The sequence below is a fragment of the Ranitomeya variabilis genome, chromosome 4, assembly GCF_051348905.1.
Source record: "Ranitomeya variabilis isolate aRanVar5 chromosome 4, aRanVar5.hap1, whole genome shotgun sequence".
NCBI classification, from domain to species: domain Eukaryota; kingdom Metazoa; phylum Chordata; class Amphibia; order Anura; family Dendrobatidae; genus Ranitomeya; species Ranitomeya variabilis.
Window position 1 is genome coordinate 424,926,768 of NC_135235.1, and position 144,179 is coordinate 425,070,946.

Here is a 144,179-nt window from a genome sequence, read left to right on the forward strand (position 1 = left end):
GCAGTCGCTGTTCAGGCTGCAAGTGTAGCTACAGCCAGTTTGTCCTCAGTCACCCCTGCTCTGACTTCATCCCGTCTCCCGCTTCCAGACAAGTTTGCTGGTGACAGTAAACTATGTCGGGGATTCGTGAGTCAGTGCTCCATACATCTTGAGCTTCTGGCTGCACGTTTTCCTACGGAACGGGCGAAAGTGGGATTTATTTTATCCCTTTTGTTGGGCAGGGCATTGGAGTGGGCAACGCCGCTATGGGAGCGTAATGATCGTGTGGTGCAGAGTGCTCCTCTCTTCCTGGATGCTCTGAAACAGGTCTTTTTAGGACCTCGTGTCACCTACGATACCGCACTCCAATTGTTGGCAATAACACAGGGTGCGTCCATGGTCAGTCAGTTCGCCGTCCAATTCCGGACTCTGGTCTCAGTGCTGGAGTGGCCGGATAAAGTCCTTATTCCGGTATTTTGGAATGGACTGGCAGACCATGTGAAGGACGCCTTGGCCACCAGGGAGATTCCCGCCACACTGGAGGAGCTCATTACTATATCTACCCGCATCGACCTCCATTTTAACGAGCGGAGGTTAGAGCGGACCCAGTGTAGGCAGAGGTTTCGGCTGGCTCCCACCTTCGCCAGATCTCTAGAGACTTCAGTTCAGGTGTCCGACTCCCATGAGGCCATGGAGGTTTCTCGAGCGGGACCTAAGTCCCGGGCCGCTCAGGTACCCGTGGTTTGTAAAAATTGCCAACAAATAGGACATTATGCCAATAAATGTCCACGGCGGTCAGGAGAACGATCGCGTCTAGTAACCATTGGAGGAGGTTCACTAGATACAGCGGCATTTTCCTCCAAGTTGTCCTTTAAAGGGACAATCACGTTAGGCTCATCTTCTCTAACAGTCGAGCTTTGTGTGGACTCTGGAGCAGAGGGGAATTTCATGTCCTCTGCTTTTGCTCTGCGCCATGCAATACCTCAGGTGATGCTCGCCAAACCGGTGACTGTTAGAGTAGTGAATGGGTCAACACTTCCCACACAAATCACACACCAGACTGTCCCTTTCATGTTATCCATGTCCCCTTCCCACCAGGAGGTTATTTCCCTTCTTGTCCTTCCCGAGGGAATGGACAAAATTCTGCTAGGAATACCCTGGCTCCATTTCCACTCCCCACATATTGAGTGGACCTCTGGGAGGATATTGGGTTGGAGTGAATCATGTAAGGGCAGATGTGTGAAAGAGTGCGTTCAGGTTTCCACCACTGAGATACCCACAGATCTTTCTTCTCTTCCCAAGTGCTATTGGTGCTATGCTGACGTTTTTTCCAAAAGGGCTGCAGAAATTCTTCCACCTCATCGCCCCTATGACTGTCCTATTAATCTCTTGCCTGGAGCTGAACCTCCTCACGGAAGGGTATATCCCCTCTCTCTCCCTGAGATGGAGGCTATGTCTCAATACATCCAGGAGAATTTGGCAAGAGGGTTCATTAGGAGGTGTCTCCTGCAGGGGCGGGATTCTTCTTCGTACAGAAGAAGAATGGGGAATTACGTCCTTGCATCGATTACAGGGGTCTTAATGCCATCACCATTAAAAATAAGTACCCATTGCCCCTGATTTCTGAGCTCTTTGACAGGTTAAGGGGAGCAAGGGTATTCACCAAACTAGATCTGCGGGGTGCCTACAACCTGATTCGCATCCGTGAGGAGGACGAATGGAAAACGGCTTTTAATACCAGGGATGGGCACTATGAATATCTGGTGATGCCCTTTGGGCTCTGTAATGCCCCGGCCGTTTTTCAGGACTTTGTCAACGATATCTTCCGGGATATGCTTTCCACTCCAGTCATAGTCTATCTGGATGATATTCTCATCTTCTCTCCAGATATTGACTCCCACCGGAGAGATGTTGGCAGAGTCTTCGAACTCTTATGGGCGAATTCCCTCTATGCAAAGTTGGAGAAGTGTGTGTTTGAGCAGGAGTCTTTACCTTTCCTGGGCTATATCATCTCTGCCCAGGGATTGGCTATGGATCCTGCCAAACTACAGGCTGTGATGCACTGGCAAGAACCCCATTCTCTTAAAGCGGTGCAGTGCTCTATGGGGTTCATAAATTACTATTGCCAGTTCATTCCCCACTTCTCAACTTTGGTAGCTCCCTTGGTATCCCTCACCAAGAAGGGAGCGAATCCCAAATTGTGGTCGGAAGAAGTCTCCAAGGCCTTCACTTCTATAAAGTCTAATTTTGCTAGCGCTCCCATCTTACATCGTCCTGATGTGGATAAGCCATTCTTAATGAAGGTGGACGCCTCATCCGTTGGTGCCGGAGCAGTCCTCTATCAAAAGGATGCTCAAGGTCAGAAGCATCCATGCTTCTTCTTCTCAAAGACCTTCACACCAGCGGAGAGAAATTACTCCATCGGGGATAGTGGAGACATCTCTTGGAGGGAGCTCGGTTTCCCTTCCAAGTCTTCAAGGACCACAAAAATTTGGTTTATTTGCGTACAGCTCAGCGGCTGAATTCTCATCAGGCCAGATGGTCCTTGTTCTTCTCCCGGTTACACTTCACTCTCCATTATCTCGCCGGGGAGAAGAACATTCGTGCTGATGCTCTCTCTCGCTCCGTTGTGTCAACTGAGGAGGAGGAAGAGGAGCCTTGACTTATTGTCCCTTCAGAGAGTCTGAGAACCGTAGCTCCGGTTTCGCTAGAGTCTGTGCCTCCAGGCAAGACTTTTGTTCCCATCAATTTGTGACCGTAGGTTCTCTCTTGGGCTCATTCGTCAAGAGTGGGTGGACACTTTGGGACAAAGAGGACATCTGAACTGCTGGCTAGGATGTACTGGTGGCCACATATGGTCCGTGACGTCGGAGATTATGTTCAGGCGTGAGTCTCCTGTGCCAAAAATAAGTCTCCTCGACAATGGTCAGCTGGGTTACTCTATCCCTTGCCAGTGGCAGACAGGCCCTGGGAGATGGTCGGGATGGACTTTGTGGTGGGTTTGCCCAAGTCTCGTGGCTGTACCATCATTTGGGTTATCACCGATAATTTTTCTAAGATGTGCATTTGGTGCCGCTTCCACGGCTACCTTCTGCGCGGGCCTTGGCAGCATTGTTTATTAAACACATTTTCCGCCTACACGGTAAGCCGGAAAAAATTGTCAGTGACCGGGGACCCCAGTTTGCGTCTCGGTTCTGGAGAGAGCTCTGTCGTCTTCTCAGCATTGAGTTGAATCTCTCTTCAGCATATCATCCCGAGACGAATGGGTTGGTAGAGAGGGCCAACCAGACTTTGGTCACATAAATGCGACATTTTGTCTCAGCCAGGCAGGATGACTGGGCATCCTTGCTACCGTGGGCGGAGTTTGCGCTGAACAATGCCGTAGCTGATTCCACGGGACAAACCCCATTCCTCCTTAACTATGGTCAGCATCCGCGGGTACCTGTGCCTATGCCTGTGTCTTCCGCTGACTCCAGGGTGGCAGACTGGGCTGTGGAGGCACGGGATATTTGGGACTGCACTCAGGATGCCATTTGGGCCTCCAAGGAGAGAATGAGGTCCTCCGCCGATGCACATCGGCGCCCCGCTCCGACCTTTGCTCCTGGCGAATTGGTGTAGCTCTCCGCCCATATCATCAGGCTGCGAGTTGAGTCCACTAAGTTTGCACCTCGCTACTTGGGCCCCTTCAAGGTCATTGAACAGGTTAACCCTCTGGTCTACCGTTTAGCCCTTCCACCACGCTTGGGTATCACCGACACCTTTCATGTGTCCCTCTTGAAACCCGTATACATGTCTCGGTTTTACGAGTCATCTGCCAGGACATCGGGTTCGTCCACGGACAATTACGAGGTGAACTCTATTTTGAGCTACAAGGTGGTACGTGGCAAAAAAATTTATTTGGTGGACTGGAAGGGTTATGGTCCTGAGGACAGGTCCTGGGAGTCTGCTGAGCACATTCGGGCTCCACAGCTCATTGCTGCCTTCGAGCGTAGCGAGGTCCAGGGGATGGGAGCCCTGGGGGGGGTAATGTTAGGGGTCGAGTTCCCGCCTCTGCACAGGGGGAATCTTGGTCCATCTCCACTGCGGTCTCCCATTCTTCTCCTGCCGCAGTGGAGTCTGCTCAGCGGAGACGTCGGTCCCAGCATCTCGCTCAATCTGACTCTGTGCAAAGGGTTGCTGCTGCTTTTCCAGCTTCTGCCATTGAAGCCAGTGCTGGGCAGCGGCGAGCAGACGCTTTTGGGACTAAGTCCCGCTTTTCTCCTTCTGAGCATGCCCAGGGTAAGATCTCTCATTGGAGATCGAGGGTCACATGCTTAGGTTCTGCAGCAAAGGCCATTGGTTCTCCTGGAAGGTCCTGAAGGTGCTCAGGCTTTGTGGCAGCTTTTCATTGGTCCTTCTAGGAAGGTCTTGTTTGTGCTTCAGCTATAAAAGGCTTGCATGGCCGCACGGCCATGCGCTAGTATCAATTCAAATATGTGCTTTGCGCCAGTATGGTTATGCATGAATGTGTTCAGGGACCCGGCTGAAATAAGCCCCTAGAATACCGGCTTCTCCGGTGAGGAGATTGTGTGTTTGTATTCAGGGACCCGGCTGAAATAAGCCCCTAGAATACCGGCTTCTCCGGTGAGGAGATTGTGTGTGTGCATAACCACTGACTGCTATCAGTTCGGCAGCAAGCTTGTGCTCCTGTGAGGCTAACAGGGTGTAGTGCTTTCCTCTCACAGCTGCTCTGTGAGGTAACAGAGTTAGTCTATACTGCCAAACAGTGCCACCATTCACTAGCAGCAGGTTCTCCTGCACGGTGGACCCCGGGCTGCGAACGCACCATTTATAATATACATCTATTTTAACTCGGTGCGTTCTGCTAGCCCTAACAATGTTTAACAGCAGTAAAAGTGGAAAGCAATTCATACATTTCACAGACATCTCATATGTTTTACAAAAGTGTCATTTAAAAAAAAAAAAAAGTCAGTGATATTTCAAATCATGTTGTATTTTGTTGTGTAACTTAGTAACGATCAAAGCAAAAATCTACCAACATTTCACAAATATATTGTAAATAAAAATATTAAACATTAATTAACACACAGCAGTAATTATCTGTACAAATACTTTGCTTTTCAGTTTTGTGAATGTCGAATGTTCTTCATGTCTCAACACCCAACAAAACATCACACAACAAGTACAAGTAGCAAATAAACAGAGGGCATTCGTTATTTTTGGAGTCAAGGCAATTAAGACATTTAAATATGAAAGTGATTTTTTTCTACTTAGAATAGTGAGACTGTGGAATGTCCTACCACAAAATACAGTAAAGGCAGATTCCATATCAGCATTTAAAAAAGGGCTGGATGCTTTTCTCACAATTTGTAGTATAGAGAGTTATAAATAATCAAGAGAGAAATAAAGTATACATGATTGAGAAAAATTGACCTTGATGATATCTCCTGATGAAGCCCAGTGTTGGTGAAACATATGTCAAGGTGCTTCTGCGCACCTGTCCCTTTTTCCTGTCTCTCACTGGATTTTTTGTCTCAAATTATATGAATTATCTTTTGTTTGTATACATCACATGCTGTTTGTTTTTGTGACTTTAATACGACCTTGACCCTTGTGTGCTCTTATTATTCAGATTTACTTTGTTATAGGTTAACACCTACATAATAAGACATTAACATACAGCATATTGAAGACTAATAAGTCAGTCAGCTGAATAGAAATAGAAACATAATAACACCTACAAAAATCCAGTACAGGAACCGATATGTATTTTTAAAATAATTTTTATTTTATGCAAAGTAGACAAGACACATTGATTAAAATCATATACTACAGGACAAACAAGACAAATAAAATAAAATAAATGAAGTGGTGGAGCACAGTCCACACGTTGTTATGAAGATAGAAAATAATAAGCGAGGCAGAAAAAAACAGAATAAATAATCAGATAAAAACTCTGTAATTCTGTACATATTTCTGCTTCATATGCCTATCTATTATTATAGTAGTTACAAAACCTGCAAAGTGCAATATAATACATGAAATTAAACCATATACATTGTGTAAAAATATGTCTGTATATATATAAAACAAATAAAGTGCCAGTGTAAAATAAATGATTCAGCTCTTCTTTCTTTCAATGTTCTTTTTATTGAAAATTTTATGGTTAACAGTGAATTAAGAGAATGAGATACAGTGTAGTAATGATCATTAAACAATCAAGAGAACAACAAAATGGTACAAAGACTCAAACAAAAGTAGCTTCATTATCATTCAAAGGTATTGTAACGATAGTAGAAAATAAAGTATTGAACAGGTATCCTCTTGCAAAGAGAAGTAATATAGAACAATTTTTAATTCCAAAAGGAGAGGTGATGAGAAAGTGTAAATAAGGAAGAGTGAGAAAGAGAGAAAGATGAGGCGGAAGGTAGGGAAGAGAGTGAGGGAGGGGTGAGGGAAAGAGTGGAGACACACTGGAATGAGTACTTTTATTTAGTGACTATATCCCAGAATAAAAATTAGACTGAGTTCTGAATTGGGTCCAAGGGTTCCAAACATTTCGAAATTTGGAAAGGGAATAGTTAGTTTTTGCTGCTAGCTCTTCTATGTGGTACAATTGATCTACTTTGAGGTAAATTTGCTTAGTAGTGGGTATATCTTTAGTGTTCCAATTTGAGGGGATCAATGATTTACCTGCTGCTATAATAAATTGTGACAATTTGGAAGCATTCTCATCTCCCGGCCATAATGGTAGGTTTAAGAAGACATTTTCCGGCAATAAAGCAGTGTTTTTCCCAAGCAAATCTTGGATGATAGAGGCAATCTCCTTCCATAGGGGGGTGATGGATGGGCAGGACCACCATATGTGTAAGAAGTCACCGTCATCAGCTTCCCATCTCCAAAAATTGGAATTTGTTGAGCGATACCATTTCTTGATTTGACTGGGAGTTAAATACCATCTGGAAATAATGTTATATGAGTTTTCCTGAATGCACATGCAGGCAGAGGGGCCATGTGAATTTTGTATATATATATTTGATCTAAGGATCTGAGAAGGAAATGTCTAGGTCTTTTTCCCATCGAGCTAAATATGCTCTTTTCATTGAAGTGTCTGTTTGGAGCAGAGATTGGTATATTATCGAGAGAGTCTTAGCGGGAATTTTTGATCTGGCACATAGGGTTTCATAAGGGGTTAGTGGTCTACTGAAATCAATTAGATGGCGGTGTTGGCGAATGAAAAAAAGAGAGTTTCCAATATTGCAAAAATGTCAGGCCTGAGAGTCCCGAGATTTGAAGCAAGTCTTGTAAGGGAAGAAGTGTCCCATCCACGATTAATTGCTCAAGTGGGACATGGGCTGCACAGCTGGGGAGTGAGTCTAAGAGGTCCGAGACCCTGGTCAGTGGTGAGAGAGAGGGTATCAGTGCAGGGCCAACTTTCCTCCAAATTTTAAAAGTATCTAAGGTATGGATATTTTTTAGTTTAGGTGGAGTCATATCCTTGGTGTGACCCAGTAACATAGAGTGCAGAGATATAGGGGACATTGCTTCTTCGATGCTTATCCATTGTTTATCTACTGATTTCCTGATCCAGTAGATCGTTCTTGAAATATGTGCTGCCTGGTAGTATTTCAAAATGTCCAGAGCCCCAATCCCTCCCAAGTCTTTTGGAAGAGAAAGCGTTTTGGTGTTTATGCGTGATTAACCCCTTTGCCAGATATAGTTAAAAAATAAGGAATGCACTTTAGCCAGCAAGGAGCTCGGTAAATGAATTGGGAGCATGTTAAGAATGTAGATAAACTTTGGGAGAATAATGCTTTTTAAAATATTTTTCCTGCCTATCCAGGATAGGTAAGTGTCTTTCCAAGAGCGGAGGAGTATAGTGGTGTTTTCCAATAGTCGGATGTAGTTAAGAGTGAAGAGATCTTTATCCGAGGCACACAACTGTATGCCTAAATATGTTACATTTTTCGGCTTCCAAGGGAAGGGGAATGCCGATTTAAGGTTGTTGACTATATTATTAGGTAATCCTAGGTTTAATAGCTCGGATTTGGATTCGTTTATTTTAACATTGGATAGTTTGCTGTATCTATCCAAAGTGTTCATAATGGCTGGAATGCTTCTTAATGGTTTTGAAATTATTAATAATAGGTCATCCGCAAACGCCGCCACCTTAAAATGGATATCATGAATACGAAGGCCTTCAATATCAACGCATTGTTGTATGGCCTGTAGAAGAGGTTCAATTGAAAGTACAAAGTGTAGCGGTGATGGCGGGCAGCCTTGTCTTGTGCCATTGAATATCTGAAATGAGTCTGTAAGTGATCCGTTGATTCTGATCCTGGCTGAGGGTGCGGAATACATTCCCATAATAGCTGATATCGAGGATGGGGCAAAACCAAATTTTTTTTATGTTTCCTGTAGGAAAATCCAGTCAACCCTATCGAAGGCTTTCTCAGCATCTAAGCCCATTAGTGCAATCGGTATTTTCTTAAGTTTTGCATATTGCATAAGATGCAAGACTTTGTACGTATTATCCTTTCCCTCTCTACCTTTCACAAATCCAGATTGAGTCAAGGAAATCAGATGAGGCAGCACGACAGCCATTCTGTTTGCCATTAGTCTCGCATATATTTTTAGATCCGTGTTCAACAATGATATCGGCCTATAACTGCCACATTGTTCCCTTCCATTGTTTACCTTCCTTATATATCAGTGAGATTCTGGCTTCCAGAAATTGGCGTGGGGCTGTTTCCCCTCTCTGAAGAGAGTTGCACATATTGAGCAGATGAGGAAGCAAAATTCCAGAATTGGATTTATAGTAGTGTGCTGTAAAGCCATCCGGTCCCGGGGCTCTTCCTTTGGGGCACTTTGACAGGGCTGACCGGAGCTCCACAAGAGAAAATGGCTTGATTAATCTTTCTTGCTAAGATGTGGAGAGGGCTGGGAGATTTAGGCTATTTAAGAAGTTTTGGATGTCATTCTTTCTCAGATTTTTTTCCCTTTCTCCTTCCTCAGGGCGTAATTGGTATAGGGACTTATAGTACCGTATTTTCTGGTGTATAAGATGACTGGGCGTATAAGACAACCCCCAAATTTTCCATATAAAATATGGAATTTGGGATATGCCCGCCGTATAAGACGGGGGTCATCTTATACGCCCAGTCATCTTATACGGCGTGTGGTTCCCAGGGTCTGGAGGAGAGGAAACAAAAAAAAAATGTAAAAAATAAAGAATAAAAATAAAAAATATGGATATACTCACCCCTCCGACGAACCCTGGCTGTCACCGCTGCAAGCATCTGCCTCCGTTCCTAAGAATGCAGTGTGTAGGACCTGCGATGATGTCGCGGCTTGTGATTGGTCGCGTGAGCGGTCACATGAGCGGTCACGCGACCAATCACAAGCCGCGACATCATGGAAGGTCCTTCACTCTGCATTCTTAGGAACGGAGGCAGACGCTTGCAGCGGTGACAGCCAGGGGCCATCCGAGGGTGAGTATATCCATATTTTTTATTTTTATTCTTTATTTTTTACATGAATATGGATCCCAGGGCCTGGAGGAGTCTCCTCTCCTTCAGACCCTGGGAACATCCAGGATCGCTCCCTGCACACGCCGTACCCGGCGTATAAGACGACCCCCGACTTTTGGGACAATTTTTAGGGGTTAAAAAGTCATCTTATATGCCGGAAAATACAGTAGTTTAAAAATTCTTCCTCGATATGAGAGTAGTTTTGGGTTTTATGGCCTGCTTTAGTTTTGATAGAATGGATAAATGTGCGGGCCTGCTTCTTTTTAATAAGTGACATAGTTAATTTAGAGCCTTTATCCCCATGCACAAATATGCGGTTTTTCCAGGAAGTGAAAAATTTCGCTGACTGTTCCCTGAGGATATCCCTTAGTCTTTGTCTTTTGGCTGAGAGCTCTAGAAGAGTTTGTGGTAACAAAGTCCTGTTTTGTTGGGATTCTAAACACTTTATCTCTTCAAGTAGAACATTCAGTTCTTTATTTTTGGTTTTGTTCAGGTAGGATGCTATGGATATAAGCTCTCCACGCAGCACAGATTTGTGCGCTTCCCACAATATTAAGGGTGATGTTTCATCATTGTTATTTAATTCAAAATACGTTTTAATGGCTTTAGTAATGCGAGATTTAAGGTACCGTCACACTCAGCGACGCTGCAGCAATATAGACAACGAGCTCATCGCTGCAGCGTCGCTGCTTAGGTTGCTGGGGAGCTGTCACACAGACAGCTCTCTCCAGCAACCAACGATCAGGGGAACGACTTCGGCATCGTTGAAACTGTCTTCAACGATGCCGAAGTCCCCCTGCAGCACCCGGGTAACCAGGGTAAACATCGGGTTACTAAGTGCAGGGCCGCGCTTAGTAACCCGATATTTACCCTGGTTACCAATGTAAAAGTTAAAAAAAAACACTACATACTCACCTTCTGATGTCTGTCACGTCCCCCGGCGTCTGCGCTGCTGCTCAGAGCTTCCTTCACTGAATGTGTCAGGGCTGGCAGAGCACAGCGGTGATGTCACCACTGTGCTCGGCTTTACGGTCGGCACTGACACATTCAGTGAAGGAAGCTCTGAGCAGCAGCGCGGACGCCAGGGGACGTGGCAGACATCAGAAGGTGAGTATGTACGTTTTTTTTTTTTTACTTTTACAATGGTAACCAGGGTAAATATCGGGTTACTAAGCACGGCCCTGCGCTTAGTAACCCGATATTTACCCTGGTTACCATTGTAAAACATTGCTGGCATCATTGCTTTTGCTGTCAAACACGATGATACACACCGACCTAACGACGAAATAAGGTGCTGGCCTTCTAGCTCCGACCAACGATATCACAGCAGGATCCAGATCGCTGCTGCGTGTCAAACACAATGATATCGCTATCCAGGATGCTGCAACGTCACGGATCGTTGTCGTTCTCGTTGGAAAGTTGTTCAGTGTGAAGGTACCTTTAGTGGAAGGGTTATCCAGGAGTGAATCATTCAATTGCCAGGATCTGTTTGGGGAGAATTGTTTAGATAAAATTAGCTCTACCATTACATACGAGTGATCTGAAAACAAGGAAGGATTTAAAATGATTCAGCTCTTAATTCATAATTAAATAATCTATATTTCTATTCATAATAAATTCTGGAATTTCAAAAACAAATAACCTAAACATTTACAAAAACAATGCATCAAGGGACACATCAATAAAAGAATAATAAAGGGCTACAGGCTCATATTGCCATAGTTCGCTGTTCATCCTCCACCTCACCCTCCAACGTACATTTCACAAAACTTTCTGAGGGAGTGTAATGTTATATTACACTATTATATAGTTAAACTAGATGGTGGCCCGATTCTAACGCATTGGGTATTCTAGAATATGTATAGTAGTATATAGCACAGCCCACGCAGTATATAACACAGGTCACGCAGTATATAACACAGGCCACGTAGTATATTGCCCAGCCACGTACTATATTGCCCAGCCACGTAGTATATAGCACAGCCACAAAGTATATTGCCCAGCCACGTAGTATATTACATAGCCACGTAGTAAATAGCACAGTCATTTAGCATATAACACAGGCAATGTAGTATATAGCACAGCAATGTAGTATATAACACAGCCATGTAGTATATAGCACAGCCACGTAGTATATAACACAGCCCACATAGTATATAGCACAGACACGTAGTATATAACACAGGCCACGCAGTATATAACACAGCCACGTAGTATATTGCACAGCCACATAGTATATAGCATAGCCACGTAGTATATAGCACAGCCCACATAGTATATAGCACAGCCACATAATATATAGCACAGCCCACATAGTATATAGCACAGTCACGTAGTATATAGCACAGCCACGTAATATATAGCACAGCCCACATAGTATATAGCACAGAGACGTAGTATATTGCACAGCCACGTAGTATATAACAGCCCATGCAGTATATAACACAGCCCAAGTAGTATATAACACAGGCCATGCAGTATATAACACAGCCCACGTAGTATATAGCACAGCCACGTAGTATATAACACAGCCCACGCAGTATATAGCACAGCCCACGTAGTATATAGCACAGCCACGTAATATATAGCACAGCCCACATAGTATATAGCACAGAGACGTAGTATATTGCACAGCCACGTAGTATATAACACAGCCCATGCAGTATATAACACAGCCCACGTAGTATATAACACAGCCCACGTATTATATAGGATGTGGGCACCATATCCCTGTTAAAAAAATAATTAAAATAAAAAATAGTTATATACTCACCTTCCGGCGGCCCCGGAATCCAGCCCAGGCATTTTGCGATGCTCATCGTGACGCTCCGGTCCCAAGAATGCATTGCAATGTATTCAGACCCCTTTTGGTAAATTCAAAAACATTTTTTTTCATTAATGTACACTCTGCACCCCATCTTGACTGAAAAAAAAACAGAAATTGTTGCAGCATTTCATCCTCTACCTGTTCAGCTATATTAGCAAACTCCAATTAGCAGCTTTCCATTATTTCCATCCCCATGCACATTTACCCACAGGGACTCTACATTGCTGTAACTCTCCCCAATGTCTTAATTGAGCACAGGTTTTAATTTGGATTTTATGAAGATGAACACCCCTCCACTTTCTTTTTCTTTCCTGTCCTTTCTAAATGTAGTGTACCTCTCTGTTTGTTACCGATTCATGGCTTTTGTCAAGCCAGGTTCCAGTATTCCCACCACTTTGTATTCTGTTTTGGAGATTCCAGTTCATCCATTTTGTTTGCTAGACTTCGTGCATATGCCAGAAGACATTTAATATTATTGGCACATTTGTTACTCCTACTCAGCTCCCTACTTTCCTTGCATATCCCAGCACACCTAAATCCTCATTTACCCCTACTGCCTCACTCTGTCCACGCTATCTATCCCATTATTAGAGCAACTACCTTCACTCCCCTAAATCCCTGTTTAAAAGCTCCTCCATCATATGATTTTTCCCCAAGCACAGCTGCACCCTCCCCATTGAGGTGCAGCCCCTCCCTAGCGTTGAACGTAACCAACTGAGAAGTCAGCCCAGTTCTCCAGGAACCCAAACCCCTTCTTCCTACACTAATTCCTGAGCCACATATTTATCTCCCTAATCTCCCTTTGCCTCTTTGGCGTGGCACGTGGTAAAGGCAGTATTTCAGAGAATACCACCTTGAAGGTCTTTGCTGTAAGCTTGCAGCCTAATTCCCTGAAATCATCTTTAAGGACCTTCCACCCACCCCTAACTTTGTCATTTGTGCCAATGTGCACCATGACCGCTGAGTTCTCCCCAGCCCCTCCCAATAATCAGTCAACCTGATCAGCGATGTATCGGACTCGAGTGCCAGGTAGGCAGCACATTGTTCGACAGTTGTTGTGACAGATTGCCCTATCTGTTTCCCTAATAATTGCATCCCCCACAGCAGCAGAGAGCAGATGCAGCCTAAGCACATTATTTAAGGGGGCAAAGTGCTGGAGCGCTGCCCATAACTTTCACATCACAGGACCATTCAGGCATTTCTCAGCATAAGGCGACATATTGAGTAAGACCGGAGATCGGTCGAAAGATCGAAAAGAGTCGCTCATATACGTTTTTCTCTTATCTGCTCTACGAATATTGTGTGTGACCACATAAATAAATTTCCTTTTTTGCATCACCTTATGGATAGAGTGTGCGATGAATTGTCTTCATTTGGACTCAGGTTCTCATGGGCCCATTCCACAGGCACCTCTCATTTGGACAGAATGCAGGCCAATTTATTGTATCTATACCTTCCCCTTTGAGGTGCAGCCCATCCCTACCATACAGCCTGTAGCTAACAGAGAAGTTTTGCTTGGCATACTGCCTTGGTGTGATTTCAGTGGAAAAGCTTTGGTTATCATTATACCGGTAATGGAGGCTCTCGGTGTCACTACTGTGAGTGGGGAAGGAGCTGGTTGTGGCTCGCGACCCTCTCTCAAAGCTGAATGTGGCTCATGACCCTCTTTCATAGCAGGATGCGGCTCTCAAGATCAGAAAGGTTGGGGACCTCTGATATAGAGCATATTATCAGCAATCTAGCCTTTAATTTTTTATATCCACTTTTTAGCAGTGTTGTTGTACCATATCTATTTATATGTTTCCTACATGGTTCGTATGTATGTTATTATCCCAAAAGAGGAAAGGTGTGGGGGGGGGGGGGGGTTGTCTCTCACATCAGAGATTTTGGGTCCCTATTATGAATCATTTTTTCCATCATTTTCTCCTGATGTGTATCTTTTAGTCTGACCTTTCTCTACCACTCTGCATTCATTTGTATTTATTAAGAAACTTAATTTGTTGAATTGCTTTATTTTTCGCTAACCTTATTTGTTCATTTTCCTTTATTGGCTATACTAATATTTTTTTGTTATTTTCCCAACTAGAAAATTCTGTTTGTTTTATAATTCAAAACATGTTTTTTTCTGTTGTGTACCATAGTAATCCTCAAAGCTAAAATTCACCAACAATTCACAATTGAATTGTAAATATAAATTTTAAACAAGAAGTACCATGCAACATTACCTGTATAAATACTGTATTTTGATGTTCTGTTTTGTGAATGTTGGTTGTGCTTCTTGTTTCAACAGCCAATGAAACTCCACATACATACTAGTACCAAAGAAACAGAGGGCAGTCAAGGACATTGAGAAATAATCTTTATTTTTTAAAATAGTGCTAACATATTCCGCAGCGCTTTACAGTTTTTGCACACATTATCATTGCTGTCCCCAATGGGGCTCACAATCTGAATTCCCTATCAGTATGTCTTTGCATTGTGGGAGAAAACCCACGCAAACACAGGGGAGAACATGCAAACTCTTTGCAGATGTTGTCCAAAGTGGGATTAAAACCCAAGACTCCAGCGCTGCAAGGCTAACCACAGAGCCATCGTGCTGCCCCAGATAGAGTAGCAAGACTTTGGATTCCCCTACCACAAAAAACAGACATTGCAAACAGACAGCAGGGGCAGATGTGCAAATAAACTTATAGACATATGTCACAAACCAGCTCATTCAAAGCTAATCCACATAAAGTGCACAGTGCCTATAAATATCAATATATGGCTAATTTCGTTATCTAAAGAATTTCCATGAAGATTTACATTTGATAATTACTATGCACCAATAAATAAATAGAGTAACATTTTATATATGCATAGGAGTAGTAGCATAGCTCACAATGCAGTTAACTGTACATCCACATGTCTGGGAGATAGTATACCATTAATGTGGTACAGTAAATACCAAGTCTAACCTGAGTTCATTTACAAATAACAAAAGTCTGGCACTTCCAAATCAGAAGAGTGGTGTGTTCAGGTGCAAACTAAGAATAGCCACTTATATATATAATAAACAAATAAAGTTTGCAAGAAGCCTTCTACAAGGGGATCTTTATCAAGCAAAGATAGCTGGGTGCTCACAGGTGTGTACTTGTGTGGCGTTTGTCTCTTATAAGTCCCTTCCTGCACCTTTTTTTACACATCTGTGCTTCGCCAGCATCTCACCTCTTCTCACTCCTTTACTTTCCCAGTCTCTTTACTTGGGAGCAGAGCTTGGTTTCTGGGGTCAGGAGCATCACATTGAGGTCATTTTGTTTTGTTCTTACAGCCCAACTGCTGTCCCCAAGTTGCCCTTCTTCTCTCCGATGGCAGAGCTTCTAAATTTAGTCCTTGGCTCATTTTGTGCCTGCTCCAGCTGCCGGATCATGCCCTTGGTCATTAAGGTTCATCCCAATGGGGCTCCTGCTTCTTTCTCTAAGGCATGTTCTTTCTCCAGGGGCTGTTTTTTTGCTCTATTTTGGTAAAGTATCAAGACCTCGACCTCAGCAATGGAGTGTTGGAGTGTTGTTTTTTCCTATGCCCACCGAGTCTTCTATCCATGGGGAGGTAGATGTTAGGTATTATAGGATAGGGATCACAGAACTAGTGTTCTGTCCACTGTCCAGTGTGTCAGATGCAACATATACCACGTACCTCATGGTCAATCGCAGCTGCAGTCCACATTTTCTGACCACTGTCTACTAAATGAGATGCATCAATTTTCAGTTATATTGTTGTTGATTGCAGCAGTGGTACTAATGTTCTGTCCAATATTTAGTGAGTCAGATGCACTACCTAACGAGCATCTCAGGATCAGTTGCAGCAGTGGTCCACTTTTTCTATCCACTATCTAGTGAGTCAGATGTGCCATCTACCACATATTCCATAACTGATTGCAGCAGCTGTCCATGTTTCCTGTCCACTATCAAATGAGTCAGATGTCAGATGCACCATCTTCCACTTACCTCATGGTCAATTGCAGCAGAAAATGTACGTGCTCTGTCCGCTATCCAGTAAGCCACATGCAGCATCTATCATGTACCACATGATCAGTTGCAGCAGTGGTCCTAATGCTTTGTACACTATCCAGTCAGACTCACTTTCTACCACATAGCTCACTGCTGATTAAGGTTTCAACTCAAGTGCTTTGTACTCCATCTGATGAATCAGATTTACCAAGGATTATTAAATAAGTAAGAACCTCCATCTTCTGTGAACCATTTTACTTTTTGCAGTGCGGTTCAGGTACGCTACCCACTATCCATTAGTTGGACCCAACATGGCTAATAGCAGCAGCATTTCTAGTGCTCTGTACGCTATCCAGTGATCCTACATCTAATATGATCCTCATGGCTGACCGTAGTACGATTCAAGGTGCCTACAGTTATCTCATCACCTCAGCCCTTTGTCTGTTTCTGTACTCTTTCTTCCTTACAAAGTTCGGATAACACTTCATCCCTCTCAAGCTACAGGCAAGAACACAAGCGCCTCTCCAGGCCTCGATCTGATGTCCGAACATCACGCAAATGAGTCCTCCAGCAAGAAAAATATCCTTTCTCACGATTTTGAGTTGTAATCATGTGTTTTTTCCCTCCCTGTAATTAGATTATGATCAGGATAATCGGTTCCACATGTAAGGTTCCTTGTCTCCTTCCTTATAAAGATGGTCCGATTCCATCAAGAGCTAACCAAGATGCCTCAGGTGGTAACTAGTACATTTTTTCTATAGAATGGACCTGTTGTCCTCATAGCAATTAGAGTCCTCATCTTTTCACCACTCAGGCATTTCTCCGCCTCTTGGCATCGCACTGTTGTCCCTCAGTGCCTGGGTTCGGGGTTCTGTTCTTGCCATGGACAACTCTCCAATAATTTTGTAGCTATTTTCCAATGTTGGCACTATGCACACCTCATCCGTCAAGGTTGGATTATCAACATGCCAAAGTTGTCTCTGATCCCAGTCCAATGTATTGTTTTTTCTGGGAATGCTGTTCGACACCACTGAAAAGTTTGCTTTTTTTCCTGCCTAAAGAGAAACACTCTGTTCTATCACGTGGGATCTGCTCCCTCAGAGGCAAATCTTGTTTACTCTTTTTCTATATAAGCATCCTAGGCATGATGGTTGAGTCAATGGACGCAGTTCCATTCACTCAGTTTCATGAGCGACCCTTAGCCCATAGCAGTGGATCTTTCCTACACCATGTTAGAAGATCGCTACAACAGATACAGTACCAGTCTTATCAGCACTCATTGCAAACTCCAGGACCTTTCAGATCTACTCTCACAGGGTCTTCTCTTCCACTAGCATTCTCAGAAATTCAATTTAATGGCATGGCGGATGAGGCCACAGTTTTTAAAGCTGCTAATTTCTTCGATTAGGTTGTTCAGCTCATGATTAGGGCTAGAAAGCCTTCTTCCTCCTGCATTTACCACTGAAAGGGGAATGCCTTTCTTTACCGCTGGTGCATAGCTAACTGGACCTCCCCTATGGTCTTTCATCTTTCTTCCATTTTGTCCTTCCTACAGTCGGGCCTGGAATCTGGCCTGTCTTTCAGTTCTCTCATGAGGCAGGTGTCTGCCCTTTCCATCCTTTTTTCAAAATATTATGGTGTCTTGCCTGTAAATCAAGGTCACGATATGCGGTGACATTACCGGTATTTTCAATACAGTTCATGTTCTATAATTGAACCTCCATAGTCTGACTACAATGTATTGATGGCAGCATATAAGATATACATATCTGAACATATTTATGTTTTGGTACATTAAATTATGTCCTGGTCCGTGACCCCTGGTCCCTCATGTACTTACGGACTGTTCACATAAATTCTGAATACATGGTAAATTTTCTATAGTATTATGTAATGTTCAATTTTAAAATTCTTTTCTAATAAAATTCAATTTTACATTATCTATTTTTCTGGCTTTTTTGCTGAACTCATAGTTCTCCTGGATTGTATGATCATGATTAGAGTTGCCTTTGATATACTTTTGTGCTATTTATAACTGACGTTCTATATATAACTATATAGTTGGAGCTGTTTGCTCATAAAGATTGGAACAAAATACCTAAATACCTGTAGACAGGTGCAGGAGTCTCACTGAGGCCATGTTCACATGTTCAGTATTTGGTCAGCATATTATATCAGTATTTGTAAGCCAAAACCAGGAGTGGGTGAAAAATGCAGAAGTGGTGACATGTTTCTATTATATTTTTCCTCTGACTGTTCCACTCCTAGTTTTGGCTTACAAATACTGATGTAAATTACTGACCAAATGCTGAGCATGTAAATGTTGCCTCAGAGTTACAGAAGTCTTTTGTTTGCAGTAATTGCCTCAAAAAATTGTACAACAAAATAAGTTAAATGGAACCTGTCACCACATTTGATCTATCTAAACCACTAATACTACTGGGCATACAGTTTGTAGACTGCTGTAAAAAGTCAGATGTCTTGTTGAGAAATCATCTTTTAGCACTTTATGTAAGTGACCTCTTCCAGGCTCCGGGGATGCTGTCTGGAAGAGGACTCTCCTTCTAGAGTAGAGATGAGCAAACGTGTTCGGAAAATGTTTGCCAATCTCAAATTTGGTACGAATGTAGCACATTTGGTTCCATGTTCATTTTCACGAGTACTTTTACTCAAAGTCTGGTAAAATTGGTCACAGTTCTGGTAATCATGGTGTTTCAACTAATGCTTTTGTTATTACCATTGCTAGGATGGTGGTGCTGTATGATGATTGAGGACGGCGGGGGGATTTGTTTTTGATGAGTGGATAGGGTGTTGAGAGGTAAGAGGAATGTGTAAAGAGATTAGAGGAGCTGCACACACTTTTTTCCCTTCCTTTAACTTTAGGTGTGAGGATTCCGGCAACCAATCAGGGCGCAGAAACCATCCACAATGACATGACCCAAGGTCTTCTGTGCTTGGCTGCTGAAGTCACATGTCCCTGGCCATATGAAAAGTTAACATCTTGTTTTACTGGTGCCATTTGCTCAGTGTCACAATGCAGAGAGGTTGCTAATGCCGTTGCAGAAAGAGAACTTGGCAGTTAGGTAGGATCCTGTCCTGTGTGAAATTGATTTTACAGCATTGAAACTGTACAAAACTGTGCGGCAGCCCTAATTACTACTTCAAATTGTTTGTGCTAAAGCTGTGTTTCAGTGGCAAAACAGAAGGTCAAATTTCCCCTTAAAAATCGTTAGGCCTATTATACTGATGCAGAGACTCAGAGTTGGGTCTCCATCACGTGGGTTGCCTGTAATGGAAGGTATGTCAGAGGCCAATTAAACTGTTCTACTCTCTGCAAATTGATGCCACTCTAGTGGTGTGTGACAATAATTTTTTTGAAATATGGAAACTCCAAGTTGGGTCTCTATCTGATGGGTTGCCTGTGTAAGCAGGTCTCCCACACAGGCAGGCCTGCACTCACTTTCAGTCAACTACCTGTGTTACTCTCCTTTCTCTTTTGTGCCAATAAACAGTAATGTATGAAACTGATGTTTGTGCCATCTGAGTGTGGCTGAAAAAAAGAAAAAAAGGTGTTGCATGAGTTATCAGGGCTCACACCTCTCCTTTAACCACCACATCATAACTGAAACTTCAATTCAAAGCTGGACCAGACTTTTATATCTCATTGATGGCACATGGCTGACTTCTGCTGTGACATTATCACATTTCTACTGTTTCCTGTTGTCTGCCCCTAATTTGAGGAAATATTTATACTCCAAGTTGGATCTCTTTCATGTGTGGTGCCTGTTGCTGTGTGGCTCCTCAGACAGGCATGCCAGCACTTACTTTGAGTCAACTATCTGTGTCACTTTCCTTACAGTTTTCTTCCAATATTACTGTATGAAACTGATGTTTGTGCCATCTGAGTGTGGCTGGAATGAAAAAAAATTGGAGGTGTTGTAAGAGGTATCAGGTGTCCCAGCCAAGATGACTTACATCGCTCCCTTAACCACCAGGTCCTCATTGAAACTTCAATTCCAAGCTGTGAATGCTGGACCAGACCCTGATACCTCATGCATGGCCCATGGCTGACTGCTGCTGCCCCATTTGCAAATTTTTACTGTGGGTCAATTGATGACAGTTTTCATGGATTTTACCCCTATTTTTAGCTGTTTAGGAAGCTTTTTGTCACCCCTTAAGGTGTTGTGTATATATTTAGTTTGGCCTCCCATTGAATCTCAAATTATTAGTGGTCCTGGTTGGATATGTATTTGTTCTGCAGCTCCAATCTTAAAACCTTTAGTGAACATTCATAGCCGCCCAATATAAATAGCAATTCAAAGGAGGGAATGTTAAAGAACAATGATAAAAATAGTTTTAACTAGGGTTGAGCGACTTTCATTTTTTTAAGATCGAGTCTGGTTTTGTGAAACCCGATTTAGTCCAGAGTCGAGTCGAGTGAAGTCGGCCGATTATCGCTAAAAGTCGGGGATCGACCGAAACACGAAACCCAATGCAAGTCAATGGGGAAGCATAGCCGGCAGTGAGTGGAGGCCAGGAAAACACCTACAGTGCACATTTTACTGCCAAAAACATCCATTCTTGTTTTCTGAAGCTTGTCAATCTTAATTAACTTTATAATAATAGTTGGGCACTGGAAATTGGGGGTCATTTGGCAAAAGTTGTGGGGGTAGGGCTGGTTCAAGGTTTTAGTGGGCCCAGGAAACATGGACTACGTCATGGCGGTGGAGCAGGGAGAGGTAAGTATTTCAACGTTGCAAGTGCTGTGATCCTGAGCAAGCAGGGGGGGCCCACTCGTTTGCATTGGCACTGGCACAGGGCCCCTCAAAGTACGGCGGTGTGTTTGCATGGCGGGGGCGCCTCCCACCAGCAGCGACACTTTTGCGTACTCTGAGTGGCCCTGTGCCAGTGACGTCGCCAACGAGTATGCCCCCCCACCTGATGAAGGAACCTGCACTTTCATCTGCACCTTCCTCTTTGTCCCTGTGTAAGGTGGTATAATATGCGGGAAGGGGAACCTTACTTTCAGCAGGGTCAGATTCTGGCTGTGTAGAGTACAAGGGGAATGTAGTGGTCTAGGTCAATGTACCAGCAGACACATCTAGCAGTGGCTGGGCAATGGGCAGGATGATGAGGAAACAGATATAGGGCCAAAGAATAAAGTAGGCTAAATGCAGATCAAAATTGGTAACAGGACTAAACAGGCGGCATTGCTTTGTTCAGTGGAGTAGCAAACCCAAGAGCAGCAGACACTGTTTCAAGGGCCTAACCACACTAGTAGGCCAAATGCAGTTTAATATCTGATAGTATAGGCCGAAAGCCAGAATGTGGAAGCTCAGCTTTGTTCAGTTGAGGACAACACCAGGGAGGGGCAGACACCGTTAGTAGGCCCTAACCACCATTTTGTTTTTTAAAAAACACTTAATGAGAGCCAGAAGGTTGAAGCTCAGCTTTATTCAGTTGAGGGCAACACCAGGGAGGGGCAGACACCGTTAGTAGGCCCTAAACACCATTTTGTTTTTTAAAAAACACTTAATGAGAGCCAGAAGGTTGAAGCTCAGCTTTATTCAGTTGAGGGCAACACCAGGCAGGGGCAGACACCGTTAGTAGGCCGGAACCACCATTTTGTTTTTTAAAAAACACTTAATGAGAGCCAGAAGGTTGAAGCTCAGCTTTATTCAGTTGAGGGCAACACCAGGCAGGGGCAGACACCGTTAGTAGGCCGGAACCAGCAATGTGTTTAAAAACAGCAGTTAATCAGAGCCGGAAGGTAGAAGCTCAGCTTTATTCAGTTGAGGGCAACACCAGGGAGGGGCAGAAGCCGTTAGTAGGCCCTAACCACCATTTTGTTTTTTAAAAAACACTTAATGAGAGCCAGAAGGTTGAAGCTCAGCTTTATTCAGTTGAGGGCAACACCAGGCAGGGGCAGACACCGTTAGTAGGCCGGAACCACCATTTTGTTTTTTAAAAAACACTTAATGAGAGCCAGAAGGTTGAAGCTCAGCTTTATTCAGTTGAGGGCAACACCAGGCAGGGGCAGACACCGTTAGTAGGCCGGAACCAGCAATGTGTTTAAAAACAGCAGTTAATCAGAGCCGGAAGGTAGAAGCTCAGCTTTATTCAGTTGAGGGCAACACCAGGGAGGGGCAGAAGCCGTTAGTAGGCCCTAACCACCATTTTGTTTTTTAAAAAACACTTAATGAGAGCCAGAAGGTTGAAGCTCAGCTTTATTCAGTTCAGGGCAACACCAGGCAGGGGCAGACACCGTTAGTAGGCCGGAACCAGCAATGTGTTTAAAAACAGCAGTTAATCAGAGCCGGAAGGTAGAAGCTCAGCTTTATTCAGTTGAGGGCAACACCAGGGAGGGGCAGAAGCCGTTAGTAGGCCCTAACCACCATTTTGTTTTTTAAAAAACACTTAATGAGAGCCAGAAGGTTGAAGCTCAGCTTTATTCAGTTGAGGGCAACACCAGGCAGGGGCAGACACTGTTAGTAGGCCGGAACCAGCAATGTGTTTAAAAACAGCAGTTAATCAGAGCCGGAAGGTAGAAGCTCAGCTTTATTCAGTTGAGGGCAACACCAGGGAGGGGCAGAAGCCGTTAGTAGGCCGGAACCAGCAATGTGTTTAAAAACAGCAGTTAATCAGAGCCGGAAGGTAGAAGCTCAGCTTTATTCAGTTGAGGGCAACACCAGGGAGGGGCAGAAGCCGTTAGTAGGCCCTAACCACCATTTTGTTTTTTAAAAAACACTTAATGAGAGCCAGAAGGTTGAAGCTCAGCTTTATTCAGTTGAGGGCAACACCAGGCAGGGGCAGACACCGTTAGTAGGCCGGAACCAGCAATGTGTTTAAAAACAGCAGTTAATCAGAGCCGGAAGGTAGAAGCTCAGCTTTATTCAGTTGAGGGCAACACCAGGGAGGGGCAGAAGCCGTTAGTAGGCCCTAACCACCATTTTGTTTTTTAAAAAACACTTAATGAGAGCCAGAAGGTTGAAGCTCAGCTTTATTCAGTTGAGGGCAACACCAGGCAGGGGCAGACACCGTTAGTAGGCCGGAACCAGCAATGTGTTTAAAAACAGCAGTTAATCAGAGCCGGAAGGTAGAAGCTCAGCTTTATTCAGTTGAGGGCAACACCAGGGAGGGGCAGAAGCCGTTAGTAGGCCCTAACCACCATTTTGTTTTTTAAAAAACACTTAATGAGAGCCAGAAGGTTGAAGCTCAGCTTTATTCAGTTGAGGGCAACACCAGGCAGGGGCAGACACCGTTAGTAGGCCGGAACCAGCAATGTGTTTAAAAACAGCAGTTAATCAGAGCCGGAAGGTAGAAGCTCAGCTTTATTCAGTTGAGGGCAACACCAGGGAGGGGCAGAAGCCGTTAGTAGGCCCTAACCACCATTTTGTTTTTTAAAAAACACTTAATGAGAGCCAGAAGGTTGAAGCTCAGCTTTATTCAGTTGATGGCAACACCAGGCAGGGGCAGACACCGTTAGTAGGCCGGAACCAGCAATGTGTTTAAAAACAGCAGTTAATCAGAGCCGGAAGGTAGAAGCTCAGCTTTATTCAGTTGAGGGCAACACCAGGGAGGGGCAGAAGCCGTTAGTAGGCCCTAACCACCATTTTGTTTTTTAAAAAACACTTAATGAGAGCCAGAAGGTTGAAGCTCAGCTTTATTCAGTTGAGGGCAACACCAGGCAGGGGCAGACACCGTTAGTAGGCCGGAACCAGCAATGTGTTTAAAAACAGCAGTTAATCAGAGCCGGAAGGTAGAAGCTCAGCTTTATTCAGTTGAGGGCAACACCAGGGAGGGGCAGAAGCCGTTAGTAGGCCCTAACCACCATTTTGTTTTTTAAAAAACACTTAATGAGAGCCAGAAGGTTGAAGCTCAGCTTTATTCAGTTGAGGGCAACACCAGGCAGGGGCAGACACCGTTAGTAGGACGGAACCAGCAATGTGTTTAAAAACAGCAGTTAATCAGAGCTGGAAGGTAGAAGCTCAGCTTTATTCAGTTGAGGGCAACACCAGGGAGGGGCAGAAGCCGTTAGTAGGCCCTAACCACCATTTTGTTTTTTAAAAAACACTTAATGAGAGCCAGAAGGTTGAAGCTCAGCTTTATTCAGTTGAGGGCAACACCAGGCAGGGGCAGACACCGTTAGTAGGACGGAACCAGCAATGTGTTTAAAAACAGCAGTTAATCAGAGCTGGAAGGTAGAAGCTCAGCTTTATTCAGTTGAGGGCAACACCAGGGAGGGGCAGAAGCCGTTAGTAGGCCAGAACCAGCAATGTGTTTAAAAACAGCAGTTAATCAGAGCCGGAAGGTAGAAGCTCAGCTTTATTCAGTTGAGGGCAACACCAGGGAGGGGCAGAAGCCGTTAGTAGGCCCTAACCACCATTTTGTTTTTTAAAACACACTTAATGAGAGCCAGAAGTTTGAAGCTCAGCTTTATTCAGTTGAGGGCAACACCAGGCAGGGGCAGACACCGTTAGTAGGCCGGAACCAGCAATGTGTTTAAAAACAGCAGTTAATCAGAGCCGGAAGGTAGAAGCTCAGCTTTATTCAGTTGAGGGCAACACCAGGGAGGGGCAGAAGCCGTTAGTAGGCCCTAACCACCATTTTGTTTTTAAAAAAACACTTAATGAGAGCCAGAAGGTTGAAGCTCAGCTTTATTCAGTTGAGGGCAACACCAGGCAGGGGCAGACACCGTTAGTAGGCCGGAACCAGCAATGTGTTTAAAAACAGCAGTTAATCAGAGCCGGAAGGTAGAAGCTCAGCTTTATTCAGTTGAGGGCAACACCAGGGAGGGGCAGAAGCCGTTAGTAGGCCCTAACCACCATTTTGTTTTTTAAAAAACACTTAATGAGAGCCAGAAGGTTGAAGCTCAGCTTTATTCAGTTGATGGCAACACCAGGCAGGGGCAGACACCGTTAATAGGCCGGAACCAGCAATGTGTTTAAAAACAGCAGTTAATCAGAGCCGGAAGGTAGAAGCTCAGCTTTATTTAGTTGAGGGCAACACCAGGGAGGGGCAGAAGCCGTTAGTAGGCCCTAACCACCATTTTGTTTTTTAAAAAACACTTAATGAGAGCCAGAAGGTTGAAGCTCAGCTTTATTCAGTTGAGGGCAACACCAGGCAGGGGCAGACACCGTTAGTAGGCCGGAACCAGCAATGTGTTTAAAAACAGCAGTTAATCAGAGCCGGAAGGTAGAAGCTCAGCTTTATTCAGTTGAGGGCAACACCAGGGAGGGGCAGAAGCCGTTAGTAGGCCCTAACCACCATTTTGTTTTTTAAAAAACACTTAATGAGAGCCAGAAGGTTGAAGCTCAGCTTTATTCAGTTGAGGGCAACACCAGGCAGGGGCAGACACCGTTAGTAGGACGGAACCAGCAATGTGTTTAAAAACAGCAGTTAATCAGAGCTGGAAGGTAGAAGCTCAGCTTTATTCAGTTGAGGGCAACACCAGGGAGGGGCAGAAGCCGTTAGTAGGCCAGAACCAGCAATGTGTTTAAAAACAGCAGTTAATCAGAGCCGGAAGGTAGAAGCTCAGCTTTATTCAGTTGAGGGCAACACCAGGGAGGGGCAGAAGCCGTTAGTAGGCCCTAACCACCATTTTGTTTTTTAAAACACACTTAATGAGAGCCAGAAGTTTGAAGCTCAGCTTTATTCAGTTGAGGGCAACACCAGGCAGGGGCAGACACCGTTAGTAGGCCGGAACCAGCAATGTGTTTAAAAACAGCAGTTAATCAGAGCCGGAAGGTAGAAGCTCAGCTTTATTCAGTTGAGGGCAACACCAGGGAGGGGCAGAAGCCGTTAGTAGGCCCTAACCACCATTTTGTTTTTTAAAAAACACTTAATGAGAGCCAGAAGGTTGAAGCTCAGCTTTATTCAGTTGAGGGCAACACCAGGCAGGGGCAGACACCGTTAGTAGGCCGGAACCAGCAATGTGTTTAAAAACAGCAGTTAATCAGAGCCGGAAGGTAGAAGCTCAGCTTTATTCAGTTGAGGGCAACACCAGGGAGGGGCAGAAGCCGTTAGTAGGCCCTAACCACCATTTTGTTTTTTAAAAAACACTTAATGAGAGCCAGAAGGTTGAAGCTCAGCTTTATTCAGTTGATGGCAACACCAGGCAGGGGCAGACACCGTTAGTAGGCCGGAACCAGCAATGTGTTTAAAAACAGCAGTTAATCAGAGCCGGAAGGTAGAAGCTCAGCTTTATTCAGTTGAGGGCAACACCAGGGAGGGGCAGAAGCCGTTAGTAGGCCCTAACCACCATTTTGTTTTTTAAAAAACACTTAATGAGAGCCAGAAGGTTGAAGCTCAGCTTTATTCAGTTGAGGGCAACACCAGGCAGGGGCAGACACCGTTAGTAGGCCGGAACCAGCAATGTGTTTAAAAACAGCAGTTAATCAGAGCCGGAAGGTAGAAGCTCAGCTTTATTCAGTTGAGGGCAACACCAGGGAGGGGCAGAAGCCGTTAGTAGGCCCTAACCACCATTTTGTTTTTTAAAAAACACTTAATGAGAGCCAGAAGGTAGAAGCTCAGCTTTATTCAGTTGAGGACAACTTGATTTAGGGACTGCATACAGACTTAGCAGGCTGTCCCCTGTGTGGACCATGCATCCAATACATTAACCCATTGAGCCACAAAGGACACGTAACCTTCCGTGGCCATGCCTACAGGTCCATGTGTCTGTTGTCAGGTGTACCTTTGTCAGTGTAGGCCTATTGGAAGGAGGGACCGCAGACAGGCTTCGAAGGCCTAACACAATAAAATGGGCTGGCTGTAGGCACTTTAAAATTGGTTCCAGGGGTACACGGGCAGCAGTGGTCTGGTCAGTGGAGGCCTAGTGGAAGGAGGGACCGCAGACAGGCTTCGAAGGCCTAAAATAACAAACAATAGGCTCATGGCAGTTTTACAGCGGTTACATGGATACACGGGCAGGCAGCTTGGTGATGAGTGGAGGAGTATTTAAAGTAGGGACCGCAGACAGGCTATCAAAGGCCTAAAATAACAAACAATAGGCTCATGGCAGTTTTACAGCGGTTACATGGATACACAGGCAGCTTGGTGGTGAGTGGAGGAGTATTTAAAGTAGGGACCGCAGACAGGCTATCAAAAGGCCTAAAATAACAAACAATAGGCTCATGGCAGTTTTACAGCGGTTACATGGATACACGGGCAGGCAGCTTGGTGGTGAGTGGAGGAGTATTTAAAGTAGGGACCGCAGACAGGCTATCAAAGGCCTAAAATAACAAACAATAGGCTCATGGCAGTTTTACAGCGGTTACATGGATACACGGGCAGGCAGCTGGTGATGAGTGGAGGAGTATTTAAAGTAGGGACCGCAGACAGGCTATCAAAGGCCTAAAATAACAAACAATAGGCTCATGGCAGTTTTACAGCGGTTACATGGATACACGGGCAGGCAGCTGGTGATGAGTGGAGGAGTATTTAAAGTAGGGACCGCAGACAGGCTATCAAAGGCCTAAAATAACAAACAATAGGCTCATGGCAGTTTTACAGCGGTTACATGGATACACAGGCAGCTTGGTGGTGAGTGGAGGAGTATTTAAAGTAGGGACCGCAGACAGGCTATCAAAGGCCTAAAATAACAAACAATAGGCTCATGGCAGTTTTACAGCGGTTACATGGATACACGGGCAGGCAGCTGGTGATGAGTGGAGGAGTATTTAAAGTAGGGACCGCAGACAGGCTATCAAAGGCCTAAAATAACAAACAATAGGCTCATGGCAGTTTTACAGCGGTTACATGGATACACAGGCAGCTTGGTGGTGAGTGGAGGAGTATTTAAAGTAGGGACCGCAGACAGGCTATCAAAGGCCTAAAATAACAAACAATAGGCTCATGGCAGTTTTACAGCGGTTACATGGATACACGGGCAGGCAGCTTGGTGGTGAGTGGAGGAGTATTTAAAGTAGGGACCGCAGACAGGCTATCAAAGGCCTAAAATAACAAACAATAGGCTCATGGCAGTTTTACAGTGGTTACATGGATACACAGGCAGCTTGGTGGTGAGTGGAGGAGTATTTAAAGTAGGGACCGCAGACAGGCTATCAAAGGCCTAAAATAACAAACAATAGGCTCATGGCAGTTTTACAGCGGTTACATGGATACACGGGCAGGCAGCTGGTGATGAGTGGAGGAGTATTTAAAGTAGGGACCGCAGACAGGCTATCAAAGGCCTAAAATAACAAACAATAGGCTCATGGCAGTTTTACAGCGGTTACATGGATACACGGGCAGGCAGCTTGGTGGTGAGTGGAGGAGTATTTAAAGTAGGGACCGCAGACAGGCTATCAAAGGCCTAAAATAACAAACAATAGGCTCATGGCAGTTTTACAGCGGTTACATGGATACACGGGCAGGCAGCTTGGTGGTGAGTGGAGGAGTATTTAAAGTAGGGACCGCAGACAGGCTATCAAAGGCCTAAAATAACAAACAATAGGCTCATGGCAGTTTTACAGCGGTTACATGGATACACAGGCAGCTTGGTGGTGAGTGGAGGAGTATTTAAAGTAGGGACCGCAGACAGGCTATCAAAGGCCTAAAATAACAAACAATAGGCTCATGGCAGTTTTACAGCGGTTACATGGATACACGGGCAGGCAGCTGGTGATGAGTGGAGGAGTATTTAAAGTAGGGACCGCAGACAGGCTATCAAAGGCCTAAAATAACAAACAATAGGCTCATGGCAGTTTTACAGCGGTTACATGGATACACGGGCAGGCAGCTGGTGATGAGTGGAGGAGTATTTAAAGTAGGGACCGCAGACAGGCTATCAAAGGCCTAAAATAACAAACAATAGGCTCATGGCAGCTTTACAGCGGTTACATGGATACACAGGCAGCTTGGTGGTGAGTGGAGGAGTAGTGCAAGGAGTGTCTGTCCCAGTACTCCCAAAATATAAATAGATGTTAATGTCTCGCAAAACAACCAAAACAAAAAAAAAGGTGGCATACTTAGGTACAGGGGTGGGCTCATCTACTGAGTTTCTGACATAGTAATTTGGCAGTAACTATTTAACCCCTTAACGACCTTTGACGCATACGCTGCGTCATGAAAGTCGGTGTCAAAACGACCTATGACGCAGCGTATGCGTCATGGAATGATCGCGTCCCTGCAGATCGGGTGAAGGGGTTAACTCCTATTTTACCCGATCTGCAGGGAGAGGGGGAGTGATGCTTCAGCCCAGGGGGGGTGGCTTCACCCCCCCGTGGCTACGATCGCTCTGATTGGCTGTTGAAAGTGAAACTGCCAATCAGAGCGATTTGTAATATTTCACCTAAAAAACTGGTGAAATATTACAATCCAGCCATGGCCGATGCTGCAATAACATCGGCCATGGCTGGAAATACTAAAGTGCCCCCCCCCACACCCACCGATCGCCCCCCCAGTGCTCCGTTAGTCCTCCGGTCCCCTCCGTCCGCCTGCCGGCTCCCCCGTCCTGCTGTCCGCTCCCTCCTTGCTCAGATCCCCCCCCCCTGTGCTCCGATCACCCCCCCTGTGCTCCGATCCACCCCCCCACCACCCCTTCATACTTACCGATCCTCCCGGTGTCCGGCCGTCTCCTCCCTGGGCGCCGCCATCTTGGAAAATGGCGGGCGCATGCTCAGTGCGCCCGCCGAATCTGCCATTCGGCAGATTCCTTACAGGTACATTTTGATCGCTGTGGTAGGTTCTATCACAGCGATCAAAATAAAAAAAATAATAAATAACCCCCCCCCCTTTATCACCCCCATAGGGACAATAATAAAATAAAGATTTTTTTTTTTTTTTTCCACTAGGGTTAGGGTTAGAACTAGGGTTAGAACTAGGGGTAGGGTTAGGGGTAGGGTTAGGGTTACGGGTAGGGTTAGGGGTAGGGTTATGGCATGTGCACACAGAGCGGATCGGCCGCGGATCCGCAGCGGATCGGCCGCGGATCCGCAGCGGATCCGCAGCGGATCGGCAGCGGATTGGCCGCGGATCCGCAGCGGATTGGCAGCGGATTGGCCGCGGATCCGCAGCGGATTGGCAGCGGACCCGCAGCGGATTGGCCGCGGATCTGCCGCGGATCCGCAGCGGATCGGCAGCGGATCGGCAGCGGATCCGCAGCGGATCGGCCGCGGATCCGCAGCGGATCCGCAGCGGATCGGCCGCGGATCCGCAGCGGATCCGCAGCGGATCCGCAGCGGATCCGCAGCGGATTGGCCGCGGATCCGCAGCGGATTGGCAGCGGATTGGCCGCGGATCCGCAGCGGATTGGCCGCTGCGAATTCGAAGCAGTTTTCCATCAGGTTTACAGTACCATGTACACCTAAGGAAAACCAAATCCGCTGTGCCCATGGTGCGGAAAATTCCGTGCAGAAACGCTGCGTTGTATTTTCCGCAGCATGTCAATTCTTTGTGCGGATTCCGCAGCGTTTTACACCTGTTCCTCAATAGGAATCCTCAGGTGAAATCCGCACAAAAAAACACTGGAAATCTGCTGTAAATCCGCAGGTAAAACGCAGTGCCTTTTACCTGCAGATTTTTCAAAAATCGTGCGGAAAAATCTCACACGAATCCGCAACGTGGGCACATAGCCTTAGTGTTAGGGTTGGAATTAGAGTTAGGGTTGGAATTAGGGCTAGGGTTTGAAATAGGGTTAAGATTAGGCTTGTGGTTAGGGTTACGGATAGGGTTAGGGGTGTGTTGGGGTTACAGTTGTGGTTAGGGTTGGGATTAGGGTTACGGTTGGGATTAGGGTTAGGATTAGGGTTGGAATTAGGGTTACGGGTGTGTTGCGGTTAGGGTTGTGGTTAGGGGTGTGTTGGGGTTAGGGTTGTGATTAGGGTTATGGCTACAGTTGGGATTAGGATTAGGGGTGTGTTGGGGTTAGTGTTGAAGTTAGAATTGAGGGGTTTCCACTGTTTAGGCACATCAGGGGTCTCCAAACGCAACATGGCGCCACCATTGATTCCAGCCAATCTTGCGTTCAAAAAGTCAAATGGTGCTCCCGCCCTTCCAAGCCCCGACGTGCGCCCAAACAGTGGTTTACCCCCACATTTGGGGTACCAGCGTACTCAGGACAAACTGGGCAACAACTGTTGGGGTCCAATTTCTCCTGTTACCCTTGCAAAAATAAAAAATTACTTGCTAAAACATAATTTTTGAGGAAAGAACAATTATTTTTTATTTTCACGGCTCTGCGTTATAAACTTCTGTGAAGCACTTGGGGGTTGAAAGTGCTCACCACACATCTAGATAAGTTCCTTCGGGGGTCTAGTTTCCAAAATGGGGTCACTTGTGGGGTGTTTCTACTGTTTAGGCACATCAGGGGCTCTGCAAATGCAATGTGACGCCCGCAGACCATTCCATCAAAGTCTGCATTTCAAATGTCACTACTTCCCTTCCGAGCCCTGACGTGCGCCCAAACAGTGGTTTACCCCCACATATGGGGTATCAGCGTACTCACAACAAACTGGGCAACAAATATTGGGGTCCAAATTCTCCTGTTACCCTTGTGAAAATAAAAAATTGCTTGCTAAAACATCTTTTTTGAGGAAAGAAAAATTATTTTTTATTTTCACGGCTCTGCGTTGTAAACTTCTGTGAAGCACTTGGGGGTTGAATGTGCTCACCACACATCTAGATAAGTTCCTTGGGGGGTCTAGTTTCCAAAATGGGGTCACTTGTGGGGGGTTTCTACTGTTTAGGCATATCAGGGGCTCTGCAAACGTAACATGATGCCCGCAGACCATTCCATCAAAGTCTGCATTCCAAAACGTCACTACTTCCCTTCCGAGCCCCGGCATGTGCCCAAACAGTGGTTTACCCCCACATATGGGGTATCAGCGTACTCAGGAGAAACTGGACAACAACTTTTGGGGTCCAATTTCTCCTGTTACTCTTGCAAAAATAAAAAATTCTGGGCTAAAAAAATATTTTTGAGGAAAGGAAACACATTTATTATTTTCACGGCTCTGCATTATAAACTTCTGTGAAGCACTTGGGGGTTCAAAGTGCTCACCACACATCTAGATAAGTTCCCTTGGGGGTCTAGTTTCCAAAATGGAGTCACTTGTGGGGAGTTCCTACTGTTTAGGCACATCAGGGGCTCTGCAAACGCAACATGATGCCCGCAGAGCATTCCATCAAAGTCTGCATTTCAAAACGTCACTACTTCCCTTCTGAACCCCGACGTGTGCCAAAACAGTGGTTTACCCCCACATATGGGGTATCAGCGTACTCAGGAGAAACTGGACAACAACTTTTGGGGTCCAATTTCTCCTGTTACTCTTGCAAAAATAAAAAAATTCTGGGCTAAAAAAATATTTTTGAGGAAAGGAAACACATTTTTTATTTTCACGGCTCTGCGTTATAAACTTCTGTGAAGCACTTGGGGGTTCAAAGTGCTCACCACACATCTAGATTAGTTCCTTGGGAGGTCTAGTTTCCTAAATGGGGTCACTTGTGCGGGAGCTCCAATGTTTAGGCACACAGGGGCTCTCCAAACGCGACATGGTGTCCGCTAATGATTGGAGCTAATTTTCCATTCAAAAAGCCAAATGGCGTGCCTTCCCTTCCGAGCCCTGCCGTGCGCCCAAACAGTGGTTTACCCCCACATATGGGGTATCATCGTACTCAGGACAAACTGGACAACAACATTTGGGATCCAATTTCTCCTATTACCCTTGGGAAAATAAAAAATTCTGGGCTAAAAATCATTTTTGAGGAAAGAAAAATTATTTTTTTATTTTCACGGCTCTGCGTTATAAACTTCTGTGAAGCACCTGGAGGTTATAAGTGCTCACTATGCATCTAGATAAGTTCCTTGGGGGGTCTAGTTTCCAAAATGGGGTCACTTGTAGGGGAGCTCCAATGTTTAGGCACACAGGGGCTCTCCAAACGCGACATGGTGTCCGCTAACGATTGGAGTTAATTTTCCATTCAAAAAGTCAAATGGCACGCCTCCCTTTCCGAGCCTTGCCGTGCACCCAAACAGTGGTTTACCCCCACATATGAGGTATCGGCATACTCAGGAGAAATTGCCCAACAAATTTTAGGATCCATTTTATCCTGTTGCCCATGTGAAAATGAAAGAATTGAGGCTAAAAGAAATTTTGTGTGAAAAAAAAGTACTTTTTCATTTTTGCGGATCAATTTGTGAAGCACCTGGGGGTTTAAAGTGCTCACTATGCCTCTAGATGAGTTCCTTGGGGGGTCTAGTTTCCAAAATGGGGTCACTTGTGGAGGAGCTCCAATGTTTAGGCACACAGGGGCTTTCCAAACGTGACATGGTGTCCGCTAACGATGGAGATAATTTTTCATTCAAAAAGTCAAATGGCGCTCCTTCCCTTCCGAGCCTTACCATGTGCCCAAACAGTGGTTTACCCCCACATGTGAGGTATTGGTGTACTCAGGAGAAATTGCCCAACAAAATTTAGGATCCATTTTATCCTGTTGCCCATGTGAAAATGAAAAAATTGAGGCTAAAATAATTTTTTTGTGAAAAAAAAGTACTTTTTCATTTTTTCGGATCAATTTGTGAAGCACCTGGGGGTTTAAAGTGCTCACTATGCTTCTAGATAAGTTCCTTGGGGGGTCTAGTTTCCAAAATGGGGTCACTTGTGGGGGAGCTCCAATGTTTAGGCACACAGGGGCTCTCCAAACGTGACATGGTGTGGGCTAAAGATTGGAGCCAATTTTTCATTCAAAAAGTCAAATGGCGCTCCTTCCCTTCCGAGCCCTGCCGTGCGCCCAAACAGTGGTTTACCCCCACATATGAGGTATCAGCGTACTCAGGACAAATTGGACAACAACGTTCGTGGTCCAGTTTCTCCTTTTACCGCTGGGAAAATAAAAAAATTGTTGCTAAAAATCATTTTTGTGACTAAAAAGTTAAATGTTCATTTTTTACTTCCATGTTGCTTCTGCTGCTGTGAAACACCTGAAGGGTTAATAAACTTCTTGAATGTGGTTTTGAGCACCTTGAGGGGTGCAGTTTTTAGAATGGTGTCACTTTTGGGTATTTTCAGCCATATAGAACCCTCAAAATGACTTCAAATGTGAGGTGGTCCCTAAAAAAAATGGTTTTGTAAATTTTGTTGTAAAAATAAGAAATCACTGGTCAAATTTTAACCCTTATAACTTCCTAGCAAAAAAAAAAAAATGTTTCCAAAATTGTGCTGATGTAAAGTAGACATGTGGGAAACGTTATTTATTAACTATTTTGTGTCACATAACTCTCTGGTTTAACAGAATAAAAATTCAAAATGTGAAAATTGCGAAATTTTCAAATTTTTTGCCAAATTTCCGTTTTTTTCACAAATAAACTCAGAAATTATCGACCTAAATTTACCACTATCATGAAGCCCAATATGTCACGAAAAAACAATCTCAGAATCGCTAGGATCCGTTGAAGCGTTCCTGAGTTATTACCTCATAAAGGGACACTGGTCAGAATTTCAAAAAACGGCAAGGTCATTAAGGCCAAAATAGGCTGGGTCATGAAGGGGTTAATGGTGCCAATATAGGACACAGACACAGACTACTTTAAGTTGCATCATAGATGTCTACAAATTTGTATTGTCAGTGCCAGACATTGAATGATGTCAGCGAATAGACTAAAGATTGGTGGAGCTGTGCGACATAATTTTGCACGTGGTAGAGCACATTTTGAGCTGGGGTAGGGGGGAACTCTCTTGAGGCCGGCGGGACCGCCCCAGGGCCCCTCATGTTACAACGGTGTGTCTGACGTTGGGTGCGCACCACCACCGCCAGAGACACTACATTGTACTATGAGGGACCCAGTAGCAATGCCGTCAACCAAAAGCGAGCACACCCACCTCTTCAGACAAACAGCAGTCTCACGGGTGCTTGCGCCAAGTCGCGATACCACGGCCCCGTGTGGGGAGTTTTGCCATTTAGGGAGGTGTAAACATGTCGTATGCTGTACAATCAGCTGCAGCAAATTAGACATTAGAAAAGTAATTCACAGGCAAGAGCTTTTCATAGGAAAGCTAGGTGTCGGCCGGGCAAGGTGGGGCAAAAGATTTCGAAATCCAGTTGTGGTTCATTTTAATGAATGTTAGATCGTCAACATTTTGGGTAGCCAGACGAGTCCTTTTTTCGGTTAATATTGAACCTGCAGCACTGAATACTCTTTCTGATAGGACACTTGCTGCCGGGCAAGCAAGCTCCTGCAATGCATATTCTGCCAATTCTGGCCAGGTGTCTAATTTGGAGGCCCAGTAATCAAATGGGAATGACGGTTGAGGGAGAACATCGATAAGGGATGAAAAATAGTTAGTAACCATACTGGACAAATGTTGTCTCCTGTCACTTTCAATTGATGCAGCAGTACCTGTCCTGTCTGCGGTCATAGCAAAATCACTCCACAACCTGGTCAGAAAACCCCTCTGTCCAACGCCACTTCTGATGTGTGCACCCCTAACACTCCTAGTCTGCTGCCCCCTGGAGCTCGTGTGAGAACGATCACGTGCGCTGTGTGCTGGGAATGCCTGAAGCAAACGGTCAACAAGAGTTGATTGTTTGGTTGCTAATATTAGTTCCAAGTTCTCATGTGGCATAATATTTTGCAATTTGCCTTTATAGCGTGGATCAAGGAGGCAGGCCAACCAGTAATCGTCATCGTTCATCATTTTCGTAATGCGTGTGTCCCTTTTTAGGATACGTAAGGCATAATCCGCCATGTGGGCCAAAGTTCCAGTTGTCAAATCTCCGGTTGTGATTGGTTGAGGGGCAGTTGCAGGCAAATCTACGTCACTTGTGTCCCTCAAAAAACCAGAACCCGGCCGTGACACGCAACCAATTTCCTGTGCCCCCGGGAAAGGTTCGGCATTAAAAATATACTCATCCCCATCATCCTCCTCGTCCTCCACCTCCTCTTCGCCCGCTACCTCGTCCTGTACACTGCCCTGACCAGACAATGGCTGACTGTCATCAAGGCTTTCCTCTTCCTCTGGTGCAGACGCCTGCTCCTTTATGTGCGTCAAACTTTGCATCAGCAGACGCATTAGGGGGATGCTCATGCTTATTACGGCGTTGTCTGCACTAACCAGCCGTGTGCATTCCTCAAAACACTGAAGGACTTGACACATGTCTTGTATCTTAGACCACTGCACACCTGACAACTCCATGTCTGCCATCCTACTGCCTGCCCGTGTATCCTCCCACAAATAAATAACAGCACGCCTCTGTTCGCACAGTCTCTGAAGCATGTGCAGTGTTGAGTTCCACCTTGTTGCAACGTCTATGATTAGGCGATGCTGGGGAAGGTTCAAAGACCGCTGATAGGTCTGCATACGGCTGGCATGTACAGGCGAACGTCGGATATGTGAGCAAAGTGCACGCACTTTGAGGAGCAGGTCGGAGAACCCAGGATAAGTTTTCAATAAGCACTGCACCACCAGGTTTAAGGTGTGAGCCAGGCAAGGAATGTGTTTCAGTTGGGAAAGGGAGATGGCAGCCATGAAATTCCTTCCGTTATCACTCACTACCTTGCCTGCCTCAAGATCTACTGTGCCCAGCCACGACTGCGTTTCTTGTTGCAAGAACTCGGACAGAACTTCCGCGGTGTGTCTGTTGTCGCCCAAACACTTCATAGCCAATACAGCCTGCTGACGCTTGGCAGTAGCTGGCCCATAATGGGACAACTGGTGTGCAACAGTGTCATCTGCCGATGGAGTGGTTGGCAGACTGCGTTCTGTGGAAGAGCTGTAGCTTCTGCAGGAGGATGAGGAGGAGGAGGAGGAGGGGGTGCGAACGCCTACAGCCAACTGTTTCCTAGACCGTGGGCTAGGCATAACTGTCCCTAAATTGATGTCGCCTGTGGACCCTGCATCCACCACATTCACCCAGTGTGCCGTGATGGACACATAACGTCCCTGGCCATGCCTACTGGTCCATGCATCTGTAGTCAGGTGCACCTTTGTACTCACAGATTGCCTGAGTGCATGGACGATGCGCTGTTTAACATGCTGGTGCAGGGCTGGGATGGCTTTTCTAGAAAAAAAGTGTCGACTGGGTAGCTCGTATCGTGGTTCAGCGTACTCCATCAGGGCTTTGAAAGCTTCGCTTTCAACTAACCGGTAGGGCATCATCTCTAACGAGATTAGTCTAGCTATGTGGGCGTTAAAACCCTGTGTACGCGGATGCGAGGATAAGTACTTCCTTTTTCTAACCAGAGTCTCATGTAGGGTGAGCTGGACTGGAGAGCTGGAGATCGTGGAACTTTCGGGTGTGCCGGTGTACATGGCAGACTGAGAGACGGTTGGAGACGGTATTGTTTCCGCCGGTGCCCTAGATGCAATATTTCCTCCTACAAAACTGGTGGTTCCCTGACCCTGACTGCTTTTGGCTGGCAAAGAAACCTGCACAGATACTGCCGGTGGTGCGGAAAATGGTGGCCTTACAGTGACGGAAGGGATGTTGCGTTGCTGACTAGCTTCATTGGCCGAGGGTGCTACAACCTTAAGGGATGTTTGGTAGTTAGTCCAGGCTTGAAAATGCATGGTGGTTAAGTGTCTATGCATGCAACTAGTATTTAGACTTTTCAGATTCTGACCTCTGCTTAAGCTAGTTGAACATTTTTGACAGATGACTTTGCGCTGATCAGTTGGATGTTGTTTAAAAAAATGCCAGACTGCACTCTTCCTAGACTCGGATCCCTTTTCAGGGATTGCAGACTGAGCTTTAACCGGATGGCCACGCTGTCCTCCAACAGGTTTTGGCTTTGACACGCGTTTTGGGCCAGATACGGGCCCGGCAGATGGAACCTGTTGCGATGTTGATGCCTGCTGCGGCCCCTCCTCCACCTCCGCTTCTGAACTACTGCCGCCTGCACCCTGTTCCCCCAATGGCTGCCAATCGGGGTCAATAACTGGGTCATCTATTACCTCCTCTTCGAGCTCGTGTGCAACTTCGTCTGTGTCACTGTGTCGGTCGGTGGTATAGCGTTCGTGGCGGGGCAACATAGTCTCATCAGGGTCTGATTGTGGATCTGTACCCTGAGAGGGCAATGTGGTGGTCTGAGTCAAAGGAGCAGCATAGTACTCTGGCTGTGGCTGTGCATCAGTGCACTCCATGTCAGAATATACTTGTAATGGGCATGGCCTGTTAAATGTTTCACTTTCTAAGCCAGGGACGGTATGTGTAAAGAGCTCCATGGAGTGACCCGTTGTGTCGCCTGCTGCATCCTTCTCTCTTGTTGTAGTTTTTGCTGAGGAGGACAAGGAAGCGACTTGTCCCTGACCGTGAACATCCACAAGCGACGCGCTGCTTTTACATTTACCAGTTTCGGAAGAGGAGGCAAAAGAGCTAGAGGCTGAGTCTGCAATGTAAGCCAAAACTTGCTGTTGCTGCTCCGCCTTTAAAAGCGGTTTTCCTACTCCCAGAAAAGAGAGCGTTCGAGGCCTTGTGTAGCCTGACGATGAAACTGGCTCCACAGCTCCAGACTTAGGTGGAATATTTTTATCCCCACGACCACCTGATGCTCCACTACCACTACCATCATTACCAGCTGACAATGAACGCCCACGACGACCTCTTGCACCAGACTTCCTCATTGTTTTAAAATCTTAACCAAAGTAACTTTATTTGTTGCTGTCAAACAACTTACACGGTGAGCTATAACTTCAGTATGATTTCAATATCCCTTAACAGGTTGGTGAGACCACAAGGAAAATCAGGCACAATGTTACACACTCTGTTTTCTGTGGCACAAAATCACAGAGATGACACACACGCAGGACTGTCACTCAAGCACTAATGTCAATATTAATCTCCCACCTAATTTATTTTTTATTTTTTCTCAGGGAGACTTTAGAAACCAAATAATATAAAAAAAAAAAAAAAAAAAAAAAAAAGGCTTTCTATGGCCCACAATTAGAGAGAGAGAGGTGGCACACCCAAGAGTCAAGACTGGCGCACAAGCTGAAAGGGCAATATTACTCTCCCACTGTTTTTTTAAGTTTTTTTTTTATTATTTTCAGGGAGACTTTAGAAACCAAATAATATTAAAAAAACCAAAAAAATAAATAGCCTTTCTATGGCCCACTGAATGAGAGAGAGAGGTGGCACACCCAGGAGTCAAGACTGGCACACAAGCTGAAAGGGCAATATTACTCTCCCACTGTTTTTTTATGTTTTTTTTTTTTTTCAGGGAGACTTTAGAAACCAAATAATATTAAAAAAACCAAAAAAATAAATAGCCTTTCTATGGCCCACTGAATGAGAGAGAGAGGTGGCACACCCAGGAGTCAAGACTGGCACACAAGCTGAAAGGGCAATATTACTCTCCCACTGTTTTTTTATGTATTTTTTGTTTTTTAAGGGAGACTTTAGAAACCAAATAATATTAAAAAAACCAAAAAAATAAATAGCCTTTCTATGGCCCACTGAATGAGAGAGAGAGGTGGCACACCCAGGAGTCAAGACTGGCACACAAGCTGAAAGGGCAATATTACTCTCCCACTGTTTTTTTATGTTTTTTTTTTTTTTTCAGGGAGACTTTAGAAACCAAATAATATTAAAAAAAACAAAAAAATAAATAGCCTTTCTATGGCCCACTGAATGAGAGAGAGAGGTGGCACACCCAGGAGTCAAGACTGGCACACAAGCTGAAAGGGCAATATTACTCTCCCACTGTTTTTTTATGTATTTTTTGTTTTTTAAGGGAGACTTTAGAAACCAAATAATATTAAAAAAAAAAACAAAAAAAAAGGCTTTCTATGGCCCACAATTAGAGAGAGAGAGGTGGCACACCCAGGAGTCAAGACTGGCGCACAAGCTGAAAGGGCAATATTACTCTCCCACTGTTTTTTTAAGTTTTTTTTTTGTTATTTTCAGGGAGACTTTAGAAACCAAATAATATTAAAAAAAACAAAAAAATAAATAGCCTTTCTATGGCCCACTGAATGAGAGAGAGAGGTGGCACACCCAGGAGTCAAGACTGGCACACAAGCTGAAAGGGCAATATTACTCTCCCACTGTTTTTTTATGTATTTTTTGTTTTTTAAGGGAGACTTTAGAAACCAAATAATATTAAAAAAAAAAAAAAAAAAAAAAGGCTTTCTATGGCCCACAATTAGAGAGAGAGAGGTGGCACACCCAGGAGTCAAGACTGGCGCACAAGCTGAAAGGGCAATATTACTCTCCCACTGTTTTTTTAAGTTTTTTTTTTATTTTCAGGGAGACTTTAGAAACCAAATAATATTAAAAAAAACAAAAAAATAAATAGCCTTTCTATGGCCCACTGAATGAGAGAGAGAGGTGGCACACCCAGGAGTCAAGACTGGCACACAAGCTGAAAGGGCAATATTACTCTCCCACTGTTTTTTTATGTTTTTTTTTTTTTTCAGGGAGACTTTAGAAACCAAATAATATTAAAAAAAAAACAAAATAAAAAGGCTTTCTATGGCCCACAATTAGAGAGAGAGAGGTGGCACACCCAGGAGTCAAGACTGGCGCACAAGCTGAAAGGGCAATATTACTCTCCCACTGTTTTTTTATGTATTTTTTGTTTTTTAAGGGAGACTTTAGAAACCAAATAATATAAAAAAAAAACCAACCAAAAAAAGGCTTTCTATGGCCCACAATTAGAGAGAGAGAGGTGGCACACCCAGGAGTCAAGACTGGCGCACAAGCTGAAAGGGCAATATTACTCTCCCACTGTTTTTTTAAGTTTTTTTTTTTTATTTTCAGGGAGACTTTAGAAACCAAATAATATTAAAAAAACCAAAAAAATAAATAGCCTTTCTATGGCCCACTGAATGAGAGAGAGAGGTGGCACACCCAGGAGTCAAGACTGGCACACAAGCTGAAAGGGCAATATTACTCTCCCACTGTTTTTTTATGTATTTTTTGTTTTTTAAGGGAGACTTTAGAAACCAAATAATATTAAAAAAAAAACAAAATAAAAAGGCTTTCTATGGCCCACAATTAGAGAGAGAGAGGTGGCACACCCAGGAGTCAAGACTGGCGCACAAGCTGAAAGGGCAATATTACTCTCCCACTGTTTTTTTAAGTTTTTTTTTTTTTATTTTCAGGGAGACTTTAGAAACCAAATAATATTAAAAAAACCAAAAAAATAAATAGCCTTTCTATGGCCCACTGAATGAGAGAGAGAGGTGGCACACCCAGGAGTCAAGACTGGCACACAAGCTGAAAGGGCAATATTACTCTCCCACTGTTTTTTTATGAATTTTTTGTTTTTTAAGGGAGACTTTAGAAACCAAATAATATTTAAAAAAAACAAAAAAAAAAAGGCTTTCTATGGCCCACAATTAGAGAGAGAGAGGTGGCACACCCAGGAGTCAAGACTGGCGCACAAGCTGAAAGGGCAATATTACTCTCCCACTGTTTTTTTAAGTTTTTTTTTTTTTATTTTCAGGGAGACTTTAGAAACCAAATAATATTAAAAAAAACAAAAAAATAAATAGCCTTTCTATGGCCCACTGAATGAGAGAGAGAGGTGGCACACCCAGGAGTCAAGACTGGCACACAAGCTGAAAGGGCAATATTACTCTCCCACTGTTTTTTTATGTTTTTTTTTTTTTCAGGGAGACTTTAGAAACCAAACAATATTAAAAAAACCAAAAAAATAAATAGCCTTTCTATGGCCCACTGAATGAGAGAGAGAGGTGGCACACCCAGGAGTCAAGACTGGCACACAAGCTGAAAGGGCAATATTACTCTCCCACTGTTTTTTTATGTTTTTTTTTTTTTTCAGGGAGACTTTAGAAACCAAACAATATTAAAAAAACCAAAAAAATAAATAGCCTTTCTATGGCCCACTGAATGAGAGAGAGAGGTGGCACACCCAGGAGTCAAGACTGGCACACAAGCTGAAAGGGCAATATTACTCTCCCACTGTTTTTTTTATGTATTTTTTGTTTTTTAAGGGAGACTTTAGAAACCAAATGATATTAAAAAAAAAACAAAAAAAAAAAGGCTTTCTATGGCCCACAATTAGAGAGAGAGAGGTGGCACACCCAGGAGTCAAGACTGGCGCACAAGCTGAAAGGGCAATATTACTCTCCCACTGTTTTTTTAAGTTTTTTTTTTTTTATTTTTAGGGAGACTTTAGAAACCAAATAATATTAAAAAAACCAAAAAAATAAATAGCCTTTCTATGGCCCACTGAATGAGAGAGAGAGGTGGCACACCCAGGAGTCAAGACTGGCACATAAGCTGAAAGGGCAATATTACTCTCCCACTGTTTTTTTATGTTTTTTTTTTTTTCAGGGAGACTTTAGAAACCAAATAATATTAAAAAAACCAAAAAAATAAATAGCCTTTCTATGGCCCACTGAATGAGAGAGAGAGGTGGCACACCCAGGAGTCAAGACTGGCACACAAGCTGAAAGGGCAATATTACTCTCCCACTGTTTTTTTATGTATTTTTTTTTTTTTAAGGGAGACTTTAGAAACCAAATAATATTAAAAAAAAAAAAACAAAAAAAGGCTTTCTATGGCCCACAATTAGAGAGAGAGAGGTGGCACACCCAGGAGTCAAGACTGGCGCACAAGCTGAAAGGGCAATATTACTCTCCCACTGTTTTTGTAAGTTTTTTTTTTTTTATTTTCAGGGAGACTTTAGAAACCAAATAATATTAAAAAAACCAAAAAAATAAATAGCCTTTCTATGGCCCACTGAATGAGAGAGAGAGGTGGCACACCCAGGAGTCAAGACTGGCACACAAGCTGAAAGGGCAATATTACTCTCCCACTGTTTTTTTATGTATTTTTTGTTTTTTAAGGGAGACTTTAGAAACCAAATAATATTAAAAAAAAACAAAAAAAAAGGCTTTCTATGGCCCACAATTAGAGAGAGAGAGGTGGCACACCCAGGAGTCAAGACTGGCGCACAAGCTGAAAGGGCAATATTACTCTCCCACTGTTTTTTTAAGTTTTTTTTTTTTTATTTTCAGGGAGACTTTAGAAACCAAATAATATTAAAAAAACCAAAAAAATAAATAGCCTTTCTATGGCCCACTGAATGAGAGAGAGAGGTGGCACACCCAGGAGTCAAGACTGGCACACAAGCTGAAAGGGCAATATTACTCTCCCACTGTTTTTTTATGTTTTTTTTTTTTTTCAGGGAGACTTTGGAAACCAAATAATATTAAAAAAAACAAAAAAATAAATAGCCTTTCTATAGCCCACTGAATGAGAGAGAGAGGTGGCACACCCAGGAGTCAAGACTGGCACACAAGCTGAAAGGGCAATATTACTCTCCCACTGTTTTTTTAATGTATTTTTTGTTTTTTAAGGGAGACTTTAGAAACCAAATAATATTAAAAAAAAACAAAAAAAAAAGGCTTTCTATGGCCCACAATTAGAGAGAGAGAGGTGGCACACCCAGGAGTCAAGACTGGCGCACAAGCTGAAAGGGCAATATTACTCTCCCACTGTTTTTTTAAGTTTTTTTTTTTTATTTTCAGGGAGACTTTAGAAACCAAATAATATTAAAAAAACCAAAAAAATAAATAGCCTTTCTATGGCCCACTGAATGAGAGAGAGAGGTGGCACACCCAGGAGTCAAGACTGGCACACAAGCTGAAAGGGCAATATTACTCTCCCACTGTTTTTTTATGTTTTTTTTTTTTTCAGGGAGACTTTAGAAACCAAATAATATTAAAAAAACCAAAAAAATAAATAGCCTTTCTATGGCCCACTGAATGAGAGAGAGAGGTGGCACACCCAGGAGTCAAGACTGGCACACAAGCTGAAAGGGCAATATTACTCTCCCACTGTTTTTTTATGTATTTTTTGTTTTTTAAGGGAGACTTTAGAAACCAAATAATATTAAAAAAACAAACAAACAAAAAAAGGCTTTCTATGGCCCACAATTAGAGAGAGAGAGGTGGCACACCCAGGAGTCAAGACTGGCGCACAAGCTGAAAGGGCAATATTACTCTCCCACTGTTTTTTTAAGTTTTTTTTTTTTTTTTTTCAGGGAGACTTTAGAAACCAAATAATATTAAAAAAACCAAAAAAATAAATAGCCTTTCTATGGCCCACTGAATGAGAGAGAGAGGTGGCACACCCAGGAGTCAAGACTGGCACACAAGCTGAAAGGGCAATATTACTCTCCCACTGTTTTTTTATGTTTTTTTTTTTTCAGGGAGACTTTAGAAACCAAATAATATTAAAAAAACCAAAAAAATAAATAGCCTTTCTATGGCCCACTGAATGAGAGAGAGAGGTGGCACACCCAGGAGTCAAGACTGGCACACAAGCTGAAAGGGCAATATTACTCTCCCACTGTTTTTTTATGTATTTTTTGTTTTTTAAGGGAGACTTTAGAAACCAAATAATATTAAAAAACAAACAAACAAAAAAAAGGCTTTCTATGGCCCACAATTAGAGAGAGAGAGGTGGCACACCCAGGAGTCAAGACTGGCGCACAAGCTGAAAGGGCAATATTACTCTCCCACTGTTTTTTTAAGTTTTTTTTTTTTTATTTTCAGGGAGACTTTAGAAACTAAATAATATTAAAAAAACCAAAAAAATAAATAGCCTTTCTATGGCCCACTGAATGAGAGAGAGAGGTGGCACACCCAGGAGTCAAGACTGGCACACAAACTGAAAGGGCAATATTACTCTCCCACTGTTTTTTTATGTTTTTTTTTTTTTTTTCAGGGAGACTTTAGAAACCAAATAATATTAAAAAAACCAAAAAAATAAATAGCCTTTCTATGGCCCACTGAATGAGAGAGAGAGGTGGCACACCCAGGAGTCAAGACTGGCACACAAGCTGAAAGGGCAATATTACTCTCCCACTGTTTTTTTATGTTTTTTTTTTTTTCAGGGAGACTTTAGAAACCAAATAATATTAAAAAAACCAAAAAAATAAATAGCCTTTCTATGGCCCACTGAATGAGAGAGAGAGGTGGCACACCCAGGAGTCAAGACTGGCACACAAGCTGAAAGGGCAATATTACCCTCCCACTGTTTTTTTATGTATTTTTTGTTTTTTAAGGGAGACTTTAGAAACCAAATAATATTAAAAAAAAAACAAAAAAAAAAAGGCTTTCTATGGCCCACAATTAGAGAGAGAGAGGTGGCACACCCAGGAGTCAAGACTGGCGCACAAGCTGAAAGGGCAATATTACTCTCCCACTGTTTTTTTAAGTTTTTTTTTTTTTATTTTCAGGGAGACTTTAGAAACCAAATAATATTAAAAAAACCAAAAAAATAAATAGCCTTTCTATGGCCCACTGAATGAGAGAGAGAGGTGGCACACCCAGGAGTCAAGACTGGCACACAAGCTGAAAGGGCAATATTACTCTCCCACTGTTTTTTTATGTATTTTTTGTTTTTTAAGGGAGACTTTAGAAACCAAATAATATTAAAAAAAAAAAAAACAAAAAAAAGGCTTTCTATGGCCCACAATTAGAGAGAGAGAGGTGGCACACCCAGGAGTCAAGACTGGCGCACAAGCTGAAAGGGCAATATTACTCTCCCACTGTTTTTTTAAGTTTTTTTTTTTTTATTTTCAGGGAGACTTTAGAAACCAAATAATATTAAAAAAACCAAAAAAATAAATAGCCTTTCTATGGCCCACTGAATGAGAGAGAGAGGTGGCACACCCAGGAGTCAAGACTGGCACACAAACTGAAAGGGCAATATTACTCTCCCACTGTTTTTTTATGTTTTTTTTTTTTTTTCAGGGAGACTTTAGAAACCAAATAATATTAAAAAAACCAAAAAAATAAATAGCCTTTCTATGGCCCACTGAATGAGAGAGAGAGGTGGCACACCCAGGAGTCAAGACTGGCACACAAGCTGAAAGGGCAATATTACTCTCCCACTGTTTTTTTATGTTTTTTTTTTTTTCAGGGAGACTTTAGAAACCAAATAATATTAAAAAAACCAAAAAAATAAATAGCCTTTCTATGGCCCACTGAATGAGAGAGAGAGGTGGCACACCCAGGAGTCAAGACTGGCACACAAGCTGAAAGGGCAATATTACCCTCCCACTGTTTTTTTATGTATTTTTTGTTTTTTAAGGGAGACTTTAGAAACCAAATAATATTAAAAAAAAAAACAAAAAAAAAAAGGCTTTCTATGGCCCACAATTAGAGAGAGAGAGGTGGCACACCCAGGAGTCAAGACTGGCGCACAAGCTGAAAGGGCAATATTACTCTCCCACTGTTTTTTTAAGTTTTTTTTATTTTATTTTCAGGGAGACTTTAGAAACCAAATAATATTAAAAAAAACCAAAAAAATAAATAGCCTTTCTATGGCCCACTGAATGAGAGAGAGAGGTGGCACACCCAGGAGTCAAGACTGGCACACAAGCTGAAAGGGCAATATTACTCTCCCACTGTTTTTTTATGTATTTTTTGTTTTTTAAGGGAGACTTTAGAAACCAAATAATATTAAAAAAAAACAACAAAAAAAAGGCTTTCTATGGCCCACAATTAGAGAGAGAGAGGTGGCACACCCAGGAGTCAAGACTGGCGCACAAGCTGAAAGGGCAATATTACTCTCCCACTGTTTTTTTAAGTTTTTTTTTTTTTTATTTTCAGGGAGACTTTAGAAACCAAATAATATTAAAAAAACCAAAAAAATAAATAGCCTTTCTATGGCCCACTGAATGAGAGAGAGAGGTGGCACACCCAGGAGTCAAGACTGGCACACAAGCTGAAAGGGCAATATTACTCTCCCACTGTTTTTTTATGTATTTTTTGTTTTTTAAGGGAGACTTTAGAAACCAAATAATATTAAAAAAAAACAACAAAAAAAAGGCTTTCTATGGCCCACAATTAGAGAGAGAGAGGTGGCACACCCAGGAGTCAAGACTGGCGCACAAGCTGAAAGGGCAATATTACTCTCCCACTGTTTTTTTAAGTTTTTTTATTTTTATTTTCAGGGAGACTTTAGAAACCAAATAATATTAAAAAAACCAAAAAAATAAATAGCCTTTCTATGGCCCACTGAAAGAGAGAGAGGTGGCACACCCAGGAGTCAAGACTGGCACACAAGCTGAAAGGGCAATATTACTCTCCCACTGTTTTTTTATGTTTTTTTTTTTTTTCAGGGAGACTTTGGAAACCAAATAATATTAAAAAAAACAAAAAAATAAATAGCCTTTCTATAGCCCACTGAATGAGAGAGAGAGGTGGCACACCCAGGAGTCAAGACTGGCACACAAGCTGAAAGGGCAATATTACTCTCCCACTGTTTTTTTTATGTATTTTTTGTTTTTTAAGGGAGACTTTAGAAACCAAATAATATAAAAAAAAAACAAAAAAAAAAGGCTTTCTATGGCCCACAATTAGAGAGAGAGAGGTGGCACACCCAGGAGTCAAGACTGGCGCACAAGCTGAAAGGGCAATATTACTCTCCCACTGTTTTTTTAAGTTTTTTTTTTTTATTTTCAGGGAGACTTTAGAAACCAAATAATATTAAAAAAACCAAAAAAATAAATAGCCTTTCTATGGCCCACTGAATGAGAGAGAGAGGTGGCACACCCAGGAGTCAAGACTGGCACACAAGCTGAAAGGGCAATATTACTCTCCCACTGTTTTTTTATGTTTTTTTTTTTTTCAGGGAGACTTTAGAAACCAAATAATATTAAAAAAACCAAAAAAATAAATAGCCTTTCTATGGCCCACTGAATGAGAGAGAGAGGTGGCACACCCAGGAGTCAAGACTGGCACACAAGCTGAAAGGGCAATATTACTCTCCCACTGTTTTTTTATGTATTTTTTGTTTTTTAAGGGAGACTTTAGAAACCAAATAATATTAAAAAAACAAACAAAAAAAAAAAGGCTTTCTATGGCCCACAATTAGAGAGAGAGAGGTGGCACACCCAGGAGTCAAGACTGGCGCACAAGCTGAAAGGGCAATATTACTCTCCCACTGTTTTTTTAAGTTTTTTTTTTTATTATTTTCAGGGAGACTTTAGAAACCAAATAATATTAAAAAACCAAAAAAATAAATAGCCTTTCTATGGCCCACTGAATGAGAGAGAGAGGTGGCACACCCAGGAGTCAAGACTGGCACACAAGCTGAAAGGGCAATATTACTCTCCCATTGTTTTTTTATGTTTTTTTTTTTTCAGGGAGACTTTAGAAACCAAATAATATTAAAAAAACCAAAAAAATAAATAGCCTTTCTATGGCCCACTGAATGAGAGAGAGAGGTGGCACACCCAGGAGTCAAGACTGGCACACAAGCTGAAAGGGCAATATTACTCTCCCACTGTTTTTTTATGTATTTTTTGTTTTTTAAGGGAGACTTTAGAAACCAAATAATATTAAAAAAAAAACAACAAAAAAAAGGCTTTCTATGGCCCACAATTAGAGAGAGAGAGGTGGCACACCCAGGAGTCAAGACTGGCGCACAAGCTGAAAGGGCAATATTACTCTCCCACTGTTTTTTTAAGTTTTGTTTTTTTTATTTTCAGGGAGACTTTAGAAACCAAATAATATTAAAAAAACCAAAAAAATAAATAGCCTTTCTATGGCCCACTGAATGAGAGAGAGAGGTGGCACACCCAGGAGTCAAGACTGGCACACAAGCTGAAAGGGCAATATTACTCTCCCACTGTTTTTTTATGTATTTTTTGTTTTTTAAGGGAGACTTTAGAAACCAAATAATATTAAAAAACAAACAAACAAAAAAAAGGCTTTCTATGGCCCACAATTAGAGAGAGAGAGGTGGCACACCCAGGAGTCAAGACTGGCGCACAAGCTGAAAGGGCAATATTACTCTCCCACTGTTTTTTTAAGTTTTTTTTTTTTTATTTTCAGGGAGACTTTAGAAACCAAATAATATTAAAAAAACCAAAAAAATAAATAGCCTTTCTATGGCCCACTGAATGAGAGAGAGAGGTGGCACACCCAGGAGTCAAGACTGGCACACAAGCTGAAAGGGCAATATTACTCTCCCACTGTTTTTTTATGTTTTTTTTTTTTTTCAGGGAGACTTTAGAAACCAAATAATATTAAAAAAACCAAAAAAATAAATAGCCTTTCTATGGCCCACTGAATGAGAGAGAGAGGTGGCACACCCAGGAGTCAAGACTGGCACACAAGCTGAAAGGGCAATATTACTCTCCCACTGTTTTTTTATGTTTTTTTTTTTTTCAGGGAGACTTTAGAAACCAAATAATATTAAAAAAACCAAAAAAATAAATAGCCTTTCTATGGCCCACTGAATGAGAGAGAGAGGTGGCACACCCAGGAGTCAAGACTGGCACACAAGCTGAAAGGGCAATATTACCCTCCCACTGTTTTTTTATGTATTTTTTGTTTTTTAAGGGAGACTTTAGAAACCAAATAATATTAAAAAAAAAACAAAAAAAAAAGGCTTTCTATGGCCCACAATTAGAGAGAGAGAGGTGGCACACCCAGGAGTCAAGACTGGCGCACAAGCTGAAAGGGCAATATTACTCTCCCACTGTTTTTTTAAGTTTTTTTTTTTTTATTTTCAGGGAGACTTTAGAAACCAAATAATATTAAAAAAAACCAAAAAAATAAATAGCCTTTCTATGGCCCACTGAATGAGAGAGAGAGGTGGCACACCCAGGAGTCAAGACTGGCACACAAGCTGAAAGGGCAATATTACTCTCCCACTGTTTTTTTATGTATTTTTTGTTTTTTAAGGGAGACTTTAGAAACCAAATAATATTAAAAAAAACAACAAAAAAAGGCTTTCTATGGCCCACAATTAGAGAGAGAGAGGTGGCACACCCAGGAGTCAAGACTGGCGCACAAGCTGAAAGGGCAATATTACTCTCCCACTGTTTTTTTAAGTTTTTTTATTTTTATTTTCAGGGAGACTTTAGAAACCAAATAATATTAAAAAAAAAAAAAAAATAAATAGCCTTTCTATGGCCCACTGAATGAGAGAGAGAGGTGGCACACCCAGGAGTCAGGACTGGCACACAAGCTGAAAGGGCAATATTACTCTCCCACTGTTTTTTTATGTTTTTTTTTTTTTTCAGGGAGACTTTAGAAACCAAATAATATTAAAAAAAACAAAAAAATAAATAGCCTTTCTATGGCCCACTGAATGAGAGAGAGAGGTGGCACACCCAGGAGTCAAGACTGGCACACAAGCTGAAAGGGCAATATTACTCTCCCACTGTTTTTTTATGTATTTTTTTTTTTTAAGGGAGACTTTAGAAACCAAATAATATTAAAAAAAAAACAAAAAAAAAAAGGCTTTCTATGGCCCACAATTAGAGAGAGAGAGGTGGCACACCCAGGAGTCAAGACTGGCACACAAGCTGAAAGGGCAATATTACTCTCCCACTGTTTTTTTAAGTTTTTTTTTTTTATTTTCAGGGAGACTTTAGAAACCAAATAATATTAAAAAAACCAAAAAAATAAATAGCCTTTCTATGGCCCACTGAATGAGAGAGAGAGGTGGCACACCCAGGAGTCAAGACTGGCACACAAGCTGAAAGGGCAATATTACTCTCCCACTGTTTTTTTATGTATTTTTTGTTTTTTAAGGGAGACTTTAGAAACCAAATAATATTAAAAAAACCAAAAAAATAAATAGCCTTTCTATGGCCCACTGAATGAGAGAGAGAGGTGGCACCCCCAGGAGTCAAGACTGGCACACAAGCTGAAAGGGCAATATTACTCTCCCACTGTTTTTTTATGTTTTTTTTTTTTTCAGGGAGACTTTAGAAACCAAATAATATTAAAAAAACCAAAAAAATAAATAGCCTTTCTATGGCCCACTGAATTAGAGAGAGAGGTGGCACACCCAGGAGTCAAGACTGGCACACAAGCTGAAAGGGCAATATTACTCTCCCACTGTTTTTTTATGTATTTTTTTTTTTTAAGGGAGACTTTAGAAACCAAATAATATTAAAAAAAAAACAACAAAAAAAAGGCTTTCTATGGCCCACAATTAGAGAGAGAGAGGTGGCACACCCAGGAGTCAAGACTGGCGCACAAGCTGAAAGGGCAATATTACTCTCCCACTGTTTTTTTAAGTTTTTTTTTTTTTATTTTCAGGGAGACTTTAGAAACCAAATAATATTAAAAAAACCAAAAAAAATAAATAGCCTTTCTATGGCCCACTGAATGAGAGAGAGAGGTGGCACACCCAGGAGTCAAGACTGGCACACAAGCTGAAAGGGCAATATTACTCTCCCACTGTTTTTTTATGTATTTTTTGTTTTTTAAGGGAGACTTTAGAAACCAAATAATATTAAAAAACAAACAAACAAAAAAAAGGCTTTCTATGGCCCACAATTAGAGAGAGAGAGGTGGCACACCCAGGAGTCAAGACTGGCGCACAAGTTGAAAGGGCAATATTACTCTCCCACTGTTTTTTTAAGTTTTTTTTTTTTTATTTTCAGGGAGACTTTAGAAACCAAATAATATTAAAAAAACCAAAAAAATAAATAGCCTTTCTATGGCCCACTGAATGAGAGAGAGAGGTGGCACACCCAGGAGTCAAGACTGGCACACAAGCTGAAAGGGCAATATTACTCTCCCACTGTTTTTTTATGTTTTTTTTTTTTTTCAGGGAGACTTTAGAAACCAAATAATATTAAAAAAAACCAAAAAAATAAATAGCCTTTCTATGGCCCACTGAATGAGAGAGAGAGGTGGCACACCCAGGAGTCAAGACTGGCACACAAGCTGAAAGGGCAATATTACTCTCCCACTGTTTTTTTATGTTTTTTTTTTTTTTCAGGGAGACTTTAGAAACCAAATAATATTAAAAAAACCAAAAAAATAAATAGCCTTTCTATGGCCCACTGAATGAGAGAAAGAGGTGGCACACCCAGGAGTCAAGACTGGCACACAAGCTGAAAGGGCAATATTACCCTCCCACTGTTTTTTTATGTATTTTTTGTTTTTTAAGGGAGACTTTAGAAACCAAATAATATTAAAAAAAAAACAAAAAAAAAAGGCTTTCTATGGCCCACAATTAGAGAGAGAGAGGTGGCACACCCAGGAGTCAAGACTGGCGCACAAGCTGAAAGGGCAATATTACTCTCCCACTGTTTTTTTAAGTTTTTTATTTTTTATTTTCAGGGAGACTTTAGAAACCAAATAATATTAAAAAAACCAAAAAAATAAATAGCCTTTCTATGGCCCACTGAAAGAGAGAGAGGTGGCACACCCAGGAGTCAAGACTGGCACACAAGCTGAAAGGGCAATATTACTCTCCCACTGTTTTTTTATGTTTTTTTTTTTTTCAGGGAGACTTTAGAAACCAAATAATATTAAAAAAACCAAAAAAATAAATAGCCTTTCTATGGCCCACTGAATGAGAGAGAGAGGTGGCACACCCAGGAGTCAAGACTGGCACACAAGCTGAAAGGGCAATATTACTCTCCCACTGTTTTTTTATGTTTTTTTTTTTTTAAGGGAGACTTTAGAAACCAAATAATATTAAAAAAAAAACAAAAAAAAAAAGGCTTTCTATGGCCCACAATTAGAGAGAGAGAGGTGGCACACCCAGGAGTCAAGACTGGCACACAAGCTGAAAGGGCAATATTACTCTCCCACTGTTTTTTTAAGTTTTTTTTTTTTATTTTCAGGGAGACTTTAGAAACCAAATAATATTAAAAAAACCAAAAAAATAAATAGCCTTTCTATGGCCCACTGAATGAGAGAGAGAGGTGGCACACCCAGGAGTCAAGACTGGCACACAAGCTGAAAGGGCAATATTACTCTCCCACTGTTTTTTTATGTATTTTTTGTTTTTTAAGGGAGACTTTAGAAACCAAATAATATTAAAAAAACCAAAAAAATAAATAGCCTTTCTATGGCCCACTGAATGAGAGAGAGAGGTGGCACACCCAGGAGTCAAGACTGGCACACAAGCTGAAAGGGCAATATTACTCTCCCACTGTTTTTTTATGTTTTTTTTTTTTTCAGGGAGACTTTAGAAACCAAATAATATTAAAAAAACCAAAAAAATAAATAGCCTTTCTATGGCCCACTGAATTAGAGAGAGAGGTGGCACACCCAGGAGGCAAGACTGGCACACAAGCTGAAAGGGCAATATTACTCTCCCACTGTTTTTTTATGTATTTTTTTTTTTTAAGGGAGACTTTAGAAACCAAATAATATTAAAAAAAAAACAACAAAAAAAAGGCTTTCTATGGCCCACAATTAGAGAGAGAGAGGTGGCACACCCAGGAGTCAAGACTGGCGCACAAGCTGAAAGGGCAATATTACTCTCCCACTGTTTTTTTAAGTTTTTTTTTTTTTATTTTCAGGGAGACTTTAGAAACCAAATAATATTAAAAAAACCAAAAAAATAAATAGCCTTTCTATGGCCCACTGAATGAGAGAGAGAGGTGGCACACCCAGGAGTCAAGACTGGCACACAAGCTGAAAGGGCAATATTACTCTCCCACTGTTTTTTTATGTATTTTTTGTTTTTTAAGGGAGACTTTAGAAACCAAATAATATTAAAAAACAAACAAACAAAAAAAAGGCTTTCTATGGCCCACAATTAGAGAGAGAGAGGTGGCACACCCAGGAGTCAAGACTGGCGCACAAGCTGAAAGGGCAATATTACTCTCCCACTGTTTTTTTAAGTTTTTTTTTTTTATTTTCAGGGAGACTTTAGAAACCAAATAATATTAAAAAAACCAAAAAAATAAATAGCCTTTCTATGGCCCACTGAATGAGAGAGAGAGGTGGCACACCCAGGAGTCAAGACTGGCACACAAGCTGAAAGGGCAATATTACTCTCCCACTGTTTTTTTATGTTTTTTTTTTTTTTTCAGGGAGACTTTAGAAACCAAATAATATTAAAAAAAACCAAAAAAATAAATAGCCTTTCTATGGCCCACTGAATGAGAGAGAGAGGTGGCACACCCAGGAGTCAAGACTGGCACACAAGCTGAAAGGGCAATATTACTCTCCCACTGTTTTTTTATGTTTTTTTTTTTTTCAGGGAGACTTTAGAAACCAAATAATATTAAAAAAACCAAAAAAATAAATAGCCTTTCTATGGCCCACTGAATGAGAGAAAGAGGTGGCACACCCAGGAGTCAAGACTGGCACACAAGCTGAAAGGGCAATATTACCCTCCCACTGTTTTTTTATGTATTTTTTGTTTTTTAAGGGAGACTTTAGAAACCAAATAATATTAAAAAAAAAACAAAAAAAAAAAGGCTTTCTATGGCCCACAATTAGAGAGAGAGAGGTGGCACACCCAGGAGTCAAGACTGGCGCACAAGCTGAAAGGGCAATATTACTCTCCCACTGTTTTTTTAAGTTTTTTTTTTTTAATTTTCAGGGAGACTTTAGAAACCAAATAATATTAAAAAAAACCAAAAAAATAAATAGCCTTTCTATGGCCCACTGAATGAGAGAGAGAGGTGGCACACCCAGGAGTCAAGACTGGCACACAAGCTGAAAGGGCAATATTACTCTCCCACTGTTTTTTTATGTATTTTTTGTTTTTTAAGGGAGACTTTAGAAACCAAATAATATTAAAAAAAAACAACAAAAAAAAGGCTTTCTATGGCCCACAATTAGAGAGAGAGAGGTGGCACACCCAGGAGTCAAGACTGGCGCACAAGCTGAAAGGGCAATATTACTCTCCCACTGTTTTTTTAAGTTTTTTTTTTTTTATTTTCAGGGAGACTTTAGAAACCAAATAATATTAAAAAAACCAAAAAAATAAATAGCCTTTCTATGGCCCACTGAAAGAGAGAGAGGTGGCACACCCAGGAGTCAAGACTGGCACACAAGCTGAAAGGGCAATATTACTCTCCCACTGTTTTTTTATGTTTTTTTTTTTTTCAGGGAGACTTTAGAAACCAAATAATATTAAAAAAACCAAAAAAATAAATAGCCTTTCTATGGCCCACTGAATGAGAGAGAGAGGTGGCACACCCAGGAGTCAAGACTGGCACACAAGCTGAAAGGGCAATATTACTCTCCCACTGTTTTTTTATGTTTTTTTTTTCAGGGAGACTTTAGAAACCAAATAATATTAAAAAAACCAAAAAAATAAATAGCCTTTCTATGGCCCACTGAATGAGAGCGAGAGGTGGCACACCCAGGAGTCAAGACTGGCACACAAGCTGAAAGGGCAATATTACCCTCCCACTGTTTTTTTATGTATTTTTTGTTTTTTAAGGGAGACTTTAGAAACCAAATAATATTAAAAAAAAACAAAAAAAAAAAGGCTTTCTATGGCCCACAATTAGAGAGAGAGAGGTGGCACACCCAGGAGTCAAGACTGGCGCACAAGCTGAAAGGGCAATATTACTCTCCCACTGTTTTTTTAAGTTTTTTTATTTTTATTTTCAGGGAGACTTTAGAAACCAAATAATATTAAAAAAAAAACAAAAAAATAAATAGCCTTTCTATGGCCCACTGAATGAGAGAGAGAGGTGGCACACCCAGGAGTCAGGACTGGCACACAAGCTGAAAGGGCAATATTACTCTCCCACTGTTTTTTTATGTTTTTTTTTTTTTTTCAGGGAGACTTTAGAAACCAAATAATATTAAAAAAAAAACAAAAAAAAAAAGGCTTTCTATGGCCCACAATTAGAGAGAGAGAGGTGGCACACCCAGGAGTCAAGACTGGCACACAAGCTGAAAGGGCAATATTACTCTCCCACTGTTTTTTTAAGTTTTTTTTTTTTATTTTCAGGGAGACTTTAGAAACCAAATAATATTAAAAAAACCAAAAAAATAAATAGCCTTTCTATGGCCCACTGAATGAGAGAGAGAGGTGGCACACCCAGGAGTCAAGACTGGCACACAAGCTGAAAGGGCAATATTACTCTCCCACTGTTTTTTTATGTATTTTTTGTTTTTTAAGGGAGACTTTAGAAACCAAATAATATTAAAAAAACCAAAAAAATAAATAGCCTTTCTATGGCCCACTGAATGAGAGAGAGAGGTGGCACACCCAGGAGTCAAGACTGGCGCACAAGCTGAAAGGGCAATATTACTCTCCCACTGTTTTTTTAAGTTTTTTTTTTTTTATTTTCAGGGAGACTTTAGAAACCAAATAATATTAAAAAAAACAAAAAAATAAATAGCCTTTCTATGGCCCACTGAATGAGAGAAAGAGGTGGCACACCCAGGAGTCAAGACTGGCACACAAGCTGAAAGGGCAATATTACCCTCCCACTGTTTTTTTATGTATTTTTTGTTTTTTAAGGGAGACTTTAGAAACCAAATAATATTAAAAAAAAAAAAAAAAAAAAAGGCTTTCTATGGCCCACAATTAGAGAGAGAGAGGTGGCACACCCAGGAGTCAAGACTGGCGCACAAGCTGAAAGGGCAATATTACTCTCCCACTGTTTTTTTAAGTTTTTTTTTTTTTTATTTTCAGGGAGACTTTAGAAACCAAATAATATTAAAAAAAACCAAAAAAATAAATAGCCTTTCTATGGCCCACTGAATGAGAGAGAGAGGTGGCACACCCAGGAGTCAAGACTGGCACACAAGCTGAAAGGGCAATATTACTCTCCCACTGTTTTTTTATGTATTTTTTGTTTTTTAAGGGAGACTTTAGAAACCAAATAATATTAAAAAAAAACAACAAAAAAAAGGCTTTCTATGGCCCACAATTAGAGAGAGAGAGGTGGCACACCCAGGAGTCAAGACTGGCGCACAAGCTGAAAGGGCAATATTACTCTCCCACTGTTTTTTTAAGTTTTTTTTTTTTTATTTTCAGGGAGACTTTAGAAACCAAATAATATTAAAAAAACCAAAAAAATAAATAGCCTTTCTATGGCCCACTGAAAGAGAGAGAGGTGGCACACCCAGGAGTCAAGACTGGCACACAAGCTGAAAGGGCAATATTACTCTCCCACTGTTTTTTTATGTTTTTTTTTTTTTCAGGGAGACTTTAGAAACCAAATAATATTAAAAAAACCAAAAAAATAAATAGCCTTTCTATGGCCCACTGAATGAGAGAGAGAGGTGGCACACCCAGGAGTCAAGACTGGCACACAAGCTGAAAGGGCAATATTACTCTCCCACTGTTTTTTTATGTTTTTTTTTTCAGGGAGACTTTAGAAACCAAATAATATTAAAAAAACCAAAAAAATAAATAGCCTTTCTATGGCCCACTGAATGAGAGAGAGAGGTGGCACACCCAGGAGTCAAGACTGGCACACAAGCTGAAAGGGCAATATTACCCTCCCACTGTTTTTTTATGTATTTTTTGTTTTTTAAGGGAGACTTTAGAAACCAAATAATATTAAAAAAAAACAAAAAAAAAAAGGCTTTCTATGGCCCACAATTAGAGAGAGAGAGAGGTGGCACACCCAGGAGTCAAGACTGGCGCACAAGCTGAAAGGGCAATATTACTCTCCCACTGTTTTTTTAAGTTTTTTTATTTTTATTTTCAGGGAGACTTTAGAAACCAAATAATATTAAAAAAAAAAAAAATAAATAAATAGCCTTTCTATGGCCCACTGAATGAGAGAGAGAGGTGGCACACCCAGGAGTCAGGACTGGCACACAAGCTGAAAGGGCAATATTACTCTCCCACTGTTTTTTTATGTTTTTTTTTTTTTTCAGGGAGACTTTAGAAACCAAATAATATTAAAAAAAACAAAAAAATAAATAGCCTTTCTATGGCCCACTGAATGAGAGAGAGAGGTGGCACACCCAGGAGTCAAGACTGGCACACAAGCTGAAAGGGCAATATTACTCTCCCACTGTTTTTTTATGTATTTTTTGTTTTTTAAGGGAGACTTTAGAAACCCAATAATATTTAAAAAAAAAAAAAAAAAAAAGGCTTTCTATGGCCCACAATTAGAGAGAGAGGTGGCACACCCAGGAGTCAAGACTGGCACACAAGCTGAAAGGGCAATTTTACTCTCCCACTGTTTTTTTTATGTATTTTTTGTTTTTTAAGGGAGACTTTAGAAACCCAATAATATTTAAAAAAAAAAAAAAAAAAGGCTTTCTATGGCCCACAATTAGAGAGAGAGGTGGCACACCCAGGAGTCAAGACTGGCACACAAGCTGAAAGGGCAATATTACTCTCCCACTGTTTTTTTATTTATTTTTATTTTTTTCAGGGAGACTTTAGAAACCAAATAATAAGAAAATAAATAAATAAATAAATAGGCTTTCTATAGCCCACTGAATAAGAGATAGCACACACAGCAGTGGCACACAAGCCCTGACTGAGGCCAATATTTTTCTACCACTGATTGATGTAGTGTTTTTGTGTTGAGGTAGAATTTAGAACACAAATCACGGAAAAAATAAATAGGCTTTCTATGGCCCACTCAGTGAGAGATGGCACACACAGGGATGGCACTGTAGCAGAAATGCCAATCTTAATCTCCCACAAAAAAAAAAAAAAAAAAAACAGGGACTGTCCTACAATTACTATCTCCCTGCAGTAATCTAAGCCAGGTATGGCAGGCAGCAATAGGAGTGGACTGATGCACAAATTAAATAAAAAGTGTGGACAAACAAAAAAGATAGCTGTGCAGAAAGGAACAAGAGGATATGTGCTTTGAAAAAAGCAGTTGGTTTCCACAGTGGCGTACACACAGCAATACAGCTATCACGGAGCCTTCTAGGGCAGCCCAATGAGCTACAGCGCTGAGGAAAAAAAAAAAAAATAGCTTCCACTGTTCCTGCACACCGAAGGTGGTGTTGGACAGTGGAAATCGCTACAGCACAAGCGGTTTGGTGGTTAGTGGACCCTGCCTAACGCTCTCCCTGCTTCTGACGAAGCGGCAGCAACCTCTCCCTAAGCTCAGATCAGCAGCAGTAAGATGGCGGTCGGCGGGAACGCCCCTTTATAGCCCCTGTGACGCCGCAGACAGCAAGCCAATCACTGCAATGCCCTTCTCTAAGATGGTGGGGACCAGGATCTATGTCATCACGCTGCCCACACTCTGCGTTCACCTTCATTGGCTGAGAAATGGCGCTTTTCGCGTCATTGAAACGCGACTTTGGCGCGAAAGTCGCGTACCGCATGGCCGACAAGCACAGGGGTCGGATCGGGTTTCATGAGACGCCGACTTAGCCAAAAGTCGGGGACATTTGAAAATGATCGACCCGTTTCGCTCAACCCTAGTTTTAACCATTCAAGATCGAACCTGTTTGGGTCTTACAGACTGAGTAAAACTATTTTTTTTAAATAAATATAGTTATGCATATCATGGTTTATTCTATTTGTGGGATGAATTATATTTTCCAATAAACCCATTTTGGGATACATATAATTTATTGATCATCTTATTTTGTGAGATTGGAATTGTTGAAACACTTCTAACTAGGATTTGAGTACGTTCATTGTACCATTGATGAAAAATGTTATACGAACGTCTAATCATTCAACAAATCGAACTGAACTTTGAAAGGTTCTCTCATCTGTACTCCAGAGCTTATGTTTCATGAAGTGGGTGTTAAGATTGTGATATGTAATGGCCGCTCTCTGACCTCCTGATCTCACTGCAGATCTGTGTGTGATTATACCTAACTAGTGTTGAGCGATACTTTCCGATATCGGAAAGTATCGGTATCGGAAAGTATCGGCCGATACCGTCACAGTATCGGAATCCAATCCGATACCGATACCCGATCCCAATGCAAGTCAATGGGACGAAAATATCGGAATTAAAATAAACCCTTTCTTTCCTTGTAGGTTAATTCTACATGAAGGAAAACAACTAAGAATAATGTAGGATGTATTGGGGGAGGTGGCGGAGACATTAAAGGCACAGGGGTTTATCCCAATCAAATAGAATCGCAGTATTTTTAATTTTTTTATGACGTTCGGCGTTAGAAAGAATTTGACTATGTTAATTTTTTATTTATTTTGTCAGATATTGATGTTTCACTACTTCCACGCCCTTCACCCTATTTTTTACTTCTCCCACACTTTCTTCTTCATTATCCTCATCATCAGCTTCTGTGACATCAACTTCTTCACCTTATTCATCTTCTTCTTTTCTACGTATATATATTTTTTTTTTTTTACATTGTTCATATTCTTTTTATTTAACTATTATCTTTTTTATATTCAACTTCTTCATCATATTCTTATTTGTGACAGGCATTCCCGTAGTTGTTATCTATAAAAGTTTGAAGATTACACCTTCCGTTCTGCCTGTCACAAAACAGTTACATTTGTCCGCGTTCAGTTTGGCCTGCAGCATCAGGCTTTATCCAGGGGCACCACGAGGAGGAACGGACTCACCCCCATACACTGCTTAGTCTTCTTCTGCTTATAATTTAGATAATATCTTTTGCTCTGATATTTAGTCTTATGCTTAATGTTCTTCTGCTCTTTGTTCTGCAGCCTCTTGTTCTTCTGCTTCTCGGTCTTCCAGGTTGTCGTCGTCATCTCCAGGGTCGTCATCTCCAGGGTCGTCGTCATCGGGGTCGTCGTCATCGGGGTCGTCGTCATCGGGGTCGTCTTCAGGGTCATCGTCTCCAGGGTCGTCGTCATCTCGGTGGTTGTCGTCTCTGGTGTCGTCATCATCTTAGGGGTGGTCTTCCGGGTCATCGTCTTTCGGGTCTTGAACTTGGAAATGTAGCAGAAGGTACAAGAAGGCTGAGAAAATGCCGAGAAACAGCTGATGGAACTGGAACTCGGATGGCTACCCGAAGGTCCAAGAGCCAATGGAACTACCGAGGACCAGCTGACGTTACTGGAACCCGGTTACTAAGCAGGAGGTACCCGTGCCTGAAAGCACTACCAAGGACCACCTGACGTTGGTGGAACTCGGATACCCAGAGGGAGGCACCTAAGCCAAAGGCTCTGCCCGGAACCAGCTGACGGTACTGGAACCAGGATGGGGAGCAGAAGGTACAAGAGCAAAAGACACTGCCGAGAACCAGCTGACGGTACTGGAACCCGGATGGGTAGCCGAAGGTCCAAGAGCCAATGGAACTACCGAGGACCAGCTGACGTTACTGGAACCCGGTTACTAAGCAGGAGGTACCCGTGCCTGAAAGCACTACCAAGGACCACCTGACGTTGGTGGAACTCGGATACCCAGAGGGAGGCACCTAAGCCAAAGGCTCTGCCCGGAACCAGCTGACGGTACTGGAACCAGGATGGGGAGCAGAAGGTACAAGAGCAAAAGACACTGCCGAGAACCAGCTGACGGTACTGGAACCCGGATGGGGACCTATTCAAGCTTGTCTTCCTAGGGCCCCAACTGGCGGTGTGTTAGAGCCCAGGGACAGCAGGAGGAGGAGCAGGGGGAGGGGAGTGTAGGCCGAAGCCTGCACTGGCGGCAGCTTTGGGTGTGTTGTGTCTGCGTGGCTTTTGCAGGACACGTTGCCGGCTACACAGCAGGGGAACAGCTGGCGGTGCTGGACCCCACTGACACATTGGCGAGGTGTTTGGCTCTGTGCAGCCAGCACTTCCAGACAGCAACTAGCGTTGTTGGAGCCCGGGCTCTGCAGGTGGAGCAGAGTGTAGGCCGAAGCCTAATTGAACCGATTTCAAAAGTCACCTTTAACCCCCCCTCAGGGGTTACAAAGTAGAAGAGCCACAGCTTATGCAGCAGCAGTGCTGCGCAAGTCAAAGGTTGCTCTTGTAATTTTTCTCCTTGCACACGCTGAATGGAACACGTATAACATTTAGCCCTTTATACAGTCAAACTGTGTAATGGAGGCGAGAGTTCCCTTTGTAATGAGACGCAGCACAGGTGTCAAGAATCCCACCTTGGTGCTGAGTGCAGCCTCCCGAGCGTTGTTATTTGCTGTACAGGAGTCTGCGCTGTCGTGTTATCCCCTGGCCTAGCGCCGTTAGCGCTGCCCATCTTCTGGCATCATGTAATGTCGGCCGGTGCGGTTCGCGATGCCCATGAATCCCAGCCCCGCAGTGTCTTAACATTGTTAAAACACTGCGGGGCTGGGATTCAGGGCCTGGCGCAGCACATATGTTCGCCTCTCACACTCGGGTCCTTACACCCGCTTCAGACTGTGCGGCGTCATCTGATCCCTTATCGCATGCCACGGCCATGAAGCCGCACAGTCCGAAGAAGGCGGAAGGAGAGGAGGGACAGGCGAACTGATGCACTGATCCTGCCCATGAATCACACCCTCGCAGTCCAAATAAATAAGACACCGAGGGGCGTTGTGTGGGTCAGGGCGGCCGCAGAGGCGCAGCCAGCCAAACAATGATGCCAGAAGACGGGCAGCGCTACCAAGGGGGTTGCAGCGTGTCATTACAAAGGAAAGTCACACCACCGGGACGGTTAAATGGTCACACAGAGGACACATTTCAGACGTGTTTTCAGTTCCACATGTGCGAGGAGAATACGTTTCTGAGCCACCTTGCACACATGCAGCATTACCGCTGTACAAGGTGGCTGGATAACGTAAAAACGCCTGGGGGAGGGGGGACAGGTTCCCTTCAATTTCAGTTCTTGTGTCTGCGTGGCTTTTGCAGGACACGTTGCCGGCTGCACAGCAGGGGAACAGCTGGCGGTGCTGGACCCCACTGACACATTGGCTGGTGTTTTTCTCTGTGCAGCTAGCACATCTGGGCCCCAACTGGCGGTGTGTTAGAGCCCAGGGACAGCAGGAGGAGGAGCAGGAGGAGGAGGAGCAGGGGGAGGGGAGTGTAGGCCGAAGCCTGCACAGGCGGCAGCTTTGGGTGTGTTGTGTCTGCGTGGCTTTTGCAGGACACGTTGCCGGCTACACAGCAGGGGAACAGCTGGCGGTGCTGGACCCCACTGACACATTGGCGAGGTGTTTGGCTCTGTGCAGCCAGCACTTCCGGACAGCAACTAGCGTTGTTGGAGCCCGGGCTCTGCAGGTGGAGCAGAGTGTAGGCCGAAGCCTAATTGAACCGATTTCAAAAGTCACCTTTAACCCCCCCTCAGGGGTTACAAAGTAGAAGAGCCACAGCTTATGCAGCAGCAGTGCTGCGCAAGTCAAAGGTTGCTCTTGTAATTTTTCTCCTTGCACACGCTGAATGGAACACGTATAACATTTAGCCCTTTATACAGTCAAACTGTGTAATGGAGGCGAGAGTTCCCTTTGTAATGAGACGCAGCACAGGTGTCAAGAATCCCACCTTGGTGCTGGGTGCAGCCTCCCGAGCGTTGTTATTTGCTGTACAGGAGTCTGCGCTGTCGTGTTATCCCCTGGCCTAGCGCCGTTAGCGCTGCCCATCTTCTGGCATCATGTAATGTCGGCCGGTGCGGTTCGCGATTCCCATGAATCCCAGCCCCGCAGTGTCTTAACATTGTTAAAACACTGCGGGGCTGGGATTCAGGGCCTGGCGCAGCACATATGTTCGCCTCTCACACTCGGGTCCTTACACCCGCTTCAGACTGTGCGGCGTCATCTGATCCCTTATCGCATGCCACGGCCATGAAGCCGCACAGTCCGAAGAAGGCGGAAGGAGAGGAGGGACAGGCGAACTGATGCACTGATCCTGCCCATGAATCACACCCTCGCAGTCCAAATAAATAAGACACCGAGGGGCGTTGTGTGGGTCAGGGCGGCCGCAGAGGCGCAGCCAGCCAAACAATGATGCCAGAAGACGGGCAGCGCTACCAAGGGGGTTGCAGCGTGTCATTACAAAGGAAAGTCACACCACCGGGACGGTTAAATGGTCACACAGAGGACACATTTCAGATGTGTTTTCAGTTCCACATGTGCGAGGAGAATACGTTTCTGAGCCACCTTGCACACATGCAGCATTACCGCTGTACAAGGTGGCTGGATAACGTAAAAACGCCTGGGGGAGGGGGGACAGGTTCCCTTCAATTTCAGTTCTTGTGTCTGCGTGGCTTTTGCAGGACACGTTGCCGGCTGCACAGCAGGGGAACAGCTGGCGGTGCTGGACCCCACTGACACATTGGCTGGTGTTTTTCTCTGTGCAGCTAGCACATCTGGGCCCCAACTGGCGGTGTGTTAGAGCCCAGGGACAGCAGGAGGAGGAGCAGGAGGAGGAGGAGCAGGGGGAGGGGAGTGTAGGCCGAAGCCTGCACAGGCGGCAGCTTTGGGTGTGTTGTGTCTGCGTGGCTTTTGCAGGACACGTTGCCGGCTACACAGCAGGGGAACAGCTGGCGGTGCTGGACCCCACTGACACATTGGCGAGGTGTTTGGCTCTGTGCAGCCAGCACTTCCGGACAGCAACTAGCGTTGTTGGAGCCCGGGCTCTGCAGGTGGAGCAGAGTGTAGGCCGAAGCCTAATTGAACCGATTTCAAAAGTCACCTTTAACCCCCCCTCAGGGGTTACAAAGTAGAAGAGCCACAGCTTATGCAGCAGCAGTGCTGCGCAAGTCAAAGGTTGCTCTTGTAATTTTTCTCCTTGCACACGCTGAATGGAACACGTATAACATTTAGCCCTTTATACAGTCAAACTGTGTAATGGAGGCGAGAGTTCCCTTTGTAATGAGACGCAGCACAGGTGTCAAGAATCCCACCTTGGTGCTGGGTGCAGCCTCCCGAGCGTTGTTATTTGCTGTACAGGAGTCTGCGCTGTCGTGTTATCCCCTGGCCTAGCGCCGTTAGCGCTGCCCATCTTCTGGCATCATGTAATGTCGGCCGGTGCGGTTCGCGATGCCCATGAATCCCAGCCCCGCAGTGTCTTAACATTGTTAAAACACTGCGGGGCTGGGATTCAGGGCCTGGCGCAGCACATATGTTCGCCTCTCACACTCGGGTCCTTACACCCGCTTCAGACTGTGCGGCGTCATCTGATCCCTTATCGCATGCCACGGCCATGAAGCCGCATCCGAAGAAGGCGGAAGGAGAGGAGGGACAGGCGAACTGATGCACTGATCCTGCCCATCAATCACACCCTCGCAGTCCAAATAAATAAGACACCGAGGGGCGTTGTGTGGGTCAGGGCGGCCGCAGAGGCGCAGCCAGCCAAACAATGATGCCAGAAGACGGGCAGCGCTACCAAGGGGGTTGCAGCGTGTCATTACAAAGGAAAGTCACACCACCGGGACGGTTAAATGGTCACACAGAGGACACATTTCAGACGTGTTTTCAGTTCCACATGTGCGAGGAGAATACGTTTCTGAGCCACCTTGCACACATGCAGCATTACCGCTGTACAAGGTGGCTGGATAACGTAAAAACGCCTGGGGGAGGGGGGACAGGTTCCCTTCAATTTCAGTTCTTGTGTCTGCGTGGCTTTTGCAGGACACGTTGCCGGCTGCACAGCAGGGGAACAGCTGGCGGTGCTGGACCCCACTGACACATTGGCTGGTGTTTTTCTCTGTGCAGCTAGCACATCTGGGCCCCAACTGGCGGTGTGTTAGAGCCCAGGGACAGCAGGAGGAGGAGCAGGAGGAGGAGGAGCAGGGGGAGGGGAGTGTAGGCCGAAGCCTGCACAGGCGGCAGCTTTGGGTGTGTTGTGTCTGCGTGGCTTTTGCAGGACACGTTGCCGGCTACACAGCAGGGGAACAGCTGGCGGTGCTGGACCCCACTGACACATTGGCGAGGTGTTTGGCTCTGTGCAGCCAGCACTTCCGGACAGCAACTAGCGTTGTTGGAGCCCGGGCTCTGCAGGTGGAGCAGAGTGTAGGCCGAAGCCTAATTGAACCGATTTCAAAAGTCACCTTTAACCCCCCCTCAGGGGTTACAAAGTAGAAGAGCCACAGCTTATGCAGCAGCAGTGCTGCGCAAGTCAAAGGTTGCTCTTGTAATTTTTCTCCTTGCACACGCTGAATGGAACACGTATAACATTTAGCCCTTTATACAGTCAAACTGTGTAATGGAGGCGAGAGTTCCCTTTGTAATGAGACGCAGCACAGGTGTCAAGAATCCCACCTTGGTGCTGGGTGCAGCCTCCCGAGCGTTGTTATTTGCTGTACAGGAGTCTGCGCTGTCGTGTTATCCCCTGGCCTAGCGCCGTTAGCGCTGCCCATCTTCTGGCATCATGTAATGTCGGCCGGTGCGGTTCGCGATGCCCATGAATCCCAGCCCCGCAGTGTCTTAACATTGTTAAAACACTGCGGGGCTGGGATTCAGGGCCTGGCGCAGCACATATGTTCGCCTCTCACACTCGGGTCCTTACACCCGCTTCAGACTGTGCGGCGTCATCTGATCCCTTATCGCATGCCACGGCCATGAAGCCGCACAGTCCGAAGAAGGCGGAAGGAGAGGAGGGACAGGCGAACTGATGCACTGATCCTGCCCATCAATCACACCCTCGCAGTCCAAATAAATAAGACACCGAGGGGCGTTGTGTGGGTCAGGGCGGCTGCAGAGGCGCAGCCAGCCAAACAATGATGCCAGAAGACGGGCAGCGCTACCAAGGGGGTTGCAGCGTGTCATTACAAAGGAAAGTCACACCACCGGGACGGTTAAATGGTCACACAGAGGACACATTTCAGACGTGTTTTCAGTTCCACATGTGCGAGGAGAATACGTTTCTGAGCCACCTTGCACACATGCAGCATTACCGCTGTACAAGGTGGCTGGATAACGTAAAAACGCCTGGGGGAGGGGGGACAGGTTCCCTTCAATTTCAGTTCTTGTGTCTGCGTGGCTTTTGCAGGACACGTTGCCGGCTGCACAGCAGGGGAACAGCTGGCGGTGCTGGACCCCACTGACACATTGGCTGGTGTTTTTCTCTGTGCAGCTAGCACATCTGGGCCCCAACTGGCGGTGTGTTAGAGCCCAGGGACAGCAGGAGGAGGAGCAGGAGGAGGAGGAGCAGGGGGAGGGGAGTGTAGGCCGAAGCCTGCACAGGCGGCAGCTTTGGGTGTGTTGTGTCTGCGTGGCTTTTGCAGGACACGTTGCCGGCTACACAGCAGGGGAACAGCTGGCGGTGCTGGACCCCACTGACACATTGGCGAGGTGTTTGGCTCTGTGCAGCCAGCACTTCCGGACAGCAACTAGCGTTGTTGGAGCCCGGGCTCTGCAGGTGGAGCAGAGTGTAGGCCGAAGCCTAATTGAACCGATTTCAAAAGTCACCTTTAACCCCCCCTCAGGGGTTACAAAGTAGAAGAGCCACAGCTTATGCAGCAGCAGTGCTGCGCAAGTCAAAGGTTGCTCTTGTAATTTTTCTCCTTGCACACGCTGAATGGAACACGTATAACATTTAGCCCTTTATACAGTCAAACTGTGTAATGGAGGCGAGAGTTCCCTTTGTAATGAGACGCAGCACAGGTGTCAAGAATCCCACCTTGGTGCTGGGTGCAGCCTCCCGAGCGTTGTTATTTGCTGTACAGGAGTCTGCGCTGTCGTGTTATCCCCTGGCCTAGCGCCGTTAGCGCTGCCCATCTTCTGGCATCATGTAATGTCGGCCGGTGCGGTTCGCGATGCCCATGAATCCCAGCCCCGCAGTGTCTTAACATTGTTAAAACACTGCGGGGCAGGGATTCAGGGCCTGGCGCAGCACATATGTTCGCCTCTCACACTCGGGTCCTTACACCCGCTTCAGACTGTGCGGCGTCATCTGATCCCTTATCGCATGCCACGGCCATGAAGCCGCACAGTCCGAAGAAGGCGGAAGGAGAGGAGGGACAGGCGAACTGATGCACTGATCCTGCCCATGAATCACACCCTCGCAGTCCAAATAAATAAGACACCGAGGGGCGTTGTGTGGGTCAGGGCGGCCGCAGAGGCGCAGCCAGCCAAACAATGATGCCAGAAGACGGGCAGCGCTACCAAGGGGGTTGCAGCGTGTCATTACAAAGGAAAGTCACACCACCGGGACGGTTAAATGGTCACACAGAGGACACATTTCAGACGTGTTTTCAGTTCCACATGTGCGAGGAGAATACGTTTCTGAGCCACCTTGCACACATGCAGCATTACCGCTGTACAAGGTGGCTGGATAACGTAAAAACGCCTGGGGGAGGGGGGACAGGTTCCCTTCAATTTCAGTTCTTGTGTCTGCGTGGCTTTTGCAGGACACGTTGCCGGCTGCACAGCAGGGGAACAGCTGGCGGTGCTGGACCCCACTGACACATTGGCTGGTGTTTTTCTCTGTGCAGCTAGCACATCTGGGCCCCAACTGGCGGTGTGTTAGAGCCCAGGGACAGCAGGAGGAGGAGCAGGAGGAGGAGGAGCAGGGGGAGGGGAGTGTAGGCCGAAGCCTGCACATGCGGCAGCTTTGGGTGTGTTGTGTCTGCGTGGCTTTTGCAGGACACGTTGCCGGCTACACAGCAGGGGAACAGCTGGCGGTGCTGGACCCCACTGACACATTGGCGAGGTGTTTGGCTCTGTGCAGCCAGCACTTCCGGACAGCAACTAGCGTTGTTGGAGCCCGGGCTCTGCAGGTGGAGCAGAGTGTAGGCCGAAGCCTAATTGAACCGATTTCAAAAGTCACCTTTAACCCCCCCTCAGGGGTTACAAAGTAGAAGAGCCACAGCTTATGCAGCAGCAGTGCTGCGCAAGTCAAAGGTTGCTCTTGTAATTTTTCTCCTTGCACACGCTGAATGGAACACGTATAACATTTAGCCCTTTATACAGTCAAACTGTGTAATGGAGGCGAGAGTTCCCTTTGTAATGAGACGCAGCACAGGTGTCAAGAATCCCACCTTGGTGCTGGGTGCAGCCTCCCGAGCGTTGTTATTTGCTGTACAGGAGTCTGCGCTGTCGTGTTATCCCCTGGCCTAGCGCCGTTAGCGCTGCCCATCTTCTGGCATCATGTAATGTCGGCCGGTGCGGTTCGCGATGCCCATGAATCCCAGCCCCGCAGTGTCTTAACATTGTTAAAACACTGCGGGGCTGGGATTCAGGGCCTGGCGCAGCACATATGTTCGCCTCTCACACTCGGGTCCTTACACCCGCTTCAGACTGTGCGGCGTCATCTGATCCCTTATCGCATGCCACGGCCATGAAGCCGCACAGTCCGAAGAAGGCGGAAGGAGAGGAGGGACAGGCGAACTGATGCACTGATCCTGCCCATGAATCACACCCTCGCAGTCCAAATAAATAAGACACCGAGGGGCGTTGTGTGGGTCAGGGCGGCCGCAGAGGCGCAGCCAGCCAAACAATGATGCCAGAAGACGGGCAGCGCTACCAAGGGGGTTGCAGCGTGTCATTACAAAGGAAAGTCACACCACCGGGACGGTTAAATGGTCACACAGAGGACACATTTCAGACGTGTTTTCAGTTCCACATGTGCGAGGAGAATACGTTTCTGAGCCACCTTGCACACATGCAGCATTACCGCTGTACAAGGTGGCTGGATAACGTAAAAACGCCTGGGGGAGGGGGGACAGGTTCCCTTCAATTTCAGTTCTTGTGTCTGCGTGGCTTTTGCAGGACACGTTGCCGGCTGCACAGCAGGGGAACAGCTGGCGGTGCTGGACCCCACTGACACATTGGCTGGTGTTTTTCTCTGTGCAGCTAGCACATCTGGGCCCCAACTGGCGGTGTGTTAGAGCCCAGGGACAGCAGGAGGAGGAGCAGGAGGAGGAGGAGCAGGGGGAGGGGAGTGTAGGCCGAAGCCTGCACAGGCGGCAGCTTTGGGTGTGTTGTGTCTGCGTGGCTTTTGCAGGACACGTTGCCGGCTACACAGCAGGGGAACAGCTGGCGGTGCTGGACCCCACTGACACATTGGCGAGGTGTTTGGCTCTGTGCAGCCAGCACTTCCGGACAGCAACTAGCGTTGTTGGAGCCCGGGCTCTGCAGGTGGAGCAGAGTGTAGGCCGAAGCCTAATTGAACCGATTTCAAAAGTCACCTTTAACCCCCCCTCAGGGGTTACAAAGTAGAAGAGCCACAGCTTATGCAGCAGCAGTGCTGCGCAAGTCAAAGGTTGCTCTTGTAATTTTTCTCCTTGCACACGCTGAATGGAACACGTATAACATTTAGCCCTTTATACAGTCAAACTGTGTAATGGAGGCGAGAGTTCCCTTTGTAATGAGACGCAGCACAGGTGTCAAGAATCCCACCTTGGTGCTGGGTGCAGCCTCCCGAGCGTTGTTATTTGCTGTACAGGAGTCTGCGCTGTCGTGTTATCCCCTGGCCTAGCGCCGTTAGCGCTGCCCATCTTCTGGCATCATGTAATGTCGGCCGGTGCGGTTCGCGATGCCCATGAATCCCAGCCCCGCAGTGTCTTAACATTGTTAAAACACTGCGGGGCTGGGATTCAGGGCCTGGCGCAGCACATATGTTCGCCTCTCACACTCGGGTCCTTACACCCGCTTCAGACTGTGCGGCGTCATCTGATCCCTTATCGCATGCCACGGCCATGAAGCCGCACAGTCCGAAGAAGGCGGAAGGAGAGGAGGGACAGGCGAACTGATGCACTGATCCTGCCCATCAATCACACCCTCGCAGTCCAAATAAATAAGACACCGAGGGGCGTTGTGTGGGTCAGGGCGGCCGCAGAGGCGCAGCCAGCCAAACAATGATGCCAGAAGACGGGCAGCGCTACCAAGGGGGTTGCAGCGTGTCATTACAAAGGAAAGTCACACCACCGGGACGGTTAAATGGTCACACAGAGGACACATTTCAGACGTGTTTTCAGTTCCACATGTGCGAGGAGAATACGTTTCTGAGCCACCTTGCACACATGCAGCATTACCGCTGTACAAGGTGGCTGGATAACGTAAAAACGCCTGGGGGAGGGGGGACAGGTTCCCTTCAATTTCAGTTCTTGTGTCTGCGTGGCTTTTGCAGGACACGTTGCCGGCTGCACAGCAGGGGAACAGCTGGCGGTGCTGGACCCCACTGACACATTGGCTGGTGTTTTTCTCTGTGCAGCTAGCACATCTGGGCCCCAACTGGCGGTGTGTTAGAGCCCAGGGACAGCAGGAGGAGGAGCAGGAGGAGGAGGAGCAGGGGGAGGGGAGTGTAGGCCGAAGCCTGCACAGGCGGCAGCTTTGGGTGTGTTGTGTCTGCGTGGCTTTTGCAGGACACGTTGCCGGCTACACAGCAGGGGAACAGCTGGCGGTGCTGGACCCCACTGACACATTGGCGAGGTGTTTGGCTCTGTGCAGCCAGCACTTCCGGACAGCAACTAGCGTTGTTGGAGCCCGGGCTCTGCAGGTGGAGCAGAGTGTAGGCCGAAGCCTAATTGAACCGATTTCAAAAGTCACCTTTAACCCCCCCTCAGGGGTTACAAAGTAGAAGAGCCACAGCTTATGCAGCAGCAGTGCTGCGCAAGTCAAAGGTTGCTCTTGTAATTTTTCTCCTTGCACACGCTGAATGGAACACGTATAACATTTAGCCCTTTATACAGTCAAACTGTGTAATGGAGGCGAGAGTTCCCTTTGTAATGAGACGCAGCACAGGTGTCAAGAATCCCACCTTGGTGCTGGGTGCAGCCTCCCGAGCGTTGTTATTTGCTGTACAGGAGTCTGCGCTGTCGTGTTATCCCCTGGCCTAGCGCCGTTAGCGCTGCCCATCTTCTGGCATCATGTAATGTCGGCCGGTGCGGTTCGCGATGCCCATGAATCCCAGCCCCGCAGTGTCTTAACATTGTTAAAACACTGCGGGGCTGGGATTCAGGGCCTGGCGCAGCACATATGTTCGCCTCTCACACTCGGGTCCTTACACCCGCTTCAGACTGTGCGGCGTCATCTGATCCCTTATCGCATGCCACGGCCATGAAGCCGCACAGTCCGAAGAAGGCGGAAGGAGAGGAGGGACAGGCGAACTGATGCACTGATCCTGCCCATCAATCACACCCTCGCAGTCCAAATAAATAAGACACCGAGGGGCGTTGTGTGGGTCAGGGCGGCCGCAGAGGCGCAGCCAGCCAAACAATGATGCCAGAAGACGGGCAGCGCTACCAAGGGGGTTGCAGCGTGTCATTACAAAGGAAAGTCACACCACCGGGACGGTTAAATGGTCACACAGAGGACACATTTCAGACGTGTTTTCAGTTCCACATGTGCGAGGAGAATACGTTTCTGAGCCACCTTGCACACATGCAGCATTACCGCTGTACAAGGTGGCTGGATAACGTAAAAACGCCTGGGGGAGGGGGGACAGGTTCCCTTCAATTTCAGTTCTTGTGTCTGCGTGGCTTTTGCAGGACACGTTGCCGGCTGCACAGCAGGGGAACAGCTGGCGGTGCTGGACCCCACTGACACATTGGCTGGTGTTTTTCTCTGTGCAGCTAGCACATCTGGGCCCCAACTGGCGGTGTGTTAGAGCCCAGGGACAGCAGGAGGAGGAGCAGGAGGAGGAGGAGCAGGGGGAGGGGAGTGTAGGCCGAAGCCTGCACAGGCGGCAGCTTTGGGTGTGTTGTGTCTGCGTGGCTTTTGCAGGACACGTTGCCGGCTACACAGCAGGGGAACAGCTGGCGGTGCTGGACCCCACTGACACATTGGCGAGGTGTTTGGCTCTGTGCAGCCAGCACTTCCGGACAGCAACTAGCGTTGTTGGAGCCCGGGCTCTGCAGGTGGAGCAGAGTGTAGGCCGAAGCCTAATTGAACCGATTTCAAAAGTCACCTTTAACCCCCCCTCAGGGGTTACAAAGTAGAAGAGCCACAGCTTATGCAGCAGCAGTGCTGCGCAAGTCAAAGGTTGCTCTTGTAATTTTTCTCCTTGCACACGCTGAATGGAACACGTATAACATTTAGCCCTTTATACAGTCAAACTGTGTAATGGAGGCGAGAGTTCCCTTTGTAATGAGACGCAGCACAGGTGTCAAGAATCCCACCTTGGTGCTGGGTGCAGCCTCCCGAGCGTTGTTATTTGCTGTACAGGAGTCTGCGCTGTCGTGTTATCCCCTGGCCTAGCGCCGTTAGCGCTGCCCATCTTCTGGCATCATGTAATGTCGGCCGGTGCGGTTCGCGATGCCCATGAATCCCAGCCCCGCAGTGTCTTAACATTGTTAAAACACTGCGGGGCTGGGATTCAGGGCCTGGCGCAGCACATATGTTCGCCTCTCACACTCGGGTCCTTACACCCGCTTCAGACTGTGCGGCGTCATCTGATCCCTTATCGCATGCCACGGCCATGAAGCCGCACAGTCCGAAGAAGGCGGAAGGAGAGGAGGGACAGGCGAACTGATGCACTGATCCTGCCCATCAATCACACCCTCGCAGTCCCATTAAATAAGACAACGAGGGCTGTTGTGTGGGTCAGGGCGGCCGCAGAGGCGCAGCCAGCCAAACAATGATGCCAGAAGACGGGCAGCGTTACCAAGGAGCTTGTTGCGTGTGTCAATACAAAGTCAAATCACACCTGAGGGACGTTTTAATGGTCACAGAGGACACATTTTAGACGTGTTCACTTCAACATGGGCAAGGAGAATAAGTTTCTGAGCCACCTTGAACACATGCAGCATTACTGCTGTTCAAGGTAGCTGTAAAACATAGAAACACCTGGGGGAGGGGGGACAGGTTCCCTTCAATTTCAGTTCTTGTGTCTGCGTGGCGGTCGCAGGACACGTTGCCGGCTACACAGCAGGGGAACAGCTGGCAGTGCTGAACCCCACTGACACATTGGCTGGTGTTTTTCTCTGTGCAGCTAGCACATCTGGGCAAAAACTGGCGGTGTTAGAGCCCAGGGTCAGCAGGAGGAGCAGGGGGAGCGGAGTGTAGGCCGAAGCCTGCACTCGAGCAAGTTGAAAGGAAACCTTTAACCCCCCCCCCCCCCCCCAGGCGTTTGTAGCTGAAAGAGCCATTGTGTACAGCACTAATGCTGGAAAAGGTAAACTTAGCTCTTTTAATTATGGTCCTTGTACATGCGGAACCTAACATTTATGAAATGTGTCTCCTCACAGCGTTAAACCGTCCGGTAGGTGGAACTTTCCTTTGTCGTGTGACGCAGCACAGCCATCATTTTTACCCCCTTGGCGCCGTGCGCCGCCTCCTCAGCGTTGTTTGAATCTGTCCCGGAGCCTGCGCTGTTAGGTTAGCCCTTGGCCATGCACACATGTTGCGCTGCCCGTCTTCTGACCTCATTTGGTGTCAGGCTGGCTGCGCCTGTGCGGGTGCGCTGGCCGAGATCCCGCCTCGCAGTGTCGTCTAATGTAATCCCACCGCGGGCCTGTGATCCGTGCCCGTGCGCAGTGCATATCCTCTCCTCTCACTCCCCTCCCTACGGCTTTTTCAGACTGTGCGGTGTCACGGCCGTGGCATGCTATTAGGGACCAGCTGACATCGCACAGTCTGAAGAAGCCGTAGGGAGGGGAGTGAGAGGAGAGGATATGCACTGCGCACGGGCACGGATCACAGGCCCGCGGTGGGATTACATTAGACGACACTGCGAGGCGGGATCTCGGCCAGCGCACCCGCACAGGCGCAGCCAGCCTGACACCAAATGAGGTCAGAAGACGGGCAGCGCAACATGTGTGCATGGCCAAGGGCTAACCTAACAGCGCAGGCTCCGGGACAGATTCAAACAACGCTGAGGAGGCGGCGCACGGCGCCAAGGGGGTAAAAATGATGGCTGTGCTGCGTCACACGACAAAGGAAAGTTCCACCTACCGGACGGTTTAACGCTGTGTGGGGACACATTTCATAAGTGTTTGGTTCAGCATGTGCAAGGAGCATCACGAAAAGAGGCACTTTTTCCCTTTGCATCATTACTGCTGCACAAGGTGGCTCCTTCAGTAACAAACGCCTGGGGGGGGGGGGTGTCAGGTTCCCTTACATTTAACTTGTTGTGCCTGCGTGGCGGTCGCAGTACACGTTGCCGTATACACAGCAGGGGAACAGCTGGCGGTGCTGAACCCCAATAACAGAGGAGGGACTGTTGACTGTGCGTACAGCACTTCTGGACGGCAACTGGCGGTGTTGGAGCCCAGGGACAGGTGGAGGAGGAGGAGGTTGGAGGAGGTTGGAGGAGGTAGGAGGGATTGCCACACACACAGCAGGGGAACAGCTGACGTTACTGAACCCCAATAACAGAGGAGGGACTGTTGACTGTGCGTACAGCACTTCTGGACGGCAACTGGCGGTGTTGGAGCCCAGGGACAGGTGGAGGAGGAGGAGGTTGGAGGAGGTTGGAGGAGGTAGGAGGGATTGCCACACACACAGCAGGGGAACAGCTGACGTTACTGAACCCCAATAACAGAGGAGGGACTGTTGACTGTGCGTACAGCACTTCTGGACGGCAACTGGCGGTGTTGGAGCCCAGGGACAGGTGGAGGAGGAGGAGGTTGGAGGAGGTTGGAGGAGGTAGGAGGGATTGCCACACACACAGCAGGGGAACAGCTGACGTTACTGAACCCCAATAACAGAGGAGGGACTGTTGACTGTGCGTACAGCACTTCTGGACGGCAACTGGCGGTGTTGGAGCCCAGGGACAGGTGGAGGAGGAGGAGGTTGGAGGAGGTTGGAGGAGGTAGGAGGGATTGCCACACACACAGCAGGGGAACAGCTGACGTTACTGAACCCCAATAACAGAGGAGGGACTGTTGACTGTGCGTACAGCACTTCTGGACGGCAACTGGCGGTGTTGGAGCCCAGGGACAGGTGGAGGAGGAGGAGGTTGGAGGAGGTAGGAGGGATTGCCACACACACAGCAGGGGAACAGCTGACGTTACTGAACCCCAATAACAGAGGAGGGACTGTTGACTGTGCGTACAGCACTTCTGGACGGCAACTGGCGGTGTTGGAGCCCAGGGACAGGTGGAGGAGGAGGAGGTTGGAGGAGGTTGGAGGAGGTAGGAGGGATTGCCACACACACAGCAGGGGAACAGCTGACGTTACTGAACCCCAATAACAGAGGAGGGACTGTTGACTGTGCGTACAGCACTTCTGGACGGCAACTGGCGGTGTTGGAGCCCAGGGACAGGTGGAGGAGGAGGCGGTTGGAGGAGGTTGGAGGAGGTAGGAGGGATTGCCACACACACAGCAGGGGAACAGCTGACGTTACTGAACCCCAATAACAGAGGAGGGACTGTTGACTGTGCGTACAGCACTTCTGGACGGCAACTGGCGGTGTTGGAGCCCAGGGACAGGTGGAGGAGGAGGAGGTTGGAGGAGGTTGGAGGAGGTAGGAGGGATTGCCACACACACAGCAGGGGAACAGCTGACGTTACTGAACCCCAATAACAGAGGAGGGACTGTTGACTGTGCGTACAGCACTTCTGGACGGCAACTGGCGGTGTTGGAGCCCAGGGACAGGTGGAGGAGGAGGAGGTTGGAGGAGGTTGGAGGAGGTAGGAGGGATTGCCACACACACAGCAGGGGAACAGCTGACGTTACTGAACCCCAATAACAGAGGAGGGACTGTTGACTGTGCGTACAGCACTTCTGGACGGCAACTGGCGGTGTTGGAGCCCAGGGACAGGTGGAGGAGGAGGAGGTTGGAGGAGGTTGGAGGAGGTAGGAGGGATTGCCACACACACAGCAGGGGAACAGCTGACGTTACTGAACCCCAATAACAGAGGAGGGACTGTTGACTGTGCGTACAGCACTTCTGGACGGCAACTGGCGGTGTTGGAGCCCAGGGACAGGTGGAGGAGGAGGAGGTTGGAGGAGGTTGGAGGAGGTAGGAGGGATTGCCACACACACAGCAGGGGAACAGCTGACGTTACTGAACCCCAATAACAGAGGAGGGACTGTTGACTGTGCGTACAGCACTTCTGGACGGCAACTGGCGGTGTTGGAGCCCAGGGACAGGTGGAGGAGGAGGAGGTTGGAGGAGGTAGGAGGGATTGCCACACACACAGCAGGGGAACAGCTGACGTTACTGAACCCCAATAACAGAGGAGGGACTGTTGACTGTGCGTACAGCACTTCTGGACGGCAACTGGCGGTGTTGGAGCCCAGGGACAGGTGGAGGAGGAGGAGGTTGGAGGAGGTTGGAGGAGGTAGGAGGGATTGCCACACACACAGCAGGGGAACAGCTGACGTTACTGAACCCCAATAACAGAGGAGGGACTGTTGACTGTGCGTACAGCACTTCTGGACGGCAACTGGCGGTGTTGGAGCCCAGGGACAGGTGGAGGAGGAGGAGGTTGGAGGAGGTTGGAGGAGGTAGGAGGGATTGCCACACACACAGCAGGGGAACAGCTGACGTTACTGAACCCCAATAACAGAGGAGGGACTGTTGACTGTGCGTACAGCACTTCTGGACGGCAACTGGCGGTGTTGGAGCCCAGGGACAGGTGGAGGAGGAGGAGGTTGGAGGAGGTAGGAGGGATTGCCACACACACAGCAGGGGAACAGCTGACGTTACTGAACCCCAATAACAGAGGAGGGACTGTTGACTGTGCGTACAGCACTTCTGGACGGCAACTGGCGGTGTTGGAGCCCAGGGACAGGTGGAGGAGGAGGAGGTTGGAGGAGGTAGGAGGGATTGCCACACACACAGCAGGGGAACAGCTGACGTTACTGAACCCCAATAACAGAGGAGGGACTGTTGACTGTGCGTACAGCACTTCTGGACGGCAACTGGCGGTGTTGGAGCCCAGGGACAGGTGGAGGAGGAGGAGGTTGGAGGAGGTTGGAGGAGGTAGGAGGGATTGCCACACACACAGCAGGGGAACAGCTGACGTTACTGAACCCCAATAACAGAGGAGGGACTGTTGACTGTGCGTACAGCACTTCTGGACGGCAACTGGCGGTGTTGGAGCCCAGGGACAGGTGGAGGAGGAGGAGGTTGGAGGAGGTTGGAGGAGGTAGGAGGGATTGCCACACACACAGCAGGGGAACAGCTGACGTTACTGAACCCCAATAACAGAGGAGGGACTGTTGACTGTGCGTACAGCACTTCTGGACGGCAACTGGCGGTGTTGGAGCCCAGGGACAGGTGGAGGAGGAGGAGGTTGGAGGAGGTTGGAGGAGGTAGGAGGGATTGCCACACACACAGCAGGGGAACAGCTGACGTTACTGAACCCCAATAACAGAGGAGGGACTGTTGACTGTGCGTACAGCACTTCTGGACGGCAACTGGCGGTGTTGGAGCCCAGGGACAGGTGGAGGAGGAGGAGGTTGGAGGAGGTTGGAGGAGGTAGGAGGGATTGCCACACACACAGCAGGGGAACAGCTGACGTTACTGAACCCCAATAACAGAGGAGGGACTGTTGACTGTGCGTACAGCACTTCTGGACGGCAACTGGCGGTGTTGGAGCCCAGGGACAGGTGGAGGAGGAGGAGGTTGGAGGAGGTTGGAGGAGGTAGGAGGGATTGCCACACACACAGCAGGGGAACAGCTGACGTTACTGAACCCCAATAACAGAGGAGGGACTGTTGACTGTGCGTACAGCACTTCTGGACGGCAACTGGCGGTGTTGGAGCCCAGGGACAGGTGGAGGAGGAGGAGGTTGGAGGAGGTTGGAGGAGGTAGGAGGGATTGCCACACACACAGCAGGGGAACAGCTGACGTTACTGAACCCCAATAACAGAGGAGGGACTGTTGACTGTGCGTACAGCACTTCTGGACGGCAACTGGCGGTGTTGGAGCCCAGGGACAGGTGGAGGAGGAGGAGGTTGGAGGAGGTAGGAGGAGGTAGGAGGGATTGCCACACACACAGCAGGGGAACAGCTGACGTTACTGAACAACAATAACAGAGGAGGGACTGTTGACTGTGCGTACAGCACTTCTGGACGGCAACTGGCGGTGTTGGAGCCCAGGGACAGGTGGAGGAGGAGGAGGTTGGAGGAGGTTGGAGGAGGTAGGAGGGATTGCCACACACACAGCAGGGGAACAGCTGACGTTACTGAACCCCAATAACAGAGGAGGGACTGTTGACTGTGCGTACAGCACTTCTGGACGGCAACTGGCGGTGTTGGAGCCCAGGGACAGGTGGAGGAGGAGGAGGTTGGAGGAGGTAGGAGGGATTGCCACACACACAGCAGGGGAACAGCTGACGTTACTGAACCCCAATAACAGAGGAGGGACTGTTGACTGTGCGTACAGCACTTCTGGACGGCAACTGGCGGTGTTGGAGCCCAGGGACAGGTGGAGGAGGAGGAGGTTGGAGGAGGTTGGAGGAGGTAGGAGGGATTGCCACACACACAGCAGGGGAACAGCTGACGTTACTGAACCCCAATAACAGAGGAGGGACTGTTGACTGTGCGTACAGCACTTCTGGACGGCAACTGGCGGTGTTGGAGCCCAGGGACAGGTGGAGGAGGAGGAGGTTGGAGGAGGTTGGAGGAGGTAGGAGGGATTGCCACACACACAGCAGGGGAACAGCTGACGTTACTGAACCCCAATAACAGAGGAGGGACTGTTGACTGTGCGTACAGCACTTCTGGACGGCAACTGGCGGTGTTGGAGCCCAGGGACAGGTGGAGGAGGAGGAGGTTGGAGGAGGTTGGAGGAGGTAGGAGGGATTGCCACACACACAGCAGGGGAACAGCTGACGTTACTGAACCCCAATAACAGAGGAGGGACTGTTGACTGTGCGTACAGCACTTCTGGACGGCAACTGGCGGTGTTGGAGCCCAGGGACAGGTGGAGGAGGAGGAGGTTGGAGGAGGTAGGAGGGATTGCCACACACACAGCAGGGGAACAGCTGACATTACTGAACCCCAATAACAGAGGAGGGACTGTTGACTGTGCGTACAGCACTTCTGGACGGCAACTGGCGGTGTTGGAGCCCAGGGACAGGTGGAGGAGGAGGAGGTTGGAGGAGGTTGGAGGAGGTAGGAGGGATTGCCACACACACAGCAGGGGAACAGCTGACGTTACTGAACCCCAATAACAGAGGAGGGACTGTTGACTGTGCGTACAGCACTTCTGGACGGCAACTAGCGGTGTTGGAGCCCAGGGGCAGGTGGAAAAGCAGAGGAACACAATGTAGGCCGAAGCCTGAGAAAGTCGAAAGGGAACCTTTAACCCCCCCCCCAAGGCGTTTGTAGCTGAAAGAGCCAGCTTGTGCAGCACAAAAGATGCAAAAGGAAAAGGTGGCTCTTTTCATCATGCTCCTTGCAAACACAGAACTAAACACTTTTAAAATGTGTCCCCTGAAGCCGTGAAACCGTCCCGGAGGTGGGACTTTCCTTCGTAATATGACGCAGCACAGCCATCATTACTACCCCCCCGCCGCCGTGCCCCGGCTCCTCAGCGTTGTTTGATTCCGTCCCGGAGCCTGCGCTGTTATGTTATCCCGTGGCCAGGCACACTTAGCGCTGCCCATCTTCTGACATCATTTGGTGTCAGGCTGGCTGCGCCTGTGCGGCCGCGCTGGCCGAGAGCCCGCCTCGCAGTGTCTTCTGATGTAATCCCACTGGGGGCCTGGGATCCATGGCCATGCGCAGTGCATATCCTCGCCTCTCACTCCCCTCCCTACGGCTTCTTTTTCAGACTGTGCGGTGTCACGGCCGTGGCATGCTATTAGGGACCAGCTGACACCGAACAGTCTGAAGAAGCCATAGGGAGATGAGTGAGAGGTGGAGGTTCAGATATGCACTGCGCATGTCCATAGATCCCAGGCCCCCAGTGGGATTAAATCAGAAGACACTGCGAGGCGGGCTCTCGGCCAGCGTGGCCGCACAGGCGCAGCCAGCCTGACACCAAATGATGCCAGAAAACGGGCAGCGCTAAGTGTGCCTGGCCACGGGATAACATAACAGCGCAGGCTCCGGGACGGAATCAAACAACGCTGAGGAGCCGGGGCGCGGCGCCGGGGGGGTAGGAATGACGGCTGTGCTGCGTCATATTACGAAGGAAAGTCCCACCTCCGGGACGGTTTTACGGTATCAGTGGACACATTTTATAAGTGTTAAGTTTTGCGTGTGCAAGGAGCAAAACCAAAATAGCTACCTTTTTCCTTGTGCAGCATTACTGCTGCACAAGGTGGCTCTTTCAGTAACAAACGCCTTGGGGGGGGGGGACAGATTCCCTTACATTTCAGTTGTTGTGTCAGCGTGGCGGTCGCATGACACATTGCCGGCTACACAGCTGGGGATCAGCTGACGTTACTGAAACCCAATAACACTGGGTCGTATGTTTTGACTGTGCAGACGGCACATCTGAGCCTCAACTGGCGGTGTTGGAGCCCAGGAATTTAAGTTCAGGTGGTAGAAAGATGAACACAACAGGAGACCTGGATAACGTATACAGTGACCTAATTATTTAATCAGGAGGAGGAGTGGCAAATTCCTGTGAGATCCAGGCCTTGTTCATTTTCAGGAAAGTAAGCCGGTCAACGTTATCGGAGGATAGTCGCATGCGACGGTCAGTTAGTACACCACCTGCAGCACTAAAGACACGTTCCGATAATACACTGGCCGCAGGGCAAGACAGCACCTCCAATGCATACTGGCTTAGCTCTGGCCATGTATCCAGCTTTGAGACCCAAAACTTGAAAGGGGAAGAGCCGTCTGGGAGTACAGCAAGAGGGCAAGACATGTAGTCTGTCACCATCTGACGGAACCGTTGCCTCCTGCTGACTGGAGCCGTCTGTGATGGTGTAGACTTTTGTGGCGGGCACAGAAAACTGTGCCACAGTTCGGCCATACTGGTCTTGCCTTGGGCAGAGGCACTGCTTCTGCTCCCTCTTTGTGCAGAGCCTCCACCACTGCCTGGACGCACTGAGCTGCTTTGGAATGCACTAGCAGCACTTCTCTCAGTTGGAATGGAGAAGATGATGGAACTGACCAGTGTGTCTTGGTACTCCCGCATTTTTCGCTCCCGGTTCAACGGTGTGATGAGGCTTTCTACGTTGTCCCGGTAGCGAGGATCGAGGAGGGTGAACACCCAATAATCAGACATGTTGAGAATGTGGTCGATGCGGCGGTCGTTTCTCAGGCACTGCAGCATGTAATCCACCATGTGCTGCAGACTGCCAACTGCCCAAGAAACGCTGTCCCCAGCTGGAGGCGTGATCTCTGCCCGCTCGTCATCACCCCACCCTCGCTGTACACACTGAGTACTGGACAATTCGGGAACTCCCTCCTCTGGACGGATGTCTTCCTCCTCCATTGACTCCTCCTCATCCTCCTCACAAACTGTCCCCTGCCTACGCGTTTGTGAGGAACTACGTGGCGCTGACTGTCCAGAAGATGATGGAAGTGGTGAATCCTCATCCTCCACCTCTTCCACAACATCATCCCTTAGCGCTTGCAGTGATTTTTCAAGCAGGCAGATAAGGGGGACAGTCATGCTGACTAGTGCATCATCTGCACTCGCCATCCGCGTGGAATAATCAAAGGGACGCAAAACCTGGCAGACATCCTTCATAGTGGCCCACTCTGTGGTTGTGAAGTCTGTACGGCGCTGACTGCGAATTTTTTGCGCCTGATACAGCTGGTACTCCATTACAGCTTGCTGCTGCTCACACAACCGCTCCAACATATGTAACGTGGAATTCCACCTGGTAGGTAGGTCACATATGATGCGATGTTCCGGCAGGCGGTGTCGGCGCTGCAGAGCCGCAATGCGCGCTTTTGCCGTGCTGGAACGCCGCAAGTGAGCACACTCTAGGCGGACCTTGTGCAGCAGTGCATCAAGATCCGGATAGTCCCTCAAAAAACTCTGCACGACCAAATTGAGCACATGTGCCAGACATGGGATGTGAGTGAGGTTGCCGAGGCCCAGGGCTGCCACCAGATTTCGGCCATTATCACACACTACCATGCCTGGCTGGAGATTCGCTGGCTCAAACCACACATCGCTCTCCTGCTTGATGGCATTCCAGAGCTCCTGCGCTGTGTGGCTACGATTCCCCAAAAAAATTAATTTCAAGACGGCCTGTTGACGTTTGGCCACGGCTGTGCTCATGTCGGTCGTAACAGGTACACGTTCATCACGGGTCCATGTGGAGGTGGACTGTGACGGCTCCTGCAGCGATGATTCTGAGGAACTGGTGTAAGAGGAGGAGTCAATGCGTACAGAATGGATTCCTGCAATCCTTGGAGTGGGCAGGACACGTCCTGCGCCACTCGCACGGTCTGTACCCGGCTCAACGACATTAACCCAATGGGCAGTGAGGGAAAGGTATCGCCCCTGTCCATGTTGACTGGTCCACGCATCGGTGGTGAGGTGGACCTTGCTACTGACGGCGTTCAGTAGCGCGTGTTTTATGTGTCCCTCCACATGCTTGTGCAGGGCAGGGACGGCTTGCCTGCTGAAGTAAAAGCGGCTGGGCACACTGTACTGTGGGACTGCCAATGACATCAAGTCACGGAAGCTGTCAGTCTCCACCAGCCTGAATGACAGCATTTCCAGTGACAGAAGTTTGGCAATGCCTGCAGTCAGAGCCTGTGCTCGTGGGTGGTTTGACGAGAAAGGCCGCCTTTTCTCCCATGCCTGTACTACCGATGGCTGTAGACTGGGCTGGGAGTGTGTGGTTGACTGGGAAAGTGGTGCTGCGGGTGGAATGACAGCGGGTCTCTGGACAACAGGGCCAGAGGTTCTTCCACGGCGATCCTGGGAGGAAGCCGAACCAGCTGCGTGTGAGCTAGAGGAAGAGGCAACACGAGCTGAAGAGGTGGTAGCTGCCGCTGTTGGTTGGCCTAGCTCTTCAGTGTGTTTGTCTAACTCCGCCGGGTGCCTGTTGCGCACATGTTTCCACATGTTGGAGGTATTGAGGTTGGCGACTTTTTGACCTCTTTTGATTTTTTGATGACACACCTTGCATCTGACATAGCAAATGTCATCTGCAACTGTGTCAAAAAAGGACCAGGCACTGCAAGTCTTGGGAGCCCCCCTTTTGACTTTTGGAAGAGACATGCTCCTTACGGGTGCCAAAGCGGAGGCTGCAGGATCCGCAGTCTTCCCCCTCCCTCTCCCTCTTTGGGCCGTACGGGGAATCTCTTCCTCAGAGCTGCTCCCACCACCTTCCTGTCCCTGACGCCAAGATGGGTCAAGGACCTCATCATCTACACTACCCTCTGCCCCCAACTGCTCCTCCTGGGTAGTCTCAGCAGCAGAGCACGCACCAGTAAGTGGCACCTGAGTGTCATCATCAGCTGATGCGGCCTGCGAGGTGGTGACCGGAGCCACTGGCCCACCCGCCTCTTCAGAGGAAGACAGAAAAAGCTGTTGGGCATCACTGCACCCTGCCTCTTCTTCCATTTCTCCAATGCTGCTTGGCTGGCCCCCTGTTTCCAAGCCAAGAGATGATTCAGAGAACAGAAGTAGAGACTGCTCCTGTCCTGGGATCTCTGTCTGCCTGGGCAATTTTGCAGGTGGTGAAGAGACAGATGGCTGCTCTCCAGTGCTGTGTGTCTGAGAGGATGTGGCACTAATGGAAGTTGATGCATTAGCTGCCATCCATCCCACAACGGCTTCAATTTGGTCTTCACGCAGCAGCGGTGTACGGCGCTCGGCGACAAAGCTGCGCATGAACGACTGTTCCCTTGTGAAAGTGGGTGCTGATGACTCACCGGTGCCCGCAGCAGGCACAGAATCCCCACGTCCCCTCCCTGCTCCGCGCCCACGCCCACGCCCACGTGCCTTACTCACTGCCTTCTTCATCTTGGTTGACTGATAAAGATAAGCAGAAAAGTACTAACGGCTTTGTGTGCTTATTCCTGAGCAACTCCTCCTAACAGGTATAAGACACACTAATTTTCTAAAGTGTGGACTAGACTTGAATATGAGCTAATGTGGCCTACACAAATGTAAAGTGGTGTAACTGGTGTGTTTGGTGAACTTTATTATTTATTTATTTTTTTGGGGCTGAACTGACAACGGATAGAGCTGCAATCACACGGAGACCGTGCAGACAGCCGTAAACGGCGCTGCAAGGCCCAAAAACCCTCCTCTACTTTATCCTATCTAGTGTTTTTCCACAAATTAGCTGGAGACGGGTGGAAAGACACTAATAGGATTTTTTAAAATAAATTAGCAGCAGACTACACTACTTTGAAAAAAAAGAAAATTGATTTGGCGGTATGACGCAGTGAAAAACCCTGAGCTGCAGACAACCAGGCTACGGCTGCTCACAGACTACAGGGCGAGCTGCAGTCACACGGAGACCGTGCAGACAGCCGTAAACGGCGCTGCAAGGCCCAAAAACCCTCCTCTACTTTATCCTATGTAGTGTTTTTCCACAAATTAGCTGGAGACGGGTGGAAAGACACTAATAGGATTTTTTAAAATAAATTAGCAGCAGACTACACTACTTTGAAAAAAAAGAAAATTGATTTGGCGGTATGACGCAGTGAAAAACCCTGAGCTGGAGACAACCAGGCTATAGCTGCTCACAGATTACAGGGCGAGCTGCAGTCACACGGAGACCGTGCAGACAGCCGTAAACGGCGCTGCAAGGCCCAAAAACCCTCCTCTACTTTATCCTATGTAGTGTTTTTCCACAAATTAGCTGGAGATGGGTGGAAAGACACTAATAGGAATTTTTGGAAAAAATGTGCAGCAGCCTGCACTACTTCAAAAAAAAAAAAAAAAAGGACAGTATGAGGCAATGAACCACCCTCCCTGAACTGAATACAACCAGCTATGGATGGCCTATGTGGCTGCACTCAGACTAGAGAGTGGGCTGCACTCACACACACACACAGAGAGACCTTGCAGATCGCTGTGAAAACAGCGCTACAAGGCAAAAGGAAGGTGAATAGTAGGTGAACACAGCGGTTGCTAAATTAGCCTTTGGAAAGCACAAAGAAGCAAATCGCTATCTCTAAACTGTCCCTCAGTCAGCAAACAGCGTCCTGTCACTAACTGAATTCACAGCAGAGTGATCGCAAAATGGCGCCAGCGACTTTTAAACTGCATCATGACATCATTTCAGCAGCCAATCACAGCCTTGCCAGTAGTTTCATGCCCTCCATGCTAAACAGGATGTGCCCACACTTGGAATCTTTCTCATTGGCTGAATTTCTGAATTTTGAATCATTGAACTTCCGATTCCGGTATCCGATACGCGCCAAGTATCGGAATCCCGGTATCGGAATTCCGATACCGCTAGTATCGGCCGATACCCGATACTTGCGGTATCGGAATGCTCAACACTATACCTAACACATCTTCAGGTTCCACTCAGGACTTCCTTCAGCTTCCATCTTGCAGGCAGATAGTGTTGCAATATTGATGCAATACAGCAGAGCTCAGAACATTTTGGAGACTGTTGGAAATCACAAACCTTTGAGTTTCTTTGTTGTCATGAACAACGTCTGAATCCCAGAAACCTCTAAATTATAGTTAGAAGGTCTCTAACAATTCCACTCTCACAAAATTAGATGATCAATAAATTATATGTATCCCAAAATAGGTTTACTGGAAAATACAACTCATCCAACAAAAGAATAAGCCATGGTATACATAACTATATTTGTTAGAAAATGTTATTTTTTCTTGGTACATAAGACCCAAAACAGGCTAGATCTTGAAAGGTTAAAAGAGATTTTATCAGTGTTATTTAACATTCTCTCCTTTGAATTGTTCTTTATATTAGGCGGCTATGAATGTTCACTCAAGACTTTGAGTATGGAGCTGCAGAACAAGTACATACATAGGACCGCTCAACATTTTAGACTGTTAGGCTAAAAGTCTTTTTAAATACCTACATGGATCTCACAAAAATGGCTGCTGGCTATAATCAATGCCTATTGCTATGTTATACTCTGCTAATGAACAAACTGCCAGTACCACACATTTTGAATTCATTGGCATTTTGAGTTTCTGATATCAACACTGACATTGTCAAGGTTGTAACTCTGAACCTCTTATAAAATATAGAATCAGCTATCAGACTTTCAAAAGTGAAGTCAAAGCCACAGGGACTCGAACATATTATTCGAACACGCCGAAGACACTCGGTTAGCACACGAGCATGCTCGGATAACAACTTATCTGAGCACTTTAGCTCATCACTAATGCTTATGCATGGGATTTGAAGTTATTGATCATCAATTACCAAGTTATTCTGAACGTAATACAACATGATGATAAACAGAAAATAAAAAATTTAGGAATTGTAATACTATGAATGTTTCAAACTGGGTTTGTCCAAATTAAAAATTTCCGTTCTAATTCAGAACTCTTAAAGGAATGTGACAGCACTAAGGTCTATTGGTGCCCCCATGAGGACTATAGAGATTACTGAATTCAGTCTTCATCTTGTAAATGTACCTTTCAGCATAAACTTGTCAAACATGTAAGGTTTATAGATATAATACTGAGGAAAGCAAAAAAAAAAAATAGATGTAACTTTTATTTCCTTCCAGGTTACTAATGGTACAAAATGTTTTTGTCATTTTCAATTTTCTGCCTGTGATATTGTGGTCACTGCATTAGAGGAGTCTGTTTGCTTTCCTCATCAGCATTCTGCCTGATTGCTGTGTCGTTTTATTTGGATTTCAGCTCCAGTAGATTTAAGATACACAGCAATTTCAGATTTCCAGTATTGTCTGTGTATCTGTTATTGTAGAAAGTCAAACACCTACACAGTTTCCTCAACATAAATAATTTATATGTAACCCACATGCCGCCCTGAGAGAGTGAGAGAGAATGGTAAGAAAGCAATGATATTTTTTTTTCTTTCTTGTGCTTTCTTGAGTTATATCTATTTTTACTGCTGCTTGTTCCATTTCGAGGGACCAGTAGCTGGTGATAGTACAGAGACTTCAGCTTTATTGGAAAGGAAGGATAATCAATTTCTGCAGACGCAACCTGAATCTCTTGATGACTCCACATATCTCTGTCTCGAGGAGAATTCACTGAGCATTGTGACATTTTTAGCTAAGAGAATATGTTTTTCTAATATATTATTACTTTGGTATAAAAAGAAATAAAGACTTTAAGCATATACCTGAACAATAAGGATGAGGCTTACACAGGGCACAGCAATTTTAAACAAGTGATTAGAAATTCTCATATGAAAAATACTAGATTCTGGAATGATTAATATGTAGTGATGACCGAATCTGTAAATATATTAATTTGATTGGTTCTCTGTGGTTTGTCCTGAGGAAGATGCATGTGTACTTCAAAACATGTTGAATTAAAATTCGCATTTGAATTTCTACATTATCTATCTGCATTTGATACCATTGGCAGAGCGGATCTAACTCCACTTTAACTCCACTTTTCTCCAGTTTCTACCCAAAATTTTAATGTGGCATATTTTCAGGCAAGCATATTGAATTTGCATCCAATTCTCCACATGTCATGATGTCACGTGAGGTTTATTTAGTGTCAAGACCACCAAATAATAAAAACTGAAGAGAAGTGAAGTGGCTAACTTCAGCATGGGACAGATGAGGTACATTGTGAATATAATTTATTCTTAGAGGGTCACTTTTACATTGCTAAGGGGGTAAAACTGCTTGTAAGAGACATGTAACTTAGCAATTTACTTCTTGTTAAAACTCCTCTATGTGCTCAAGAATGGATGGATTTTAAAATATTTAATGTACGTCTCATTGACAATAAGTATATGTTTCCAAGCTCTTTTTCTTTAGAGCCTGAAAGTGCTGCTCTTGAGATCGCCTAATCCCTGGATTCTACAGCTTCAGTTAGAGGTGTATCTAGCCTTTCCTGCACCCGGGGCAAAGGATCAGTTTGGCGCCCCCCCCCCAAACCTCCCCCATTTGAACCTTAACTCTATTGAAACAGTATGACCAAGCCAAGGTACATTCCTGAATCCCCATAATGTTAAAATAGATACCAATAAAAGTAAAATTAATTGAGTCATCAGTAGGTTGTGTTTTTGAATATCCATATTGAATCAGGAGCCCCATATAATCCTGCATAAAGGTTAATAATGGCCCCATAAGATGCTCCATAGACACCTTTGTCCAATGTAGTGCTGCAGAAATGTTGATTATGGTCCCATAGGATGCTCCATACAGACACTTGCCCCATATAGTGCTGCACAAATGTTATGGCAACATAGATGCTCCATACAGACACTTGCCCCATGTAGTGCTGCACAAACGTTATGGCCCCATAAGATGCTCCATACAGACACTTTCCCCATATAGTGCTGCACAAACGTTATGGCCCCATAGATGCTCCATACAGACACTTGCCCCATATAGTGCTGCACAAACGTTGATTATGGCCCCATACAGACACTTGCCCTATATAGTGCTGCACAAATGTTATGGCCCCATAAGATGCTCAATACAGACACTTGCCCCATATAGTGCTGCACAAACGTTATGGCCCCATAAGATGCTCCATACAGACACTTGCCCCATTTGCTGTTGCTGAGATTAAAAAAAAAATCACATACTCACCTCTCGTTGCTCAGGCCCCGGCGCTTTCAATATTCACCTGCTCCTCTCCGCTGCTCCGTCTTCAGTGTCTTCTGCACTGACGTTCAGGCAGAGGGCATGCACTAACCCCGTCACGTGCCCTCTGACCTCAGCATCACTGCAGAAGACGCTGAAGATGGAGCAGCAGCTGGAATGAGGAGAAGGTGAATATTGCGCTGCGCTCCCCTCCCCGTTATACTCACCTGCTCCTGGCGCAGTGCGGTCTCTGCTTCCACGGCGGCAACGTGGTTTGGTCCAATTTTATTGCTTTCATAAATCTCCGAAAACACAAAACAGCCTCTTCTGGGCACAAAGCTATCACAGGAAATACATAGTTCACCTAGCAGGGCACATGTGTCAGATTTTGATCCTTTTTCCCAGAGCAAACTTCAACAAATTAGAGCCACAATCCCACCAGTATTGGTATCCCCTTCAGCCCAAACTCCAGTGCCAAACAGAAGTGTTCAACCTGGGCAAAAATTACACTGAACATACTGCAGCTTCCACATTATTATTATTATTTATTGTTATAGCGCCATTTATTCCATGGCGCTTTACATGTGAGGAGAGGTATACATAATAAAAACAAGTACAATAATCTTAAACAATACAAGTCATAACTGGTACAGGAGGAGAGAGGACCCTGCCCGTGAAGGCTCACAATCTACAAGGGATGGGTGAGAATTCAGTAGGTGAGGATAGAGCTGGTCATGCAGCGGTTTGGTTGATCGGTGGTTACTACAGGTTGTAGGCTTGTTGGAAGAGGTGGGTCTTCAGGCTCTTTTTGAAGGTTTCGATGGTAGGCGAGAGTCTGATGTGTTGTGGTAGAGGGTTCCAGAGTAGGGGTGATACGTGAGAGAAATCTTGTATACGATTGTGGGAAGAGGAGATAAGAGGGGAGTAGAGAAGGAGATCTTGTGAGGATCGGAGGTTGCGTGTAGGTAAGTACCGGGAGACGAGGTCACAGATGTATGGAGGAGACAGGTTGTGGATGGCTTTGTATGTCATGGTTAGGGTTTTGTACTGGAGTCTCTGGGCAATGGGGAGCCAGTGAAGGGATTCACAGAGGGGAGAGGCCGGGGAATAGCGGGGGGACGGGTGGATTAGTCGGGCAGCAGAGTTTAGAATAGATTGGAGGGGTGCGAGAGTGTTAGAGGGGAGGCCACAGAGCAGGAGGTTGCAGTAGTCAAGGCAAGAGATGATGAGGGCATGGACTAGGGTTTTTGCAGATTCTTGGTTGAGGAATGTACGGATTCGTGAAATATTTTTGAGTTGAAGTCGGCAGGAAATGGAAAGGGCTTGGATATGTGGTTTGAAGGAGAGATCAGCGTCAAGGATTACCCCGAGGCAGCGAGCTTGTGGGACTGGGGAGAGTGGGCAGCCATGCACTGTAATGGATAAGTTCGTTGGGGGGGGTCGCGTGAGATGGGGGAAAGATGATGAATTCTGTTTTGTCCATGTTAAGTTTCAGAAATCTAGCAGAGAAGAAGGATGAAATAGTGGACAGACATTGAGGGATTCTGGTTAGTAGGGAGGTGATATCTGGTCCAGAGATGTAGATCTGTGTGTCATCAGCATAGAGATGATACTGGAAGCCATGAGATTCTATGAGCTGTCCCAGGCCAAAGGTGTAAATGGAGAAGAGCAGGGGCCCAAGGACTGAACCTTGTGGGACTCCGACAGATAGGGGGCAAGGTGAGGAGGTGGAGTGTGAGTGGGAGATGCTGAATGTCCGGTCTGTTAGGTATGATGAGATCCAGTATAGGGCCAAGTCTGTGATGCCAAGGGATGAGAGGGTCTGTAATAATAGGGAATGGTCCACTGTGTCAAAGGCAGCCGACAGGTCGAGGAGGAGGAGGACAGAGTAGTGTCGCTTGCTCTTGGCGGTTAAGAGGTCATTGGTGACCTTAGTTAAGGCAGTTTCAGTGGAGTGGTGTGACCGGAAGCCAGATTGTAAGCGGTCAAAGAGGGAGCAAGAAGAGAGATGGGAGGACAGTTCAAGGTAGACGTGTTGTTCCAGTAGTTTGGAGGCATAAGGGAGAAGTGATATAGGGCGATAGCTAGATACAGAGGATGGGTCAAGAGAAGGCTTTTTGAGGATAGGTGTGATTGAGGCATGTTTAAAGCTTGAGGGGAAAACACCAGTTGTTAGTGATAGGTTGAAGAGATGGGTTAGGGTTGGGATGAAGACTTTGGTGAGGTTTGGGATGAAGTGGGATGGGAGCGGGTCAAGTGCACAGGTGGTGAGATGCGATCTTGAGAGTAGCGTGGAGAGTTGATCTTCTGTAATGGTGGGAAGTTGGATTTGAAGGTGGAGGGCTGGGATGTCGGGAGGAAGGGCTCTGGGGGTTGTTGACCAAAACTGTCTCTGATGTTATCAATCTTCTGCTTGAAAAATGAGGCAAAGTCTTCAGCTGAGATAAGTGGGGAGGGAGGAGGTGCTGGGGGAAGGAGGAGAGAATTGAAGGTGTTGAATAACTGTTTAGGGTTGTGAGACAGGGAGGATATGAGAGATGAGAAGTAGGTTTGCTTAGCTGTGGTGAGTGTGGTCTTGAAAGTAGTGAGGGACTGTTTGAATGCGATGAAGAGCTCGTTGGAGTGGGATCTTTTCCAACTGCGCTCAGCAGCCCTGGAAGCTCACCTCAGTTCTTTGGTCAGGCTGGTGTGCCAGGGATGTCTGTTGATTTTGCGAGCTTTGGTACGTGTAAGTGGGGCAGCAGATTCCAAAGCTACAGCTATTGTGGTGTTATATAGAGCGGCAGTGTCATCCGCATTGTGTAAAGAACTTATGTCTGTGAGAGGGAGGAGGGATTCAGAGAATGAATGTAGGTCAAGATGTTTAAGATTTCTGTGAGGGTGTGAAAGTTTGTGGGGTGGGGATTGTTGACATGGAGTGGAGAGGGAAGAGAATGTGAGAAGGTTGTGGTCAGAGAGAGGAAGAGGTGAGTTAGAGAGGTTATAAAGGGAGCAGAGGTGGGTGAAGATGAGGTCCAGTGTGTGACCATCTTTGTGAGTGGCTGTAGAAGACCATTGAGTGAGGCCGAAAGAGGAAGTGAGAGATAGAAGTTTAGTGGCAGCTGAGAGGGAAGTGTCAATGGGGATGTTGAAGTCGCCCATGATGATAGTGGGGATGCCCGCGGAAAGGAAATGAAATAGCCAGGTGGTGAAGTGGTCAAAGAAGGTGGTGGCTGGCCCTGGGGGGCGGTGAATGACAGCCAGCTGGAGGGGGAGTAGATGCGCACAGAGTGCACCTCAAAGGAAGGGAGGGTAACAGAGGGTGGAAGTGGGATTGGGGTGAAGGAGCAGGTGTCTGACAGGAGAAAACCGACTCCTCCGCCATGTTTGCTGCTGCAGTGGGGGGTGTGATAAAGGTGGAAGCCACCGTAAGAGAGTGCAGCAGGGGAGGCTGTGTCGGAAGGGGTGAGCCAGGTTTCGGTGATGGCGAGGAAGGAAAGTTTGGTAGTAACAAAGAGATCATGGATGTAATAAAGCTTGTTGCAGACAGAGCGAGCGTTCCACAGAGCTCCTGTTTGTGGGACTGGGGAAGTGGGGGCTGGGCGAATGGGTATAAGGTTAGAGAGTTTATGGAAGGTTGTGATAGAGCGTGTATGGGAGGTAGAAATGACTGTGGGAATGTGGTGAGGAGGATCAGGATTTGGAGAGATATCACCAGCAGTGAGAAGGAGCAGAGAAAGTGTTAGCAGGTGGGAGCAGGAGAGGGCAAGAGGGGGCTGTCTCTGCTTGGAGACAGAGGATTGTATGTTAAGGAACAGTTCTGAGGAAGAGGTGAGATGGATGGGGAGAATTGAAGCAGAGATAAACAGTTCCTTACTTGGTGTAGGGATTAGGGGAGGTAGCATAAAGTGAAGGATTATAGGTGATTCACACAGATGATTCAAACAGGTGCAGAGAGAAACTCAAGTCCACAACACTTGGTGTAAATAGTAAACGCAGCTTAGCAGTCTACAGGAAACTTCAGAGGAAAATGCAATCAAGCAAAAAGTCTATGAAGCACAGTTATTCTTGAGGATACTTGACACAAATGAATCCTTGTTTTAGTCCAAACACAGATAGATAAGCTTATAAGGCAGTTCAAATCATATCTTAGCTCAACCAGGGAGGCCTGGTTAATAGTCTCAGGTTTTTGCAGAGCAGCTTACAGCTTACATGTCCAGCAAATGCAGATGGAAGTAAACACGAGCAGCAGATGAAGGAGGATTACTGTAAACTGGTGTATGCAGCAGGAACTCAGAGCAGAGTAGCAGGATCACCACACAGGTTCACAGGAGCAGGTATATAGCCAGGGAGTAATCAGAGATCAGGAGCTGGATGCAAGGAAGAATACTCTAGCACAGACTGTAGGCTGGGGTGGAGTTTTAAAGCAGGAAGACACAGTACACAGGAAAAGGGCAGTAATGCACAAAAGGTTAAAAAATGTTCAGAGTCCTGACATTACTCCCTCCTTAGAAGCGGCCTCAGAACAATCCTGGACCTGGTTTCTCAGGGAATCTCTGATGAAAACGAGAAATCTTCTGTTGGGCATTGATGTTTTCCACAGGTTCCCAAGAGTCTTCCTCAGGGGGATATCCCTGCCATCTTATCAGATATTGGAGCCGATTCCTGCGAATCCTGGAATCAATAATTTCCTCCACCACAAATTGTTCTTGCCCATCAATCACCACAGGCTGCGGAGGTGGCACAACACGTCCCTGGAAGGTATTAGGAGATACAAACTTTAGAAAAGATACATGAAAACCTGGGTGTACCTTCATAGTCCCAGGCAGCTTCAGCCGGCAGGCCACAGAGCTCTCAATGCCGTTGATCTTGAAAGGGCCAATGAATTTCTGTCCAAGTTTTTGTGAAGGAACATTTAACTTCAGATTCTTAGTTGCTAACCACACGGAATCACCTACCTTGAACATGGGTGCTGGTTTACGGAATCTATCAGCCGATCTCTTATAACGTTCTTGAGCTGTGGTCAGGGATTCCTTCAGAACCTCCAGATTTTGTCTTATCGCAGTCAGCCTTTCCTCCACTGCCGGAACCGGAGAATTAATTGGAGACCTAGGTAAAATACATGGATGATAACCCAGATTGGCAAAGAAAGGTGTAAATTTAGTGGAGGCGCTCTGAGAATTATTATATGAAAATTCGGCTAACGGCAGCAACTCCAACCAATCATCCTGGAGATGGCTGACATAGCATCTTAAATATTGTTCCAGCATCTGGTTGGTACGCTCAGTCTGACCATTTGTCTGGGGATGGTAAGCGGAAGAGAGACAGACATTAATATTGAGTGCAGAGCAAAACCCCTTCCAGAATCTTGAAGTGAACTGTACTCCACGGTCAGAGATGATCTCATCCGGAACCCCATGTAACTGAAAGACATTCTGTATAACCAAGTTCACTGTATCTTTAGCTGAGGGGAGGCTGGTGCACAGAACAAAATGAGCAACTTTAGTCAGGCGATCAACTACCACCATGATTGTATTCATGCCCCCCGATGTAGGCAGCTCCACAATAAAGTCAATTGATATAGACCTCCAAGGGCGGGACGGAACAGGTACTGGTTGTAGAAGACCCGTAGGTGCCACATGAGGAGTCTTGTAACGAGCACATACCTCACAAGAGAGAACATAGTTCTTGGTATCCTTCAGGCAAGTTGGCCACCAGAAGAACCAACTCAGGAACTTTTGTGTCTTCTGTACCCCCCTGTGACCAGCCAACTTGGAGTCATGTACCAACTTGAGGATCTGCAGACGGATGACCTCAGGGATGTAGATACGTCAATCTCTGAACCACATGCCACCCTTAAAGACAAGATTAATATCCACAGGTGAGTTGGCCAGAAATAAATCAACGTCATAGGCCTCCCTGCACTCCTTCCACAAGTCCTGGTTATGAATAACCCCGATGAAATTGGCATCAGATAGAATGGTCTTGGAAGGGGCTCCAGGTACGGAATCCGCAGCATGGATTCGCGATAATGCATCAGCCTTCCCATTACGAGAACCTAGACGGTACGAGATAACAAAGTTAAATTGATTTAAGAATAAGTTCCAATGAGCCTGACGAGGAGAAAGATATCTAGCGGATCTAAGGAACTCTAAATTGTGATGGTCAGTTAGCACTATGATCTGTTGTGCAGCTCCTTGCAGATGATGCCTCCATTCTTTGAAAGCCGCAATAATAGCCAGCAATTCCTTGTCTCCCACATCTGTTGTGAATTCCGTTCTTGAACTCCCTCCTGTGGTCATGAATGATACTTCGGCGAGTTCTGTCCATGGACTCCCTCTGGTGGCTGTGAGTGGAACTGCTGGTTCTGAGGTTGCTTCCTCAGCTGCCCTCGTTTGCGGCTGGGTTGGCTTCTCTATTGAACTCCACTCAGATCGTTACTCCATGCCAGCTGTCAATGTATTAGCACTGGTTCAGATCTCTCTCGGATCTTTCTGATGACCTGTCTACTCCGGCAGAAGCTAAGTCCCTGCTAGTTCATTTGTTGTTCATTGTGTACTGAATATATTTCTTAGTACTTGCTAAGTTCTAGTCCAGCTTGCTAACATGATATTGCCTTGCTAGCTGGAAGCTCTGGGTTGCAGAGTGGCACCTCCGCACCGTGAGTCGGTGCGGGGGTCTTTTTGCACACTCTGCGTGGCTTCTTGTAGTTTTTTGTGCTGACCGCATAGATCCCTTTCCTATCCTCAGTCTATCTAGTAAGTCTGGCCTCCTTTGCTGAAACCTGTTTCATCCCTGTGTTTGTAACTTTCCTCTTAACTCACAGTTAATATATGTGGGGGGCTGCCTTTACCTTTGGGGAATTTTCTCTGAGGCAAGGTAAGGCTTAGTTTCCTATCTTTAGGGGTAGTTAGCTCTTAGGCTGTGAAGAGGCGTCTAGGGAGAGTTCCCACTTCCCAGAGCTCATCCTGTCTTCTAGTTTAACCATCAGGTCATTCCAGGTGCACCTAACCACCAGGTCCATAACAGTACAGCTGGCCAACAAAGTGTTAATGCATCTCAATAGAGGGATAAGAGAAGTTCTGAGACCATTTTTTTTTCTCTGCAGTGTGTTTTGTCTTTCTTTTCCCCTCAACCTCTAGGCGGTTCAGGACTCAGGTGTAAATATGGACATTCAAGGTATGTCCTCATGTGTTGATCACCTCACTGCGAGTCTACAAAGCATTCAAGATTATGTAGTTCAGAATCCTATGTTAGAGCCTAGAATTCCAATTCCTGATTTGTTTTTTGGAGATAGATCTACATTACTGAATTTCAAAAATAATTGTAAACCCCATTCAGCAAGTAAAAATCATTATTTCTTTGTTACGTGGCGACCCACAAGACTGGGCATTCTCCCTTGTGCCAGGAGATCCTGCATTGCTTAATGTAGATGCGTTTTTTCTGGTGCTTGGATTGCTTCATGACGAACCTAACTCTGTGGATCAGGCAGAGAAAATCTTGCTAGCTTTGTGTCAAGGTCAGGATGAAGCGGAGGTATATTGCCAGAAGTTTAGAAAGTGGTCTGTGCTTACTCAATGCAATGAGTGTGCCCTTGCAGCAATTTTCAGAAAAGGTCTTTCTGAAGCCCTTAAGGATGTTATGGTGGGGTTTCCCACGCCTGCTGGTCTGAATGAATCAATGTCCTTGGCCATTCAGATCGATCGGCGCTTGCGTGAACGCAAGGTTGTGCGCCATTTGGCGGTGTCCTCTGAGCAGAGGCCTGAGCCTATGCAATGTGATAGGACTTTGACCAGAGCTGAACGGCAAGAACACAGACATCAGAATGGGCTGTGTTTTTACTGTGGTGACCCCACTCATGCTATCTCTATGCTATATTGTCCTAAGCGCACTAAGCGGTTCGCTAGGTCCGTCACCATTGGTACTGTACAGCCTAAATTTCTTTTGTCCGTTACTCTGATTTGCTCTTTGTAGTCCTACTCTGTTATGGCATTTGTGGACTCAGGCGCTGCCCTGAATTTGATGGACTTAGAGTTTGCCAGGCACTGTGGTTTTTTCTTGCAGCCCTTGCAGTATCCTATTCCATTAAGGGGAATTGATGCTACGCCTTTGGCCAAGAATAAGCCTCAGTACTGGACTCAGTTGACCATGTGCATGGCTCCTGCACATCAGGAAGATGTTCGCTTTTTGGTGTTGCATAATTTGCATGATGTGGTCGTGTTGGGTTTGCCATGGCTACAGGTCCATAATCCATTATTGGATTGGAAATCAATGTCTGTGTCCAGTTGGGGTTGTCAAGGGGTACATGGTGACGTTCCGTTGTTGTCAATTTCTCCTTCTACTCCTTCTGAAGTCCCTGAGTTTTTGTCGGATTACCGAGATGTATTCGATGAGCCCAAATCCAGTGCCCTACCTCCTCATAGGGATTGTGATTGTGCTATTAATTTGATTCCTGGTAGTAAATTTCCTAAGGGACGACTTTTCAATTTATCTGTGCCGGAACACGCCGCTATGCGGAGTTATATAAAGGAGTCCTTGGAGAAAGGGCATATTCGCCCGTCGTCGTCACCGTTGGGAGCAGGGTTCTTTTTTGTGGCCAAGAAGGATGGTTCTCTGAGACCTTGTATAGATTACCGCCTTCTCAATAAAATCACGGTCAAATTTCAGTACCCTTTGCCTCTACTGTCTGATTTGTTTGCTCGGATTAAGGGGGCTAGTTGGTTCACCAAGATAGATCTTCGAGGGGCGTATAATCTGGTGCGTAATAAACAGGGCGATGAATGGAAAACAGCATTTAATACGCCCGAGGGCCATTTTGAGTACCTGGTGATGCCATTCGGGCTTTCTAATGCTCCATCTGTGTTTCAGTCCTTTATGCATGACATCTTCCAAAAGTATTTGGATAGATTCATTATTGTATATGTGGATGATATTTTGGTCTTTTCGGACGATTGGGAGTCTCATTGAAGCAGGTCAGAATGGTGTTCCAGGTTCTTCGTGCTAATTCTTTGTTTGTGAAGGGGTCTAAATGTCTCTTCGGAGTTCAGAAGGTTTCCTATTTGGGTTTCATATTTTCCCCTTCTACTATCGAGATGGATCCTGTTAAAGTTCAGGCCATTTATGATTTGACTCAGCCTACATCTGTGAAGAGCCTTCAGAAAATTCTTGGGCTTTGCTAATTTTTACCGTCGCTTCATCGCTAATTTTTCTAGTGTTGTTAAACCGTTGACTGATTTGACCAAGAAAGGTGCTGATGTGGTGAATTGGTCCTCTGCGGCCGTTGAGGCTTTTCGGGAGTTGAAACGTCGTTTCTCTTCGGCCCCTGTGTTGTGTCAGCCAGATGTTTCGCTCCCTTTTCAGGTAGAGGTTGATGCTTCTGAGATTGGAGCAGGGGCTGTTTTGTCTCAAAGATCTTCTGATGGCTCTGTGATGAAGCCATGTGCTTTCTTTTCTAGAAAGTTTTCGCCTGCTGAGCATAATTATGATGTTGGCAATCGGGAGTTGTTGGCTATGAAGTGGGCGTTCGAGGAGTGGCGACATTGGCTTGAGGGAGCCAAGCTTCGCGTAGTGGTCTTAACAGATCACAAAAATCTGACTTATCTCGAGTCTGCTAAGTGGTTGAATCCTAGACAGGCTCGATGGTCGCTGTTTTTCTCCCGTTTCAATTTTGTGGTTTCATACCTTCCGGGTTCTAAGAATGTGAAGGCCGATGCCCTTTCAAGGAGTTTTGTGCCTGATTCCCCGGGAGTTCCTGAGCCGGCTGGTATTCTCCAAGAGGGGGTAATTCTGTTTGCCATCTCACCTGATTTGCGGCGGGCGCTGCAGGAGTTTCAGGCTGATAGACCTGACCGTTGTCCAGCAGAAAAACTGTTTGTCCCTGATAGATGGAGTAGTAGAGTTATCTCTGAGGTTCATTGTTCGGTGTTGGCTGGTCATCCTGGGATTTTTGGTACCAGAGATTTGGTGGCTAGGTCCTTTTGGTGGCCTTCCTTGTCACGGGATGTGCGTTCTTTTGTGCAGTCTTGTAGGACTTGTGCTCGGGCCAAGCCCTGCTGTTCTCGTGCCAGTGGGTTACTTTTGCCCTTGCCAGTCCCGAAAAGGCCTTGGACGCATGTTTCCATGGATTTTATTTCAGATCTCCCTGTCTCTCAAAGGATGTCGGTCATCTGGGTGGTTTGTGATCGCTTCTCTAAGATGGTCCATTTGGTACGCTTGCCTAAATTACCTTCCTCCTCTGATTTGGTTCCACTATTTTTCCAGCATGTGGTTCGTTTGCATGGCATTCCGGAGAACATCGTGTCGGACAGAGGTTCCCAGTTTGTTTCAAGGTTTTGGCGGTCCTTTTGTGCTAAGATGGGCATTGATTTGTCTTTCTCTTCGGCTTTCCATCCTCAGACAAATGGCCAAACCGAACGAACTAATCAGACTTTGGAGACCTATCTGAGATGCTTTGTTTCTGCTGATCAGGATGATTGGGTGACCTTCTTGCCATTGGCTGAGTTCGCCCTTAATAATCGGGCCAGTTCGGCTACTTTGGTTTCACAAGAAAAAACAACAACACACACTATGGCGCTCGCCACAACAGGGAGAGGGGCAAAAGGTGGTGAAAGGAAGAATGGGCAGTGGAATGAACACCCCTAGCTGCTAGGACCACACAGGATCTGTGCCTATCCTGGGAAGAAAATATATAAAAACTATAGTGTCACAATGTGGACAAAGTGGACCGCGCTCAGGGGTGCGTGCTGCGTGGTAATGGGCGGTAAGAAGCGGATGTTTAAATCTGAAGGGTTTTACCTCAGTTACCACTATACATATAGAGCCTGTATGAGTGCTGTAGTTGATATGAAAATAATGTCATAAATGTGTATGCCTGTACCGGCTATACAGAGAGGTGCTTACCTAGTTGTGCTTGTTCTTCCACCCCAACGCCCGAAGTGAAGCCCGAACTGGCATCCGCTGTGTGATCAGGTGCGGCATCCATGGGGAGTAGAAGAGCGGGGGGGGGGAAACAGAAGACTCTGCAGCTGACGCGGTACCTGGGGGCCCCGGCCAAAGGCGTCCCTGGTAACCGCGAGGAGAAAAAGATGGCTGCTAGCGCCGGCTCGTTGGTGCCTAAACAGTGACGTCACTAAGGTACGGAGCAGCGTTGGAGCCAAAAAAGAAACGACTAACCAACGCGTTTCGAAGGTGCTCGGCCTTCTTCGTCAGGGTTGACGAAGAAGGCCGAGCACCTTCGAAACGCGTTGGTTAGTCGTTTCTTTTTTGGCTCCAACGCCGCTCCGTACCTTAGTGACGTCACTGTTTAGGCACCAGCGAGCCGGCGCTAGCAGCCATCTTTTTTCTCCTCGCGGTTACCAGGGACACCTTTGGCCGGGGCCCCCAGGTACCGCGTCAGCTGCAGAGTCTTCTGTTTTTCCCCCCTCCGCTCTTCTACTCCCCACGGACGCCGCACCTGATCACAGAGCGGATGCCAGTCCGGGCTTCACTTCGGGCGTTGGGGTGGAGGAACAAGCGCAGCTAGGTAAGCACCTCTCTGTATAGCCGGTACAGGCATACACATTTATGAGCAAGTCATAAAGAAAAAAAGTATGAAGCGGCACCACTCTCTTACAGAGGATATCGGAAGGTGTATTATAAGGAGGAAAAAAATGCCTCCACAGACGTATTTTAAATACAGCGGTGCTAGCGTAGGAAAAAACAGTCTCAAATGTGGAACCAAAAAAGAATAAACGCAGCACTCACCGGCACCGTGGTAGAAATCTTCTTTATTGCGGTGTAAAATACAACATCTTCACGGCACGGGGGAGTGAAGTGAAAGGAACATGTGAGGCGAGACGACGGCCGTTTCGCGCTGAACAATAGCGCTTCTACGGGTCTGAGTCTGAGAGGAGGATCCGCCGGGAGAAAAAGGTAAAAAGCCCCTCCCCCAGGCGTCATCTCCGATCAGACTGAAAAAAAGTGCAACGTGCAAAGGTAAGATTAAAAACAATTAAAAAAGACAGGATTAATAAACTGATAAACAAAACGGGACATATAATCATATTATTCTAACTAATTCTCATAGGAACACATGTTTTACAAAGCATCTAGCCGATAACGGAGCAGACTGCATGAGCCGTCCATCGTTTATATACACCTGTGAGACCTAGGAAAGGGTTTATCGTAGCCACTAAAGGAGATTTACAGATATATAATCAAAACCTTATTCACTTCATCGTTACCTCTATACTACGTGAGAATCTATATACTGATGAAGCCACTGTGTAGAACTACTCATAATACGTCCTGACTCAGACATTCAGGGGATTGATGAAAAAAGGGGGAGTAGATAATAACGAATTCCTACCGTATATATAACGTCCTAAAGAAAGATGGACATGTCTGTTCTGTCGTTAAAACCAGCAGAGCCGGTAGCACGTGTTCTCATGATCCATTTCGCTTCTTGTTGTAAAAGGATTTTACCCAGGTCACCCCCCTGAGGAGTGGCAGTCACTCTTTCGATACCTGCAAAGGTCAACACTGTAGGATCACCCCCATGACACTCTCTGATGTGACTGATAAGTCTGGGTACCCCTTTCCCCGAAGAAATCGATTTAAAGTGCTCTCTAAAACGAATATACAGTTTTCGTATAGTTTTCCCTACGTAAAATCGTTTACATGGGCAAAATAGCACATAGACGACATATTCCGTTTTGCAGGAAATGATATGACAAACTTTATGTGAAATAGGGCCAATTTCTAGACTATGTCCTGTCTTGTGAAATTGGCAGAACGGGCAGTGTCCACATCGAAAATTTCCTTTAAGGGTATTTTGATCTAACCATGTACTTTTGTCTTTCATTACTCTATTACGGACCAAAATGTCTCTAACCCTAGTACTCCTTCTGTTAGATATTAGGGGTCCTGCAGCAGTTTTACTTGAGAGATCTTTATCTCTCTCCAATACATGCCAATGCTTACGGATGGTGGAACGTATCTCACCATCCATTGGACCGTATTGGAAACAGAAAGTGAATCTCTGTTTAGGTTTATCAATGGGGATTTCACTATGGTGGGCTGTTGTTTCCACTCGTTCTGCTGCGGATTTTAGTACGCCTTCGGGATACCCTCTGTCTCGAAATCTCTGAAACAATTCTTTTGATTGAGTTTGGAAGCCGCTAGCTGTATTATTCAATCACCGTGCCCTCAATAATTGGCTATAAGGTAGAGATTTTTTCACATGATTCGGGTGATAACTATTGTAATGCAATAAAGAATTAACGGAAGTGGGCTTACGGAAAATAGAAGTACTAATCTCCCCTTCTTCCACCTGAACTGATACATCCAAGAAATCAATTTTTTGCCCTCCAAAGACATGTGTAAAAGACATACCCATAATATTGCTACTGTTCGGATAGCTGACAAATGCTTCAAATTCTCTTTCAGTGCCGTCCCACACTATAATTACGTCATCCACATATCTCATGTAGAGTTTAATGTGCTCAGAGAAAGTGTTCCTGTGGGAATATACATAATCTTCCTCGAACACTGCCATATATAGGTTTGCAAACGTGCATGCGACCGGGGTCCCCATGGCAGTCCCTGTGGTCTGCCTGTACCAATTATCTAGGAACATGAAGGCGTTGTGTGTGAGTATGAAACTCAGACCTTCACACACAAAATTTATATATTCAGGGCTTTTATCGGTGGTGTGTAACACCCTCCTGATAGTTTCCACACCCAGATCTTGGGGGATATTGGTATACAGGCTGACCACATCAATGGATGCCAGGGAGAACCCCGGCTGCCAATCAAAATTTTGGATATGTCTAAGAAAGGAATTGGTATCTTTTAAAAATGATGGAATGTCCTTAAGTAAAGGGCGCAGGAGCCAATCAATGTACTGGGATAGGGGCTCGGTGAGCGACCCTATCCCAGATACAATCGGCCTGCCTGGAGGACATGTGATGGACTTATGGATTTTCGGTAAATAGTACCAGTGGGGTTTAGTTGGATAGTTGTGAAATAGTTTCTCTGCCTTTTTTTGTGTCAAAATTCCACATTCAACAGACTTCCTAAGAAAAGTATTTAAATTATTTTTGAATTTTTGAGTAGGGTCTCCTGCTAGTTTTACATACGTACTAATGTCCGAAAGTTGTCTTTCTGCTTCTGCTAAATATGTCTCTCTTGATAGAAGGACCGTCTTACCCCCTTTATCAGTGGGGCGTACGATGGTATCAGTCCAACTCGCTATATCAGTCAGGGCCTTTTTTTCGTCAGCTGCTAAATTTGAGGGTGTACAGGCAGACCACAGGGACTGCCATGGGGACCCCGGTCGCATGCACGTTTGCAAACCTATATATGGCAGTGTTCGAGGAAGATTATGTATATTCCCACAGGAACACTTTCTCTGAGCACATTAAACTCTACATGAGATATGTGGATGACGTAATTATAGTGTGGGACGGCACTGAAAGAGAATTTGAAGCATTTGTCAGCTACCTGAACAGTAGCAATATTATGGGTATGTCTTTTACACATGTCTTTGGAGGGCAAAAAATTGATTTCTTGGATGTATCAGTTCAGGTGGAAGAAGGGGAGATTAGTACTTCTATTTTCCGTAAGCCCACTTCCGTTAATTCTTTATTGCATTACAATAGTTATCACCCGAATCATGTGAAAAAATCTCTACCTTATAGCCAATTATTGAGGGCACGGCGATTGAATAATACAGCTAGCGGCTTCCAAACTCAATCAAAAGAATTGTTTCAGAGATTTCGAGACAGAGGGTATCCCGAAGGCGTACTAAAATCCGCAGCAGAACGAGTGGAAACAACAGCCCACCATAGTGAAATCCCCATTGATAAACCTAAACAGAGATTCACTTTCTGTTTCCAATACGGTCCAATGGATGGTGAGATACGTTCCACCATCCGTAAGCATTGGCATGTATTGGAGAGAGATAAAGATCTCTCAAGTAAAACTGCTGCAGGACCCCTAATATCTAACAGAAGGAGTACTAGGGTTAGAGACATTTTGGTCCGTAATAGAGTAATGAAAGACAAAAGTACATGGTTAGATCAAAATACCCTTAAAGGAAATTTTCGATGTGGACACTGCCCGTTCTGCCAATTTCACAAGACAGGACATAGTCTAGAAATTGGCCCTATTTCACATAAAGTTTGTCATTTCATTTCCTGCAAAACGGAATATGTCGTCTATGTGCTATTTTGCCCATGTAAACGATTTTACGTAGGGAAAACTATACGAAAACTGTATATTCGTTTTAGAGAGCACTTTAAATCGATTTCTTCGGGGAAAGGGGTACCCACCCAGACTTATCAGTCACATCAGAGAGTGTCATGGGGGTGATCCTACAGTGTTGACCTTTGCAGGTATCGAAAGAGTGACTGCCACTCCTCAGGGGGGTGACCTGGGTAAAATCCTTTTACAACAAGAAGCGAAATGGATCATGAGAACACGTGCTACCGGCTCTGCTGGTTTTAACGACAGAACAGACATGTCCATCTTTCTTTAGGACGTTATATATATGGTAGGAATTCATTATTATCTACTCCCCCTTTTTTCATCAATCCCCTGAATGTCTGAGTCAGGACGTATTATGAGTAGTTCTACACAGTGGCTTCATCAGTATATAGATTCTCACGTAGTATAGAGGTAACGATGAAGTGAATAAGGTTTTGATTATATATCTGTAAATCTCCTTTAGTGGCTACGATAAACCCTTTCCTAAGTCTCACAGGTGTATATAAACGATGGACGGCTCATGCAGTCTGCTCCGTTATCGGCTAGATGCTTTGTAAAACATGTGTTCCTATGAGAATTAGTTAGAATAATATGATTATATGTCCCGTTTTGTTTATCAGTTTATTAATCCTGTCTTTTTTAATTGTTTTTAATCTTACCTTTGCACGTTGCACTTTTTTTCAGTCTGATCAGAGATGACGCCTGGGGGAGGGGCTTTTTACCTTTTTCTCCCGGCGGATCCTCCTCTCAGACTCAGACCCGTAGAAGCGCTATTGTTCAGCGTGAAACGGCCGTCGTCTCGCCTCACATGTTCCTTTCACTTCACTCCCCCGTGCCGTGAAGATGTTGTATTTTACACCGCAATAAAGAAGATTTCTACCACGGTGCCGGTGAGTGCTGCGTTTATTCTTCTTTGGTTCCATACACATTTATGACATTATTTTCATATCATCTACAGCACTCATACAGGCTCTATATGTATAGTGGTAACTGAGGTAAAACCCTTCGGATTTAAACATCCGCTTCTTACCGCCCATTACCACGCAGCACGCACCCCTTAGCGCGGTCCACTTTGTCCACATTGTGACACTATAGTTTTTATATACTTTGGTTTCGCATTTTTTTTGTAATTCTGGTTTTCATCCTCGTTTTTCTTCAGGGCAGGTTGAGCCTTCGGACTGTCCTGGTGTGGATTCTGTGGTGGACAGGTTGCAGCAAATTTGGACTCATGTAGTGGACAATTTGACATTGTCCCAGGAGAAGGCTCAACGTTTCGCCAACCGCCGTCGCTGTATTGGCCCCCGACTTCGTGTTGGGGATTTGGTTTGGTTGTCGTCTCGTCATGTCCCTATGAAGGTTTCTTCTCCTAAGTTTAAGCCTCGTTTCATTGGTCCTTATAAGATTTCTGAAATTCTCAATCCTGTGTCGTTTCGTTTGGCCCTTCCAGCTTCTTTTGCCATCCATAATGTGTTCCATAGGTCGTTGTTGTGGAGATATGTGGAGCCTATGGTTCCCTCCGTTGACCCTCCTGCTCCGGTGTTGGTCGAGGGGGAGTTAGAGTATGTGGTGGAGAAGATTTTGGATTCTCGTATTTCGAGACGGAAACTTCAGTACCTGGTCAAATGGAAGGGCTATGGTCAGGAGGATAATTCCTGGGTTTTTGCCTCCGATGTCCAAGCGGCCGAGTTGGTTCGTGCCTTTCATTTGGCTCGTCCTGATCGGCCTGGGGGCTCTGGTGAGGGTTCGGTGACCCCTCCTCAAGGGGGGGGTACTGTTGTGAATTCCTTTCTTGAACTCCCTCCTGTGGTCATGAATGATACTCGGCGAGTTCTGTCCATGGACTCCCTCTGGTGGCTGTGAGTGGAACTGCTGGTTCTGAGGTTGCTTCCTCAGCTGCCCTCGTTTGCGGCTGGGTTGGCTTCTCTATTTAACTCCACTCAGATCGTTACTCCATGCCAGCTGTCAATGTATTAGCACTGGTTCAGATCTCTCTCGGATCTTTCTGATGACCTGTCTACTCCAGCAGAAGCTAAGTCCCTGCTAGTTCATTTGTTGTTCATTGTGTACTGAATATATTTCTTAGTACTTGCTAAGTTCTAGTCCAGCTTGCTAACATGATATTGCCTTGCTAGCTGGAAGCTCTGGGTTGCAGAGTGGCACCTCCGCACCGTGAGTCGGTGCGGGGGTCTTTTTGCACACTCTGCGTGGCTTCTTGTAGTTTTTTGTGCTGACCGCATAGATCCCTTTCCTATCCTCAGTCTATCTAGTAAGTCTGGCCTCCTTTGCTGAAACCTGTTTCATCCCTGTGTTTGTAACTTTCCTCTTAACTCACAGTTAATATATGTGGGGGGCTGCTTTTACCTTTGGGGAATTTTCTCTGAGGCAAGGTAAGGCTTATTTTCCTATCTTTAGGGGTAGTTAGCTCTTAGGCTGTGAAGAGGTGTCTAGGGATAGTTCCCACTTCCCAGAGCTCGTCCTGTCTTCTAGTTTAACCATCAGGTCATTCCAGGCGCACCTAACCACCAGGTCCATAACACACATCGTAATTCTCCTCTGCTGAGGTTAGTTTACGGGAAAAGAAAGCACAAGGATGTAGCAGACCCTTCTCTCCAGTTCTTTGGGAGAGAATAGCCACCAAAGCATTATCAGAAGCGTCCACCTCCACAATAAATGAAAGTGTTGGATCTGGGTGTATCAACAGCGGTGCTGATGTGAAACAGATCTTAATCCGATCAAAAGCTTCTTGAGCCTGTGATGACCACTTAAAGGACTTTTCCTTCTTTGTCAAGGAAGTAATGGGACGAATAATATCAGAAAAATTTCGAATGAAGCGTCTGTAGAAATTTGCAAAACCAATAAAACGTTGGACCTCCTTGATGTTCTTGGGTACCGGCCAGTGAAGGATAGTCTGAATCTTACCAGATTCCATGTTCAGCCCCTGGGGAGAGATGATATAACCTAAGAACTGTATCTCAGAACGATGGAACTCGCATTTCTCCGGCTTGATATACAGATGGTTCTCTTTCAGACGTCTTAAAACAGCTTTGACATGTTCTTCATGTTCCTGTAGAGAGTCAGAAAAGATTAGAATATCGGCCAAATAGATCACCACAAACTGGTCCAACAAATCTCTGAAAATGTCATTAGCAAGGTGTTGAAACATTGCAGGGGCATTACAAAGCCCGAAGGGCATCACGAGATATTCAAAGTGTCCATACCAGGATCAGAATGCTGTCTTCCACTCATCCCCTGGACGAATAAGCACCAAACTATAAGCCCCACAAAGATCCAGTTTAGAGAACACCTTAGCATGGCGGACTCTTTCCAGTAATTCGGGAATCAGAGGCAAAGGGTAACGGTTTTGTATGGTTACCTTATTGAGTTCCCGATAGTCAACACAGAGTCTCAGGGTCCCATCCTTCTTTTTTACAAAAAATATAGGTGCCCCTGCTGGTGAGGAAGAAGGACGTATGAAGCCTTTGGCCAGATTTTCATCAATATACTCCTTTAAGGCTTGAAGCTCAGGTGCCGCCAAAGGGTATACGTTATCAAAAGGAATAGCTGCCCCAGGAAGCAACTCAATGGGACAGTCATAATGCCTGTGTGGAGGAAGCTGATCTGCATTCTTCTTGTCACAGATGTCAGAGAACTCTTTATATGCTGGAGGTAAAGAAAATACCTGTACATGTGGTTCCGTAGCCGTGCACTCAGGGACAGCTTCTGTTAACGCTGAGTTGCTCCTTGTTGGAAAGATAACCTCCTTGGTCTCCCGGTTGATAATTGGGTTCTGAGAACGCAACCTGGGAATGCCTAAAATCACAGGAAAATGAGGAGAAGAAATTAGCAAGAAAGAAAGTTGCTCCTGATGATTAGGCTCCAACAAAATTTCAAGGGGTACGGTCTCCTGATCCACAGGCCAAGAGATTAAAGGTGACCCATCCACTGTTTCCATGGTAATTGGAGAGGCTCTTTGCTGAGTTTCAATACCATGTTCCTTGGCAAATGCGATATCCATGCAATTGCCATCTGCACCAGAGTCAATCATAGCTGCACTGGAAATCCACTGTCCTGAACACAGGATCTTAATAGGGAGAGAACAGTGAGAGTTCTTCTCCTTCAGCTCCTTGGGGGGGTGAAGTCATAGAAAGTGAATGAAATACAGTGTTTAAAGGCAGGCTACATTAAGAGATGTCAGATTCATCATCACAGTTGTCATACTCCCCTACTGCTGCTAGCACCTTGTTAGGCCGTCTAAGACACTTAGGACAATTGATCAAGAAGTGGTCAGACTGGCCACAGTAGAAACATAGACTTTCACGAAGGAGATGCTCCCAGCGCTCATTGATCTCACGCCTCTGAATGGAATCAATTTGCATGGGCACCTCCTCCACCTTCCGAGAGACTTTACCTGCCGGCTCTTTGGAAGGAAGGGAAAAGTTAGAAATACGGTTATATGCAGCAAATTTCTCCTGCCTATGCTCAGTAAGGCGAATGTCTATGCACACACAATGCTGTATAAATGTCTCTAGCTCTTGTGGTGACTTAGAGTGAGCTAGTTCATCTTTTATAATACTAGACAGACCCCTTTTAAAAATAGGCAATTGTGCATAACTGTCCCAATTGGTATCTACCGCTAATCTCCTGAATTCAGTAGCATATTCAATAATAGAATGTTTAGCCTGGTGTAAAGACAACAAAGCAGATTCAGCGGTTGCACGGCGATTAGGGTCATCAAACATTAATGCCATAGCGGCCAAGAAATCATCCAAGTTATTTAACCGTGGGTCACGAGACTCAATCATCGGATTCGCCCAGGCGAGCACTCGTGCAGTCAGCAGCATTATTACACACAATACTTTGGATCTATCAATAGGAAAACGGTAAGCATGCAAATCAAAATATAGCATACAGTGATTCACAAAGCCACAAAATTTGTCGTGATCACCATTAAATCTGAATGGGGGCAACTTAGGTGGGCTAGCTGGTGGCGGTTGCCCAGAGGGTAAAGTCACTTGTGCAGCTATTTGCATGCTTATGTCCTGAAAAGCCCGTCCATACTGGGACTCTATGCCAGCAATTTTGTTTTCCTGGGCTGCCATGCGGTTGCTCAAGTCCTGCAAAGTTTGTCCAAACACTTGTTGATTGTGTTCAAAGCTTCCAAACTTCTTTTGCAGACCTTCCACATCTTTCTGCAGTGATCTAATTATGGAAAACACCTGCTCTAATCTGCTTTCCGCAGTCATTGTTCCAGCAGTCTCCTTTTTTTTTATGGCTAGAGTATCCTGTAATAATTATAAGGGATAACTCAGGAGACTCTTTGCGTGGAACAAGACAACTACAGGACACAGTTTTATAAGTGGTAAAGTCTATATTATCACACGGTGATTCAAACAGGTGCAGAGAGAAACTCAAGTCCACAACCCTTGGTGTAAATATTAAATGCAGCTTAGCAGTCTATAGGAAATTTCAGAGGAAAATGCAATCAAGCAGAAAGTCTATGAAGCACAGTTTTTCTTGAGGATACTTGACACGAATAAATCCTTGTTTTAGTCCAAACACAGATAGATAAGCTTATAAGGCAGTTCAAATCATATCTTAGCTCAACCAGGGAGGCCTGGTTAATAGTCTCAGGTTTTTGCAGAGCAGAAACAGCTTACATGTCCAGCAAATGCAGATGGAAGTAAACACGAGCAGCAGATGAAGGAGGATTACTGGAAACTGGTGTATGCAGCAGGAACTCAAAGCAGAGTAGCAGGATCACCACACAGGTTCACAGGAGCAGGTATATAGCCAAGGAGTAATCAGAGGTCAGGAGCTGGATGCAAGGCAGAATACTCTAGCACAGACTGAAGGCTGGGGTGGAGTTTTATAGCAGGAAGACACAGTGCACATGAGACCAAAGACGCCATCTTGGAAAAGAGCAGTAATGCACAAAAGGTAAAAAATGTTCAGAGTCCTGACACATCCGTGTACAGAGAACGCTGGAAATGGTGAGGACTGGAGCAAAGGACAGGGACACTGATCTACTGGTTGCCCCTAAGTCTGTCACTAAACATGTTGTTTATTCAAGGGATCGACTTCTGGAGCTGAGCTGGATGAAGGCTACTCCAGCTGTGGCCATACCACTTGTTCCTCGTGAAGTGTAGATACCTTTCAGCGGCTGCAGAGCAGGAAAAAAGGTGAAGTCCAGGAGAAGAAGGTTTAAACCAGCAGTACCATCCATTATCATGGATAATGTACGCTCGCTGGGAAATAAGATGAATGAACTGCTGGCCCTGTGTAAAACCCAGACGGAGTTCAAGGAATACATAAAAATGAACGTCAGTTAATTATATACATAAGGCGACTCAATAGCACCTATACTACACCGGAGATACAGGAGTCAAAAAGCTTGCCAAAATAATAACAAAATATATTTATTGAAAAATCAATTTTCAATTCAAACCATACATGTTATATATAGTACAAAACAATTAATACAAATTGTGACTACATCCAAAGATACACCCATTAACCAAGGTGCAACATGACAGGACAAAAATAGTAAATCAGCTGTCATGACAAAAAGGTGTTAGTTGTCTACACATAGCTGCTTGTGTGGCTGATGTATAGCAATAGAAACAGATATCACATTTACAAAGTGGCACTGGCCGTACTAATAAAATCGCTACACATCACAGGTTAGCCGGACGCAACATGTGGAGATACAGTGAGCAGATAAAGGGGTTAATTACCCATAAGTCACACAATGTCCTGTCAGGCACCAGGTCCAGACCCCAACACGCGTTTCGCGTTTGTGTACTGCCGCTTCCTCAGGGGGCGTGGCTAGCTTAGGATCTCGGTCCCGTATAAATAGTACACAGATCCGGTCATGTGACATAGTGAAACTAACTAGTGCGCATGAGTGAAGCGCAAGGACGCGTCACCGCCGTATCTCAAGCCTCGATCCCGACAGACATGTCCCGGTCATGTGAGTGGGTCGGCGCCACGCCCACACCACATAACAACAGGACCGCCATCAGAACACAGGCAAGGAACGGCAGATGCCGTGCCCCGGCGCATAAAGTGACAGTGCGTTTAAGGTGTATTAATAATTGACCATAAAGTGACATAAGTGCTGGCACTAAAGTAAGGTGAGGTAATGCGCATGCGTGAATTGCAGACATTCAGACACAATGCGTCTCAGTCTCCCATATTCTAAGCCCCAAACATACCCGCAATGGGGGAAAGAAACCGCCATCAATAGAAGGCCATGAAGCGCACATATAAAACCTCACTAGTCGTGCAAATATAAAAGTGACTAGTACATAAAAAAAGTGACAAGTAGTGTTGAGCATTCCGATACCGCAAGTATCGGGTATCGGCTGATACTTGCGGTATCGGAATTCCGATACCGAGTTCCGATACTTTTGTGATATCGGAAATCGGAATCGGATCCATATTCATGTAAAAAATAAAGAATTAAAATTTAAATATGGATATACTCACCTCTCCAGCGGCCCCTGGACCTTACCGCTGTAACCGGCAGCCTCAGTTCCTAAGAATGAGCGCATGAAGGGCCTTCGATGACGTCACGGCTTCTGATTGGTCGCGTGCCGCTCATGTGACCGCTCACGCGACCAATCACAGGCCGCGACGTCATCCCAGGCCCTAAACTTGAGGAGTTTAGGGCCTGCGATGACGTCGCGGCCTGTGATTGGTCGCGTGAGCGGTCACATGAGCGGCACGCGACCAATCAGAAGCCGCGACGTCATCGAAGGTCTTAAACTGCTCATTCTTAGGAACGGAGGCTGCCGGTTACAATCGGTAAGGTCCAGAGGCCCCCGGATGGGTGAGTATATCCATATTTTTTATTTTAATTCTTGATTTTTTACATGAATATGGATCCCAGGGCCTGAAGGAGAGTTTCCTCTCCTTCAGACCCTGGGAACCATCCAGGATACCTTCCGATACTTGAATCCCATTGACTTGTATTGGTATCGGGTATCGGTATCGGCGATATCCGATATTTTTCGGGTATCGGCCGATACTATCCGATACCAACACTTTCAAGTATCGGAAGGTATCGCTCAACACTAGTGACAAGTGCAAAATGTACTATATATATATATATATATATATATATATATATATATATATATATATATATATATAATTAACTAATTTTATTATACATGCACAAAATAAACACCAAAAACAAAAAAGTTAAAAAAATTCAAGTTATGAACAACATGCATTGATACTGAAAAAATATCACAGAAGCTGGACTATATGCATGTCATATAAGTGAGTATTAGTCATTGTAATTAATCACATTAAGTATTAAAATAACTTAGTCCTAAAGCATGACATGCACAGTATATCATGTAATTCTGCCAGTCCATATAGCTTGTTCTCCTCAATTTCAAAATGGTTGATAGACGTCTTCAAACTCCCATTTCACCCCTCGACTATTTTCAGCATCGAAATCCATATGCACATAAACAAGAATATAAGCACACTAAAATGTAATAAAGAACAAAGATACCCAATTAAAAACTGATGGCATATAGCAGAGACAAACTAGAAAGATTAACGCCCAAGATAACTACATTATAGAAAAGACGAAAACCCATGCACCTCGTTGAGGCCACTTGGTGTCATAGTGCCCACCATACTTATCCAGCGGCACTCACGTTGTGCCAAGATGCGTTTTACATCGCCACCTCTAATGCCACAATGAACATGGTCAATTCCGCGTGCCATAAAGGATTTGGGGTCACAGTTGTGGAACTGCTTATAATGACATGGTATGGTCTTAAACTTAGTTATATCCATCTCATTTTTAGCCGCCACTATATCACGCACGTGTTTGCGTATGCATGTGCCCAAACGACGAGAAGTGAGTCCAATATATATTTTGGGACAAAAACACACTGCGTAATATATAACCTGTGTTGTGTTACAGGTTATATGATAGTTGATGGTGAAAATGCTTCCACCATCAGCTGAATCAAAGGTCACAGTGCGACTGATATTGGGGCATGAGATGCAGTTACCACATGGGGAGCACCCCCTAGATCGTCCACTAGAACCAAAATTAAATCCACTAAATTTGGGAGCATAGTGACTAGACACTAATAGGTCTTTCACATTTTTGCTCCTTCTGGCGGTCATTGAAGGATATTCATTGAGGCACTGAGAGAGCACTGGATCGCTTTTGAGTATACCCCAATATTTTTGAAGGCAACCCCTCATCGTGGTCCATTCCCCATTGTAAGTGGAGATGAATCGTACTGTATCCTGTGTTTGCCTCCCTTTTCTGTTATTAAAATTGCCCATGGGGCACAACAGTTCATCACGCGATGTATTTTTAGCCCTTAGATATCCTCTTCTGATGCTTCTGTTACTGTATCCCCTTGTTTGGAATCTAATCTTAAGATCTGCTGCTTGAGCCTCAAATTTAGTGGCCAAGGAGCAGATTCGCCTCATCCTAAGATGCTGACCAACTGGGATGGCTGAGATGGTACTATATGGGTGACCCGAATCAGCATGCAACAGAGAGTTGACCGATGTGGATTTTCTGAAAACATCAGTCTGTAAGTAACGTTGACCATCCACCTCAATTTTGATGTCCAGAAAATCCACCTCGGTCTTACTCACCTGGTATGTTAATTTGATGTTAAGCGCATTATTATTCAATTGTTGCATGAATTCATGCAACATATCATCAGGCCCCTGCCAAATAATGAAAAGGTCATCAATGTAGCGTAACCAGCACTGCACATGGTCCGCGGCCTGCGGCCCCCCTCCACCAAAAATCTCCCTCTCCCAGTATCCCAGAAAGAGATTGGCGAAGGAAGGCGCACAAGCCACGCCCATGGCAGTGCCACACCGTTGAAGGTAGAAGACATCCCGGAATACAAAGAAATTCCTTGTCAATATGAATGTCAAAAGTTCCATGACCAGATCACAGATGGCTCCATCCCAGTTACTGGCATCCAGGAAGAAGCAGACCGCCTCCAAGCCATCATTATGGCCAATGCAGGTATACAGGGATTGTATATCAGCAGTAACCAGACACATGTTATCCTCCAGTTGTATCCCATTGATCCGACGAAGGACATCCGACGTGTCCCTGGCATAGGAGGGGAGCGACTCAACTAAAGATTTCAAGTAGTAATCCACAAATTTACATATGGGGTCACTCAAACCTCCCATGCCAGAGACTATCGGATGACCTGGTGGATCAATGGGATTTTTATGGATCTTCGGGATAAAATAAAGCGTTGGGACCTTAGGGAATTTGGTAAGCAAACCATCCAGCACCTTTTTGGGGATAATACCCCTATCATGAGCATCAATCAAGATACTCTCCAATTCATGGGAAAATCTCTTAATTGGATTAAAATCCAATTTTGTGTACGTCTCTTTATCCCTAAGATGTTTGGATGCCTCCCTTTCATAAAGGGCATTAGGCCAGAGAACCACATTCCCCCCTTGTCTGCTGGCTTTATTACAATATCATCATAGCTCATGAGTTGTTCAAGGAGGAGTTCAAGGAATGTAGTCTCATGTGCTTTACAGAAACCTGGTTACTTGGGGAGGTCCCGGATTTAAGTGTCTTGATTCCAGGGTTTCACATGGTTTGGGCTGATAGAGACAAAGCTAAGTGTGGTAAGAAGAAGGGTGGTGGGGTGATATTATACATTAATAACAGATGGTGCAATCAGCGGCACATAACTGTGAAGGAAAGTCATTGCTGTCAAAACATTAAACTCTTAGCAGTTTGCCTCAGGCCCTACTATCTACCTAGAGAATTCTCCATTTGCATTACAGTAGTCAAGTATATGCCTCCATCTGCAAACCAAGAGGCAGCTGAGGAAGTATTGTTCTGGGTGTTAGATCGCCTTCAGAGAAAGCACCCAAACTCGTTAACTGTAATCTCTGGGGACTTTAACAGAGCCTTGATCTCAAAGGCTCTTGCAAAGTTCTATCAATATGTAATATGTGCCACAAGGGACAACAATATATTGGATCTCCTCTATGGGAATGTTAAATACGCCTATTCATCGTCTCCACTGCCCCCCTGGGGAAATAAACTACAACCTCATACTATTGTCTCCATCATACCAACCTGTTGTTAGTATACAACCTGTGACAATAAAACTAATCAGGAAGTTGACTCCAACGGTGGAGGAGGCTTTACAAGACTGCTTTGACCTCACAGACTGGGAGGTGATATGCAACAGGGGTGAGCAAGATGATGTAAATGATATTGTCTGGTGAGTAACTGATTATATAAATTTTTGTACTGACACTGTTGTACCAGCTAAAAAGATTTGATGTTACGCAAATAACAAGCCTTGGATTACAAAAGAATTGAAACACGTACTAAACAAGAAAAAATTGGCATTTAAAATGAAGGATACAAAGAAACTGAAATTGATACAAAGGGGTTTAAAGGGGAAAATTAAGAATGCCCGTGAGGCATTCTGAATTAAATTAGAAAATAAAATGTCACACAACAATTCCATGGAGGTGTGGTCTGGCATGAAACAGCTAACTGGGTTTAAGGCAAAGTCAGAGCATGGGGAAGTGGATCTGCCCATGGCTAATGAAATGAATGAGTTTTTCTACAGATTCACCAACACAAGCACAACGTCATCAGGAATGGGGGATGGAGCTGGGAAACAATTGGCAGCATTGACATTGAGGGATAAACTGCCTGCTTTCACTGTATTCCAAAGCAACGTGAGAAATCAGTTTAGTAGACTAGTTATTGGCAAAGCAGCTGGGCCTGATTGGCCTCAGTCCACGTGTCCCCAGAGCGTGTGCAAACCAACTGTGTACTGTCTTCCAGGACCTGATTAACTGGGGCCTTCAATTACAGGGTGTACCAGAACTGTGGAAGACCACCTGCCTGGTGCCGATTCCGAAGACCACTTTTCCAACTTCCCTACAAGACTATCATCCAGTGACCTTAACATCGCATACTATGAATTCCTTGGAGACAATAATACTCACCTACTTGTGTCTGAGGGTGAAGGCTTTTACTGACCCCCTACAGTTTGCATACCAGCAGATTGGGGGTGAATGATGCTGTAGTTTCTCTGCTACATACAGTACATTCTTTCTTGGTAAAAGATGGAACTGCAGTGCGCGCCACGTTCTTTGACTTTTCAAGTGCTTTCAATACCTTACATCCGCTCTTACTATGTAATAAGCTGACTGATATGGCGGTAGTTGAGGGGATGGTGAACTGGATAAACGACTACCTGACAGACAGGCCGCAGTTTTTAAGAATGGGCAGGTGGTATCCGGCAGCTTACGGAGCAGTGTTGGAGCCCCTCAGGGAACAGTGCTGTCACCCTTCCTCTTCACATTGTATACAGCTGACTTTCAGAATAAATCAGATTTTTGTCACCTCCAAAAATTCTCAGATGACTCAGTGATTGTAGGGGGCATTGTGGGGGGCTGGGGGGAGAAGGAATATAGAAGGGTGGTTTCTGACTTTGTGGATTGGTGATGGACTGTCTAGAACTAAATGTAAAAGAAACCAAGGAGATGGTGGTGAGTTATAGAAGGAAAAAGGAGGATTACTTACCTATCACTATTGCTGGCCAGGAGATTGAGATTGTTGAGAGCTACAAATATTTGGGGGTTCACCTTGACAGTGAACTTGATTGGAGGTGTCATACAGAAAAGTTTTACAAGAAGGGCATGAGCAAACTATACTTTCTTTGGAATCTCAGGTCATTCAATGTGTGCAGTAAAATGTTGGAAATATTCTACTAGTCCGTTGTGGCCAGCGCCATTTTTTTTTCCTATCATATGCTGGGGCAGTAGTGTGCGAGTAGCTGACACTAATAAGCTCAACAAACTTATCAAGAAGGCAAGCGCGGCAGTTGGCCTCCATCTAGACTCTTTTGAGGAGGTATTGGTGGATAGAATTTAGAAAAAGTGTAGGGCTATAATTAATAATAATACACTCCCACTATACAAGCTGTTCTTGAAGCAGAAGAGCACATTCAGCAGCCGTCTAATCCTACTAAGGTGTAAGAAGGAGAAATTCAGGAAATCATTTGTACCTACTGCTATGGGGATGTATAATAATGTTTTAAGGGTGGTAGACAACAATGACTGATTGCAGGTGTACTAATGTCAATTAAGTGACTTATACACCTGAACTACCCACATTTATTTGTTATGTAATGTTGGTATACTTGTGCAAGATTTGTGTCCTAATATTTTATGTACTGCTGTTTCTCTTGCTGCTGTAATTCCGTAATTTCCCTTGGGCTCAATAAAGTGTATCATATCGTATCGTAATCTAGTGTGGATGGAATCAGTCAGGAGGATTTATAACTAGTGTTGAGTGATACCGTCCGATACTTGAAAGTATCGGTATCGGAAAGTATCGGCCGATACCGGCAAAGTATCGGATCTGATCCTATACCGATACCCAATACCAATACAAGTCAATGGGACTCAAGTATCGGAAGGTATCCCTGATGGTTCCCAGGGTCTGAAGGAGAGGAAACTCTCCTTCAGGCCCTGGGATCCATATTAATGTGTAAAATAAAGAATTAAAATAAAAAATATTGATATACTCACCTCTCCGACGCAGCCTGGACCTTACCACTGTGAACCGGCAGCCTTCTTTGCTTAAAATGAGCGCGTTCAGCACCTTCCATGACGTCAAGGCTTCTGATTGGTCGCGTGCCGCTCATGTGACCGCCACGCGACCAATCAGAAGCCGTGATGTCATCCCACAGGTCCTAAATTCCTAGAAGGGAATTTAGGACCTGAGGGATGACGTCGCGGCTTGTGATTGGTCGCGTGGCGGTCACATGAGCAGCACCTGACCAATCAGAAGCTGTGACGTCATGGAAGGTGCTGAACGCGCTCATTTTAAACAAAGAAGGCTGCCGGTTACCAGCGGTGATGTCCAAGGGCCTCCGGACAGGTGAGTATATCAATATTTTTTATTTTAATTCTTTATTTTACACATTCATATGGATCCCATGGCCTGAAGGAGAGTTTCCTCTCCTTCAGACCCTGGGAACCATACACTGGAAACTTCCGATTCCGATTCCCGATACCACAAAAGTATCGGATCTCGGTATCGGAATTCCGATACCGCAAGTATCGGCCGATACCCGATACTTGCGGTATCGGAATGCTCAATACTATTTATAACAGAATCTGAGAAATCTGCGCCAGAGACATTGAGGGAACCAGGCATCTGATCTTAATTGGATATTGGAACTATAATACTTTCACACCACTAATCTAACCCAATTAAGGATTCACTCTCTGAGCTCAGTTTGTTTGTTTATTCAAGTGTTAATTTATTATACCATATCTCTGGGGTTTTTTTGTGTGTATATATTTGTGTTTCTTCAGAAATTTTGTTATACCATGCCTGAGGAAGAGATCTAAGAAGTCTCGAAAGCTTGCTTTATAACATTATTTATTTTATTTTTGTTAGCATTGAAAAGTATCATAACTACAAGATTATCTTGTTTATCCCACTGAGAGCATTCCAGTTATAACTGTGACTAAAAATTATTGTCTTTTATGGATTTAGAATAAACAGGTATGGGGATTTTAACTGAAGTGCTGGAGTACGTCTGGATCATGTTTCAAGCAACAAGTGAATTTACTTCATTTTAAAATAGATGCATTACATATATATAGATGTGTAGGTGTATGTGTAAACAGCTACTGTAATTTCCTAAAAATCAGTGACAACAGCTGTATATCTGATGACGTATGGTACTATGTGTCTTCAGTTACTTTCACACGTGTCAGGCTTATAAAGATTTTAACAGAAGCCAGTAAGATATAAAAAAACAGAGAAATTATGCTCTGATGTAAACATGTTGATTTGATTTTGTTCACAATCATTGAATATTCTAATCATAGAGACCTAAGAGATAAAACCAAGAGATACAAGATCAAATTTAAGCTAAAAATAACAAGTCCAAAAAACAACATATTATATGCAAAGACTGAAATGACCAGACATTGACTGGAGATTTAATGTCACAAAAGAAAACCATTAAAGGGCTGGGTGAAGCTCTATAATAGGCAAGTTCAAGCATACCTTTCTTTAAAGTTGTATGTTATGCAGTGCCGGTCTGTATTACTACCTGTATGAGGCCAACTTATGATTTTCCAATAGAAACACCTTAACAGACATCAATCAAGCCTTTAGGGGTGGCATCAAGAAATGAGTAACTTAGAGAATGTAACCTCTTGTTGTATTTCAATCACCCTTCATGCACTTGAATTAAATATTACAGTTTCTTTTCTCAGAAATTGCAGCCAGAAAGATATGTTTCCACTTGCATATTAATACCCTTCCAAGTTACGCAATTGATCTTGTGACCCTAACGTTTCCGGTAAGTTCTCTTCAATTAGTTAGTACACAGCTTTTGAAGAAGACAAGCTTATGCTACAACAGTAAGAAATGTGGAGTCACAAAGTCTTGTGAATGATAATTAGTAATAACAAATTTACTGACTCTATTTGACTGACAGAACTAAGCAAATATTTATACCATTAAAATTTTCTAACTTTCCAAAATCAATCTAAAACTAAATATGTAATGGTGTATTGATTTAAAATAAACTAGGTTATAAATGCCATCTTTTGCTCGTGTCTTATTGCCATTGCTACTCTGAATATTCAGGTTTTGTTTTTTCTAAATGCTCCATTCAGGTCCACAAATATTAGTTTTTTATTTAATACAAATTTTGATGTTCTTCAAAAAGGGTCGGTGCTCACATTATTCTCTGGGGGAAATTCTTTTGGTTACTCTGCAGAATCACCTTCTGTACAATGGTCCATTCGTAAAATACACAGGAGAGGAGTGGGAATGCAACAAGGGCAAAGACTGGTCACTTTTGATCTAGTGACAGGTCCCCTTTTAGCAAAATAATAAATATCATGTCAATAATATTTCATATTTGATTTTAAAGCCAATTTTGTAGTCAGTACAAAGCTCTTTTTTTGATGCTACTCATCAACTACCTCAGACTTGACCCCACAGCCCAGAATACAATGACCTTTTCATCAGCCGTAAAGACTAAGTTATTTGAGCCAAGTCATAATAAAAGTCTGCATTTTCCAAGCATAGCCTAGAACAAATTAAGACAGTCTGTATTTTGAGAAGAGCACAAATACTGCTTGTCAGGGCTAAAGCTTTAGGGAGTGTAGAGGGATCTGTCTCATATGGGCCTTTGGTACCTGAAAGGCCTCATGACTCATCCTTCATCCTCATCCTCCATATGCGCTGGAGTGCCATGTTACAAATTCTGCATTGGGACCTTAAAAGTTTTGTTTTATACTCTATGACTTATTTTCATATAAAAGCATAAAGATTTTTTAAACTTGATTGTGAATTCAAGGAGCTGCCAAAAAGATATTGAAATTCCTATTATTCAAAGGAAAACAAGGATAAAAAAAGATTCAGCCTAAAGAATGCTTGCAGGAAAATAGAAATATCATACCTGATAGAAGAAAGATTATATAAAAAATGAAATCACATCAATAACCAAGACCCTGCAGATAATAAAAGTGCCTAAAGGCAAATTCAGATTGGCCCTGAGATCAAAAGAGATATAAGTCCTGAGGAATATATTTCTGCAATTGATTAAGAATCAATCATGCTTTGATCAGTGAAACCAGCAAGTCTGGAAAACCACTCAATGGTTGACAGATTGGGAAAAGTCAGTTCTCATCTCAATGTCAAAAAATGAAAAATTAGAAGACTGTAACAACTGTTACTCAATTTGCCTTTTAAAGCATAGATGTAAATAATATTACAGATCATTCCAAGTATCCTAAAGCTGTACATTAATTTAGAACTGGGAATAATAAAAACTTTAAAGAGATCTTGTCATGAGGATTTTTTTTTTACCTGCAACTAATAGCAGGTACTATATGTACAAAACCTTTCATGCTGATTAAATCCATATCTTCATTGTAGATCTCCTGCATTGAAATTATATGTACTGTAAGTAAGCTGCAAGTGCTCTAAGGTGGAACACTGCACTTGCAGCTCTCCTGCTCTTTCATTCTGTTCACTGCTTGCCTCCTGTGTGTGTCTGATTGACATGTTAGGAAAGCAGGTCACTTAAACAAAAGTGACATGTCAAACAAACCCAGGAAAAAGGCTATGTGCAGGGAAATGGGAGAGGGGGCAGGAGAGCTGCAAGTGCTTTGTCCCACCCTGAAACACTTGAAGCTCATTTACACATGATTTCAGTGCTTGACTTCACACAAAATTGCAAAGCAGATTTATATAATCAAGACACAGGTTTAATCAGCATGAAAGCGTCTGCACATGTACGTCATTGGTTTGACAGGTTACCTTTATAGAAGTGAAGTAGTAAGAAATGCTGTTAGAAATGAGCAGATCAATCTGAAGAGTATTGAGTTTGAGTAAAATTTCCTGAAATTCACATTTCCCCACAAATTCAAATAATTTGAGATTTGGTTCACATTTTGAAAAATTAGCTATTAAAAAAAGGTCAGGTACGGTGGCAGAGTAGTCTAATCTATTCTATGGTCACCAGTCAGTTTTTTAAAGCACTACTTCGGCAGGTTTTTTTTAAATCTCACTGCCAAAGTGGTGTCACTAATGTAAGTTCCCTGTTCTAATAGCATATTTACCAGCCTGTGTTTTTTCTTCTTCCTGGTGCCACTCCGATCACAGTCTGTCATCTTGTGACTGCCACTTCTGACTGACAGGGAGTCAGAAGCAATAGTCTTAAAAGCTCATCGTAAGTCTATGAGAGCCTTGTTCTGGCTCTCATAGTCTTACATTGAAAAGTGACCTCTAGTTGTCCCAGCAAATACTGGAGCAATTTAGTAAGTGAAAAACTGAGGAAGACAAGGGTCGGCGGTTGCTGGATGTGCTCAGCTGCGGAGCAGAATAGCACACCTCCTCCAGTTTTATAAAGGCCATGGAAGGTACAGCAGGTCAAACCCTGTAGATTTGAATAGAGGCAGATGTGCAGTTCTTGGCTATAGCCACCATACAGTTGACGGAGCTGTACTGTTGTTCCCAGAAACTGAGCACAGCTTGCTGTCACTGGCCCCGGAAACATTTGATCAGTAGTTGCTGATTGGCAGGGTTTGCACCAGCACTGATTACCTATCCCAAGGATAGGCCATTAATATTAAAGTACCAGACAACCCCTATATGCTCTGCCCTAATAAAAAGTGATATTTTGGATTCTATGCAGGAAATAACACAAGCCACATGCCGAGCATTCTCATTGAATATGGGCACGTTGATATACTGTAAGTGTACGTATGTTAGAATTTACCAAGTCAACAGTTGCTCCATCTGTAAATAAGTTTATGTGTTATGCCTTTTGTTTGCTTGGTATGGAAAGGAGTGGGCCCCAAGTACAGTTCTTGAACACGGACCCTCTAATGTCAGTGTTCACCCCTAGTACTAATTGCATTTCATGGGATTGTTCAAAACTATTTCTTACAGACGGAATAGATGTAATAAAGCTTTTTTTTGGCAGAAAGGTCATAACAGTTTAATCCAGTCAAGGAAAATGTTGCTAGTACAATAGACACTAATGTTATTAACCAGAAATGAAAGGGTTATTTAATGGTAACTTTTCATTGCCATTTAGAAATATTGTAAGTGAACACATATTCCCTTTAAAATTACTTCTTTAATTATCCAATATTTTAAAACACACCTACCCAGTGAACAAATTGGTAAGATATCATAATTGAAAAAAGACTACAAAAAATCCTACAATGACCCTGCGATAAACCTTGCTCAAAACCTGCTTTGGCCAGCGGTCAAAATTGGGTGGACTTAAATAATCCCCATCAATTGGTAAATGCAATTTATGCTCCACCCCCCCAATAGGTGTCAGAATAGTAAACCGGTCACACAGATCAATATACATATGTCACAAGCCTAATTATCAGGTAATCATATTGCTGCAGCATGTATCCCATACACAAAAGGAAGCACCAATCCCACATACATCAATGCCGGATATCTGATATATCAGTCTGGCATGCGTTCCACCACTTTGTGCATGACAGGAAATGCCTAATACCTAGCTTCCGGTTACTCCATGGAATTTGGAAAAATTGCAGTCAGAGTGACTTCCCTTTACTATAAGAAATCCAATGCTTACTTGTATTTCTGTACCTTTGATAGGCTTACAGATATCTATATATACGACATGAAGGGAGAGAGCGATCCCCTTTGACAATAAGAGCTTAAATACTACAGAAGAGAGAAAGAGGACCCTAATGACCATAATAGTTTAGAGAAGAGAGATCGACAAAGAGAGAGATCTCCGCTGATCATAAGAGCTTACACTTTGCAGGCAAAAAAGAGAAAGAAGGGGACCCTGCTTACCATAAGAGCTACAAGCTACAGAAAAGAGAGAGCAAGAAAGAGAAAGAGAGGGAGGAACATAAAAGCTTATACACTATAGAAGAGACAGACTTACCCCCTTATCCAATGACTCTGGGACAAACTCTCCTCCCGTGCCAACCAATGATCTGTGATGGCCTAAGTTCTCACCATTACTGTACAAGGTATGATAAACTGTAAGATGTCATATCTGCAGTGCAGCAAGCAAAAGCCCACACAGTAACGCAAAAGGACGTTTTTCCCACTCTGATTCTTCAGCTTTGTGAGAAATGCTGCCGAGCAAGATTTTTTTTCTTGCAAACCACAAATTAAATCTCAAAATGTTCGAATTTACGTTAAACTGCAAACTTCAGGGAATTCGATCTTCTGCAAACTTGATCCTTTCATTTCCACTCTAGATTTCATATTACGTATCCACACAATACATACCCATACTATGAGGCTGAATCTTTAACAAATGGTATCAAAATCTGTACGAATAACCCAAAGGACTTAATCAAATGTACAGTATGTTATTTAAGCAATTTATGTATCTTAACCTCATAAAAATAATTTTACCAAATTAGGAAAATTATATAATTTGTAAAATATGTATATTTTTCAGCATACTTGTTCTAGCAATGTGCTTCATTTAGTGTTTATTAACACCACAAACTATATGAATATAATTATTTCTGTCTTTAGACAATATTTATTTTTCCAGTGGATAAAATTGGAAACTATTTAACATTAAGTATAATTTAGAATAATTAAATTATCTCCAATCTGCATAAAAGTGTATAAAATTATGTACCCTTAAATGTAATTGTAATCATTTCTATCCCCTTATTCTGGAAAAGTCAATAACTGAACACTAGGGTTGAGCGAAACGGATCGTTCATTTTCAAAAGTCGCCGACTTTTGGCAAAGTCGGGTTTCGTGAAACCCGACCCGACTCCAGCGTGGGATCGGCCATTTGGTCGGTGATCTTGGCACCAAAGTCGCGTTTTGTGTGACGCCTTCCCCGCCATTTTTTCAGCCAATTAAGGAGTGTGGGCAGCGTGATGACATAGGTTCCGGTCTGGTTTCTGCGGCGTCATAGAGCCATATTACCATTTGGGCTGCAGTGATTTCTGCAGTCGAACACAACATATGCTTTGCACGGAGGGGAGAGAGAGAGAGAGAGAGAGAGAGAGAGAGAGAGAGAGAGAGAGAGAATCCACATTGACTTGCATTGGGTTTCGTGTTCCGGTCCGGAACCCGACTTTACAGTAGAATCGGCCGATTTCACGCGATCCGACTTTCGAGAAGGTCGGGTTTCACAAAACCCAACTCGATCCTAAAAAAGCAAAAGTCGCTCAACCCTACTGAACACTAGTCTGTATGTTTCATTTTGTTATAAATAAGGTAATGCAGTAATCTCAGATGAGTTTTTTTTCAACAATTTGGATAACTGCACATTTTTCAATTTGATGCGCTATTTGATGTTGGGTGACAGATAATAGCCATAAAGAGAAAGGTCATTTTGGCAGTATGGAGGAAACTATTTGAAAGAGAGTTGAGAGGGAGGGAATAGGAATAAATACAAAAATGTTTTGGAAGTAGTGATATGCTTTTATGTATACTGATAATGTTATTTTATAATTCTGTGGTAGGATATCGGAAAATTGCAAAAAAAAAAAAAAATTAGGACTACCATAAACGTTTGACGAAGGGCTCCAGTATGAACAGATGCAGTTATTAGTGATGAGCGAGCACTAAAATACTCGGGTACTAGTTACTAGTTCGACTCGAGTAGCGAGTATAATGGAAGTCAATAAAAAACACGAGCATTTCTCCTGCAACACCCCACCCCCACTCCGGGGGTCTGAAGTGGGCCTAGAAATAGCTGAAAATGATGTAAACAGTGCTGAAATGGCATGGGAACAGCATGGGGAGGTCCCCTTGAAGCATCTTTGAATCCTAGGTCGGTATCATGATCAATGTTGTCACACTTTTATGGACTGACAATAAAACATACAAAACCACGCTTAAAATGGATTTGACTGAAAAAAAATGGCAAGAAACATACTTTCCATGGTAATGACTAGTGTTGAGCGATACCTTCCGATACTTGAAAGTATCGGTATCAGATAGTATCAGCCGATATCCGAAAAATATCGGATATCGCCGATACCGATACCAATTCAAGTCAATGGGACACAAGTATCGGAAGCTATCCTGGATGGTTCCCAGGGTCCGGAGGAGAGGAAACTCTCCTTCAGGCCCTGGGATCCATATTCATGTAAAAAATAAAGAATAAAAATAAAAAATATGGATATACTCAGTGTAGGACCTGCGATGACGTCGCAGCTTGTGATTGGTCGCGTGAGCGGTCACATGAGCGGTCACGCGACCAATCACAAGCCGCGACGTCATCGAAGGTCCTTCACTCTGCATTCTTAGGAACGGAGGGAGACGCTTGGACCGGTGAGAGCCAGGGGCCGTCCAAGGGGTGAGTATATCAATATTTTTTATTTTTATTCTTTATTTTATACATGAATATGGATCCCGGGGCCTGAAGGAGAGTTTCCTCTCCTTCAGACCCTGGGAACCATTCCGATATTTTGTGTCCCATTGATATGCATTGGTATCGGGTATCGGTATCGGCGATATCCGATATTTTTTGGGTATCGGCCGATCCAATCCGATACCGATACCTTTGCATATCAGTGGTATCAACACTAGTGGAGAGTGATTAATTTTGAGGTCAAATATTTGCATTAACTAATTTACTTTTCCTGATAGAGAAAAGCGGAGTAGCTCCAAAGCAAAAGAGAACAGGAGAGCACAACATGGGAGTCAAGTGAGGGCTTTGTGCTTTATCACATGTACAAATGTAACCGGGAGCCTCCGTTCCTAAGAATGAGGCGTTTAGGACCTTCGATGATGTCGCAGCCTGTGATTGGTCGCATGACCGCTCATGTGACCACTCACGCGACCAATAACAAGCCGCGACATCATCGCAGGTCCTAAACTCCTCATTCTTAGGAACGGAGGCTCCCGGTTACATCGGTAAGGTCCAGGGGCCGCCGGAGGGGTGAGTATATCCATATTTTTTATTTTTATTCTTTATTTTTTACATGAATATGGATCCCAGGGCCTGAAGGAGAGTCTCCTCTTCTCCAGACCCTGGGAACCATACATTGGGAACTTCCGATTCCGACTTCCGATATCACAAAAATATCGGAACTCGGTATCGGAATTCTGATACAGCAAATATCGGCCGATACCCGATACTTGCGGTATCGGAATGCTCAACACTAGTAATGACTTGAATATAAGGCAAAATAAATAAGAGGAAAAAATTGCTCCCCGACACCTTGGGCTATGTTCACATGTAGCCTTTTTGCTACATTTTTTGCACATTTGCATTGCTTTCAATGATAAAAAAACATTCAACAGGAAAAGTAATTTTATCATTTTAATACCTTATCTGGCAATGTGGTGTTTGAGACATGATAAGACACAATGAAAGTCACTTTTTTTTTTCAGGGTCATCTGCCAGCTATCACTATTTGTAGATGGCCATCAGGCGGCAATTTTTATTGTTAGAGGGCCAGCAGGTGTCTTGTGGACAGATGAGTCCAAGATATAGTATTTTGGTAAAGCACATACTTGTACTATTTACTTTGAATGGATTGAGGCCTACAAATAAAAGAACACAGTAGTTACAATCAAATATGGTGGAGGTTCCAAGATATTTTGGGGTTGTTTTAATGCCTCTGGCCCTGGTTGCCTTAGGCCCTGTGTGCAAGGCATCATGAAATGTGAAGATTCCCAAAGGATTTTGAGTCACAATGTAGTGCCCGGAGTCAGAAAGCTGGGTTTGCATTGTAGTAGGTCATGGGACGTCTAGCAGGACAATGATCCCAAACATATTTCAAAAAGCACACAAAAATAGATGAAGACAAATCAATGAAGAGTTCAGAAGTGGTAATTCAATCTCCAATAGCATAAAGTATCCCACCACTACCTCTTACATACAGATGTTAGAGAGAAATTGTGGATGGACACATTAAATCAGTTGATTTTGCCTGCTTTGATAAATTTCTGAGTACTGAACACAGTAAAAAACATGAATTGGTCAATGAGCGCCTCAGAGCCACTGCGATGGGAGGGACCGAGAAAACTCTCCCAGAACTTTGCCAGTGTTCTCCTGCCTCTGCTGGACTGGAGTTGCATCATGGCCTGGGCAATTGGAGGGTCTGAGAAAATGGGCAAATACAGGGGAGTTTTGAGGCTTAATTGTAGCACGATAAATGCCGGGTAAAATGTAACTGCTCAAAAAAATTGCAGTATTACAATGCCAGGTAAATTTTCACACCTCAGATGGTTGTATTAGACTGCAGTATTAACCCCTTTCTGACCTCGGATGGGATAGTACGTCCGAGGTCACAACCCTGTTGTGAAATTGGATTTTGGGCTCCCCCGGTGGCCACTGGTGGAATTGAACTTGTGTGCATCATCCCCTCTGTTCACCTGTTCCCATCAGGATGTGGGAGTCGCTATTTAACCTTGCTCCTCTGTCACTTCCATGCCGGTCAACATTGTAATCAGAAGCCTTTCTGTGCATGTTCCTGCTACCAGACAACTTCCAGCTAAGTCGGACTTTTGTCCTTGTTTGTTTTTTGCATTTTGTTCCAGTTCACAGCTGCAGTTTCGTTTCTGTGTCTGGAAAGCTCTTGCGATCTGAAATTGCCACTCTGATGTTATGAGTTAATACTAGAGTCTTAAAGTAATTTCAGGATGGTGTATTGATAGGGTTTTCAGCTGACCATGAAAGTACCCTTTCTGTCTTCCAGCTATCTAGTAAGCGGACCTCGATTTTGCTAAACCTATTTTCATACTACGTTTGTCATTTTCATCTTAAATCACCGCCAATATATGTGGGGGCCTCTGTCTGCCTTTCGGGCAAATTTCTCTAGAGGTGAGCCAGGACTATATTTTCCTCTGCCAGGTTTAGTTAGTCCTCCGGCCGGCGCTGGGCGTCTAGGGATAAAACGCAGGCTACGCTACCCGGCTACTGTTAGTTGTGCGGCAGGTTTAGTTCATGGTCAGTTTAAGTTTCCATCCTTCCAAGAGCTAGTTCCTATGTATGCTGGGCTATGTTCTCTTGCCATTGAGAACCATAACAGTTTGACCGGCCCACAAAGGGTTAAATTAATTGGCAGAGAAAGGAGAGAAAAAAGAAGTCTGCTGAAAAATTTTTTTTTTTTTTTTATTTTTTTTCCTTCAGTTCTGAGTGTGCTTTCAATTGAATCACTTGCAAGTCTGCCTATATTGCAGCCTTCCTCTCTCTCTCTCCTTCTAATCCTGGAATGGCTCTGTGTTCACCTGTTTAAAATGGATATTCAGAGTTTAGCTGCAGGTTTGAATAATCTCACCACGAAAGTTCAAAATTTACAAGATTTTGTTGTTCATGTTCCTATATCTGAACCTAGAATTCCTTTGCCTGAATTTTTCTCAGGGAATAGATCTTGCTTTCAAAATTTCAAAAATAATTGCAAGTTGTTTTTGTCCCTGAAATCTCGCTCTGCTGGAGATCCTGCTCAGCAGGTCAGGATTGTGATTTCCTTGCTCCGGGGCGACCCTCAAGATTGGGCTTTTGCATTGGCTCCAGGGGATCCTGCGTTGCTCAATGTGGATGCGTTTTTTCTGGCCTTGGGGTTGCTTTATGAGGAACCTCATTTAGAGCTTCAGGCGGAAAAAGCCTTGATGTCCCTATCTCAGGGGCAAGATGAAGTTGAAATATACTGCCAAAAATTCCGTAAATGGTCTGTGCTTACTCAGTGGAATGAGTGCGCCCTGGCGGCGAATTTCAGAGAGGGTCTCTCTGATGCCGTTAAGGATGTTATGGTGGGGTTCCCTGTGCCTGCGGGTCTGAATGAGTCCATGACAATGGCTATCCAGATCGATAGACGTCTGCGGGAGCGCAAACCTGTGCACCATTTGGCGGTGTCTACTGAGAAGACGCCAGAGAATATGCAATGTGATAGAATTCTGTCCAGAAGCGAACGGCAGAATTTTAGACGAAAAAATGGGTTGTGCTTTTATTGTGGTGATTCAACTCATGTTATATCAGCATGCTCTAAGCGTACTAAGAAGCTTGATAAGTCAGTTTCAATTGGCACTTTTCAGTCTAAGTTTATTCTATCTGTGACCCTGATTTGTTCTTTATCATCTATTACCGCGGATGCCTATGTCGACTCTGGCGCCGCTTTGAGTCTTATGGATTGGTCCTTTGCCAAACGCTGTGGGTATGATTTAGAGCCTCTTGAAACTCCTATACCTCTGAAGGGGATTGACTCCACCCCATTGGCTAGTAATAAACCACAATACTGGACACAAGTAACTATGCGAATTAATCCGGATCATCAGGAGATTGTTCGCTTTCTTGTGCTGTATAATCTACATGATGTGTTGGTGCTTGGATTGCCATGGCTGCAATCTCATAACCCAGTCCTCGACTGGAACGCTATGTCTGTGTTAAGCTGGGGATGTAAGGGGATGCATGGGGACGTACCTTTGGTTTCCATTTCGTCATCTATTCCCTCTGAGATTCCTGAATTCTTGTCTGACTATCGTGACGTTTTTGAAGAACCTAAGCTTGGTTCATTACCTCCGCACCGGGAGTGCGATTGTGCCATAGATTTGATTCCGGGTAGTAAATACCCTAAGGGTCGTTTATTTAATCTGTCTGTGCCTGAACATGCTGCTATGCGAGAATATATAAAGGAGTCCTTGGAAAAGGGACATATTCGTCCTTCGTCATCTCCCTTAGGAGCCGGTTTTTTCTTTGTGTCTAAGAAAGATGGCTCTTTGAGGCCGTGTATTGATTATCGGCTTTTGAATAAAATCACGGTTAAATATCAATATCCGTTGCCACTGCTGACTGATTTGTTTGCTCGCATAAAGGGGGCCAAGTGGTTCTCTAAGATAGATCTCCGTGGGGCGTATAATTTGGTGCGAATTAAGCAGGGGGATGAGTGGAAAACCGCATTTAATACGCCCGAGGGCCACTTTGAGTATTTGGTGATGCCTTTTGGCCTTTCAAATGCCCCTTCAGTCTTTCAGTCCTTTATGCATGACATTTTCCGTGATTATTTGGATAAATTTATGATCGTGTATCTGGATGATATTCTGATTTTTTCGGATGACTGGGACTCTCATGTCCAGCAGGTCAGGAGGGTTTTTCAGGTTTTGCGGTCTAATTCCTTGTGTGTGAAGGGTTCTAAGTGCGTTTTTGGGGTTCAAAAGATTTCCTTCTTGGGATACATTTTTTCCCCCTCTTCCATCGAGATGGATCCTGTCAAGGTTCGGGCTATTTGTGATTGGACGCAACCCTCTTCTCTTAAGAGTCTTCAGAAATTTTTGGGCTTTGCTAACTTTTATCGTCGATTTATTGCTGGTTTTTCTGATGTTGTTAAACCATTGACTGATTTGACTAAGAAGGGTGCTGATGTTGCTGATTGGTCCCCTGCTGCTGTGGAGGCCTTTCGGGAGCTTAAGCGCCGCTTTTCTTCCGCCCCTGTGTTGCGTCAGCCTGATGTTGCTCTTCCTTTTCAGGTTGAGGTCGACGCTTCTGAAATCGGAGCTGGGGCGGTTTTGTCGCAAAGAAGTTCCGACTGCTCCGTGATGAAACCTTGTGCTTTTTTTTCTCGTAAATTTTCGCCCGCCGAGCGGAATTATGATATTGGGAATCGGGAGCTTTTGGCCATGAAGTGGGCTTTTGAGGAGTGGCGTCATTGGCTTGAGGGGGCTAGACATCAGGTGGTGGTATTGACCGACCACAAAAATTTAATTTATCTTGAGTCCGCCAGACGCCTGAATCCTAGACAGGCGCGCTGGTTGTTGTTTTTCTCTCGGTTTAATTTTGTGGTGTCATACCTACCGGGTTCTAAGAATGTTAAGGCGGATGCCCTTTCTAGGAGTTTTGAGCCTGACTCCCCTGGTAATTCTGAACCTACAGGTATCCTTAAGGATGGAGTGATATTGTCTGCCGTTTCTCCAGACCTGCGGCGGGCCTTGCAGGATTTTCAGGCGGATAGACCTGATCGTTGCCCACCTGGTAGACTGTTTGTTCCTGATGATTGGACCAGTAAAGTCATTTCTGAGGTTCATTCTTCTGCGTTGGCAGGTCATCCTGGAATCTTTGGTACCAGGGATTTGGTGGCAAGGTCCTTCTGGTGGCCTTCCCTGTCACGAGATGTACGAGGCTTTGTGCAGTCTTGTGACGTTTGTGCTCGGGCCAAGCCTTGTTGTTCTCGGGCTAGTGGATTGTTGTTGCCCTTGCCTATCCCGAAGAGGCCTTGGACGCACATCTCGATGGATTTTATTTCGGATCTTCCTGTTTCTCAGAAGATGTCTGTCATCTGGGTGGTGTGTGACCGTTTCTCTAAGATGGTCCTTTTGGTTCCCCTGCCTAAGTTGCCTTCTTCTTCCGAGTTGGTTCCTCTGTTTTTTCAAAATGTGGTTCGTTTGCATGGTATTCCGGAGAATATCGTTTCTGACAGAGGAACCCAATTCGTGTCTAGATTTTGGCGGGCATTCTGTGCTAGGATGGGCATAGATTTGTCTTTCTCGTCTGCTTTCCATCCTCAGACTAATGGCCAGACCGAGCGGACGAATCAGACTTTGGAGACATATTTGAGGTGTTTTGTGTCTGCAGATCAGGATGATTGGGTTGCTTTTTTGCCTTTAGCGGAGTTTGCCCTCAATAATCGGGCCAGCTCTGCCACCTTGGTGTCTCCTTTTTTCTGTAATTCGGGGTTTCATCCTCGATTTTCCTCCGGTCAGGTGGAATCTTCGGATTGTCCTGGAGTGGATGCTGTGGTGGAGAGGTTGCATCAGATTTGGGGGCAGGTGGTGGACAATTTGAAGTTGTCCCAGGAGAAGACTCAGCTTTTTGCCAACCGCCGGCGTCGGGTTGGTCCTCGGCTTTGTGTCGGGGACTTGGTGTGGTTGTCTTCTCGTTTTGTCCCTATGAGGGTTTCTTCTCCTAAGTTTAAGCCTCGGTTCATCGGCCCGTACAAGATATTGGAGATTCTTAACCCTGTGTCCTTCCATTTGGACCTCCCTGCATCTTTTTCTATTCATAATGTTTTTCATCGGTCATTGTTGCGCAGGTATGAGGTACCGGTTGTGCCTTCCGTTGAGCCTCCTGCTCCGGTGTTGGTTGAGGGCGAGTTGGAGTACGTTGTGGAAAAAATCTTGGACTCCCGTGTTTCCAGACGGAAACTCCAGTATCTGGTCAAATGGAAGGGATACGGTCAGGAGGATAATTCTTGGGTGACTGCCTCTGATGTTCATGCCTCCGATCTGGTCCGTGCCTTTCATAGGGCTCATCCTGATCGCCCTGGTGGTTCTGGTGAGGGTTCGGTGCCCCCTCCTTGAGGGGGGGGGTACTGTTGTGAAATTGGATTTTGGGCTCCCCCGGTGGCCACTGGTGGAATTGAACTTGTGTGCATCATCCCCTCTGTTCACCTGTTCCCATCAGGATGTGGGAGTCGCAATTTAACCTTGCTCCTCTGTCACTTCCATGCCGGTCAACATTGTAATCAGAAGCCTTTCTGTGCATGTTCCTGCTACCAGACAACTTCCAGCTAAGTCGGACTTTTGTCCTTGTTTGTTTTTTGCATTTTGTTCCAGTTCACAGCTGCAGTTTCGTTTCTGTGTCTGGAAAGCTCTTGCGATCTGAAATTGCCACTCTGATGTTATGAGTTAATACTAGAGTCTTAAAGTAATTTCAGGATGGTGTATTGATAGGGTTTTCAGCTGACCATGAAAGTACCCTTTCTGTCTTCCAGCTATCTAGTAAGCGGACCTCGATTTTGCTAAACCTATTTTCATACTACGTTTGTCATTTTCATCTTAAATCACCGCCAATATATGTGGGGGCCTCTGTCTGCCTTTCGGGCAAATTTCTCTAGAGGTGAGCCAGGACTATATTTTCCTCTGCTAGGTTTAGTTAGTCCTCCGGCCGGCGCTGGGCGTCTAGGGATAAAACGCAGGCTACGCTACCCGGCTACTGTTAGTTGTGCGGCAGGTTTAGTTCATGGTCAGTTTAAGTTTCCATCCTTCCAAGAGCTAGTTCCTATGTATGCTGGGCTATGTTCTCTTGCCATTGAGAACCATAACACAACCCCTGCTTTGATGCGGGCTCCGGCGGTGAGCCCTCATCAAAGCCGGGACATGTCAGCTGTTTTGAACAGATGACATGTGCCCGCAATAGCGGCGGGTGAAATTGCGATTCATCCGCCTCTATTAACTAGTTAAATGCCGCTGTCAAACGCTGACAGCGGCATTTAACTGGTGCTTCCGGCCGTGGGCCAGAAATGAGCGCATCGCTGACCCCCGTCACATGATCGGGGGTCAGCGATGCTTCTGCATAGTAACCATAGAGGTCCTAGAGACCTCTATGGTTACTGATCCCGGCTAGCTGTGAGCGCCACCCTGTGGTCGGCGCTCATAGCACACCTGCATTTCTGCTGCATAGTAGCTATCTGATGATCGCTGTTATGTAGCAGAGGCAATCGAGTTGTGCCAGCTTCTAGCCTACTATGGAGGCTATTGAAGCATGGCAAAAGTTAAAAAAAAGTAAAAAAATGTGAAAAAAATAAAAAATATATTAAAGTTTAAATCACCCCCCTTTCGCCCCATTCAAAATAAATCAATTAAAAAAAAATCAAAGCTACACATATGTTGTGAATTCCGCTCTTGGGCTCCCTCCGGTGGTTATAAGTAGCATTTTTGTGAATTGTGCTCTTGGGCTCCCTCCTGTGGTTTTGAGTGGTATGGCTGCTTCTTGGATTTAGCATCAGCAGCTGTTCTCACTGATCGTCTTTCTGGCTCGGCTATATTAGTCTGGCCTTATCCCTAATTTAATGCCAGTTGTCAATTGTTGAGCTTGGAGTCATGGCTCTCTGAGGATTTCCCTGCCACTCTGACCATTTCAGCAAAGCTAAGTCCTTGCTTGTCTTTTTGCAGTTCACTTGTTGTGGACTTTGTTGTTTGGCATTTTCTATGTTTTGCTCATTTGTCCAGCTTATCAGTATGGATCTATTTAGCTAAGCTGGAAGCTCTGGGCAGCAGAGTTTGCCCTCCACACCTTTAGTCAGGTGTGGAGATTTTTGCATTTCACTGCGGCGGACTTTTTCTAGTTTTTATTACTGACCGCACAGTTTTCTGTTCTGTACTAATTCTGTCTAGCTAGTAGTGGCCTCCTTTGCTAAATCTTGTTTCATACTACGTATGTCATTTCCTTTTCCTCTCACAGTCATTATTTGTGGGGGGCTGTCCTATCCTTTGGGGATTTTCTCTGAGGCAAGATAGCTTTCCTGTTTCTACCTTTAGGGGTAGCTAGATCTCCGGCTGTTACGAGGTGTCTAGGGAGTGACAGGAACATCCCATGGCTACTGCTAGTGTCTGTGTTAAGATTAGGAACTGCGGTCGGTATAGTTACCACCTGCTCAGAGCTAGTCGCATGTCGCTCCTTAATCACCAGACCATAACACACATATTTGGTATCGCCGTGTTCAGAATCGCCCGATCTATCAATAAAAAAACATTAACCTGATCACTAAAACAGCGTAGCGAGAAAAAAATTTGAAACGCCAGAATTACGTTTTTTGGGTCGCCGCAACATTGCATTAAAATGCAATAACGGGCGATCAAAAGAACATATCTGCGCTGAAATGGTATCATTAAAAACGTCAGCTCGGCACGCAAAAAATAAGCAATCAACCAACCCAAGATCATGAAAAATGGAGACGCTACGGGTATCGGAAAATTGCACAATTTTTTTTTTTAGCAAAGTTTGGAATTTTTTTTCACCACTTAGATAAAAAAAAACTTAGTCATGCTAGGTGTCTATGAACTCGTATTGACCTGGAGAATCATAAAGGCTAGTCAATTTAAGCATTTAGTGAACCTAGCAAAAAAGCCAATCAAAAAACAAGTGGGGGATTGCACTTTTTTGCAATTACACCGCACTTGGAATTTTTTTCCCGTTTTCTAGTACACGACATGCTAAAACCAATGATGTCGTTCAAAAGTACAACTAAAATAGTTATGGCTCTGGGAAGGAGGGGAGCGAAAAATGAACACTGAAAACGGAAAATCCCAAGGTCATGAAGGGGTCAATATAGCAATACTATTGAGATCCAACCAAGTCTCGCTGTATGCTTTTGATGCACAATGGCTGCAGTAAGAATGGTGTATAATATTTCCCTGCTTTGAACAATTTGCAGGATTAAGAGCAAGAGCAATATAGGATGTACAATTCACCCTATCCTGTCCTATACAATACCATCAGCACAATCTCTCCCTAAAAAAAAACAGCGTAACCATGCATTTGCATGCGTTTTGGTATGCATTTGCACATGCAGAAGATACACTGGGCACAGATACGCTAATGTGTACTTAGCCTTAGTGCTGCTAAAAACAGTATTACTATTGATTATCATTATCTCTAACAAGGGCTGTTGCTGTACTTTAAAGAAATGTAAATGTGATTGAATCCCTGCCTATACGCAGATACAATTTTTTCCCTCTCTCATCAGCACCTCTCACTACTCTGCTTGTTTCTGGGGTACAGTGTGATGAAAATAGCATGACGGGCCATGTGGCTAGCCAATCACAGTAATGCCACAACCAAGATGGCTACGGAATTACATTGACTGGCAGGCGATCCCTACATGTTCATTGGTCGAGTAACGAACATCCCGAGTAAAGAGTAGTGACAAGTACATTCGCTCATCACTAGTAGTTATCCTTAAATAGACAAAGATATCTCATCGCAGAAGAGCGTAACAACACTCATTTAAACAAACTGAGTGTTTTTTGAGGTGTTAAAAGCTTTTCTGCTTTGTAACATCTTTCTGGAGTGTTAGTTTCCGAAATGCTACATTTGTACATGTGATAAAGCACAATGCCCTCACTTGACTCCCATGTTGTGCTCTCCTGTTCTCTTTTGCTTTGGAGCTACTCCGCTTTTCTCCATCAGGAAAAGTAAATTAGTTAATGCAAATATTTGACCTCAAAGTTAATCACTCTCCACTAGTGTTGATACCACTGATATGCAAAGGTATCGGTATCGGATTGGATCGGCCGATACCCAAAAAATATCGGATATCGCCGATACCGATACCCGATACCAATGCATATCAATGGGACACAAAATATCGGAATGGTTCCCAGGGTCTGAAGGAGAGGAAACTCTCCTTCAGGCCCCGGGATCCATATTCATGTATAAAATAAAGAATAAAAATAAAAAATATTGATATACTCACCCCTTGGACGGCCCCTGGCTCTCACCGGTCCAAGCGTCTCCCTCCGTTCCTAAGAATGCAGAGTGAAGGACCTTCGATGACGTCGCGGCTTGTGATTGGTCGCGTGACCGCTCATGTGACCGCTCACGCGACCAATCACAAGCCGCGACGTCATCGCAGGTCCTACACTGAGTATATCCATATTTTTTATTTTTATTCTTTATTTTTTACATGAATATGGATCCCAGGGCCTGAAGGAGAGTCTCCTCTCCTCCAGACCCTGGGAACCATACACTGGGAACTTCCGATTCCGATTTCTGATATCACAAAAATATCGGAACTCGGTATCGGAATCCCGATACAGCAAATATCGGCCGATACCCGATACTTGCTTTATCGGAATGCTCAACACTACTCTCCACACATAGTTATAACTTCATAATTTAGTTTATTATTTATTTTACATTAATTATATATTTATATTTTCATTTTATCTTAAATACAGTATATATTGTTTCATTATATTATTCATCCTAATGACATTATCTCACCCTTTATGAAAAGAAAGATTTCAATCAATATCTCACTGAATACAAGAACACGAACAATATTCAAAATGTTGACAACAGTTAGTTTTATGGAACATTTTTTATTATTTTCATAACAAATTCTTTAATTTTGCTAACATGAATTAGTGCAAAACTGTATACACCCCACATGAGAAACTACTATGTCTTCTATTTTGTATCACCTTCACCACCATGATTTTGAAGGACAGCATCAAGTCTTCTAGGCAAGGAATGAACAAGTTGGGGACAAATTACAACATCTTATTTCATTCTTGAATGGAAAGTAATGCTCATCTTGTTTCTTCAGAATTCCCCAGAGGTCTTCGGTTGGGTCAGATCAGAAGACACTTCTCCACTGAATCACTTTCACTGTGTTCTTCTTAAGTAATGCAACAGATGTGTGTTTTGGATCATTGTCATGTTGGAAACAAAACAGCAAAATTGATTTCTACTAGCAAGGTAAACATTAAAGAGTCTTTACATTCATGCCATTAGTTTAGGGCGTAGAATCAAGATGATGGGTTTCCTTTAAGTAGTAGTTCCACTTATACGGTCTTACAATTATAAATGGCCCTTGCAGGCAGCCATAATGCCGATGTAGCCCTCAGCCAAAATGAATCTGATACCCCACCTAAAGAGTATATTATTTCCACAAGACAGCACTTTCTGTGAAAATTACACTACCTCCACTAACACTGAGCCAGGTCAAGGTTTTGCCACAATTAGTATAGTTGTAGAATCCATAAAACGTCACTTTAGCCTTAAACCTTTATGCACCAGGATATAAATGTTTGGTCATGTATTTGGTCAGTTGTACTATGTGTTCCACAGTTACTTCTCAGCCCTTGGTCTAACCCTATTTTGAATGGTGGCCACATAAGGAAAATGATGCTCTTAACAGCCCTATATCACATTAATATATAATCCACATTCCTCTCCATTCTTGGAAATCTATTTAAGCATCGAGAAAAAGATTTTATCAACCTCAATATGATTAATACTATTTGATAATAGTGATGAGCGAGCATTAACATGGGTCAAGCAGATTAGAATACTCGGGTACTCGACCCGAGCAACAAGTCCAATGTAAATCTATGGGAGACCTGAGAATTTTTAGCGCGATCCCCCCGGGTGTCCTTTTAAGGTCTAAAAATATCTGAAAATGATGGAAACACTGCTCAAATGACACAGGGACCTCATGGGGATTGCCCTGGAAGCATTCCTGACTCCTAGTTCACAGCTTTAAACCATTTTTCTGAGATTCATTCCATTTTTCCCGCTGCAACAAAAAACACATGGAAACTAAACCAAAACAGATTATGCTGGGAAATATGTTAAGGCACATCCTTTGCAGGTTAATGGTTATTGACTTGCCTGTACGGCCAAATAATTAACCCCGGACTGAAAGTTCCCTCCACCACTTGGGCTTAGTTCAGACACAGCATTTTTTAAGCATTTTTAAACTTTAACATTGCTTTCAACCACTACAAATGCATTCACTGGGAAATGTCATTGTAACATTTAACACCCCTAGCTGGCCATGTGGTGTGTGACACATAAGCAGACCCATCTTGTTTCATTTACGAAGGAGGGACTCTTAAAGTCACAGAGCCTATTTTTACTTTTACAACAGGTGACATTAATCTTCTTAAAGGACCATTATTAAACAGTGGGCTCCTAAACTGTTGTAGCCTATGCTGTGAGTGGATGGGCTGCCAACAATTACAACACACCACAATACCCCTTTCCCAAGATGTCCAGGAGGGCCTCCTGAAAAAATGTTGCATTGAATGCAAGGCCTGCCCTGCTACCAATTCATATGCACCCCATTACACCTTGGAACCCACATACTGGATGGGCCCATGAAAATCCACTTGTATTTTTTAATGGTATGATGGTTCTCTCTTTGCAGAATTATTTAAAAGAGAATTTGGCAATTTTATTTGCCATGTTTTTAGCACTAAGGTTCAGATACAGCTTTAAAGAAGGCTAATATTAGCAATACAATGCAATTTTATTGTAAAGTACAAAATTCAAGGAATAGTATGATTGAATAGTATGAGTGCGTACACTTTAACTATATACAGTATACTTACATCATCAACAACAGGCTTTTAAACATCATCCGTCTGGAATATCAGAGAAGCAACACCAAGGCAGAGAACCCCTGGGAGATTCACTACAGTGCATAGGCATCCCCAATTATGCAGGTATGAGCATACTGTACACGGACAGGTAACCCAGTATTTGCATCTGTCTTTTTCATGTTTCTCTGGTCTTATATGGTGATTTACAATATGCAGTAACTCTGGTTTCACTCAGCCCTTCAAGTGGCCAGCTTTCAAGGTTGTATGAAACTGAGATATCATCAGACGAGGGCCATAAACCCCTAGAATATAAAAGCCACAAGGATTTAGATCAAACCACCACAGGCAGAGTTTCAGTAAACCTTACTGTTTTATAATGACAAACAGCAAACATATAGAGGCTTAGAACTGTTTGTGAAGTGAATAAACAAACATTTCTCAAGATTGTATCACTATGAGCATTGTCTGTCAAATCTGTAAATGTTTTACAAGAAATGCAGCTATGCAATTGTCTGAATGCATTCGGTATACAGTATTTTAATCTGGTTCCAAATCACCATTTGTATATTCGCCATTTGAACATTTAATGCAGCCAAAGTTATGGCTCTCAAGGCGAGAAACTAATATAGTCAAAAAAGAAATATTTGTAATGAACTACTAACCCAAACTAACAGCAATGCTTTATCAAATTTATATGAAGTATATTGTGTCCAATGTGAGCAACCAGGCAAAACAAAAAGGAGCTTTTCAAGTGAGCTCTTTAAGGTACACAAATGTTATGAAGTTTTTGCCACAAAGGATGTGGTTTCACCAATGGGGGGTACCTTTTTTAAAAATATACTCTTGCCATCACAGCCCCCCTTGCTCAAAATTCTGTGGCCTATAACAGTACAGAACACGTTCACCCAGGTCATGTCGTCAGAGATAAGGAAGAGACACTGCAGGAAACAGAGTTAAGAAGTAGCCCAATGTAGGGGTGTGAGTCTCTGTGACTTGTAATGGAGTGCATGAGCTGACAAACAATTCCTCAATGGGGGGTCCTTTTTTGATAAATAAAATAGTGCCATCACAGCCCCCTTGCCCAAAATTCACCGGCCTATAACAGTACAGAACACGTTCACCCTGGTCATCTAGTGGCAGTTAAAGAAGAGACATTGCAGGAGACAGAGTTAAGAAGTAGGCCCAATATAGGGGTTTGGTCTCTGAGACTTGTAATGGAGTGCATGGCCTGACAAGCATTTACTCATGGGGGGTAAATTTAAAAAAAAATATTTCATGGGGATTATAGACACCCTTGCCAAAAATTTGACTGTCTGTAGCAGCACAGTAGACATGAACCCTGGTGATCTAGTGGTGGAAAATGATGAAAGGTGGAGGAAGGCCTTATTAAAACCTAGGCCCAATTTAAAGGAGCGTGTCTCCTACACTTGTAATGCCCATACACTAAGTGTATAGGCTGGCAAACATTTCCCCAAGGGGGATAGATTTATTAAAAACATACTATGGGCATCATAGACACCCTTGCAAAAAAATTTGACTGCCGGTAGCGGCACAGAAGCCGATAAGCCTGGTGATCTAGTGGTGGAGAATGAGGAGACATAAAGCTAAATCATGATGAAATAACACAAATAATTACAAAATGTGAATCCACAGATGAAAGTAAATAACAAAAGGGAGGGGCGAACACAGGTTCATAGATTTGAAGCCAGAATGTGTCCAACGAGATATGTTTGTCCCTAGCAACAGCTCAGAGACAGGGCTATAAATAAAAATATAATATAAAAGTCTTTGAATAATTTTCTATTGTAGAGGTATACACTACCTCATTAGAGGAATGTCCAGAGATAGGGAAAATTGAAAATATAAGAATAAATGGTAATAATAGATGTAAATCTCTTTTTTTATTACATTTCCCCCTGTGGGAGTAACATTTGTTTTGGCTTCCAATTAGTTACGGGCATCATATTTACACCCTTGCAAAAACAAAAAATTGACTTTGGCATCACGGAATCTGTTCACTCTGGTGCTCTAATGGTTGTGGATGTTGAGGATGAGAATAAGGAGGAGGATAACAACAAAGAGACCAAATCTGGAAGCGTATACCCATGTGTGATTGTGAAGAGGTGCATGAGAATACACCTCCCCAAAAGAGAGAATGTATATGAGGTTATGTTTCGCTGTTTTCACTTGGTGGTGTACAGAAATCTTTCCCAATCCAGCCCTTGTTCATTTTTATAAGAGTCAGCCTGTTAGCATTTTCAGTTGACAGGCGGATGCGCTTATCTGTTATAATTCCACCAGCGGCATTAAAAACCCGCTCTGACTGAAAGCTAGTAGCAGGGCAGGCCAGGACCTCCAAGGTGTAGTGAGCCAGTTCATGCCACTTGTCCAGCTTGGATACCTATTAATTAAAAGGCAAAGAGGAGGGGGACTTCCGGGAGGCGGAGCTTGTGAATGGCCGCTTCTTACTAGAGCTCCTGGACCAAGGGCGCAGAACACCTACTATAACGCCAGTTTCTCTTATTGAGGCCAGGATAGGGACCGGACAAGGGATACCCACTGAGGTCCCGGCTCTCCGGACTCCCCGGGAGTCACCAGGTGTAATCTGCACCACATTCCTCACAACACGCAGCGCCGCTCCTTTTTGGTGACCAGAGGCCGGAAGCGGTGAAGAAACCGGAGGAGTGAAGGCGCCCTGCACTTAGCAGTTTTATTCACCGCCAGGAAAAGGAGAGCAGGAGTTACCGGTGAGGATCCAAGGCGCCCCGGGACGGTAAGCGGCGTCACAGCTGTGCAGGAAGATCTGCGCGGGAAGAGGAGGTGAGCCGGCGCCATCTTGGCAGAAAGCGTGCAGGTCCTCACTGCATGCCACACGCCGCTGGAGGGGAGAGGGAAGCCAAACCGCAACTGCCGCCGCTGTGACAGGGTGAGCGGCACAGGTGACATTCATAACACCCAGGCACTGGGGAGGTAGGAGACGGCTGCAAGACCCAGAATAGCCCTCTACACTGCAGGCAATAATTCTTTGGTGACACTTTGGAGGACATAGTGCAAGTATAGGAGAAGGAGAGTAGTATCCTTGATCCCAGATAATCATATCACCGGCGGGGGTGTGAAGCGTGGGGAGAGACATTTCTTCCGGTTTATAGAAAGCACACCTGGTATCGGTAACAGTCTGCTGGGATCCCTGCATAACTACGCATCTGGGGCTTTGTACTGGCTAAAACCACAGCTTTATATTCTCTGAAGTGTATATGCAACATCTTTGTGAAAGGCACTCTTAATTCTTCTGGTATCATTAATGCAAAGTCATGAGTGAAAGCTCACTAAGGGCAATAACCTAAAAGATATCCAAATTCATCCCCAGATGTAATTACTACGTATAACGATATCACTGACAACTTTACTAACTACCTTAGGCATCCATCTCATCATGGACAAATTTGTGGGTAAAAATGCCAAGTCTGGCAGAAGCTCCACACGTAACCAAGCAGGCACATCGCCTGCGTCACAAAAAGACGATATCAATACAGAAAACCCACAGTCCATTGCAACTGCTATCATAGAACGGCTGATGCCTGAGATAGACAATCGCTTAGCAGCTTTTCAAACTTCATTGGACACAATAGTTTCACAAGTTAACACCCAGGGTGCACGCATAGCAGAAGTGGAACAAAGACTATCAGACCTGGAGGATTCTACCTTGACCCTCAAAAACAAACTAGATGACAAAGAAAAGGTCATTTCGGATCTTCTAGACAAAGTAGATGACCTTGAAAATAGGTCTCGTCGCAATAATTTGAGACTTATAGGCCTCCCAGAGTCTGTCCCCACTTCGGAGCTAGTTAAAATTACATCTGAGTGGTTGCCTAAAGCTCTTGGGGTACTACCAGCTTCGGGCGTAATGGCTGTTGAGAGAGCACACCGGTTGGGACCACCGAGGGGAGGAGAGGGCGATAGACCACGTCCAGTCATCTTTAAAATCCTGGATTTTCAAGATAAATCTCGCATCTTGGCAGCATTTAGGAAACAACGCACCTTGCTGTTTGAGAACCACAAACTACTTCTGTTCCAAGACTACTCGGCCGCAATGGCGGCCAAACGTAAAGCCTTCAACCCTGCTTGTAAAATTTTGGTGGATAAAAACATTCGCTTTAGCCTGCAATATCCCTCGATTCTGCGCTTTGTCATGGAGGGTAAAAATTGGTCCTTTAGTGACCCAGGAAAGGCTCTGGAATTTCTTCAGGAAACACCCCGGGCTCACTCTAACTCTGACAAATCCTGAATAAGAAGAGCTGCTCTAATTTGTCATTATTAAGTGATGTCGTGTTTATGCTATTACTCTTTCGCCCTTAGGCGGCATGTTTATTTTCTATGTAATGCTCACTCTTG